At 50.6% G+C, this 131,472-nt stretch overlaps 39 protein-coding genes across 39 annotated transcripts in view; 21 read left to right on the top strand and 18 right to left on the bottom strand.

Moving 5' to 3' along the window:
* Nucleotides 1-20,784: 20,784 nt before the first annotated feature.
* J4E93_005599 (uncharacterized protein) lies at nt 20,785-21,393 on the top strand (the record flags this gene model as incomplete). Its single annotated transcript, XM_049343519.1, has 2 exons — nt 20,785-20,789; nt 21,033-21,393. 2 exons carry the CDS (start codon nt 20,785-20,787, stop codon nt 21,391-21,393), a joined length of 366 nt encoding a protein of 121 aa, XP_049199612.1.
* Nucleotides 21,394-23,228: 1,835 nt separating this feature from the next.
* J4E93_005598 (uncharacterized protein) lies at nt 23,229-25,529 on the top strand (the record flags this gene model as incomplete). Its single annotated transcript, XM_049343518.1, has 2 exons — nt 23,229-23,233; nt 23,273-25,529. 2 exons carry the CDS (start codon nt 23,229-23,231, stop codon nt 25,527-25,529), a joined length of 2,262 nt encoding a protein of 753 aa, XP_049199611.1.
* Nucleotides 25,530-26,547: 1,018 nt separating this feature from the next.
* J4E93_005597 (uncharacterized protein) lies at nt 26,548-28,896 on the top strand (the record flags this gene model as incomplete). The annotated part of the gene is made up of 1 exon (XM_049343517.1): nt 26,548-28,896. One exon carries the CDS (start codon nt 26,548-26,550, stop codon nt 28,894-28,896), a length of 2,349 nt encoding a protein of 782 aa, XP_049199610.1.
* Nucleotides 28,897-30,442: 1,546 nt separating this feature from the next.
* J4E93_005596 (uncharacterized protein) lies at nt 30,443-32,066 on the top strand (the record flags this gene model as incomplete). Its single annotated transcript, XM_049343516.1, has 3 exons — nt 30,443-30,816; nt 30,870-31,121; nt 31,175-32,066. 3 exons carry the CDS (start codon nt 30,443-30,445, stop codon nt 32,064-32,066), a joined length of 1,518 nt encoding a protein of 505 aa, XP_049199609.1.
* Nucleotides 32,067-32,201: 135 nt separating this feature from the next.
* J4E93_005595 (uncharacterized protein) lies at nt 32,202-33,611 on the bottom strand (the record flags this gene model as incomplete). Its single annotated transcript, XM_049343515.1, has 1 exon — nt 32,202-33,611. The coding sequence occupies one exon, from the start codon at nt 33,609-33,611 to the stop codon at nt 32,202-32,204; it is 1,410 nt and encodes a 469-aa protein (XP_049199608.1).
* A 1,301-nt stretch (nt 33,612-34,912) lies between these two features.
* Nucleotides 34,913-35,875, top strand: J4E93_005594 (uncharacterized protein; the record flags this gene model as incomplete). Its single annotated transcript, XM_049343514.1, has 1 exon — nt 34,913-35,875. One exon carries the CDS (start codon nt 34,913-34,915, stop codon nt 35,873-35,875), a length of 963 nt encoding a protein of 320 aa, XP_049199607.1.
* Nucleotides 35,876-36,530: 655 nt separating this feature from the next.
* Nucleotides 36,531-38,667, top strand: J4E93_005593 (uncharacterized protein; the record flags this gene model as incomplete). Its single annotated transcript, XM_049343513.1, has 2 exons — nt 36,531-36,577; nt 36,639-38,667. 2 exons carry the CDS (start codon nt 36,531-36,533, stop codon nt 38,665-38,667), a joined length of 2,076 nt encoding a protein of 691 aa, XP_049199606.1.
* Nucleotides 38,668-39,092: 425 nt separating this feature from the next.
* Nucleotides 39,093-42,677, top strand: J4E93_005592 (uncharacterized protein; the record flags this gene model as incomplete). Its single annotated transcript, XM_049343512.1, has 3 exons — nt 39,093-39,097; nt 39,173-40,317; nt 40,369-42,677. 3 exons carry the CDS (start codon nt 39,093-39,095, stop codon nt 42,675-42,677), a joined length of 3,459 nt encoding a protein of 1,152 aa, XP_049199605.1.
* A 1,146-nt stretch (nt 42,678-43,823) lies between these two features.
* Nucleotides 43,824-44,790, bottom strand: J4E93_005591 (uncharacterized protein; the record flags this gene model as incomplete). The annotated part of the gene is made up of 3 exons (XM_049343511.1): nt 43,824-43,918; nt 43,972-44,180; nt 44,228-44,790. The coding sequence occupies 3 exons, from the start codon at nt 44,788-44,790 to the stop codon at nt 43,824-43,826; spliced, it is 867 nt and encodes a 288-aa protein (XP_049199604.1).
* Nucleotides 44,791-46,035: 1,245 nt separating this feature from the next.
* J4E93_005590 (uncharacterized protein) lies at nt 46,036-46,667 on the bottom strand (the record flags this gene model as incomplete). Its single annotated transcript, XM_049343510.1, has 2 exons — nt 46,036-46,593; nt 46,662-46,667. The coding sequence occupies 2 exons, from the start codon at nt 46,665-46,667 to the stop codon at nt 46,036-46,038; spliced, it is 564 nt and encodes a 187-aa protein (XP_049199603.1).
* A 1,129-nt stretch (nt 46,668-47,796) lies between these two features.
* UBC8 (Ubiquitin-conjugating enzyme E2 8) lies at nt 47,797-48,824 on the bottom strand (the record flags this gene model as incomplete). The annotated part of the gene is made up of 5 exons (XM_049343509.1): nt 47,797-47,936; nt 47,985-48,166; nt 48,222-48,336; nt 48,386-48,482; nt 48,792-48,824. The coding sequence occupies 5 exons, from the start codon at nt 48,822-48,824 to the stop codon at nt 47,797-47,799; spliced, it is 567 nt and encodes a 188-aa protein (XP_049199602.1).
* Nucleotides 48,825-50,131: 1,307 nt separating this feature from the next.
* Nucleotides 50,132-51,223, top strand: J4E93_005588 (uncharacterized protein; the record flags this gene model as incomplete). Its single annotated transcript, XM_049343508.1, has 2 exons — nt 50,132-50,536; nt 50,591-51,223. The coding sequence occupies 2 exons, from the start codon at nt 50,132-50,134 to the stop codon at nt 51,221-51,223; spliced, it is 1,038 nt and encodes a 345-aa protein (XP_049199601.1).
* Nucleotides 51,224-52,649: 1,426 nt separating this feature from the next.
* J4E93_005587 (uncharacterized protein) lies at nt 52,650-54,775 on the bottom strand (the record flags this gene model as incomplete). Its single annotated transcript, XM_049343507.1, has 2 exons — nt 52,650-54,372; nt 54,420-54,775. The coding sequence occupies 2 exons, from the start codon at nt 54,773-54,775 to the stop codon at nt 52,650-52,652; spliced, it is 2,079 nt and encodes a 692-aa protein (XP_049199600.1).
* A 351-nt stretch (nt 54,776-55,126) lies between these two features.
* J4E93_005586 (uncharacterized protein) lies at nt 55,127-55,868 on the bottom strand (the record flags this gene model as incomplete). The annotated part of the gene is made up of 2 exons (XM_049343506.1): nt 55,127-55,767; nt 55,832-55,868. The coding sequence occupies 2 exons, from the start codon at nt 55,866-55,868 to the stop codon at nt 55,127-55,129; spliced, it is 678 nt and encodes a 225-aa protein (XP_049199599.1).
* An 866-nt stretch (nt 55,869-56,734) lies between these two features.
* J4E93_005585 (uncharacterized protein) lies at nt 56,735-57,483 on the bottom strand (the record flags this gene model as incomplete). Its single annotated transcript, XM_049343505.1, has 2 exons — nt 56,735-56,889; nt 56,946-57,483. 2 exons carry the CDS (start codon nt 57,481-57,483, stop codon nt 56,735-56,737), a joined length of 693 nt encoding a protein of 230 aa, XP_049199598.1.
* Nucleotides 57,484-58,930: 1,447 nt separating this feature from the next.
* Nucleotides 58,931-60,792, top strand: J4E93_005584 (uncharacterized protein; the record flags this gene model as incomplete). Its single annotated transcript, XM_049343504.1, has 3 exons — nt 58,931-59,350; nt 59,400-60,650; nt 60,700-60,792. The coding sequence occupies 3 exons, from the start codon at nt 58,931-58,933 to the stop codon at nt 60,790-60,792; spliced, it is 1,764 nt and encodes a 587-aa protein (XP_049199597.1).
* Nucleotides 60,793-61,585: 793 nt separating this feature from the next.
* On the top strand, nt 61,586-62,124 carry ATG12 (Ubiquitin-like protein; the record flags this gene model as incomplete). Its single annotated transcript, XM_049343503.1, has 2 exons — nt 61,586-61,733; nt 61,865-62,124. 2 exons carry the CDS (start codon nt 61,586-61,588, stop codon nt 62,122-62,124), a joined length of 408 nt encoding a protein of 135 aa, XP_049199596.1.
* An 889-nt stretch (nt 62,125-63,013) lies between these two features.
* Nucleotides 63,014-64,517, bottom strand: J4E93_005582 (uncharacterized protein; the record flags this gene model as incomplete). The annotated part of the gene is made up of 3 exons (XM_049343502.1): nt 63,014-63,018; nt 63,293-63,988; nt 64,037-64,517. 3 exons carry the CDS (start codon nt 64,515-64,517, stop codon nt 63,014-63,016), a joined length of 1,182 nt encoding a protein of 393 aa, XP_049199595.1.
* Nucleotides 64,518-65,150: 633 nt separating this feature from the next.
* J4E93_005581 (uncharacterized protein) lies at nt 65,151-66,850 on the bottom strand (the record flags this gene model as incomplete). Its single annotated transcript, XM_049343501.1, has 2 exons — nt 65,151-66,510; nt 66,558-66,850. The coding sequence occupies 2 exons, from the start codon at nt 66,848-66,850 to the stop codon at nt 65,151-65,153; spliced, it is 1,653 nt and encodes a 550-aa protein (XP_049199594.1).
* A 2,771-nt stretch (nt 66,851-69,621) lies between these two features.
* On the top strand, nt 69,622-71,086 carry J4E93_005580 (uncharacterized protein; the record flags this gene model as incomplete). Its single annotated transcript, XM_049343500.1, has 5 exons — nt 69,622-69,805; nt 69,924-69,995; nt 70,106-70,222; nt 70,272-70,618; nt 70,676-71,086. The coding sequence occupies 5 exons, from the start codon at nt 69,622-69,624 to the stop codon at nt 71,084-71,086; spliced, it is 1,131 nt and encodes a 376-aa protein (XP_049199593.1).
* Nucleotides 71,087-72,067: 981 nt separating this feature from the next.
* J4E93_005579 (uncharacterized protein) lies at nt 72,068-73,316 on the top strand (the record flags this gene model as incomplete). The annotated part of the gene is made up of 2 exons (XM_049343499.1): nt 72,068-72,262; nt 72,321-73,316. 2 exons carry the CDS (start codon nt 72,068-72,070, stop codon nt 73,314-73,316), a joined length of 1,191 nt encoding a protein of 396 aa, XP_049199592.1.
* Nucleotides 73,317-74,169: 853 nt separating this feature from the next.
* J4E93_005578 (uncharacterized protein) lies at nt 74,170-78,183 on the bottom strand (the record flags this gene model as incomplete). The annotated part of the gene is made up of 4 exons (XM_049343498.1): nt 74,170-76,095; nt 76,141-76,257; nt 76,309-78,016; nt 78,080-78,183. The coding sequence occupies 4 exons, from the start codon at nt 78,181-78,183 to the stop codon at nt 74,170-74,172; spliced, it is 3,855 nt and encodes a 1,284-aa protein (XP_049199591.1).
* Nucleotides 78,184-78,789: 606 nt separating this feature from the next.
* J4E93_005577 (uncharacterized protein) lies at nt 78,790-81,394 on the top strand (the record flags this gene model as incomplete). Its single annotated transcript, XM_049343497.1, has 7 exons — nt 78,790-78,840; nt 78,890-79,318; nt 79,383-79,563; nt 79,618-79,685; nt 79,750-79,770; nt 79,828-80,561; nt 80,725-81,394. The coding sequence occupies 7 exons, from the start codon at nt 78,790-78,792 to the stop codon at nt 81,392-81,394; spliced, it is 2,154 nt and encodes a 717-aa protein (XP_049199590.1).
* A 308-nt stretch (nt 81,395-81,702) lies between these two features.
* Nucleotides 81,703-82,866, bottom strand: J4E93_005576 (uncharacterized protein; the record flags this gene model as incomplete). Its single annotated transcript, XM_049343496.1, has 1 exon — nt 81,703-82,866. The coding sequence occupies one exon, from the start codon at nt 82,864-82,866 to the stop codon at nt 81,703-81,705; it is 1,164 nt and encodes a 387-aa protein (XP_049199589.1).
* Nucleotides 82,867-83,895: 1,029 nt separating this feature from the next.
* J4E93_005575 (uncharacterized protein) lies at nt 83,896-84,606 on the top strand (the record flags this gene model as incomplete). The annotated part of the gene is made up of 3 exons (XM_049343495.1): nt 83,896-83,911; nt 83,959-84,354; nt 84,419-84,606. 3 exons carry the CDS (start codon nt 83,896-83,898, stop codon nt 84,604-84,606), a joined length of 600 nt encoding a protein of 199 aa, XP_049199588.1.
* A 1,628-nt stretch (nt 84,607-86,234) lies between these two features.
* On the top strand, nt 86,235-88,323 carry J4E93_005574 (uncharacterized protein; the record flags this gene model as incomplete). Its single annotated transcript, XM_049343494.1, has 3 exons — nt 86,235-86,310; nt 86,366-86,676; nt 86,722-88,323. 3 exons carry the CDS (start codon nt 86,235-86,237, stop codon nt 88,321-88,323), a joined length of 1,989 nt encoding a protein of 662 aa, XP_049199587.1.
* Nucleotides 88,324-89,164: 841 nt separating this feature from the next.
* J4E93_005573 (uncharacterized protein) lies at nt 89,165-92,385 on the top strand (the record flags this gene model as incomplete). Its single annotated transcript, XM_049343493.1, has 2 exons — nt 89,165-91,591; nt 91,645-92,385. The coding sequence occupies 2 exons, from the start codon at nt 89,165-89,167 to the stop codon at nt 92,383-92,385; spliced, it is 3,168 nt and encodes a 1,055-aa protein (XP_049199586.1).
* A 678-nt stretch (nt 92,386-93,063) lies between these two features.
* On the bottom strand, nt 93,064-94,131 carry J4E93_005572 (uncharacterized protein; the record flags this gene model as incomplete). Its single annotated transcript, XM_049343492.1, has 1 exon — nt 93,064-94,131. The coding sequence occupies one exon, from the start codon at nt 94,129-94,131 to the stop codon at nt 93,064-93,066; it is 1,068 nt and encodes a 355-aa protein (XP_049199585.1).
* A 604-nt stretch (nt 94,132-94,735) lies between these two features.
* J4E93_005571 (uncharacterized protein) lies at nt 94,736-96,313 on the top strand (the record flags this gene model as incomplete). Its single annotated transcript, XM_049343491.1, has 1 exon — nt 94,736-96,313. The coding sequence occupies one exon, from the start codon at nt 94,736-94,738 to the stop codon at nt 96,311-96,313; it is 1,578 nt and encodes a 525-aa protein (XP_049199584.1).
* Nucleotides 96,314-96,694: 381 nt separating this feature from the next.
* On the bottom strand, nt 96,695-99,306 carry J4E93_005570 (uncharacterized protein; the record flags this gene model as incomplete). The annotated part of the gene is made up of 2 exons (XM_049343490.1): nt 96,695-99,232; nt 99,286-99,306. The coding sequence occupies 2 exons, from the start codon at nt 99,304-99,306 to the stop codon at nt 96,695-96,697; spliced, it is 2,559 nt and encodes an 852-aa protein (XP_049199583.1).
* Nucleotides 99,307-99,541: 235 nt separating this feature from the next.
* On the top strand, nt 99,542-100,452 carry RPL7_2 (60S ribosomal protein L7; the record flags this gene model as incomplete). Its single annotated transcript, XM_049343489.1, has 4 exons — nt 99,542-99,555; nt 99,603-99,711; nt 99,777-99,943; nt 99,993-100,452. 4 exons carry the CDS (start codon nt 99,542-99,544, stop codon nt 100,450-100,452), a joined length of 750 nt encoding a protein of 249 aa, XP_049199582.1.
* A 1,590-nt stretch (nt 100,453-102,042) lies between these two features.
* Nucleotides 102,043-105,602, bottom strand: J4E93_005568 (uncharacterized protein; the record flags this gene model as incomplete). Its single annotated transcript, XM_049343488.1, has 6 exons — nt 102,043-102,111; nt 102,236-103,033; nt 103,107-103,159; nt 103,208-103,847; nt 104,032-105,262; nt 105,331-105,602. The coding sequence occupies 6 exons, from the start codon at nt 105,600-105,602 to the stop codon at nt 102,043-102,045; spliced, it is 3,063 nt and encodes a 1,020-aa protein (XP_049199581.1).
* A 1,295-nt stretch (nt 105,603-106,897) lies between these two features.
* On the bottom strand, nt 106,898-108,616 carry J4E93_005567 (uncharacterized protein; the record flags this gene model as incomplete). Its single annotated transcript, XM_049343487.1, has 4 exons — nt 106,898-108,083; nt 108,136-108,175; nt 108,229-108,287; nt 108,339-108,616. 4 exons carry the CDS (start codon nt 108,614-108,616, stop codon nt 106,898-106,900), a joined length of 1,563 nt encoding a protein of 520 aa, XP_049199580.1.
* Nucleotides 108,617-111,882: 3,266 nt separating this feature from the next.
* J4E93_005566 (uncharacterized protein) lies at nt 111,883-112,979 on the top strand (the record flags this gene model as incomplete). Its single annotated transcript, XM_049343486.1, has 4 exons — nt 111,883-111,947; nt 111,996-112,090; nt 112,156-112,844; nt 112,893-112,979. 4 exons carry the CDS (start codon nt 111,883-111,885, stop codon nt 112,977-112,979), a joined length of 936 nt encoding a protein of 311 aa, XP_049199579.1.
* A 412-nt stretch (nt 112,980-113,391) lies between these two features.
* On the top strand, nt 113,392-115,883 carry J4E93_005565 (uncharacterized protein; the record flags this gene model as incomplete). Its single annotated transcript, XM_049343485.1, has 4 exons — nt 113,392-114,215; nt 114,264-114,536; nt 114,587-114,644; nt 114,696-115,883. 4 exons carry the CDS (start codon nt 113,392-113,394, stop codon nt 115,881-115,883), a joined length of 2,343 nt encoding a protein of 780 aa, XP_049199578.1.
* A 2,977-nt stretch (nt 115,884-118,860) lies between these two features.
* Nucleotides 118,861-120,259, bottom strand: J4E93_005564 (uncharacterized protein; the record flags this gene model as incomplete). The annotated part of the gene is made up of 4 exons (XM_049343484.1): nt 118,861-118,915; nt 119,037-119,633; nt 119,879-119,946; nt 120,137-120,259. 4 exons carry the CDS (start codon nt 120,257-120,259, stop codon nt 118,861-118,863), a joined length of 843 nt encoding a protein of 280 aa, XP_049199577.1.
* A 2,353-nt stretch (nt 120,260-122,612) lies between these two features.
* Nucleotides 122,613-123,684, bottom strand: J4E93_005563 (uncharacterized protein; the record flags this gene model as incomplete). Its single annotated transcript, XM_049343483.1, has 2 exons — nt 122,613-123,277; nt 123,324-123,684. The coding sequence occupies 2 exons, from the start codon at nt 123,682-123,684 to the stop codon at nt 122,613-122,615; spliced, it is 1,026 nt and encodes a 341-aa protein (XP_049199576.1).
* Nucleotides 123,685-124,030: 346 nt separating this feature from the next.
* Nucleotides 124,031-125,695, top strand: J4E93_005562 (uncharacterized protein; the record flags this gene model as incomplete). Its single annotated transcript, XM_049343482.1, has 1 exon — nt 124,031-125,695. One exon carries the CDS (start codon nt 124,031-124,033, stop codon nt 125,693-125,695), a length of 1,665 nt encoding a protein of 554 aa, XP_049199575.1.
* A 5,327-nt stretch (nt 125,696-131,022) lies between these two features.
* J4E93_005561 (uncharacterized protein) overlaps nt 131,023-131,472 on the bottom strand; it is a gene marked incomplete at both ends in the record, with an annotated part of 2,810 nt that continues 2,360 nt past the window's right edge. Inside the window, one exon of the mRNA XM_049343481.1 lies at nt 131,023-131,472. This exon is cut by the window's right edge and continues 1,151 nt beyond it. Within this exon, the coding sequence (XP_049199574.1) occupies nt 131,023-131,472 (450 nt within the window).

The following is a 131,472-nucleotide window of genomic DNA, read 5'->3' as shown; positions in this document are numbered from 1 at the left end:
TAGACTCTAGATAGTTGCGTAAGAACGTTAATGTGTTTAGAGCCTCTAACAGATTCTTAGAGAGATACTCTATTAGTAGCGCTTTAACTTTGTTCTAGAGAATAAATCTATCTACTAAGTCTAATATTACTATAATCTTAATACCTAAGTAGTATCTTATACTTTCTACTATTAACTAGTTAATCTTTAAGAAGACTGCCTTTATTTGTAATTATCTATATATACACTACCTATTATCTACGCTCTAACTACTGCTTATTTATTAACTAGAACTATATTATAGTCTAAGTTAAAGGCGTACTCTATTTATTTTATTTGCTATCTAAGATATTAAGATTTAATATGCCTAGGCCTCTTACGCTAACGCCTGTAACTTATAATAGCTAGAACTAGCTCTTATTAGCCTAGTAGTTACCTGTAGAGCTAGCATAGTTTAAGAATATAATTAGTATATCTAGAACTTTTACAGACTATATAATAAGATTTATCTAAGTAGCTAGAGCTTATATTACTAACCTTTATATGTTATATAAGGTATTTATCTAAGAGTAGAAGAGAGTAGCTAAGAAATACTTAAATAAGTTTAGCGCAGACTATAATAAGAGTAAAAATAAGAATAGCTACTAAACTATATAAAGCTAGTAGAGGTGTTACTATATAGAATACTATAGAATAAAGGTAGCCTCTATATATTAGCTCTACTATACTAGGCTATACGTATCTTTTAAACGCTGTCTAATATTAATACGCTTAGCAAACTTATAATAGATACTCTTGTTTTCTATTCTCTTCTTAAACATATTCTCTATCTTTATTCTACTCTACTCTAGCTCTTATATCTATCTTATTATTACTATAACTAAAGTAAGCTTAAAGTATATTTAAAATGTTAAATTATATTCTAAACTTTAGCGCAGCTATATCTAGACTAGCGCTACTTATCTTATAAGTAATTATTTATCTACTCTATTGTAAAGAGGCTACCTTACTACTCTCTATTGCTACTAGCTACTAAGCGAGCCTGTAACTTATCTCTATAATTACTTTTATTAATAAGTTTAGTAATAAGTTAGCTTACTACTTAGCTACAATTCTAGCGTATACTATAATCTCTTTCTATTACTATGTCTAGCTCGCGCGCATCGCATATAGAAACTACCTTCTTACACTTAGCTTATTCTAGGTAAGTATAACTAAATATATTACTATATAGTTATTCTAACTTGTTGTAGAAAATACTTAATACTATAGCTATTAGATAGCTTTAAGGCTCTGCTATTACTCTAGCCTAGAGCGTTATTAATACTTTCTTCTCTACTATACTACACGCTATAGAGACTGCTATTACCTTCTATTATATAATCTCTAGCTATACTACTCTTGTTGTACATACTTTTATAGCCTTATCTTTACTTAGATATTTTATTCTCTTTCTTAAATACTTCTTTACTATATACTTTATCTTTAACGTTATCTAGTGTATTATAATATTAATCTAGTATATTATAACCTATATTGCGAGCTACCTACGCTAGCTCTTAGAATAATTACTAATAATAAGCACAAGATTAACTTTAAGAATAGACTAATTTACTATTTAGTAGTTATTCTTAGTGTTAAAGTCTTTTTATAAAGTTAAGTATGTTTTTAGTAATAAGTAAAATGTAATAAGCACTCTGTTTAGCGTTTTAATAGTAACTAGAAAGTTCTATCTAAAAGGTAACATTTCTTTATTCTATATTTTAAGCAACTTATATACAACTAATAGGCGTTTTTATTATAAGTTATTATATACTCTCTAAGCTTTATACTCTTTTATATAGTCTTAAATTATACACTCTTTTATAAGCTTTTTATACTAATAATACTATCTCTATTTATACTCTAGTATTCCCGCGCTACTAACTAAATATATTCTACTAGCTATCTCTGTCTAGTATAGAGAGATTAGAAATTAATAGCTTAAATATTCTATTCTCTCTCTCTACTAGCCTTTTCTCTAAGAATGTTATTCTCTTTAAATTACTTATATATACTCTTAGATAGCTAATAAGTATATTATAATTTTCTAATAGAATCTTAGCTAGGTTGTAAGCTAGATTTATATAACGCACAGCTATCTTATATAAACTTAGCTTAATTATATTAAACCTTTGTATAGAGTTTAGAGTATTAAACTAGATACCTATTTAAAAGATTAAGTAGTAATACTATATTATAACTTATTTCTAGTTCTCTTCTAGGTTTAGTGTAAGCTCTAATAGCAAAAGGCCTCTTATCTATATATTATCTACTAGAAGCTATTTATCTCTATAACAACTCTATTAGGTATATAGAGGTCTAACTAGATTATATAGCTTATCTATCTAATATATAAGCTAACTCTTAGACAAATTACTCTAGATATTCTTATAACTAAATACTATAACTATATTAACTTATATACCTTTAGGTATACTACCTATAGCGTTTATTATATCTACTATTAGTAGAGTTATAGCATTAATGTATATAGAGAATACACTACTACTAGTACTAATATTATAGTAATAAATAATACTATGTATAGTATAGACTAGCGTAGAAAGAGCTTAAGAGTAGATTATAATAACTTTTAAGTCTCTAGATAATAGAGTATAAAGAAGTATACTTTAGTAGAGAAATAATATGTTATATATAGTAGTTATAGCTAGCCTATAGGCGCTTAGAATTAGGCTGCCTCTAATAGATAGAGTTAGAATACGTAATATATATATTTCTTTACGTAAAAAGTATAGAGAATAGTGTAGTAAAAGGTATAATAAAAGGTATAGTAAAAGGTGTAGTAAAAGGTATATTAAAAGGTGTAGTAAAAAGTATAGAAGTTTATAGTAGTTTAGTGTTATATAACTCTTTATAGAATATACTTTTAGATACTAGCTTATTTGCTATAGTAGCTTAGTATATATTTAAAGATAATTAATTATTTATTACTACTTCTTAAGTTTGTTGTCGCAATTACAATAGATAATATTAGTTCTTGTATCTACTTCTATAAGAGGTTATTAGGTACTTTCTAACGCGTTATAGAAGTTCTAAATACTTAGTAAAAGATTTAGAAAGACTTTAAACAGAGCGTATAAAGTGTTACTTATAATAAGTTACGCTTATTACTATAAAGAACTTCTCTTCTCTTTATTTTCTCTCTTCTACTTTGTTATAGTTATTAATTGCATCTCTACTACCTTACTAAGCTCTAATAAATAACTCTACTAAATATATAAAGCTTCTAAAGCTTTTAGATAACTTATAAGCTATCTTAGCTATACTTTTAGAATCTACTTTTACTAAACTTATAATAGATACCTATAGAACGTCTATTAGAATTCTTTATAAGCAGCTTATTATATATAATACTACTAAGAATTATAGGCTAGAGAACGCTGCTATTAATACCGCTACTAAAATTAAAACTATATCTGCACTAGATTATATATATAATTAGAAGAGACGCTGCGTAGTAGATAATTTAATAGCGTATACTACTATTAGTAAAAAGATAAATTCTTAGAGCTATTTTATGCGCCTAAAATAGCTTAAGGTTCTAGTCTTTATTATTAAGTATATAAAAGTTTATAGTAATAATACAGCCTCTTTTCTTACTTAGTAAGAATTATAGTTAGCTATTAGTAACCTTCTCTATAAGAAGCGCGAAAAGGCGTTTAGCTCTTGCTACTATAGTATAATAGCACTAAGAGTAAATATAGAGGCTAATAGAATTGTCTAGCTATTTTATATATTGTAGTACTATAATCTCTATTAGCTTCTTAGCTCTAGAATAGAAGATGTAGAAATTACTATACTTTTCTAGGTATAATTCTTTATATAGCTACTTATAGCGAATAATTCTATAGTTACTATAAAGAGAGCTACTAAAAATATCTATAACTAGTGTAATTACAGCGCTAAGATTAATATTTTTATCTTACGTTTTAGTCTAGAGTATATTCTAGTACTCTATAAATATCTTTTAGCTAACTTTCTTATAAAGGTATTATAATCTAGTAACTACTATAAAGCTACTATAAACTATCTAGATAATATACTTTTACTTAAAGATATATTATAAGACACTAGAGCTTATAGTCTTAGAGAAGTAATAAGAGTGTTTCTTATCTATCTATTTCTTAAGAAGTATAGTAATAAGAATAGCGCTAGAGAGTAGCTAGCTAATGTAGTTAAAGAGACTGTAACTAGAGAGACTAAAGAGAATAATATAAGTAAGAAGAAATTAGATAGTAATATAGAGAAAAAGTCTCGCGTATAAGTAGAAGTATATAATACCTATAAAGCATCTTAAGAAGAACTAAAGTATATTAAGATTATATAAAAAAGCTTCTACTTACTGTAGAAACACTAACCTCTAACTTCTATAACTACTAAGATCTTCTAGTGTAATAGGCAATAAATCGCCTCTTATAGAAGATCTAGTAATTAGGTAATACTTTAACTTTATCTAGTCTAGGCTGTATATATACGTTAATTATATATATATAAGTAGATAGTAAACTACGTTATATAGTATAAGAGGAACAGCGTATAGATAAGAACCTATAGTAGACACTAAAATACCTCTTATAGAGTATCTAAGAAAGAGCTATACCTACTATATAGTAGATCTATTACGTAGATAAGTTCTACTTAAGACGCTTAGTAAGCTTTTATACTCTTTATAGTATCTATAACTACTAGTCTATTATTCTCTAATAGCACTTCTACGCCTTCTCTACTTTTCTTCTATAGATAGTAGTAAGACACGTCTTATATAGTTTAATAAACAGCGCTCTAAAGAGAGTAAACGCTTAGGTAATAGATTATTATAAGATTACTATAATTTTAAGCTAAAAGATTCTTTAAAAGTAAGCTAATCTACGCAAACATAAGCTAAGAAAAATAAGATAGTAGAATGTGCTACTTATAGTAGTGTTTTAGATAATAAGAGGCTTTCTTAATAATATAGCTTTAAGTGCTGTATAGATATTTATATAACTACTATTAATTATAGTAGTTTGCTAAAGTCTCTTCTTCTTATCTCTTTTAATATTAGTTATAGTATTATTACGCTTATTCTCTGCTATATTAAATAGATAGAGTAATAATATATTTATTCTTATTACAGCCTGCCTTTTAGCGTATATAAGAATAATAAGATAGGTATAAGATAATATTATATTATTGTTAGTAGAGCTGCTTTTACAGAACTTATAAGTCTTCTCTAGTAATAATTAGAAAGCTTCTAAGGTTATTACTTTGTAATAGAGTTATAATAGAAGAATAATAGAATTAAGCTTTCTAAGAAATTTATTCTCTATCTTATCTACGCTAGGCGTATTCTTATTATAGAGGAACTTAAAAGAGTTAACATCTATACCTAATAATTAGAAAGCTTTAAAAGTAATGTCTGTGTTAACACTACTTCTAGAGAATAGGTTAGCGCTAACCTTAAGAAGTAAGTTCTCTATAGTGTATAATTTACTACTTCTACTAAAACTATTAGTCTCTACGCACATAACGCGACCTTAAGCAAATTTTATCTCTTAACTAATAGGCTTAAATATATAAAAGATATTAGAGTTGCTTACTATTATACTATAAGAGTAGTAGTAGTTAAGCGCGTACTATAGTATAGGTACTTTGTCTTCTAAATGCAGCTAAGGCTAAGCTTTAAGTTAATAACAATTAGTAGTGTTAAACTCGCAATATATAATAGCGCGTAGATAGTCTAGCTACGTTATTCTAACTAATAATATAAAATATTAACTAAAATAGAAGAAAAATATTAGGCGGTTTTCTTCTACTTTTTTTTAACTAGTAGTAGCAGCGCGCCTTAATTACTTCTAGATAGCTACTTTCTATGCTTTAGTAGTTTATAGAGATACTTTTACTTCTAAATATTATTCTTCTTAAGGCTAGTTCTAATCTATACTAGAGGTAACGTAAATTTCTATACTCTTATACAAGACTATATTATTCTAGTTATACTCTATACTAGAGAAATTATTAAGCTAATTTTAGCTATCTTTATAAAAGCTGTTACTAAAAATAGTAATTAGGTCTAGGCTTAGCTGTTTAGTAATTGTAGATAGCTAGTTACATCTATCTAATAATAAATAATAAAGCGTTACATATTTATATTCTTAGAGCACTCTATAATAGAAAATGCGCTAGTGTATATAATAAGAGTTTAAGACTGCGTAGCTTCTAACGTAGTCTACTTAAAGCTAGGTATACTCTAAAATCTAGTTCTTTTTTATAAACATTCTATATAGTATAATACTAAGCTTTAGTTTTATAATAGTAGAACTAGATAGCACGTCTTTATAATTACAATTAGCGTTATAGAGACTTTAATAGACAACTTTAAAGGTTAAGGTATAGTAGGCTATAGTAGATAGACCTACTAAGATAAGCTCTGCTATAGACCTAGAAAAAGCTATTAGTTATCTAGTAGCGTTTAAATATAAAGGCTACTTACTACTATATATAAACTTAAAACTAAATAAGAAGAAGTATTAGCTAAGAGCTATAAGATACTATACGTCTCTATTATATTACTTCTTTAAAACGCTCTAGTTATGTAGTATTTAAGCTAACTAGTACGCAGTTTAGAGTAAATAAAAGTAGAAAGTAAACTACTATAGCTACTAGGCCTTTAATAATAAGCTAGAGCTTCTTTTCTGCATAGTTAGTATAACCTCTAGAGTAGTAGCTTAAGCTAAGATACCTTTAGATCTATTCTAGTCTACTATAGAAAGCTGCGTACGTATAGCTTCTGCGCTACATATATTAAGTTAGACTATTAGTAAGGTAGTATTATAATATTTATAAGTGCGTAGATAGAGTAGAAAATACTAGTAAGTAGAGCACTAGGTAAAGAGTAGTATAACAGCGCAGGTAGATAGAATTACTTAATATATAGTAGAGTAGGTATTAGCACTATTAGTTAGAAGACTACATTAATGCATACTAGAGACAACATATATTATCTAAGATAGAACTACTACAATAGATAGGCGTGCGCGCGTTATTAGTTAAGATAGAAATATAATACTATAATAGCGCGCTTCTTATAGTAAGTAGTAAAAGTAATAATACTAGAAAAACATCTATAGAAAAGATAATAGAAGTGTAGATTATAGAAAAATTTAAGGTATTAGTAGATAAAGCTTAAGCGTTAATAAGCTATACTAAGATATATAAGTTTTATCTTTTTGTGTTAATCTTTTACGCTACACTATATTTCGCTAATTACTATTCTTACTAGAACTTACTAGATCTCTGCAACGTACTTAATTATAAGTAGATAGTAATAGTAAAATAACTTTATAGCTATTGCACAAACTACACTAATAATAATAAGAGTAGCGCTAAAGATAATATTTAAGAAGATAAGCTAAGACCTCTATAAAAGAAACGTAAGGCTAATTCTAGAAAGAAAGTAGTTATTCTTAGTAGCTTAGTAGATCTATAGAAGTAAATTACTAATATATAATAACTACTAATTCTTACTAAATACACTAGTACCTTTATACAAAAACATTCTAATTCTTAGAATACTAAAAAGTTCTTATAGGCCTTAAGCCTTATTAGTAAGTATAGCGAATATAACTTTATAGATAATCTAAGTAATATATTTATAGCGCGCTATTTATAGACCTAGTAAGTTAAGTAGCGTAATAAGTAGGTATAGATACTATAGCTTTTTAATAATCTTTTTTAGTTTAATATAATGCAAATTCTATAACCTTAAGAAATAGAGCGTGTTAGTAAATTAATACTAAAAGAGCTCTAAGATTTTCTAGCTCTATTAAACTTTAGAGAGTTAGAATTAGAGAAAGATATTATTATAGCGAACGTAGAGAAATAGAGTATATAGAGGTTAAAGATTAATAAGCTTTATAAGCTTTATAGCTCTAGAGTTATCTTAGTTTTATATAAATAGCTGTCTAGAAGTTTATAAGTTACCTCTTACGTATCTCTTCGCACTAGCACTAGCTTATAATAATAGTCTTAAAGAAAGATTTACTACCTTAGAGGCTTACTTTAAAAGTACTATTAAATAACTTACTAGACTTAGTCTTTAGAGCTATATTAATAATATAGAGGCTAGTACGCTAGCTATATAAGTGCGTAAACTTCTTATATAGCCTTTTTAGAACGCTTATAAGAATACTAGATATTAACTAAGAGTTAATTCTAGTTAAGTACTTAGTATAGTATTCTTTCTTTAAGCCTGCGTCTATACTATTAGTAGCTTGCTTATCTACTATTCTCTTAGAATTTAGAAGTGTCTTATATATAGCTATATAGTATTAGTAAGCTAGAGAGCTAGTACGTTGTATAGACTACGATTGTATAGTTATTAGAATATATAAGTTTAGCTTCTCTTACTCTTTCTAACTACTATAACTACCTAAATCTACCTTTGTAATTATTTAATAACTTTAACTAGCTATAAAGTGTATTCTCTAGAGCTCTTCTTATAGCCTTTGTACTTACTACTACTAACTTAATTTTTATTACTTTTACTCTAAGTCTAGCTTGTAAGTTATTATAAGACTCTTTATTAAGCACGCTATCTAGTATAGATATACTCTATACTAAGCTAATAGCGCAGCTCTTCTATTCTATATAAAGCTATGCTGTGTATAATATACTATTTATAGAGCTAGAGCTCTCTATTCTATTTAGTAGCCTATTTGTAGGCGTAATAATACTTTATATATAGTTTAGAAGATATTTAAGGCTATAACTAATAGTTATATAGTAGTTATAGATAGGCTCTATAGGTAATAGTTAGTAAGAGAGAAAAGAACTATTTATAAGATCTAACTAGCAGCGTTATTAGGTCTAAGAGTCTATACTATAGATCTTACAGAATTAGGTAGTAAATAGTAAATAGTAATATTATAGATAGGCTAAGTAGCTATTAAGACTAGTAGTATTTAAGGCACTTACTTCTTGTTAAGACTATTACTATATAAAGGTTATACTCTCTAACTCTTATTAGAGAATAGAGCGCTCTTTAGTAGAGATATTATTAAATAAAGTTATTAGAGAGAGGTGTTATATATAGTTATTAATCTTTTACTACTTAGTATAGATATAAACCTACTTTCTAGTCTTATATAGTAGTGTTAGAATATTAGAGATTATATATAGTGTTAAGAAGGCGTTGCTATGTCTATAAACTAGTAGTAGGTATAAATGCTAGCTCTTTACTTTATTTAGATACACTATAAAGTTTTAATATTTTAGCTTAAAGCTATTTATAGAAAAGACTTCTAATAACTATTCTAGATCTTAATTAGCTATTATTACTTCTTTAGGCTTATTACAAGCTATTAAGAGAGTTTCTCTTTTTATATATTACTAAGATTAGCGCGTTTATAAAGTAGAAGATATACTTAATACTAGTCTATATTCTATATAATCTTCTTTTTCTTTTTATATAAGCGCTGTACTTCTATATTATATATTAGTTCTATTTACTAGAAGAAATTAAAGAAGAGTATTTAAATACATATTCTATTAAGAATATTACGCTTTAAAGCATTAGAGAAGGCGATAGTAGCTAGGCAGAGCTCTAGAATAACTAGCTAGGCTAGTAGTATGTTTTTGTTGTTATGTAGCTAGAATACAAAGTTGTTTAGTATAGCTTCTAATAGTAGAGGTTAGTAATCTAGGTAGTTCTATACTCTCTTATAGAATACTTAGAACTTAGCGCTATAATCTTTATATTTAGTATTATATAACTTCTAATATAGCTATATAAGTGCGCTATTATTAAAATTATATAGAGCTGCTATATCGCTTAAAGCGCTTTACACCTAGGCTATTTTTTAAGTTAAACTATTATAAGCTCTTAGTAAGTGTAGAAAAAGACTAGTAGCTCTAGAGGTAAGCTAAAGTAGGCCTAGAGGTCTAAGCGTCTAAGTATTTAAGCGTCTAAGCGCGTAAGGCTGTTACTAAACTAGCGCCTAATATAATTTACTATATATCTCTATAGCTACGTCTTATTACGTCGCGCGTAATATAGAGCTATATTACTACACTTTACCTACTATATAGACTTAATATAGAAGACTTAACTCTAACTACTAGTAATACTAAAATCTCTAAATAAGGTAGATTAGCTCTAAAGCTAAAAGCACAGCTATAACTTTATAATATTTCTACGTCTAATTATTACTTCTTAACTTATTCTTTTAGTACTTACGTTGCGCTAGAGGTACGCAATAAAACCTATAACAGAATAAATAACTATCTCTTACTATCTAATAAGATAGATATTCTAGCTTTAAATAAACTTATAGTGTTATAGAGGCAAGAATTCTTTATATTTTTACTAAGCTATTATAGCTAGAGTTGCTAGACCTTTAAGCCTAAAAGCTATAGTTCTAGACTAGAAGACCTTTAGTATTTTTATTCTTAGATATAATAAGTATCTTACTTACTTCTTTATAGGTTAGTTATACTATCTATAGTTTTTATGCGCTATATATAGAGCTAGTAAGAATAGACTAACTACTTTAAAAGCTCTTATTAAACACGTTATATAACTGCTAATTTTTAACGTAACTCTTCTCTAGAGCTTACACTCTTATACTCTATATAAGTTATATTAGACGCTTGCTACCTACTCTTCTCTACACTATATACTTTCTATATTCTACTATAATTAAACCCGCTCTACTTTAGCTGTATTAGTAATTTTATAGATATTATTAGTTAGCTAAAATGTCTACAAAAGAGTCTAGATCTAAAGTAAAGATTAGACTAGGTTTAAGGCGTGTAGAAGAAATATAAAGTAGATTCTTAATTTATATAGTTTTTCTGCGTTAGCCTTAAGAACCTATATAATTATATTACTAAGAGTTACTATCTATTCTAGAATTCTTTAAGTATAACATATAATATACTATAGAACCTTCTTCTACATTCTTTCTTTCTAGAGTAGAGATTAGCGCTAGAATATAATTCTTTACTTATACAGTCTTAACTTAGAGACTATATTAATTAAGACTTATAAGTAGCACTATTTAGCAAAGAACTAATAGTACTATAAATATTAAGATAGGTCTTATAGTGTATATAATAGACCTAGCTTACTAACTACCTTAACTACGTACGTAGAGACTAATATTTATGTCTTACTACGCTATAAGATAGTTATACTTATACTATTTATTAAAAGGCTACTAATTTTAATAGTTCTACTTTTAGTGTATCTTTTGCTACTTTTAATATTAACTAAATATTAGTTAATGTAGGCTTTTATAGAATTACTTCTTTTAAATTAAACTTTATATTTAACTATACTATTATAGTTAAATATACGCTATATTGTATCTAAAAGCTGTATCTCTATATTTAGCTCTACTATTATTTACTACTAAATTATCTTATTATTATTTACTACGCTACTTAGTTGCTAGTGCTTATTATTTAGCTTATTACGCTTAAATAACTACTAGCTTCTAAAATCTAGCTAGGTTACGCCTTACTACTTTCTTTTATTCTTTAATCTCTAAAAACAGTAACTCTACCTATAAAATACCTATTTAGAAGGCGTATACATCTTCTCTTATATATATAGAGACTTGCACGTCTAGAGCTATAACGTACTAGTTTAGGTTATATTACCTATACAACTTTAAATTAGTAAGAAGAATAAGCTTAGCTTTAAAATTACTATACCTATAATAGACTATAATTAATGCGCTTATAAGAATTATCTTACTATATATACTAACTCTATTTAATAGCTAAGTTCTATAACTATAATATAGCTAGACTATATAATAAAAAAGTAGTAGAGTAGTTATAGTATTACTTAAAGTGCCTCTACTTATAAGCGCTGCTGTTAAGATACACAGAATATACGTCTACCTATTTTATTATACTAGAAACTTATTAGTGTTAAAGAATAGGTTACTAAAGTTATACGCGCTATTAGTGGTTTCTGTAGTATTTTTATATAATAGCGTAGCTTTATATTATATTTAACTATATAGATATAATTTAATAATAAATAGTTATATAATCTAATTATTCTTTTAGTAAATTCTTAGGTTATATAATATAAACGCGGCGTAATATTTACCTAGTAGAGTAGACCTTTACTATACGCCTCTAACGCTCTTCTTCTCTTACTCTATTTCTCTTCTAACTACTACGCTATGCCTCTTAATAGCAACTACAATAGTCTTTTAGCTAATATTAACTTCTTTATTAAACGTAACTATAGCACGCACTTTAAAGCTAACGTATTTATATTCTTTCTAGTCTGTTTATTTATACTACGCTTATTTAAGTTTACTTTAGCTAATAGCGCACTTTACACTACTATTAATAATAACTCTCTATCTAGTAACTATATAGAGCGCTTTTAGCAAATCTATAAGTAAGTTTAGATATTTTATAACTTAACTTAGTATTAGCATTATATATTAGTTCTTTTTAATATAAAGAGTAGTACCTTAAACTATATAGAAGATTAATTATATATTACTACTATAAAATAGAAAGTAAAAGTAGAGTTCTATATTACTATATACGCCGCAGATTTTAGTTACGTAGAGGTTTTTCTAAACTAATCTAATATTATTAGCTATATTAAGAATAATAGGCGCAAAATTTCTATTAACCTCTCTTAATAATTCTTTTTTTAACTATTAGCTTATAGATCTCTTAGTCTATATAATAGTCTCTATTAAATACTAATTACTTTTCTTCTAGAGGCGCTTACAAGAATACAACACTACGCCTAGAGCCTAAGTAATTTTATTAATCTATAAACTAGCACTTACTTCTCTAGATAGAAGCTATATATTAAGTATAATAATAAATGCCTAGTACTAGTAGAAGAATTATAGTATTACTCTTTATTTAAGAGTGTTATAGAGATTTAGAGAGCTATTTACGTAGTAAACCTTAATATAACTTTTAAGCTTATTAGTTTATAACTTTAACTTATAGACTTTAAGTTTCTAGTGCTAGATTTATAAGTAGCTACTTATATAATAAATACTCTAGTAAGTATACTTAAGTTGCTACCTTACTACTAAGTTTTTATATAGTATAAGATTAACGCTGTATATAGATTGCTAAGAACTCTATTAACTAAAGTAGCTATTGCGCGTAGTAATAGTAAGAATAGTCTTTAATACTACTTTATAAAACATAAATAGTATATCTCTATATACTCTATTTAACTATTATCTAAAGTAACTAGTTTTAACTATCTCTTTTACTAGTTTAACTACTAAGACTAACGTAGCTTATAGACGTACTTCTTCTTTCTTCTAAAGTATAAGATTTCTAATAAGTTTTATATAACTAAGGCAAAGAAAGCAGACTTTAATAGAGCTAAGTTCTAGCTATACTAGCTTTATATAGATTCTACTAATAACTAGGTTTAGTAAGTCTATAATATTATATAAGAGACTCTATAAGTACGCAGATCTAGTAGAATTTCTTATTAACTAGTCTAGAACCTATCTAATCTTCTAATATAAGCTCTGTTGTAGAACTATTAGTTACTAATTAACTATGTTAAAAGCTTTTATAGAAAACTCTTTTATACTATTATAGCTTAGTGCGCAGTACGTTAATTAGAACTTATTAATATTCTTTTACGCTCTAATCTGCTAGCAGACTTTCTCTACTATTATTTTAGATAGACTTCTAAGCAGTAATAAGCTTATTTTATAGAGTAAGTAGTCTCTTATACTATAATATAGTTACCTTAAAGTACTTTAGATATTTCTATTATTATATACGCTAAGAACTAGAAGAGAACTTTACGTAGTTCTTTGCTTATAGTAACTAAATTCTAATAACTTAATATAAGCTTCTATAATTATTTATTACTTTTTAACTTTTTTAGAGTAAAAAGTAGTAAGACTTATAGTTCTATTTTTATTATTTTATTTAATAATCTTAGCTCTATAAATAAGTAGCGCGCCTTATATAAGTTAAATAAGAGAAGAAATAAAAATAAATAGTTTAAAAGCTAAGTACTATTACTTATAGAGCTTCTTAATACTTATCTTATCTTTATAGACTATTCTATCTCTACTAAAGAGCTGCTACTCTTTAAGCCTAAACTAGATCTTTAGAGTAAAGTTTAGTAACTTCTAAATTAAGTTTTAAGCTTAGATAACTTTATCTATCTATAAGCTTATAGTTATAATCTAGACTACTATAGAATACTAATAAACTACTAAGTTTCTTTTTAAGAAGTTTATTAAGCTCTTATAGATAAGTACGCGTTTGTTAAAATATAACTAAACTTCTTATAAGACTTATAGTATTACAAATTAGGCATCTCTACTCTATTATCTAATACTTACTTTAATAAATACACTTACTTTGTACCTACTACTTTAGGCTCATGAGCGCATCTGCTCACCTTGACGACGTGGCTATCAGTGTTCACATCGTTGGAAACAATGCGATCGCAGAGCCCGCAATGGTTCCAGATGAATGTCTGGGAGGATGAGTAGCGATGCGGACTGAAGTCCTCAAAGATTAACGATGGCGCATGCAGGACGCGACGCGTTAAGGCAGCAGCTTTGCATTTGTCTTTGCATTACTCAGAGTATAGCTAGTTTCCTCACACCTTCAGTTTTCCAGATCATATACTAGATTTTTGTCAGTCAGAATGGCTAGTTCACCATCTATCGACGTCGCCATCATTTCTTCGCCCGACGTTTTCGACATCGACGGACATACCGATCTGAGCATCCGCCTCAGTCTCACTCTTCGTCACGGCAAAACGATTACATTGTACAAACGTGACACGAGCCTCTTCGACGGCAAGATTCTCCACGATGGCGGGCTCACGTTCACCGATGTTGAGACTGGCCAACGCGTGCCACGCAGCACCTTGAATATCTGCTACTTCTCTAACGCAAGCTTTTCATGGGCGACTAGAAGCCAATACGTTACACTATATCCAGGAAAACAACATGCCATCCACGCGGGCTTCACACCTCTAAGTACAAGCGGACGAGAGAAAACAGATCCAAGAGAATCGTGGGTGAGGTCGTTGAAGTTCGCCGGCTTCAAGGATGGGCAGACATGTAGAATAGGTATCAGTGAAAAAGCTTTTGTCAAGGATTGGTTCGAGGGAACAGTCTGGGAGCTACTAGGGTGGCAGATGCTGGGTTGGGCATCGACGACTATTCACACGCACATCAGCTATAGGGTTGTTGAGTCATCGGTTGTCACGATCAAGCGGCTCAAGGATGATGATAACATCCGACTCGAGGACGTACTCTCTGTGAAACCAACTGATTGAGCAATCATCTAGTTCAACAAGTCGGACCTGAATGCTTAAATCACACCCAGACACTGGTCTCTAAACGGTCGACCAACACAACGCGTGTCTTTCTGTCATACTCAAGCCTATCTTGAAGGTGATGCTTCCATGTGCGCCTCTCACACCCTATATCTGTACCGATCTTTCTTCCCAAAGCCAATCATCTCCGCAAGACTCTTCTTCAGATCTCCAGTCATGGTGTACACGATCTCTTCCATCCGCGCAATGCTTATGGGAACATCGCGCCAGTCTACACGCCGACGCAGCTCCCCAGACTCGACGTCTTTGACTAATTCGCTCAATAATAGCGCATTGAACCTGTAAAACCTCACGAAATGCCGCCTATGTGCAAAATGCGCAAGCTCATGCAGCATCGTCTTGATCAAGTCGTTCATATGGACGAAACGACGTGGATCGTGAGCGTCACGTAAACGTAACTGTATGTTCAACGGGATGATCTCGGTTGTGGTGTTCCCATAACGATCTATGTCGTATTGCTTTTGAGTCAGGGACTTGCCATGGCAGGAAGAGTGCGGCGAGAGCTCATGCAGCATTGGGACAGTCCAGCCATGCCGACGCATGATAGGCCCGATGATGTAGGCACATCGTCGCAGGAGGTAGAGGGCGTAGGATCGGTGAGGCAGGCCATCGAGTGTCGTGTAGCTAGAGAAGGAGCTATCTAGGCCCCGTTGGGGTGGCAGATGGTCTAGTCGATGGAACATGGTTGAGCTGATGCTGCGAAGGCTTTACACCTGGTGTTGGTCGGACTTTACATTCTTTGAGACGAAGCAACGGTCGTAAGCACAGGCCGAGAAGGCGAACTTTGCGGCTGGTGAATTACATGCGCAACCGACCTTACCTGTTACCTATTCCCTTCCTGCTTGCATCTAGTGAGCATTCATTCAAAAGCTTTCGGAACAGTGATGATATCATGAAAGGAGACTACAAGAGCCGCGTGGAAATGCGAAGGTTCGGTGCACATGCAAGACAACTGTAGTGAGACATGCATTTCTCTTCAGCGAAGGTTGTCTCAATGACCATGGCCCTACACAAGACATTGTGTACAAAGTGCTGGTATCAGTATGCGTTCACAATGTCTATAAGCGACATGTAGAGCAATGGTTGTGAACACAGCCCCGATAGTCAACAAAGGGCGTCCAGTCATTCGTACGGTTTTGTTCACTCCATGCACTTCACAATGATGTTGCTCGTGCTCAGCCGAAACCGCCAAAGCACAGTTGAAAGAGAAGTGAATGTCCGTACTTGAGGCAAGCTAGACAACCTAGAGCAAGTACAAATTGACAACGTACCAATTACTGCAAGTTTCCAAATACATCGCTCAATTCGAGATGATGAGACTAACCATAGCCAAGGAGACCTTCACACAATGAAACCCCTAGACACGCCAGCGACTATCAAAAAAATCGAGAATAGCCATCTTAAAGGCTTTCAAGTCCTTGCCTTAGCGAGAAAAACAATTCACTGTCTTCCACGAAGAATTCGCGAGACAGCTCTTTTTGAATGAAGTGCGGGTCAAATTCAAGCCCGACGCCTGGCCGTGCGAACTCATGCGATCAAAGCTGGAGCTTCTCGATTTGCAAGATCACCATCGGATCGAGTGTGTACGCCCGGGAACAGCGTTGACCCTAAGCAAATGACCGCGGTATCTGAGGCCGCCCGGTATCGTGTCTGTCTCTGCGTGACCCCAGCGCTCGTATCGGGTATCGAAGACACCGCATGGCCGCAAGGCCCCACCTCCTCTGGGGAGGGGCAGGACTATAAGCTTGCACTACCGAAAGTAAGAGACCCCTTTACTGATGTCTCGGATCAGTCGAAGGCTTCGCACAACGGCGTACTCGTGAATTCGGCCGTGATACTCGTCGAGGCGATTCCAGAGGACATGGATGTGAATGTGGAGACACGGTAGAACCATGTGAAAGCCGTTCATCGCATAACTGGAAGGCTGGGGTAAGGCTGTAGGAATTGGAAGTCGAGAGCCTATGTCGCATTGCGACGTTGCCGCCGAGTAGTAGTGTCTTCGAAAGCAAGGATAGACCGTCATTGTGCACTCCCGTCCTAGCATTGGTAGCGCATTACTGCAATCATTAGTCTGTCGGTAACATACTTCCATCCCACAATCATCTCCAACGGCGAAATCTCGCGGCTATTGCTCACAATCTTCACTATGCGCATTGATTGTACTCTCTAGCACATGGCTTTGGTCCCTCCCAGCTGGTGATACTCATACTCCAGTGGTACAGTTTCAATGTTACTTACAGGGCTACCCTGGCCGACGATGGTAATCCGCCTCCAAGCAAAGGTACGTAATGCACCTGTGAAGAGGGGTTACCTGTAGATGCGGCGGTACCTGAACACTGCTTACATCGCGGGAAGTGGCAGTGCTGCGATAAGAGGGGTGTCGTCGTAAGCAAGCAGCCGTTGGGGGATCGAAGAAATGAGTCTGACGACAATGTGCGGGAATTTCCTGGACTCCTGGAGTAGTTATTATGGGTGCCGTAAAGACACCACGGTAAAGGTTAAGTTTTTCGATAGATCTACCGTTGATCTACCGAACAGGCTGACCCAAAACCTACGATTTGGGTCAACTCCACGATGCTGACCCGTTTTGACTATTCCCAATTCCTCTCTTGGGATCGGGTGCTGAGACTCCGAAATTTGCTCCGTTGAGCTGGCCTCGTTGGAGTCACAATAGCGCCGAGCGAGAACATGAAGCACGGTACGTGTTCAATGGTACTCGGTAGCTCTCGGTCCTCGGAGGCTAACAGGACATCGCTCTGAAAAGCAAACACCCAATGAACTTACAATCAGCGGCGTACAGCATTGCGCCACTGTGAGCCAACGAAGGGTCCGCGGGTGCGGCGTCGCCTCGCTTTTCTGGAACAGCGGCAGCGAACAGCGTAGCTCGGCTGCCAGAGTACGCCCTCCACAACAAGCGCGGAAGCAAGCGCAAAAAGAGGGGCCGCGCAACGTACTGACATAATGGCACCCCTTCGCTGCAAAAAAGCAATAACGGTTGCATGTCGTTGTACGTAAGTTGGACGAATTCGTCACAGTAAGCGCCAAGCTGGAGCGTTGGGTATCAGCTGCAAAACGGCACCTTCCTGTTACTTGGACAGAAACGTAGCGGGTATCGGAGTCTTAGCGATATGCAAACAGTTTCAACCGCCATTGATGATGTCTGGTAGGAAAGGGGAAGCTCCAATGGGCGAGCAGACAACCTGGTGCTTACGCGCGGGCCACTCCCAACTCGGCACATGTGCAGCTCTTCTCGCGTGGTCTGCACCCACTTATGATTGGCGGTCAGATAACACTTATGATGTCGCTCGCCTGAACGGTGTGTAGGGCTGCGCACGAGTCCTCTTTCCAGGTGATTGACATGAAGATAGACAAGTTGAGAGTTGTCGAACACCCGGGCGATGCCGAATGGTACTAGCGCCTTGGCGTCGCGTGGTGCCCAGCCGCTGGGGACGCCTTCGAATCGTGACTTGTGGAGAAGGGGTCCGCTCTGTTCCCACGACACCATGCTCTTTTGTAACACTACGCTGTCGACGATCCTCATGTCACAGCGCGCGCCCAGGCTAAGGCCCTCATTGTCGGACGCATCCTCAGGCTCAGATCTTTACCGGGCAGAAGGACCGACTCAACCCTGGTTCCGCGGGGAAAGAAAAGCAAGGAGAATCTCAGAAACAACAATGTGTCAACGGCACCGCTGTACAGCCTATATGGAGCTTCATCTATGTGAGGAAGCCACAGACAGATGGAGAGCTCATTCCGTGCGCATAGTCAGCTACGACCCGTTGGTAATCTCCACAGCAGGTCTCAGCGAGAAAAGGCCGCCGCCGGGTCATCGCGGCTCGCGTACAGCTAAGATCCGGTCTAAAAGCTACCCGCACCTCTCCTGGAGCCACAGTTATTCTGCTCACCAAATAGTTAGTGGAAGTTGATCTTGTCCAATTTCTGGTGTCTCCACCTGTATTCGACTTGCCTCGGCGACTTCTAACGGTCTTGAGCAGCTGCATGCGTTGCTGATGACTGATCTGCAGATTGTCAGGGCCATACTGCTTCTGCTCGCTTTCTAGCAACGCAGCTGTGCGACCATCAAGTCTACGGAGTAGGAACCACGCACGTTAAGTGGCAGAACCGTCTTGCTGACTGCGACGGAGGATATAGCGACCTGTCATGTTCATGGGGTTGACACTAGGCTTCCGGCCCGGGCCTCAACCAATTCAAACTCAGCACATGAAAGCTCCTCTCCAGGCGGCTCGCGATGATGTTCGTGCCGCCAATTTCTGAGGCTTCGTACTTTGGCGAGGTAGAAATTGAAAAAGCGCATTGCGTGCGCAAGTCCGTCTCTACGTCCGCCCCGTGCGTCTTTAGCTGCAGCCTGCAAACGCGAAGGATGATCATGGTTTTGCCCACACAGAGTTTTTAGTCCTCGCTTACAAAATCCGCGAATGAGAGTTTACCGTCTCCTGTACGACATCACGCAAGCCGTGCCACGTTCCTGCATGTGTGTACACTCCGCTTTTTCGACTGATCTTCCCGAGTCCTCAGTGGCATCCTTTACCGCTCTGGCTCTGTACGACGCTCGAGATGGAATCGCATCCACGACTCCTTAGCCCGTGTGTAATATCACGATCTCACTTCCCAGGATGCTGGCGGCCGAAGGAGCCCTATGCATCGGGCTGAAACACTGCATCCGTCGAACATGGTTGGTGACACCATAGCCGCCATCACAAAACGAATGAACACGAACTGCTCAAGGTCGAACCATACACAACTTTTGCACATGCGTGCCGATTGAAGTTGGAGCTACTTCTCCAACTTTGCGTGACAGCCGAACAGCTCACCATTCTGCAGGGACTGGGTTCTCTGCGTTCTGTAGATCCCGGGAAAACCGGAACGTCGCACGGGACGTGTTGAGACCGATCTCACACACTTCGTTGCTCTCGCGTTTTCGACTCGTGGCCATGCCGAAGGTTTCCTGACAGGGCTGCAGACCCTGGCACCCGCGGAGTAATTGGCGAATGTCACTGTTCGGTGGGCGTACGGAAGGTGGGTACGTGCATAAGTGTGGTTAAGGTAAAGCCACCGACAATGCCCATACCACCCATCTCGTTCAGGGATCTAAGCAGGCTGTGAAATACTCCATGTTTCCCACAAAAGCAGCCTGATTCACCTTATCTGGTCGTCTTGAGACCTACGCTATCACATCATGGCTGGATCATTATCTGATAACCCGAGGGGCAGGCAAGCGGTCGAGATATCTTCTGTCTTCACTGGCCTGGCTCTCATTACCGTCGCCCTTCGACTGTATACGCGCTTCTTCATAATTCGCTGCGTTGGTATCGAAGATGCCGGCATCGCTCTCGCGATGGTAAGTTTATTACTCCGTCATGTTGTGTATGCTCCTGCTAACCTTCTGCCAGCTCTGCTCCATTGGCCTCACAATCGCCATTGGTATCCGTTAGTATACACCTAACTACATTATCTTCTAGACACTGACATGATGCAGAGGCCGAATATGGTATGGGTAGACACATCAACACAATTTCAGACGATCATATGGTCAAGTTTTTAAGGGTGCGACACTCTCCTTGTGTACTCCAGGGCTATGCTAACAGCCACAGACATTCTGGTCCAGTCTCATCGTATACTATCTATCGCTCGGTTTGACCAAAGGATCCATGCTCCTCCAGTATCGACGCATCTTCCCGACCAAGAAGTTCCAGATCGCGAACTGGCTCACAATGGCCGTTGTCGTCGCCTATACCATCTGGACAGTCTTCTCCAGTATCTTCACCTGCACACCTGTACGAGCTTTCTGGACTCACGAAAAGTCTACTTGCCTTAACCAATTCGCCGTCTGGTTCACGAACGCCGCTATCAACATCCTTACCGATTTCGCGATCATCCTTCTTCCTATCCCGGTCATTCAGAAGCTAAACCTGGGCAAGAGGCAGAAGATTGGACTCATCTCCATCTTCGCTGTTGGTGGATTGTGAGTATTCCTCCCTGGTATTACCTTGTTCTGTCTATTCGGGCCGTTCCGTGAGTGCCTGATGTCTGTTACAAGGTGTAACACGACGCTCACTCGATTTTCGCACGGTGCATCATTGTATCACCGGCTCTTTTCGTGACGAGTTACTCAGCAGGCATACCCCTACGACCAACTGTTGCAAAGAAGTCACACTAACGCGCGATCCTGCAGTGTCTGCCTAGTCTCAATCCTCCGTCTACAATCTCTCGTCGCGATCTCCAACTCGGATGATCCTAGTTACGACAACCCGCCTGCAGCGACTTGGAGCTCCGTCGAGACTAACGTCGGCATTATTTGCGCCTGCCTACCGTTGCTCAGGCCTTTGATCACACATTGGCTTCCAAGGGCGTTCCCGTCAAGACACCGCAGCGCATATTCCCACTCTCGCCCGCAAGGTAATCGTACCTACGGAAGCAGGGGTGGCAGCAAGGCGCTGCGCACAAAGGACGACTACGTTCTAGACGTAACAAAGCGCTCAAATGGCTCGAGCGAGGATGCACGAGACATCCAAGTCGTTACGGACATCCACGTAGAAGTGGATGGTGCCGATGGCAGGAGGCTGAGCGGTTGGAGAACGCCCGCTTCTCAGGCCACCTGGGCGGACGATATATCCCGCAAGGAAACGCAAAGGGAGAACAGCACCGAGATGCTGGTAGACGAAAATGCGCGTGTGTCGAGGTAGATCCGAGACTTTTCTTTTGTTCAGTCCACACACTTTTACCTCACTCAGTTACGATACCCCATGACCTACCTACTATTAATAGAGAGTAATTCGACTCTTGTAATGCCCTCATTCTTATATCTTTGTAATTATTCGACTGTCCTCACGATTGTGCGCGGAGCGTCACCTTCTCATCCTTAATCGCTACCCACCGGAACCTCGGTCCTAGCCAAAAAGATGCTCTCCCGCCCAACTATCCCGTTTCTTTCTACCTTCAATCGTGACTAGAGGTCTGTGTTCACGCCGTCTCCGTGAGAGCCATGACCTATCCCCTATGCAGGCCGTTCTTCCTGCGACGCCTTGTGCTCATCCAATCCCATCTTCCTGGATGACCAACCGTCCGAACTAAGCCAGTGCTTTCGGGAAGAGAATCATACTGATCTATTGGAAGCTTTTGGGCTCTTTCGCTGATTTCCATTTCGCCCAGATGCTAGGTCTTTCGCGAATATCGTTGATTGTGAGTCGTACAAGCTTCAAGCACCTCGCTGGGCGCGTTGATGTACATATATCGCTGCGCAGTACCACTCTGGGGTCAGCATCTACCTATACTGTCTACGTTACAGCTTCCCAAAATCTTCGCGATATATACCTTACTTCATTGAGGAGAGGAGCCGCAAGCATAAGAAACTCCGCCAAGCCCGGACCTGATGGTCACACAAGCCCATTCACGTGCATTCACTCGCAAGTACGACTAGTGTGGAGCTAGTGTAGTAAGCGCCCCAGCTGACACTACCCTCTACTTAACCCAGGGGTTCTTCCAGCCTCCGAACGATGTGCTACCACCACTTCTCGCAAGCTCGCAATTACTCCACCAGTAATTGCAGCTTTGCACAGCCAACAAGCGCGCCGATTCCATTTCCACTATCGACGTACAGGCTGTCTGTATGGTATGCGAAGCCTGCGTCCGCGCCGAAGAGGTACCAGCTGTCGCTATGGCGCCCGATGCTATGATCACAAGCGATGATCGCGCATCATCTGCTCATCAAAGGTCAGTGATTGTCTTCTCTAACTACACGATATATCCCCTGACTCTTCCCAGTGAGCGTGCAGGACATGCAGGCCAGGATATCCAAACCTCCATGACGTACTGGTCCGCAACTACGTACACGTCCGCCGCCCCAAGCACACGTCCGCCGACTATGTCGCGCCGCTCATTCGCTGCTCCCGATTCGTCCCAAGTGCGAGCATTCAACGATTTCCAGTTGCGCGGCCCCCATACCTTGCAGCCTGAGTTATCCGGGCTGGAGTTCCAAACCGAACACTCCACCACCAAGGGCCCTCAGGGGCTTCAGCAGCTGGCCGAGGTCGATGACAGCTCGACCACCGCCAACGCTACTGGCCAACCATCGCTTGTTGAGATGTTCGCTATCTTCGTGGTCTGCGCGTTCATTGTACTATGGATAGTACGATCTGCCGCTGAGAGCATCTTCACTCTTGTTCCCTTTGCCGGCCTGGTATGGTTGGTGTTCGGTGGGTTCCAGATACTTGAGCAGCAACAGCAGTCAGCTCAGTCGTCGCCGATCGTGGAAGACGACGCGTCTTGCGATGTTTGTACTACTGGAGACATCGTTCCCTTAATTGAGGCAACGATCCTCGACCGACAGACCGCTCATGAACAGACCAAAATACCGCGGTGGTTAGCCAGCTTTCAAGACATGTCTATGAGCAGCGACCGCTGGATGTCATCTCTTGAGAGCGAAGAGAATCTTTCTTTCGCTGCCGGCATTGCACCAAGTGTTCAGGGATCTACGGGGATGTCTCACACCACCGAATCCCAGTGCGAAATCGTCGGAGACGAAGACGCTGTCGAAGCTACTTGCTCCAGTAGTGACCACATAGCAGCACTTCAGCGTCAGCATGGCAACCTTGTCTTCAACGACACTGATCAGTGGGCCCCGGGTGGTCGACTTTACGACCAACGCATGGCCAACAATCTCGAGCCTATCTTTATTGGTGGTGATGTTCAGACATACGAGGATGTGGACGGATGGTTTGGACGACCTATCAATGCAGACGCACTTGACATCGAATTCCTTCTACGCGCTTTGGAGCTGCAGCTTCCGGAAGATCTGAAAGCAGCGATTGGAGCCCAGTCTTTAGACACACTCATCAAGACGCGATTACAGAATGGCGAGAATGCCCTCCTCCAGGAGCTCGAGGCGCAATGGCTTCTCATCTGTCCTGGTACTATCGTCGCGCCCGGTTCGCCCATCAAGACATTGCAGGACGTCAAACGCATCATCGAGGGGAACCGGAGGAAATCCACCCCTGCATGCCACTTTGATGTACGCCATTATGTGGGACTAGATCACCCATGCAGACCGTATCTCACGGAATATGAAGAGATGGAGATCAATGAAGGTATCTCGGACTACAACTTCCGCAACTGGAGCATCGACTTCAAACCCTCATTCATTCGTGAAGCCACAAAGGGCAAGCCAGAGCACGCTTTGCTCGAAAGCTACGAGCGGATTCCCGACTGGATGGAAGACATTGACCAAGGCGACCTACTTGATCCAAATGCTTTCCACGAATGTCCATGCGGACAGGTTGCCATGTCAACGCTCGGTAGCTACCGCGACGAAAAGGAGCACAACTACAAGGAAATGAAAGGTTTCGAATCGTGCTTCCTGATCGAAGTCCTCGACGGTAGCGAACTCCACGATGCCATGGCTGACCTGGTTCAGTTCCCGGATTATCCCGAGCATGCGACACCACCTCGTTCCCAGGAGATAGTCCAGGACTGCGAGCTGCATAAAACGATCACCAAGAATATCTTTGTTCTCGTCGACACATCAGCCGAGGACATCAACGAGCGCATCAGCCGTCCTGGTGGTTTACTTCCTGCTCCAGGAATTACATCCTCGGTTTACCCTTCTGGCTTCCAGACTACCATCGGTTTCTCAGAGATTCCCTACTGTCTGCTCCCCCCTCGGTGTGAGCACGGTCGCTTGCATCAGTTTGAGTTTACGCCTCAGACGATGGCGAGCAGAATGATGAACGCGAGTCAGACTGGCTGTACACACTGCTTTCCGCACGGCCACATTGTTACTCGATGCCAGGAATGTCTAGAGCATTGCTATGCCCTGGCTGCGCCGCACGGCATGTGGGGGCAGGTCGATGCCGCATATCATCCGGCTGTAGACTTTGCTCAAGAGCAACACCAGGCCCACGACTTGGCACAGAATGTGCAGTCTAGGCGGGCAAAAGCCTTGATTGCTGGTGCCGCGCGCGCCGCTCCTTATCCACTCGGTATGCCCTTCCTTGTTCGTGTCATTAGATCTTTGACTGACTTTAAATCAGTAGTTCGGCAGCAGTATCCCAACTACCCCATCAACTCAGACTTTGAGGCTACGATGCAGCGTGTGAATTGGCAATGAGCCTTGCAAACTTGCTGTACCTATTGAGAGCGAGTTTGTACTGTTCTCATCCTTTTCTTTCTTTATTCACTGTTTCTATCGAGATCGCGGACAGCCTCGAATGTACTCCTTCTTGTTGATTTGCTTAGCGTTTGATACCCGGTTTGGTGTTCTATGAACGCCGTCTTTGTTTGTTTATGTTAGCCATATAATGCGTATCTCCGACTTAGAAATCATCAGTGTTATTTCAGTTTATTCATATACTTCTCTCTCGCAACCAGACTCCTCCCTCTTCAGCCCTTTGGCTACTACGCTCCAATACATGACTCAAATTAATACAAATCTTCACTGCGTCCTAGCTACCTAACTCACAATCGCGAGTCTTACGCTTTCTGCCTGGTTTGCAGCTGCTACAATCGTACTCACCACTCTTCTTATTTATATGCCAAATAATGTTTCACCAATGTGAACAGATTCATTCACCTCGCTACAATGTTTAAGTTATCCGGACGCCTACTTTCACTGCACGACAATGTCAGATCTCCGCCAGCAGCCGTATCCGTTTGGATGCCCCGATTCGTTCATTCACCGTAGTCTGTGCTGCTCTCTGAGCTAGCCTTAGCGTGGCTCCTGGTTGCGCCTTTGCGACCGAGTTCTTGCTCGGTATATATGTCCACGCTCGCTCTGCAGAGTCTACCGTACCTCCACTACCCCACACCAATCAGTTCAACCCACATCGACTCATAGCACTAACCATACTCGCCTGGAACTTACTACGTTTATACAAAGAAGGCCTTAGCCGTGCAGGTGGGCTATCTGCTCCACCGGCATCAGCCTCAACCACCCCCTTATACCATTGCCGCAAGCACTGGCCCAGACGAAGCGCACCCACGAGGTCTCCAGCGGCCTGTCTACCTTCACACCGGCTACAACAAAGGAAGATACCATTGTGCAGATCGCTAGGCTGTCAGGCATTCCCGGGTTAGTTTCATCTGATGCGTTCAATACAGATCAAATGCTAAATCACTACAGTCAAACCATGCAGTCACTCAACAAGCTTTTTCCACCCACTATAGTGGTCACAGCACCATCATCTTTTGAGGATTCGCTCTCAACATCTTCACACATCGGAAGCGTGTCACATACCTCTGCGTCTTGCAAGGTCCATGCCGACATGACTGAAGACGACAAAGACGAAGACTGCGAGAATCCTGTTTACATCAAGTCACTCGGTCCTAAATTCCGCGGAGTCGAAGAGTTGGTCACTCATCCAAAAGCAGACGACGATGGCTTTGGCTTGCTGAACCACATGACTTCGTCCTGTCTGAGCTCCGATTTCGACTACGAGGGCGAGTATGAGGACTACAAGTATACCCACGGGATTCTCGAAGAAATGGGCGTTGAGTGCGATGAGCTCGCTATCATGGCATACACCCTCGCTTACTTCGGTGCCGAGGCGCCCGATGGTAGCCAAATGATCATGGCAACGTTCCATGATGCGTATACGAAACACCAGACGGGCCATCTAGCTTTCCAGGGTGACAAAGTCAGCGACGAGGTTAAACAGCACTTCTTGGACCTAGCATGCGATGTACGCAAACACAAGCCACACTTGCATCTTCTCGCATGGAAATTCGAATCTGTTGTGGATGAAGAAGAGCCTCGTCTGAACATTGGTTGCTTTGAACATCCTCGGCAGTTCCCAGCGGTGTGGAACGCAGACTTTGACGAAATCCCGTTGCCTCTTGGAGAAGAACGTGTCGTGGTCGGACTAGTTCGCTCCGGTACTCAGCGCAAGATCATCTACGAGACGATGAAAGTGCGCAAAGATCTGCCAGAAGACCCAATGGTATATTCCTCCTGCCAAAAGGGTATCGAAGCAGCTCGCGCGCTCGCCGAGTACCAGGAAGACGATGAGCAGATCCAACGGGCTACGCCAATCCCTGAAAGCGATCGGCCTTGTTTTGAAGGAGGACTACGACTAGACGATGTACCAAAAGCAAAGTGGGAGTACCTTCACGATTTCCCCGGCGAGAACGATGGATTCGTTCAAGGTACCCTGGATAGACTGGAGAAGCTACGCGCTGAACCGGAACGCTATGATCAACTAGTCGCAACCGATTCCCACGAGTATGAGCCCGGCAGTATCCTTGGAGATCGTAAAGGCCTCGAAGAAGACATGATTGTTGGACTCTGGAAAGACTTATACCATGAAGAGGAGTGTGACACCGACGCGCTACGCCAACAGGGGCTGCTTAACCCCGAGGACGACTTTGGCGACAACGCAGAGTACATGAAGGCGAAGACGCTATGGTGGGAGCAGAAGATGGGCATCCGCGATATTGAAGCTATTGTGCGGTACCATATGAAGCACATTCGCGCACGGCGACGCCCAAATCGAGCTGCATACTTCTTGACCGAGGAAGACGATGCCATTCTGAACAAAAATTCGCCGGAATACCCAGCATCGCGGGCTAGTCCAGAGAAGGTTCCCGAAGAATATCGATTCTATGACGAACTCCATGACAGCCCGGTAGATTGGGCGGCAAAGTCGGAGTGCTGGATTCGGCTGTGGCGTCTTTCGGTTACCAACAACATCCAACACGACGACTTCGACGAGGAATGCCGCGAGCCTTACGATGCGCTCGTGGAATATCAAGACAGCCGCGAACCAGGCTGTGAAGCACACGAAGAGCCAGAAGAGTTTGCACGCCCACTTCTTGCTGGGCGCCGTGTTCATACTCTGGCTGCGCTAGAGCGGAAACGCAGCGATTCGGGTGTTCAGCTAGATAGCATAACTGCTCCCGTTGGCCTAAATGCTGGATTCAATTATGCATCCGGTAGGATTCCTGCGGCTCCTCCGATTGTTAACCACAGCGCTTCTGTATTGAACTCTAAAGCTCGCACGTCAGGCGGACTTATGGAACATATCCTGACAGTTCGCGATGATGAGGAAATCAATCCGGCTGATGCGGTAGCTAATGCACCATCTCCCAAGTTCCTCAAGGCTTTCCTGGAAAAGAAGAAGAAGGGCAATGCACCTTCTCCAGAATTTCTCAGGGCATTCGTGAAGAAGAAGGCCTTGGGAGGTGCTGTCAAATCCAGCATCCAAGTTCCGCCTGGCATTCTCTCTGACTATCCGGCAGTTGAGAGTGGTATAACCGATCAAGATCCAGAAATGCTCTGTAACTTGATACAACAAAATGCACCCGGTCCTGTCCCCATCCTGGGACGCGTCTGGGTAGGCTCATCGAATCCCGAGGTGAGCCGTGACCAACGTCACGAACAGCAGATCACTGTTCGCGATGGTATAGCTCTGACCCGACCGAGGAATGATGCCGAGAACCGGTTGATGGATTTACTCCATCTGCCCCGTCAGCAAGGCTGACTCCATGCATCGCCCTCGGAGGGAATCAAGAGTATTCGCTAGCACCGGCCCAAGTCAGTGCACTTTCGATATACAAGGCGTATTTGAGGAAGACTGTGGGAGGCCTGGACGAAGGTAGAAGTGTTGGCGTGTTCGCGCTGTCGGCGCTGAGCTCGTGAGGGGCAGGACTTAGAGCTGGATGTTCGGAGGCGGGCTAATCTCTGCTTCGGGGAAAATCCAGCATCGCGAGACGTATGCGATATCGGATATGCATATAAGCGCCCGGTAAGATGGAGGAGATTGGAGGTGTGACTGTGTGATGGACGACGCGATCGAGACGCGTTTGGCTGGCCATCGCGAAGGCTCGGGCATGCTGGGCAATGCAATACGAAAGTTTAGTTTGCTGTAAGAGTTGTGGCATTCCTTGTTTTCTTGTTTTGCTGTTGTGAGTGCATTTGCATGCGGACCGGAGTGAAGATAGAGTTGTCGCAACTGAGGTTTGGGAGGAGAGCTGAGTGTCGCGCTAGCCGAAATGAGCCGTGTGATGACGTAGCGTGATTCTGCTCCAGCTGCTTAGCACAACCAAGCCTTCTCCGCAAAGCTTGACACGCCATCTCATCTCCACTCAGTACGGGTGTGAGTATCGGTATCTATTTATCACTCGCCTACTTTCGCACCTTCTCTGTGATGAAGTCTATTACATATGCGCAGCCGCGCTGTGTTGTGGAATGCAGTGTCAAGTCCCCCTGCCGCACCTGCCTCCATTCTCAGCTGCACAGTTGGTCGATATTGAGGTCTTATCACAGCACGACAGGTCCTTGTTGCCTCCCGCGATAGATTCTGGTCCCGGCTCGTTCCGGCACTACATCAGGGACGCGCGGTGGGCATGGAAGCGCTTCGGGAATAGCAGATCAGACTACCCGGGATGAACTGTGAGCAAGCTAACGCAGTCAACTCAGAAGCTCGACGGTGGCTGCAAAGTCACCATTACCCAAGCTTTGGACTTCAAAAAGCAGAGAGCATATCATTGAAGTTTTCATAACCGCAATGCCTAGGTACCGAGTTCGTCTCCGACCAAAAACCAATGATGCAAGACTGAGAGCATGGCGAGGTCACCATCGTCACGATCAACAAAATGGGGATAATTCAAGATCCGAGCAAATCAGACCCCTGTCGTGAACTCGTGGTCAGCCTCATGCTCCGCAGCCAATCTTCAGTCGACCTTGAACCACTAGGCCGGCGGCAGTTGGTGAGCATCCCCCGGAAAAGCCACAACCCCAGCTATAGACAACACAATATAGCCAAGATGGGCAAGCTTGATCGAACATCCCATGCACGTTACCGTTCATCGCCGCATGCAAGCCAGGGCTGAGTACCCGTCACTTTACTATTCTCAATAGTCATGATGTCGCTTCAGGTGACGTATGCCTGGTGGAGTCAGTGGTGAAGGCATTGGGGTGGTACGACTTTACTGTCGCCCAGTTGTGTATAAAAAGGAGGGTAAGCCGTCCATCTATTCTGCAGTTGCACGGTGAGTTGGCACTGCAACGAGCAATCACTTTCCAAAATGCTCTATTCCTCATCCGCCGCGTTCCTCTACTCCCTCGCAGGTCTTGCCAATGGCCTACCAGCACCAGCACCTCAGGCGTCAGGAGTCTCTGGCGGCTCATCAGTGCCAGGCCCCGTCGATCCCTCGCAAGTCCTGAACATGCCACTACCTTCTTCGGCATCGGGCTCGTTGCGCGGTTCCGATGACTTACAAGGGTACAACCCCTCTAATCCAGTTGACATGAAGTCTACAGTCATCCCACCTGAAGACTTCGAGCTCGCACCTGGGCAGTCACAAGACGAGGATTTGGGGTTGTATATCAATCTCACGGATGTGAAGAACCCCCAACCCATCCGCGGAGGTCATACAGGACCAACTGAACCTGGTCCACGGTAAGTTCAGGGACATGTCCAAAGTCTTTACCTTGGCTGACACCTCACTGCAGTACTCCAGCGTATGATCGTCTGAATAGCGATATTTACGCCCCACCCGGCTCCGATATGGGCGAAGTAAGCAACGCAAAGTGGCCATTTGGTCTCAGCCACAACCGGCACGGCCTCGCAGGCGCAGGATGGGCGCGATCCCAAAACACCGATCAACTACCATCTTCCGTCGCCATGGCAGGAACAAACATGCGACTAAGTCCCCATGCCTACCGCGAGCTCCACTGGCACAAGCAAGGAGAATGGGCATACATGTACATCCCTCCTCTATCCCAGTCCCCCAACAAAGCTAACCAAACAACCTCAGGCTAAACGGCAGCGTCCGCATCGCCTCCATGAACGAAGCTGGCCAAACCTTCGTCGACGACGTCCAAGAAGGCGACGTCTGGTTCTTCCCACCCGGCATCCCGCACTCCATCCAAGCCTTCGAAAACGGCTGCGAATTCCTGCTCATCTTCAACGACGGCTCCTTCAGCGAAGAAAACACATTCCTCCTCTCCGAACTCATGCTACGGAACCCAGAGTCCGTCGTAGCTAAGAACTTCCGCACTTCCGTAAAAACAGTGCAAAACATGCCTCAGGAACAGTTGTGGATCTTCCCCGGTACACCCGCGCCGAAGATCATCTCAGAACAAAATGTAACGGGCCCGGCTGGCGTGATACCAAAAGAAGGCGCATACTCCTACCACTGGAGCCAACAAGCCCCCGCCCGCGTCCCCGGCGGCACCATCAAGATCCTCGACCCCTCCACCTTCCCCATCGCATCCACCTTCTCTGCGGCTCTCATCACCGTCGAACCCGGCGCCATGCGCGAACTGCACTGGCACACCACCTCAGACGAATGGTCCTACTTCATCGCCGGCTCAGCCCGCCTCACCGTCTACGAAGCACCCGCCGCATCCCGCACATTCGACTTTACGGCTGGTGATGTCGGGTATGTGCCTGTGCCTAATGCGCATTATCTTGAGAATACGGGGAACGAGACGTTGGTTTATTTGGAGGTGTTGCAGAGTAGTCAGTATAGTGATATTAGTGTTAATCAGTGGCTGGGGATTACGCCGAGGCAGATTGTTAAGGATCATTTGAATGTTGATGATCAGTTTTTAGATTCGCTGACGAAGGATCATGACTTCGTGGTGCAGGGGAATAGGGATTTGGGGACGACGGATTTCACGCCTGGGGAGCATGGGGGTGCTTAGAGGGTAGATGTGTAGTGTGCAGATGGAACCTGGGATAGATGGCGTCTTGTAACCTCAGTCCTAATGATATATAATGAATATACAGAACTCGCTCTTCTATGATCTCTTACTTGTTGCCTGTCTTTTACACACCACCTACCCCAACCTCTCCCTACACAACCCCACCGCCACATCCGCCGTCGCCCCATCGAAGAAATCATTAAGTATCACAACAACCCCCTCCTCACCCATCAACTTCCTCCCCACATCTCCCTTCAACAACGGCAGAATCTTATGATCACACACCGGTTTCGTCGCTAGTATCGGACTGGTACTGACATCCGAATCGAGCACACTAGCAATAATCACATCCCTGATATTCGTTGCCGTAGCTTGACATTGCAGCAATGTGATCGGGTGACCTCTAGGCGGGTCCCCACACATGGAGTGAAGTTTCTCGACCATGGAGTCACCAGTCAAAGTAGCATTTGCAGCATCGTCATAGTTGGAAACCTGACCGCAGTCTTTTAGGATGATGAGCCGGGTATTCGATGTACGCAGGTCGCGGATAGATTTGTGCATCATATCCTCCTGGGTCCCCGCTTTTAGGTCTTTATCCCGCAGGATATCGTTGAGCGCATCTCGTAGTTCATCGTCGTTGGGGCGGGGACAGTCGCCTGGAACGCCATCCCACCGGTTATGCACAACGATAATCTCGTCTTTGTGATCGACCAGGAAACGCGTGATGTGGTCTAGTAACACGCGATACGGCATTCCTGGTATGGCGCCGTGTTGGAAATACCAAGTATCATCCAAGGGACTGACTTTCTGCATCTGGCGGTGGCATTTCGCTGGGCGGAACTCAAAGTACCTTGCACCGATCTTGAGGATGGTGTCGAGGGTATCTTTTTGCGTTATGGCTAGTGCGCGGATGATGTCTGGTGCGATCCGGTTTATGGCGCCGTCGCCGACTTTGTTGATGATGGTGAGGGCGTGGGGGAGACTGCGGCCCAAGACTTCTTTGATGATGCCTGTGCCGGCGTTTTTGAGGAGTGAGAGACTGCTCGACATGTTGTTCATGCCGATGTCGTGGGCGGAGGGGAGGACCATTTTGTGGAAGGGGCGGTTGGATTTGTCGGATCCTTGGGGGATAACGTCGCGCATCCAGTTCTCGTAGTTCTTTGTGACGGTCACGTAGCATTGGTGTTGTTTTGGTAGCTCGGCTAGACCTGGACCGGCGTCGTAGAACCCGTAGGAGATGATGAGGTCGTTGGCGAAGATGCTGGGTGTTTGTTCCATGTTGACCATTGATCCGTCTTCCAATTTGCCTGTCATGCTGTTGATTGCGACCCATTGTTTTGTGAGCTCGCGGCCATCCTGGCGAACGATGAACTCAAAGTTTCCGGTGAACTTGAAATGGGGTAAGTTGGATGATTCTACTTCGAGATGATCGTGGAGGAATTGGTGTTGGTCGCCTCTTTTGACGTTCCCCTTTGGTACCGTGTATTCAACCTCCACTCGATCCACTGCGATGTAGGTGAAACATCTGACCCCTTTGGATGGCATGTTGAACTCTGTCCTTCTCTTCCAAATAGTCGTTCAAGTATATCGTTCGCACTAGATGTGTCTAAACCTTAGCGGGTCTATGCCGGGGGGATCAGAGATATGCAACATTTCGAGCTAGGGAAGCGGGGCATCATCTCATATAGCACAACAGCGGGCGATCCGTCAGCCACGCGTTTTCAGCTGTGTCTAGGCTCTACGGGTCGTTAGCGGTGGCTTAGCTGTGGTGTTGAAGTGGGGGATGCCGCTGGACGCACCAATTAGGCCCAGCAGCCATGGCACGCTACTCGGGCCGACGCCAACCTTGTAGAGCTGAATGCCCGTCGACGATTGTTTTTGCGATCACAGAAATAGCTTGGATTCAGCAGCTCAAAAACTGGGGAGCTCTTGTTCTTTTGACTGCACATCAATAATGGCGGTCCCGTGAATGATGACTATTGAGCTACCCTGAACCTCTACTGGCCATAGGTAACAGAAGGCAGTGTTTTATCGTTGATTTGATCAAGTCAATCAAATGAACGTTGGGCTCAGACGTCACAAGGATACGCTGACTTGTTGTCACGGTATCGACACGAACGACAGGAGAATCCCGCATAATTGTCATAAAGTCGATACAGTTTGACGCCGCTGCCAATGAGCCAAGCGGAGTATCGTATATCCATCTCATGATCGACCGGAATGAGCCTCAAAAAAACCTTGGGCACTCCAAGTTCACCTGAAACTAGGTACAGGCTGGGACTGAGCCGTCTTCTCTTGTCGCCAGGTGAGAACTTAGATGTCTTCAGGCTATATTCGGATGTACAGGTGAAGGAACAAGGCCACAATGTTCACCAGCTTTTACCGGCAATCCGGACATCGCGGGCCGTTGTTCGCCAGACATGCAGGCGAAGATGCACCTCTCTGTTGGATCTGCATCGCCGGCATGGAAGTATATGCACCGAGAGGGCGGAAGACCCAATAATGTCCAGACGGAGCAGCTAAGCGGGCTGTAAGAGAGTCGAGATGAAACAAGCTATGTGTTTCAGTGGTGGTGGGTGATGCGTGGATGCTGGCAGGTGTTGGTGGGGCAATGAGCTGTTGCCCCTCACCCCAGGGCTCTCGTTGCGAGCACCTCCCTTGTAGAACAAGTAGCTCCATACCGCCTGCTACCCTTAGTGTGAGTTGTCCCTAATTGACTTCCTACCATTCTGCCATCTAATTCTCAATTGCAGCTCGAGCAATCAATCATACCCGCAAACAAGCCGCTTCGAGTTATACAGTTGATACCCCACCACCTCGAGCTACAGCAACAACACATCGTCATCATGGTCGACCGTGCGAACCGCCCTTCAGCGCTGAACGCGCCCACCGCGTCAGCACCTGGACCCCAGGTCGACATCGTCGGAGAGGGTGGCAGCCAGAAGGTCGTCGCGAGACTGCCGTCTGGTGAGAGCGTCGAGGTGCTGCTCTTTGGCGCCACCGTTACGAGCTGGAAGAGCAACGGCGGAAAGACTGAGAACCTCTGGGTGAGCGACGCGGCCGACCTGACAGGCAAGAAGCCCGTACGCGGTGGTATCCCCGTCGTATTCCCCGTCTTCGGTCCTCCTCCCAAGGGGGGACACGCCACTTCGTCGCTTCCACAACACGGTTTCGCGCGTGGATCGCGCTGGGAGTACATGGGCAAGTCGACTGCGGAGGATGCTCTCGACTCCAACTCGGTCAAGCTCGACTTTGGCTTGGACCGCCAGTCGCTCAGCGAGGAGTCGCGCAAGGCATGGCCGCTCGACTTTGGCCTAGTATACAGCGTCACACTGAGCAAGGACAGCCTACAGGCAGTTCTCACCGTCCGCAACGAGGGCGAGGAGAGCTTCGAGTTCCAGTTCCTGCTCCACACCTACTTCAGGATCCAGGATGTGTCCAAGATCGCCATCACCGGCCTGTCTGGCACCGAGTACATCGACAAGGTCCTCAACGCCTCCACCCACACCCAGAGCGACAACCAGCTCAAGATCACCGGCGAGACAGATCGCGTTTACAAGGACATCAAGCAGGACACGACATCGATTACCGAAGACGGCAAGCCTCGCTTTGACGTCATCCGTGACAACGTCAAGGACACTGTGACCTGGAACCCGTGGATCGAGAAGGCCAAGGCCATGGGCGACTTCTCACCCGATGACGGCTACAAGAACATGGTCTGCGTCGAGATCGGTGCCGTGGACGGCTGGCAGAGGCTGGAGAAGGGCGAGGTCTGGGAGGGTGGCATGTTGGTCAAGAGCCACCTGTAGGAGACAGGAGCACGTCAACCCAGGAAAAAATCGAACACTCTGGAGTCCACGTTGACGTTGGGCCACCCACTTTGCAAGTTGTTGGTTTGATGTAGTCTGCAGACGTGTTCAGGTTTTTTCTTGTATGAGGTGGGAGGGGGATGAAACCGTGCATGGATCCGGTTTACTGATAGCCCTAGAGACTGCCTGGTAGAGCACCACTGAAAATAATGATGAGTCTGGCCAGTCGTTGTTGGTATGCACTTGCTATGAGACGGTGACAGACCCTTGCCAGCTGGGACGCCCTTGCCGTTCCACTCTCCCCACCAAAACCTGCGCGCCGTCCAAACAACACACAACACCATGACAACAGTCAGCGCTACCTGAGTAACACGGTCATGCCACTTCTACAAGACAGTCGCGAGGCCGTTCGCTACCCCTTCTGCTATCCGCTGTGGGCTATCGACTAAGGACCCTGCCTATACCCAGTTGCAGCTTCCCCGCACCGCACGAGGTGGTACGACTGCACATATCACATTTTCCATATTGAAGGTAGTTACGTCAGCTCGGTTGTTTACGTGTGCGACACGCTGCATACCGCAGTCGAAGACGTTGCGCGCTCTCCCTAGGCCGAGACCCATACGACAGGGCCGACAGTCGCAAGTCGCACCAAAACATGTCGCTGATTCCCTACGCCCCGGCTGAGTCGCGGGAGATTGTGCTGTAGGTTCTCATAGTAGCATGCGATGCGAAAACAATGACTGGAAGCTAACGAACATCACAGGCGTCATGGCTCCGCTGTTGTCGTCTACGACCAGCGCTCGAAACAACTCTCCCTCCGCGATGCCTCCCACGCGACTGATATCGGCTCTACGTCATGTCCATACTGTCACCGATCCTACCGCGAACCATCACCGCATGACGAACACGACAGCGACGCAGAGGAGCGTACTGCGCCTGGCATACCTACCGAAAATGGCTTCGTCAATCCCGCATACTTCCAAATGCTGCGCCGGAGTCAGCCAGGATCCACAGAAGGATCGCGACCATCTTCACCACATAAACAACTGGCGCCTGCTCCTTTGCGCATGGGTAGCTTCGACCCGCCAGAGGGTTCTGAGTTTGTGGGAAGCACACCGATCCAGCCCGCTCGAAGCCAGGGTATCTCTGCCAGAGCCTTCAGTCCCAACTACTTCAAAGACTTCTTCATAGAAGAGCGGGAGCTGGGAAGAGGAGGCAAAGGTGTGGTCCTGCTGGTGCAGCATATCCTGGACGGCGTGCACCTGGGCAAGTTCGCATGCAAGCGCGTGCCAGTAGGCGACGATCACGAATGGCTGGAGAAGGTGCTGATTGAAGTGCAACTACTTCAGACCCTGTCGCACGAGAACCTGGTATCATATCGGCATGTATGGCTGGAGGACTACCAGATCTCTAGCTTTGGCCCAAGCGTACCCTGCGCGTTCATACTGCAACAGTACTGCAACGCTGGCGATCTCCATGACTATATTCTAGACTCCATGAAGACATCTGTCACCAAGGAGCAGATGAAGGAGCGACTCAGGAGGAGGTCCAAGGGCCAGCTGGAAGATCCAGAGGATGTGCATGGACCTCGTCGCATGCATTTTGAAGAGATCATATCCTTCTTCAAAGACATCACATCCGGCTTGAGTCATCTTCACGCAAACGGCTACATCCACCGGGACCTGAAGCCAAGTAACTGCTTGCTTCATCGTACTGGCCGTAAAATCAAAGTCCTCGTCAGCGATTTCGGCGAAGTGCAGTCCGCCAACACGGCAAGGAATTCTACAGGAGCTACCGGAACCATCTCATACTGCGCCCCCGAAGTGCTGCGTCAAGAGCGGCCTGGGGGTGCTTTTGGCAACTTCACAACCAAGTCTGACATCTTTTCGCTCGGCATGATTGTCTACTTCATGTGTTTTGCTCGACTGCCATACCGGAATGCGGATGGTATCGATGAGGACAACGAGGACCTGGATCAATTGAGGGCGGAGATTTCAACTTGGGCTGGTATCGACGACGAACAGCGGGTACGATCAGATTTGCCCGAAAAGCTATACAGATCGCTCAAGACACTCCTCGCTATCAACCCTGATGAACGCCCAGGTGCAGAGGAAATTCTAAATGTCCTGAAATCACCACTGGTATTTGACGAGTACAACGCATATGCAGGTCCATCGGGTCTAGATGAGTTCAGTCCTCGCATCTCGCGAGCTGACACGCCTAGTCCGTCACCTAACCAGGGTAATAAGAAGCGTACCTCAATCAACTACACGCGGCCAGGCCGATCGCATCTCAGCGCGACTGTTATGGACCGGTCGCCTAGTCCGCCACCTCCACAGCCGATGAGGAGGCAGTCTTCTGAGGACGGGGCGGTGATCTTGAGGAGGAAATTGGAGTTTCCGCCGCCCCCTTCTGGAGGGAGAACGCCATCACCACAGCGTCTCATGCTGCCTCCACCGCCACCTGCGAGTGCATCATCAAAGTTGTACAGACTGTCAAGGAACCCCGCTGTTATCAGCACTACAAAGATTCTGCTGTTCTGCGCGAAGGCGTACAGTTTGCTCTCGCCCTGTCAACCGTTTGCGGCGGATCCGCGCGTCCTGTACCCGTTGTTGTGCATAGCATCACTCGACTTCTTGCATGCTGGCATATCTATCAGGGGAAGACCGGTCGACTTGGGTGGGCTAGGACGCTCGGTGTTACTCCTGCTTGCACACATGATGGTGGTGGGTGTTCTGTGGAGATGGAATCGACTTTGCGCAGGTCGAAGTGTTGCATGGGATGGCATGTAACGGATGTTTGGGGATGGAGTATGGTTGTGACAGATCCGATTTATGATACCTCTATAGCATTGACACGAAGCAACGAAATCATCATAACCATACTTTCGAACGTCACAGTCGGGTGCAGTGCCTTTCAATTCGAGTTGTTCCACGCGCCGCGCACGTTATGACGGGCGTCGGTGGCTGGGTGGGGCCAGGATTCGTTAGCTTTGTTTTGGAGTAAACACGCTGACCCGCTTCGTCTTCAACACTCATCGCACTTTCCACTACAACGCGCCCCAAGACACCCCATCATACTTAGGCTGGAATCATTCTTGGAGGTAATGAAATAACTTCAGTAGCCTTTACGAAGTATCTTTCTCATACCCTATTCACGTGTTTACCACGCGACGCGACCCTCCACAAGCTGCCCGCCGCAGCCTCACAATTTCGACATGCAGTCGTCTCCTCCCACAAGTGACGGGAAAGCGCGCGCTATCAGAGAATTATCACGCAGCCTCAGCCACAGCCCCAGGAACATTACCTCGCCATCACCACCACCAAGCGACTCGAATCCAACGCAGCGCTCGGGCTTCGGCACCAACACGTCTCAGTTCTTTGACGACCCGGACATTCTCATGTCCACACAACACAACATTGGCGAAGACACAAACACACTTCCAGCATACCCGCACATTCGGTCAACAGCCAAGAAGATGAACACTTGGGCACCCTTCCGCTCCCAGCAGGTCCAGCCGGATACATCCATGGTAAACAAGGAGTTCGGCGACTTTGACCACAGCATATCCGACGAGGAAAGCATGGCCGTCGAGCAGGCGCGAGGTAACCGCAGCAACCGCGGTACCCCCAGCAAGATGAGCTCTCAGTTTAACAGCCTTTACGACATCACACCCCCCACCAACCGGTCGCGCAAGTCATACCAAGCAGAGACTGGCAGCCTTCGACGCGACGCGGCGATCCGACGCGCCTCGCGCAACGACCTCGATACTGCATCACCGCGTCCTGCGAGCAAGCGCAACTCCCCCGCCCTCTCTACCAAGGAAGACCGCAAGCGCACTTCACTTGCACAGCTGCACGCGAAGCTATCAGAGGACGAGTCATCGTTCATGGAGCACCGACCACCAACACTGACCATGGACTCGGCCAAGAACACGCGCTGGGGCAACAGGAGCCGACAGACCTCCCTCCAAACTGACGGCAACGTCGACCAGCCGCAATCAAAAGCTGCATCTCGTTCTAGGCCAGCCACAGCACAGAACGCGACTGCGCAGTCTTTTATTCTGCCCGATATTCCCAATCTCACCGAGCTCGTCTCAGGCGTCTTTGATGACGGCACACCAGTCTTTTCCAAGACCGCACCCTCAAGATCACGCTTCGCTGCTCCTCCGTACGGTGGTCGCCGCCCATCGCATATCCCGATCGATGGCGCGCCCATACCCGATGAAGAGAAGGCCATCTTCGCTGCCCTCCAGCAGCTACAGGAGAAGATTGCAGACATGGAGCGTGAGCGTGAGGAGAAGGACAAGAAGATGGACGAGCAGGAACTGGAGTTGATCGAGCTGAGGGCGACTACGCAAGCCCAAGAGAAGTTGCGACGAAGCGACAGCGCACAGGACTCTGATGCTGGCGGAAAGAGCGGCTGGAAGGTCGAGAAGACGCGTAAGTTGCTGCAGAAGATGGAACATGTATGACTTTACTGACAATGGCCAGGTCTTGACGCGACAGTACAAACCCTCCGAACCAAGCTCGATCGCGCTGACCGCAAATTCGCTGTACTCGAAATCGAGAAGAAACGCCTAAGCACCGAACGAGACAACATGGCGAATCAGCTGGGTGTCGCATTCCAGACCTGCGAGGAACTGAAGACGGAGAAGAACGCATTGAGCCACGAGAACGAGCAGCTCCGCCAGGAGATTGACAACCTTCGCGAACAACTCGAACAAGACCAGTCACACCACCGCGAGGAGACAACTCAACTTCGTCAGCAATTCGACCAAGCCGCGAACGCAACCCAGAGGGAGAACGCCAACCTACATGCCGAGTTGGCTCGCGTACGCGCTCAACAGGACGAGAACACCCAGCAGTTGACTCGTAGGGATATGGAACTGCGAAAGGCGCGTCAAGAGCATGCTGAGTATGCCCGCTTGAAGTCCGACCACGAGTCGCTCAAGGCTCAGTTGGCAGAACTGAAGGCGAAGCGCGAAGAGGAGGCTCAGCGCTGGTCTCGTCAAGAAGCTTCGTTGCGAGCTCAGGTTGGCCGACGCGACGACACCATCCGACACTTCGAGGACATGACACAAGAGCGTACCAACGAAGCTATGCGTCTGGACAACGAGAACCTCCGAAACGAGCTTCGCGAGCTGCAAGCTCAGCAAGATGAGGAGAACGAGGAGTGGGCCAGGAAAGAGGCGGAGTTGCAGCGAAAGATCCGTCAGCGTGAGAATGCTCGAAAGGCTAGGGACAGCGAACAGCACTTTGACGATACCACCGGCCCGGTTTCGAGAACTAGGGATACGGAGCACATTTTCGAAGACACTCTGCAACGCAAGCCTAGCTACCGCCGCGAAGACACACGTACGCGCATCAGGAATCGTGTCCAGCAGGAAGTCCGCAACAGCAAGGTCGCCGGAGTATCCAACCAAGAGAGCCCCCGGAAGTCGTTCACCGGACATTCGCGGTTCTCAACCCGCAGTGTGTCAGCACCTGTTCCCGCGGACAAGCACGCCTGCGCCGAGAGTGATGTGGAGTCGACGACCGATCTGTCTCTTGCGCCTCGCTCAACTCTTCGCATCTCACGCAACCCCACTTCAACGAGGCAGACCACGACCGTTCAGCCTCCTGCTGACCTGAGTCTGACAGAGTTGAGCTTCTTCCCTCAGGAAGAGATTGCTAGGCTTCGACGATCTCTGGAAGAACAGCGAGCTGCTGAGCGCCATGGTGCTTCATCTGCTAGGACTGAGGAGCCAGTCCGCGAGGATACCGTTCGATCGCAGCGCCAAACCCGTGAGGACACCGTCAGATCAGTTGCTTCCGCTAAGAGCGAACGACGACCATCCCTTGTGCGCAAGTCATCACTCAAGGACACCACACAGCGCACCACCAACACTCACTTCGAGGAAGACACTGGCAACATGTCGAACATGGATGCCGACGCTGAAGCCACCCAAACAAAGCAATCAGCCATTGACGCGTCCATGCTCAGCAACACCAGCCGCAGACGCCGCAGCGCTCCCACCGAGATGACATCCGCCTTCATCCTCCCCGACATTAAGCTCAGCACCACTTCTCAACCCAACACTTCACGCAAACCAATCAACAAGGACCACGACAACGACAACTGCACCGTCTGCCGCCGCGAAGGCTACACCACAGCCACCGGTCCCCTCCGCGTCCCCAAACTCGTCTCTGTATCCACGCGCACAGCCGACGAACCCGACGCCACCCTCCGCCCCGCACAATCCCCCCGCGAAGCCCTCGCCCTCGTCGTCAAAGGCCTCAAAGATGAGCGCGTCCACCTCTGGGCCGAGCTCGCCGTCCAAGGCGCCCTCCTCGAGCAACACGACCCCAGCCTAGGAAAGCGCCGCCGCGACGCCCTCAACGCCTCGATTCAAGACCTGCACCGCCGTCTCGAATGGCTCGACATGCAGATCTACCGCCTCCACGACGTGCTCGAAGGCCAAAAAGCAGACGACCTCACCGAAGCGGAATTCGACGACCTTACACAAGAAGTCCTTGTCCAGCAGTCTGAACAGGAGCAAGAACAAGACGATGGTAACACGGAGAAATCGGTGCCTACTGGTGGAAAAAAGAAGGCGAAGAAAGTTACGATTCGCAGCTTTGTTGATGAGGATGAGGATGAGAGTGTGGAGCTGAGGCGTAGTGCGGCGCAACAGGATCATGGGGCGGAGGAGAGTGGTGATGAGACGCATGAACTTCCTTGGGAAGGGTTTGGTGAGGAGAGTATGGAGGGGGATGTTAGTTTTAATGCGTTGGAGGGGTGGAGGGCGAGCGTGCATTGAGTTTGTTGTGTGAGAGAGACACGGGAGGGTTGGTTTTGAGTATTCTGTTTGATGAAAAATAGGGTGGTGTTACTTTGGATATCGGTTGATTGGGGACTTGCATTGTTATCAGGCATTGGGTATCGGCGTTTCTTTCTTCCCTGTTTTGAGTATGGGAACGGTGGTTGGATTTTTTCCTTGCTCTCTTTCTTTCTTGGTTATTCCTCTTCTTCCATCGTTGGCATCGTGGCTCTTGTAAACTATCGGTCGCCCAGTATCTGGCTCGGTATTCATGTTTCGGTCCTTTCGGCTTGAGACCTCGACTCGCCCTTTTTGGGTTTGAGTTGGTCTCGCTGAAAGGATACGGATATGAATCTGCGCACATCTGCTGGGAGCTTGGAAGCTTTCTTAACGGGTCATAGGGTCAATGGATCTTCTGGATTAGTCTGGACATGAAGAATTGGATACACCATCGCATACATCTTGACTGAAACCATTCATGTGCTCTCATTTTCACCGTTTCCCCTTCTCACTCCGCCGGGACCCAATTCCCGCCTCAGACAAACCATTTTGGGCCTACACAAACACGCAAGCGGTGTGCTTACAATCTCCTACCAAAAGTCCTGAGGTGACCTACTTCTCTGCCGCCGTATGGACAGACCCCTTGGCATGTTCCCCTCAAACGCACCAGTAGCCTGCCATATACTCGGACCCGCCTTATTATCGTGCTCATATCTTGGTTCTTCCTCTTGGGATGAGTCGTCTTGCAAGTCGTCTTCATGGTCCACATAGAGTTCCATACTGTACCATGGACTAGCATGCAGTTCATCGATAGTTGGTTCAGCTGGACAGCGTCTATCTATCTCGTGACGTGCAATCTTTGGAGACATTGGACTCTGGCTGTTTAGTCGTGTTCGTTGTGTCTGTGGACAGGAGGCTGCGCGCAGCCTCTTTTTATTCCCTTCGGACTTGGGCGGCGGTCGAGATACCACAGGTGGAGCCACCAGACTTGTATGAGACGCTACCTCTGAGGGTATATATTGAATAGAAGTGTTGTGGGCTTCGGTCTTTGTACAGGTACCGCCGCATATCTCGCAGAAGTTGAGTAGGCTGATTACTTCTTCTTCGTCGACTTGAGGCTCGCTGGGCATGTCGACGTGGGTAGGTTCAGGGGACGTTGGAGGAGATTCTGGTGTCGAGAATTCTTGGTGTGAAGGTTGCGTAGACTGTGTTTGAGTAGTAGTAGTAGTAGTAGTAGTGGACTGAGACGTCAGTGATGAGTCGTGACGTTGCGATCTTGAGCCATTCCTAGAACGCCGTGGTGGGCGAGGTGGTCTGTTGCCAGCATCGTCCATAGGAAGGACACGTTCGACGTGTCTTTCTACTGACTCTGAGAAGTCTAGTACCCGTCGCTTCTGCTTGATGACATCTTGTTTATTCTTCTGCTTAGCATAGTCGTTGACCTTTTTTTCTGCTTCCTCGAGACGATTTGGTAGTTGACTCTGTTTGAGTTCGTATGTATCCCTGCGTTGAGTAAGCCTAGCTCGACTCATGTATGAAGACCCGCTTACCTCGAGCTTTGCAATACTTGTATACGCTGCTCCACAGTCATACCATACTCATACAAGATATCTTCCCTTTGCTGAGCTGTCAAAACGGATTTGAGGTGAGCCAGTTGCTCGTCTAGTAATTCGATGGCGCAGATATTCGTGAAGCCGACCATACTTTGTCTTGTAATGCTCAAGGATGCGCGTAGATAGACCAGATGCTTGGTGTTAAAGTACCACTTAAACTTAGCAAGACCAGTATCAATAATGCTGTGCTTATAGACAGGATCCCGCGATAGGGCATCCACTTTGTGCGCCAATGTTTTGAAGTCTGCGATGGCATGTTTGGTCCAGGAGACTAATTTTCGCTTGGCCGAGGACACACTTCTTCTGTGTTTCTTCCTTGTTGAGCAAACTTTGAGAAACTCCGTGTACAGGTCGGTAAAGATGTCCATCTCGTTCACCAGCTCTTCGAGTTCTTGTCGTGCATACGTAATTTTCTTATAGGCGACACGGAGTTCTTTGGCAATTCCGATAACGATTGGGCATAAAGCAACTGCTGCTGCCGCGGCGCTGAAAGGCTCCATTGTGATATGGTAATAACGTTCTGATGATGTATCGATATGAGTACCTTAAGCAAAAAGATGTAGAACTGAGAATGAGCGTCACAAATCCAAGAATTTTGCGGACTAGGAGTGTCTTCGAATGCAACACCGTCTCTTTTCATGTGCGGAAGCACCCAGCAATATAGAAAGGGAGAGAACCCGACAGAACCATTCTGAACGTGCATATTGACCGGTGAACTGATGGCTTTATTGGGCATGCACGCCTCTACCAACCAGCGGCTAATCGCAGTCACCATCTTGGGTCTTTGCGTGCAGGATAGGCGGGGTAGTGGCCTCGCCTCTCTGTCGGCGCACTGAGGCAGACTCACCACGCCGGGTATAATTCTCATTGTCGCATCGATAGGCGCTGTTGCATATTGAAGGACGTGTGGGGGTGCGGCATGAAGGTGTTGGGCGTGGTTCATCCGCCGAATCGTCGCTTGGGTGCATGGCACAGCCGTGGTGATAGGAGCGACGCTGAGCGCCTTGCTGTCGGCCTGGCATCGCTTCGGGAACAACGAGTATCAAACTTTTGAGATGGTTGAAAGGTGTAGGAAAGAGGAAGGCGGAAGTTGAGTGAGTAACACATGGATTAGTGCCTTGGCAGCTCATGTAAGGAAGGCGCTCTCACAGACCACACACTCATGACGAAAATTGAGATTCAAGTCTCGATTGATACTGCTCAGAGCCCTCGGCCCAAGCAGATCGCTACAAGAAGCAGCCTACGTATGACCGAACCTCTCAAATCCGAACCTTGAAACTCCACCAGTAATCCTCCGGTACAAGGAAAAGGGTATCATCCAGTTCTTCCATCCGTCCATAACTCCATCATAAAAGTCGTAAGAACACAAGCACGAGACCGAGATCCAGACCCATAATTCGTCGTCAACATCCTCATATCCCGTCCGTTTGACCGAAGAGAAGCGCAACTCACAAGCAACAGAACTGATCCATATCCCACCATCGCCATATCCAGCACATACAACTCACCCGATCACCTCCCAGACTCGAACTGCAAAAAGCGAAGAAAAGCGCATGCGTGGAAAAATGACTGGCAAAACGCTGAAGAAAGACATTGAGGAAGAAATACTTACTGTGAGTCGATCGCGTCGCATCTCGGAAACCAGCGAACAGCGATCCAGCACACAGCTCTTGTACAGTCGAGACCCCCGTCACTATTTTCCGCAGGAATAGCTCTTTACATGTGCCTGGCCTCCCTATTGCCGCTCATCCCCTGAGGATGGGCCGCTCCGAGACGTGCTTCTTGCGAGGTTTCGAAAGTTTACGACCAACGACGACAGCAGCAAGGATAGGGTTAGAGAGCTTGCGCTTAGCGGCATCCTCGTCGCCGCCGTCGACGCCCCGATTGTTCGAGCGCTTCCTGGAACTGCCTCGCTTGGCGACCGTGATGTTGGAGCCGGGAGGACCGGGCAGAAAGTACTGCTCTTCGACCGATTTGCCCTTGCCCTTAGGGCGATTGAGCATGCGGATCGGGCTTGCAGACATGGTCATGGCAGCGGGTGGCTCGTGGCCAAGCGGCGTCGTCGGAGACGGCAGGCGCTGGGACTCGGGGAGGACACGCATCAAGCGCGAGCCACTGAACGAGGGAGACGGACCAGTGGGGCTGGACTTGACCATACGACGGTTGGTAGGTGTAGTGAATGCGTTGTCGTCAGGCTCAGGGCTGGCCTTGTTGCGGACGGCACCGGTACTGGTGTTAGCAGCTAGTAGCAGTAGACCACAGGATGCGTTTGGGTTACCATGATAGTTGAGACCATGATCATTCTGCGGGCGAGGTACAGTAGGGAGACCAGTGCCCGGAGCCGAATTGCGTCGGCTGCTGTCAGCATGACGGCCATTCCGACCCAGGTACCCAGTCGAACGCCTTGAGTTAGTCGGAGCTCCGATGTTGGTGAAACCAGTACTGGTGTTGGCGTTGAGTGCCGGATGTTCCCTGGCACGCTTGTCGTGGCGACTGGCTGCCTCGTTGTGAGACACCATCTTGACCTTGACTGTCGCTCTATCAATTTAGCTTCCAAACCACGAAGATCCCGGGTATGCAAGGGGAACTCCGTACTCTGACCTGGTATATAACTGCTGTTGCCAGTAAAAGTGTTGTGCGCTGTGAAAAATTGTTGTTCGCGTCGAGGTGTTGTTGTGATGGCTCGATTGGGTGTTTATATTCAAACGGACGCGGACGCGCTCGGGCCGGGCGACGAGAACTTTGCACCCCCGCATGGCGAAAAGTGTTTCGAGGTGAAGAAGACGAGGAGCGGGGAAGAAAGCGGTAGGGCTTGATGTGGACGTGATTCGCCTTCACCGTGAGGAGCGTCGGTTGATTGGTAGTGTGGAGCGGTGAGGAGCCGGTGGGCGGCCCAATGGTATGTATATATCCTGAGACACGGTAGGAAGGGAGAGTAATAGCCAATAAAGAACGATAGTAGCTCGCGGCAATGAACAGGAACCAGTGCCACATGAAGGCATCCGTTTATGTGCCAGGTACGGCTGTTGAGTGCGATACTTATTGCATGTGCTGTACGAATTGACGGAAACAGCAACGAACAAGTAGAGAGAGTGAGTTCATAGAGTTATAAGAAAGGCGAAAAGACATGAGAAAAGGACTGATGTGAGAGTTGAGCAAAGTGAGTAGTGAGAGGAAATGTCAGGTAATAGCATACAGTACCTCTAACATCGGCCTTAACTTATAAGATCGAGAAGGTCATCCGACCAATCTTACACAAGAGTGACGAAGGAAATGACCCTAGTCACAAGCCTACTATGAAATTCAAAAGCAAGACACAAACGCCAACAGAGAGATCCAATCCCAGAACCAAACCGTAAAGCAGCCACATGTCAGGGGAATATGTAGCAATGTGGCCTTTATATGCGCCATATCAGCGCCGTGAACATCCAGCCATGGAAATAGAGTGAAGAAGAAAGGTCGTGGACAATACAAAGGAGACTGATAGCACCCGAAGAAGGGTTGGCTCAGATGTCTTCCATATTGCCCGCCGCTTCATCTTCATCGCCTGACTCGTAGCTGCCGACAGAGCTCATCTCATCGTCATCGCCATCGTCTTTGTCGGAGTCTTCGGCAGTGTCCTTGTTGGCGTACTTCTGGACGTATTCTAGATGTACATTAGCCTGGCTCACACGACTCACCCTTGTATACATACCCTTCACCTTGGCCTCGTAGCTCTTAGGTTCGCGCATAAGGAGGGCTGCGGCCTCGCCGTTCAGAGGATCGGTCGGGTTTGGGTATCGCAGGAGCTGAGGAAGGAAGACCTCGAAGATGTTGATCATGTCGTACATTGGTGACCATGTCTGGTTGATAACGTCGAGGCAGACGGAGCCAGAGCTGTACAAGTAAGCGGGCATTCTTCAATGTAGCCAAATAGAGGTATAGTTCGTACAGTTCGTCGATATTGGGGTGGAATATCCTGTTCACGAAGCCGATGCTAGGGCTCTTATACGGATACTGATCAGGCAACTCGACATGGATCTTCCAAAGCCCGCCCTCGAATGGCGCTGTCCTTCATTAGCACATGATAATGCGCATGGCGCGTGCACAACTTACTCTCTACTGGGCCCTTAAACCTAACGTAGAACTCCTGCCTGTGATGTGTCAGCGTCGTTTCGGCGGATGCGGATTCGGATGGTAGGAAGGACTGACACTACGGGATGTTAGCTGTGTATCCGATAGGAATGGGTGTCATGTTACTCACTATTGTCGTTGACCAGAGTCACCTCGTAGTCGCTCATGAGCCTGCCTTGTATCAGCTATCAGGATTCACCATGGTTGCCAGGCGCGTGGCGCGAAGAAGGCGGTAAAATGGTCGACATACATCCTGATGGCGTATTAGCATTCTGTCTTACAGCCGGAACCATGCGCAACATACTTCATGACCTGTATAGTTGGAAAGAGGCCTCGGTTAGCTCTTGTCCTTTGCTCAGCAACCACCGGGGTGAAGGTCTCCACATACATCCGTCTCAATACGTCTCTTTGGCGAACTCATTTTGGCGTTCCTGATATCGCGATCTTTAAAGGATGCTGCTCTTCCCTAGTCTTCCGCTTCTCTTTACGTCGTGTATGGTAGTGTGCAGCTCGCAGTGAGAGCTCTCGTGAGGTAGGCGGCGGGGCTATCGATAGCGGATGAGGGGCGCGTTCGTTGGCAAGTGGTGTGTGCTTTGCTGGCAGATCGAAGTTGTTTGAACCCTGGTAGGGATGTCGATCGGTGAATGTGTGTTGTTGTCGCGTCTTTGGGGTCGGACGTGTCAAAGGGCAGGAACAGTGAGGCGGGAGTGATGAATGCGGTAGTCGCGATCACGAGCTCGATACCGGCATGTCACGCTTGCGCACGTCTCGCCGGGCAAGTCATCGCCGAGACCACGGCGCGACTGCGTATCTCTGCCTCATGCTTTCATAACAGCACTGCTCTCCAGTCATCATAATACCTATTCCTACTATCACTGACTCTACCCAGGTGCTTACATGTCTATTCGCAGCTGTGCAGATACCTAGGTAGTAGACTCCAAAGGCTACGTCACCGTGTGCCACGCGTAGCCATCCAAACCCAACATTTGAATCTACCAAGTATAACAAGACGCCCTGAAATGATCTACGGTGATGCACAAGAACAGCAGAAAGACTGAGATACACTCGCCGTGCATGAAGCGCGACGTTTCTTTACCAAACGCAGACTGGCTGGTTCCCGACGGCTACCGCCTCCCTGATCTGACTTGACACTTCAGCGTAGATGGAACGAGGCAATCTTCAATTCCGTCTGAATCAACCAAGATTTGTTCGAAGCTTATGCCGACCGCACAGCTGAAGATAGTATAAGTTCAATGCATACCGAGACTGAAGGTGCTCTGGGACCGACATCCAATCACTGAGGAGCAATGCCGCAGCTTCCCCGAGATCCTCGCCTGAGGCCTTCACCGCCGGTCCGAACGACGCCCTCTGCAACTCGAAGCAAAACGCTGAATTCAGAGAGAAACAAAGGCAGATGGGACGGACACGCTACAATACACATAGTCATAACCAAAAGGCGGGGCGTACCAAGTAATCGACTCGCCGAAGCAATCAGGGCACATCCAGACCCCTGGCGTCTGGGCGCAGGCTGACCCTCGGTTCTTCCAAAACTCCAAGGTTAGGTATACAATCTTCAGCGCAGCTCTCTGCACATGTTGCTTAAAAGCAACACCCATCCCGCCCTAGGACCATGGCTTACGAACAAACCTCCACACCGTCCTCAGGGGCTCTGACAAATTTTCTACCGCCCAAAATACCCACCACAACCATACCCGCGACACTGCCGCCATGTCGCGTGCCCTCATGAACGTGCTGCGAACGTCTTCACGACATGTTCAAACAAATCCACGTGCATACTCGCCGCTGTCATCGATATCGCGAACCATACTGCCTTCCGCGCAGATCCGATGGAGTTCACATTCCCCGCTGGGCTCTGCGCCAGCAAATGCGCGTAAACCTGTCACACTCAATACGCTGCAGAGTCTATATCGCAAGAACGAGCCCATCACCATGATCACCGCGCACGACTTCCCCAGCGCACATGTCGCTGACCACGCGGGCATGGACATGATACTCGTCGGAGACAGTCTGGCCATGGTAGCACTAGGTATGGAAGACACCAGCGAAGTACTAATGGAAGAGATGCTACTGCACTGCAAATCTGTTGCGCGCGCAACAAAAGGTGCATTCACAGTACGTCCCAAAACCCTCATGTAACACTTGTCAGGCCCACTAACAACCTCCCAGGTCGGCGACCTTCCCATGGGAACCTACGAGATCTCGCCCGCCCAAGCCCTCGAATCCGCTATCCGCATGATCAAAATCGGTCGCGTCAAGTCGATTAAACTAGAAGGCGGCAAGGAAATGGCTCCTACAATAGCTAAGATAACGTCAGCTGGCATCCCCGTCCTCGCGCACATCGGCCTCACACCTCAGCGTCAAAATGCCCTAGGAGGTTTCCGCGTCCAAGGCAAATCCACATACTCCGCCTTGAAACTCCTCGACGATGCGCTCGCCGTCCAGGAAGCAGGTGCTTTTGCCGTCGTCTTAGAAGCCGTGCCAGCTGAAGTCGCTGCTGTGGTTACCAGAGAACTGCGTATACCTACTATTGGTATCGGAGCAGGGAATGGCTGCTCGGGTCAGGTGCTCGTACAGGTTGATATGTTGGGAAACTTCCCACCTGGACGCTTCCTGCCCAAGTTTGTCAAGCAGTATGGGAATGTATGGGAGGAGGCGCATCGGGCGATATCACAGTACAGGGAAGAGGTCAAGAGTAGGGAGTATCCGGCGACGGAACATACGTATCCTATGGATAAGAAAGCGTTTGAGGAATTTAGAACGGTGGTTGATGAGGAGAAGGAGAAGTCAGATTTGTTGTGATGGAGTGTTGATAGGGCGCTTCCTGGTCTTGTCGGTAGTCATTTCCCCTTCTTTAGAGTTATGTAACAGACGAAGGTTGTTCTGCACATTATAGAGGACAAATACATTGTTCCCGACATTAAATTGTGCGTACACCAGGATTCTTCTACATCATCACGAGCATCATTATCTTGATAGATACCAAAAGACGCAAACGTTGAACAGTCCATCACAATCCAGCGAGCTATCTACCTTCGCACCATGTGAGTGAAACACTCGCCTCTACATCCCATCCCATACACAATGCAAAGAAAAAAACCCTCCCCCAACCTCCCAAACCCATGCGATCTTATCCCAAAAAGACCCACCATCCCCCATCTCGAACCGAACCTAGGGTTTCTTTCCGTTTGCTCACTACCAACAAACAGCCAGTAGAAACACACTAGTCACTATACCAAAAAAAAAACGACAGCAATACGCATAACAGATTTTTAATTGTAAACACAATGCGCGAGAGGTCTGTATAAAGCGTGTGGCCGCACAGGTGGGGTAATCTTAGTGGTTATCACACCTATGCGGGCACACGCTATGTACATGCCTGTCGCACATTATGCTTGGATTCTCCGTGGCCATGCGCGGTGCAATCGTTCGATAGTTTTGGGATTATGGGATATATGAACTTGTTGTTAGAGACTTGGGGGACAGTGTTACCTAACCAATGGATGGGAAACTAGTGGGGAGAGGAAACACGAAATTCTATTAGCTCATAGCTTGGATTCTCGAGGTCTGTCGTGGTATGTGTCCAGGTTTCCGGGCCGACCTTGCACTAGAGAGCATCTTGCGTTACTGACGCGTGTTGGTATTGTAACAGAGACGGGGACTGAGAGGATGCGAAGGTGATTGAGGGGAGACGATTGCGTAAATGCTGGCTTTAGGTTCCATCATTCAGAAGCATAGTCCTCTCAGATCTTGCCATGGGAGTTCATACTGTCTTCATCAAACATCTAGCATGCCTTTGCAGGATACATACGTGACCTCCTTCACAAATCAATCAACCCAAGACACCAGATGAACAGATAATAAAATTTTTCTCATCCTAAACCATCTAACTACCTTTACATGAACAACCAACTCCAGAAGTATGAATGGAGATTGTTTATACGTTTCGTTATCAACCAAGACCCTGAAAAAAGATCGCTGCGGCGACAACAACATGCGCTGCTGCTTTTTGGAGCGGGACATGATCCTGTGAACGCCGCCCAATGCAACCAGTGTGTATCGATACAACGACATGTCCGTCATCATCCCTCGTTTCCAAGCTTGCTGTGGGGGGTATACAGGTATATAGTACAAGAAAGAAGAGAAGAAAAATGGCGAGACGGAAGGTGTGACAGACTTACATCTCAAGGACGCGGGGCAGAAGTTCCTTCAACAGCTGGGTAGCTGTTTAGAACTCGCGGGCCTCTCTCCTTGGTCGGTCACCACCGAAGCCACCACCGCCTCCGCGCCTGTCACCACCACCGAAGCCTCCACCTCCTCTCCTGTCGCCGCCAAAGCCACCACCACCACCTCCTCTGCGGTCACCGCCGAAACCGCCGCCTCCTCTCCTGTCACCACCGAAGCCTCCGCTCCGGCCTTCACGGTCACCACCAAAGCCTGCGCTGCGGCCTTCACGGTCACCTCCGAAGCCTCCACTGCGGCCGCCGCGGTCACCGCCAAAGCCACCGCTTCGGCCACCAAAGCCACCGCCACCGCCACGTCCTCCACCAAAGCCTCCACGACCACCGCCGCCACGTCCGCGGCCTCCGGAGAAGAGGCTAGCAGGTGGTGGGGGTGGGGATGGCATGCCCCAGCCAAATTCAGCCAGACGGTTCGCACCTTCTAGCAGACCCTGCTTGTCACCATACCACTGGTAGCTTCCGAACAAACCACGGAATGCGGCATCGAGTTGGTCGGGGTAGACCTTCTTGTGTGCCTCGACAGTGTCAGAGAGAATCTTTGCGACGTTCTCAGGGAGCTCGGCCGGTTCGCTCATGTCAACGGTGGCAGTCTCGAGCATATCAGTGGCGTCGACAAGAGGCAGGTCGCGGAGACGACGACGGACTTCTTGCTTCTCAAAGGGTGAGATAAGCAACCAGCCCTCACCCTCCTTGCCAGCACGTCCAGTACGACCGAGACGATGGATATAGGAGTCGCGCTCACGAGGGAGACCGATCTGGATGACGTGGGTGACTTCGGGGAAATCCATTCCACGGGCTGTTACATCCGAGGAGAAGAGGATGCCGGACTTCGCGAGACGGAAATCATCTGCAGCCCTTGAACGTTGCTGTTGAGAGAGCTTGGCGTGAATCTCGTAACATCTGGTGCCAGAAAGTGGGGTGTTGCGTTTGAAGCCGCCATTGAGCTTGTAGAACACTGATGCTGCCAGTGTGACCTCAGCAGTGCTGTTGAAATAGACGATGGCCTTGAAGGGTCGGGTTTCACCAGCCTGTGCCTTCTGCTGTGACTGGAGGATCAAATCGTAAAGTGTGGGCATGACGTTCTCGAAACCGTTCAGGTGAACGAGTCTTTGCGGGATACGCTGGTGTGTTGGCTCCTCGTTCTCATCGACGCACTTGGCGAAGTGGAAGCCGGGGCGCATGATCTGGCGAACTAGGTTGACGACATCGCGGGGAATAGTAGCGGAGAACATGAGGTTCTGGCGTTCGACCTCGGCTGGATCGGGAAGGAAGTTCTTGATCTCTTCAATCTCCTTCTGGAAACCGTCGTCCATGAGGCGATCCGCCTCGTCCATGACCAATGCTCTGAGCTTCGGTGCCTTGATACCGGAGTAAGGGTCTGAGAGAATGTCCATCAGTCGTCCGGGAGTAGCAATCATGAGATGGCACCCTTCGCGCTGAGTCTTTTGAAGCATCGCCCTCTTCTGCGTGCCTCCGACAGCAACCTGCACGATGATGCCCGTCCCGGCGGTAACTTTCTTAGCCTCGACAGCGATTTGCTCTGCCAGTTCACGGGTTGGCGAGATGACAATACCACGGATGTCGTCTGGTCTGGCGCGCTTGTATCCTCTGACCTTCTCGCCGAGCTGGGGGTCGTTCGCGATAATTCGTTGGATGATAGGGATGAGGAAGCCGAGTGTTTTACCGGTACCGGTCTTTGCTTGTGCGATGCTGCAGGACATTAGTGAATTGAACTTGCAGTCGAAGAAAGATCTTACATGTCAACCCCGCTCAAGGCCTCATTGATGGTCCTGGACTGCACGTCCGTCATGGTCGTGAGCTTCATTTGCTTCGTGATAGTGTTGATTAGGTTGGGGTGGACAAGGCCGCGTGTGGCCAGGTCCTGGAACTCTGTGACGGGACCATCTTCCTGAATGCTCTGCTGGGCCTCTTGTTGCCACTTTGCGGCACTGTTGTGGAAACCAGCAAACGAGGCATTTCCAAGGCGCGCCGACTGCAATGGTATTCTTAAGGCGCTCGACGTATTAGGGAAGGGTGTGCGGAGGGTCCTGGTAGAGATGGAGGCAAGATTCCTCGCGAGGGTCGCGGGACATCTTCTCACTGCGCCGAACATGATGTGCGGGTAATGGTACACGCTCGTTCGTAACAGAGGGTATATTGAACGATTAGAATGAGCAACTAGAGTACTCTGCGTGTGCGCCTGAAAGAAGACGGCGAATGGGGAGAAAAGAATGGCGTGTACTCGTTAGAATGTTACCGCTAGAAACTTTGCCATTGCACTTTTCCAAGGGACGTGCGTCGACAACGCGCTAGGAAGTCCGCCCGATAACGATAAGCGGCAGATCACGTGTAGAACATGATCAGGGTCCAGCAGCTCGAGTGGAACAGTCGATGCATATCATTAATTCGTCAATCTACCAAATCATGCAAATGCCTAACGCCATAGCTAATGCAGTCCAGATACTCAGTTGATCCGCCCCACACACTCCTCACCCCGCTGGCTCTCCGCTATCCTCATAGCTTGTAATCCCTCGGCGAGACCCTGTTGAACACCTCCGGTGACACCTCTAACCCACCAGATGGTCATCTCGTTGATCGCTTGTCCTACCATGCCATCGTTCATCTGGCACACGGTTTGCGACAGCCTCAGTGTCTTCCGTCCGATGTCATCGACAGTCGCGACGCCTGTATTGACGAGCCGTTTTGTGATCTGATGCTTCCTCTCGAACTGGTAGGTATGTGATAGGAATAGCTTGATGTATGGTAGAATGAACTGTATGAGGACGAAGGACTGGAGGACGAGGGTGGCGGTCAGGCGGTGCAAGATCGTGGGGTCTTGTGGAGGCGCTCTTTGAGCACTAGAGCTGCGTTGCGAGACTGGAAGTAACGCGTGCGTATTCGCGTGGTTTGTTGTGTCGACTACGTCTTGTGGAAGAGCCGCCTGTATGCTCAAAGTTTCTTCTGGGGTGAGCTTCGCTGGGAGCCCTCGAAGTAGGTAAGTTATGCCGTGTATGTAGAGTTGTCGGGTCAGCGTCGCGGATGTCTCGTCGGGGCTACTGATCGATTCGCTTGATTCTCGAGATGCTTGAGCCACAAGGCTTGTTCCTGTAAGGTGTGAGCATGCAAAATCACCATTCATAAGCGACCATCCATACCTAAGGTGGCGTACTTCCACCTGATACCACAGCCACTCTCGTGAGTGGCATGTGGCTGTGGAGGTGCGCTTCCTGAAGAGCCAGGTCTATCCAATCCATCTTCCACAAATTCGACGTCTGCCTCACTCAACGCCACTGACAGTCTCTGTGGTGTGACGGAGCCGCTCGGGGGTATCGACGAATAGCCTGGCGGAGGAGTCTCGGGCTGTGGCAGTTCGTCGACCGAGGCTGATTTACTATGTGATCCGCGGTTTCGTACGTCGTTGAGAGATTGCCGGAGCGAAGGTATCGTCGGAAGATGGTTCGATACGACAGTGGGTAGGACGCTGTAGAGCATACTGGGTCTGAAGCTGGTATCCTCCCTTTCCATTAGAGACGCCATGTCAAGAGTCGCCGTGCAGATATCAGCGCGCTCAAGCCTCAGCATACTTTCGGCTTATCTCCCGGGCGTATCCACCAAGCTGTGCGGTTGTAGATCCCAGCAGCGGCTTCACCCAGACTCTTCCGCGAGCGCACACGAATAGGAAGCAGCCGAATGGAAACGGGCGAAGATCGAGGATGGCGATGAAAATATGCGAGATAAGCCTAGAGGTGCGACAGCCGCCGCATAGCGGCTATCCTCGTTTGGCGCAGACGGCATTATTCCGAATCCGTGCTATTTTCGAGAGTCGTGAGTTGCAAGCATGTGAAAGCGTTGAGTCGCTCACACCACAGGTGCAGGCCGTTGCGCAGGGGTCCTGAGATAGCCGAGCACCGAGCACCAATCAGCTGGAACGTGGAAAACGTGTGGGAACATTTGGATATCTTTGCTTCGTCACACGCGACGCCAACGTGCTACGTGAACTAGTCTGCCACTCGTTCTACAGTGCATACTACAAGAATTCACGACCCAAATGCCTGCAGAGATGCATGACCATTCACCAAGCAAATCGTGTTGACGGTGTAGTCGCCCAGACTGCCTGCCGTGGGTTAAGTGTCGGATCGACTACTTCAGGCTTCTCCTCTAGGCCGGTACTCATCTCGACGTCCATATCCTCGCCTTCTTTGGTCTTCTCGTCGAGCTCGTTGGTGTCTGGAGGCAGCGAGGAGTCAGTACTTAAGGTGTCACACTAGGGTAGATGTCCTTACCACCATTAAGACTATGGCCCTCATCTACATTCTGACCAATCTGCGCTCCATCGTCTCGTGTCATACGTTGGCGCAGGGGAATACGTTCGGTATCCCTGATGATGGCTTGAATCTGCTCACAGTACTTTCGCAAGTTTTCGACGTCATCCCTAAGCTTATCCATAGTGGACGCGTCTTGCTCCCCGTCCTTTGCCACCACTTCACTCCAGTGCTTCAAATCGCGGACGTCGCCATGCAGATAGCGGCCGAGGTCTCGAACGCGATCGATGTCCTCGCGTGACCAGCGGGTACCGCCGTGGGAGTCGCGATCGTAGTTCACGACGAGATCGTAGGCGCGGATAGTGCGATGCATGAGCGAGTTTGAGTCTTCATCCCATAGCCGTGGTGATTGAGCTGGGATTGCGACGTTGGAACGGCGAGGATTGATCGGGATACGGTTCACATCCGCGTCATCATAGTTGAGCGCAGCCTCAGAAGGTGTAGACGCTGGTGTCCATTGACGGTTGGAATCGTACGGCGGACGGTACGAATCGGTCATGGTGACGATGTTGTATATAGTCGAGTTGGGAGAGTGGAGGTGCTAGAAACACGCAGTCCAGAGACTTTATAGGCGCTCTCTGTTTGCGTTTTGCTCAAGTCAAAGTGAATGATCAGGTCACCATCCGCACGCGTGGATCTTTCACTGAGCAAAACGTTGAGGAAAGATGCACGACCTGGTATTACAATCATGATCTTGATGTTCATGTCTGATATCCACGCTCGTTTAGATTCGCAGCATTCTTACTTCCACATAATCTATACGGTCCTGGAAGTAGTAGGAGACGAAGTGACATTGACAGGACATGGCAGACAATAATGAGGCAGCAAGCCACAGGACGAGCCAGCGCTGGAAACCGAGGATGTGGTAACCACGAGAACGAAAGAGAGTCTGAGAACAAATTGAAAGCCCTAGAAGGAGTGTGTAGGAGCGTATGTGCAACAGCAGACCTACTGTATTCAGGGCCAACTGCAACCGTATATGCAGAGGCCAGGTCATCACGTAGTATACTCTGCTGAAATTCTGCGTGTTACCAATACCTGTTAAATGCATGGCAGCACCCGGAACGTACATCACCGACATGACGTCTTTGTGCGTGTATGTTTTGTCTATTCTCGTATGCACTTTTCTTGACGCTTCCGGTGTTTTGCGGCCCATAGAACAAAGTCGCGGCCAAGGTGGGTGACACTTCCGGCTACCCACAAAAGCCTCCATCATCCAGACCCTGGATAAGTTTGAAGCCGTCACGGTCCCCTGGAAATAGAAGACGCGGGAGCTTTCCACCAGCCCGTGTTGGCCTAAGGACGCGAAATGAGACGGGCCTAATGGTGCAGCGCTCGTCGTCGAATTAATCGCAGGACAGGAGACAGGAGAAGTGGGGTCGGCGTCAGTGCAAATAGCAGAGGCGCGCCGCATGCAGAAGCTGCAAATCTTCCCCTGATACGCTGAATCGTGAGCCAGCAATACGGTGGGAGATTCGCAGACGCGAGATGTCGTGCAGGGCGCACTGACGGTGTTGTCGGCAAGGGTGTATTGTTTGCCCAGTGTCGTTGTCTAGGCAAATGATGTTGTGGATGGTTCGCGCGAGATTTTCAGGCTAACCGCAGTCGCTCTAGCCCGACCTGCATCATACTGTACCCAGCCTCCGGACCAAACAAAGACACTCTTTCCTTGGTCGATGAAAGCAGATCGACGTCTGCAACGCGCTTCACCTTCGCTCAATTGCTGTGTCGTCAACATCTCCCTCGGTCTCTGAAGCTCCCTCGCATCGACATGGCTGCTACGCGTTGCTAGAAAAATCTCGACGTGCCTGTACCGTCGCGTCGTGAGCTACACGCACACGTGCCCCTCCCACCACGCCCATCTATTACACCTCGAAGCGACCTCAGCCGCTATCCTACGTATGGCAGCAGTGGCTGTCCCTCCGTCGCCCCAGGTTCCTTCAGTCATGTCGAACCGGCGCGTCCCCCTCGCCAACCTGCAAAACGCTACGAACTCCCCGTTACGCGCGACTGCCATAGGAGGAAAGCGCCAACGCTCCCACGCCAGCGAGCAACGCGATGTCCCCTATGGCCAGCCACCACCCAAAAAACAGCTCATCGAGGTTGATGATGCTGAAGCTCGCCGTCACGGCCTTATTCGTCGGAGTGGGGCCCAGCCCACGGCTTTGACTCGCAAGCTGGAAGCAGCAAGAGAGACCAAGGCTCCGTCAAAGCAGGCCGCACAGCGTGCATCTAACGACCTAGAAACGATTCGACAATGGCAGCGTCACTACCGCAAGCTGTTCCCCCAGTTTGCGTTCTACTTTGATAGCGTCTCAGAACCCCAGAAAGATAAACTTCTGAACAGGGCACGCGTCTTAGGTTCCGTACGTCTGGCATACCCTGCTCTACACTCGTCGTGCTAACAGTCACCAGCGAGAAGTCAAGTTTTTCTCTCGGGAAGTCACCCATGTCATCACGACGCGTTCCATTCCCGCCGACCTCGATGGCAGTTCATCCTCCCACAAAGGCACCATCAACCCGGCCCAGCTGGAGAACAAAAAGTCCATCTTCGATGCCGCCCTCGAGAAGTCCGACCGTGGTGATATCCTGTACAAGGCTAAGAGCTTGGGTATGAAGATATGGTCCGTCGAGAAGTTGCAGCGCATGGTGGATACCATGTTCAACAAGGAGACTGGGGAGGACGCGTCTACCCATTCGACACGTCAAGCGGTGGCTACGCAGCACAAGGGCCGTCCTGCCGATCTGCAAAGGCTGCTACAAAATGAGAAGTTGGACCGCGACTACGTCATGGCCTCGCAGGACATGATTCCGCTCCGTGGATACTACGTCTACGTGCACGATATGGACGAGGTTACCCGACCCGTCATGATCCGAGAATACCAGAAGGTTGAGAAAGAGAAGGGCAAATGGCCGCAGTTCCGTGCCTCCGGTAACGGCAAGTGCCCGTTCGTGGAGGATCCCCATTTCGGTCGCCGACAGCAGGAAGAGCAGGAAGCACGCCGCAGGCAGGCTGCCCAGGCGCCACGGACGCGTGCTGCTTCAGCTATGGAAGAGAAAAATGCTTTGGGAGAGAACAACAATCTGGCAAGGCGTCCCAGCGCTCCTGCTGCCATCATCAAAGAAGAACAGGATGGAGATGCGAAACCATTAGATCCTCCAAAGGCCCTTCCTCCCAAGCGATGCAACACGGCAGACGGCCCACCACCTATGTTTGGCAGTGCTCAGGCTAGCATCCGAGCCATGCCCCGTTTCATTGCTGGTGAGCCAGTCGCGTCTGGTTTACACCAATCGAACATCACGTCCGCCATTCGCTCGCAGATGATTTCTTCGACTGCTGCTGCGCCTCGTGCTGGAAACAGCAAGGAAGTCAATCAACTGAAACGAAAAGTCCTCGAGAAGAACAGCGTACCGTCGGCGAATACGAATAGTGGCCATTCGTCCGTCACAAACGATGTGAGGACTGCGCTCAGCTATGAGCATTCTCAACCCATGCGCGCGGCAAAGCGCAAGGCCCAGGAGAACATGGGTCACACACACGATGATGGAGACGAAGAAAGACAAGCTCGTAAAGCAGCAGCCCTCCGCAGGCGCAAGACTGTTGAGAAGGAGCTGAAGCCTGGTTACTGCGAGAACTGCAGGGAGAAGTTCAATGACTTTGACGAGGTACGCACTATGCACATGCTTCCACAATTGATATACTGACATCATACAGCACGTCGTCTCCCGCAAGCACCGCAAGTTCGCAGTCACCACGGACAACTGGGTTGAGCTTGACCAGCTACTCGCCCAACTTGATCGTCGATGAGCCTTGCGGCTCATGCAGACTACACGGCCACACATTGCATCCCTTACGGCGTAATGCACGACCTCACTAATACCCACGACATAATTTCCTATCGCACCTGTTGTTCACTTCTCGCCCCCGGGCGCATGGCATTACTCTGCGAGCGAATACCCGTTTCCATAGCATTTTCGAGGCGCAGCTTCTACCTTTCCCCTTATTGGCGACATAGCTTGACTTGCTCCATTTCCTTACCCTGTATAGGCCCATGATCACTGATCCCTGGTGGCTTAACGATGCATGCATCCCCTTTGTATATAGCTATTGCGTCATGACCTTCGGGTCATCTTTGCTGGTTGTTGCGCTTTGCAAACCGGCTGGCTGGTGGTGTGCACGCGTGTGTTTTTAGTAAACGAGGGTTGGTACTACTATGGAGGTTTGTAGAACATTGTCATACTGGGGAGGTTACTTGGCGACGAACGCGGACGACGCCATACTGGAGGCTATGTTATATATCATTATCGTATCAGATATGTAGAAAACACTAGATATCAATGCGAAAGATGACATGGTTGAACGATTGTCTTGCGCATTACAGAAGTGATGTTGGGGTAGTGGGGCGCTGATTGGCTAGGCCGACGTTTACACCTTCCATCGTGACCATCGCTCTTGCCTCGAACGAACACTTACTCACAAACATTCGCTTTTCCCATATCAGACCTCCTTCAGTCTCCCGATCCTTTGAGTGTCAGCCTAAAATAGCCGTTATACCCACTCTTCACTCTTCGCTTCGCATCAGTACACATTAACCCTCGCCATGTCTGAATCACCAAAAGAGAGGATGCCTGAGGAAGATGATACAACAGAGGCGCCTCTCACCATGGCAGCCTCAGTCGTCCTGACCAACCTCCCCAAAGACGCCTCAAAAGCGTTGGAAGGAGCAGGAAATCTCGCTGTTCAGAAAGGTATTCCCTTTCCCTTTCGTTCATCCATCTTTCAAACACCCAACAACGGAGACACTTTACATCCCCCATGTACTCCCACCATCCTACCTCTTCCTCCCTTCTCTCTTCTACCCACTAACCCCCCACCACAGTCACAATACGTCTCCAACCCATAGGCTCAGCCCCCCACCTAACCCAACGCATCTTCAAGCTGTCCACCAACCAATCTTTCGCAACGATAGTACGTTTTCTGCGGAAGCGGCTGGGAGTCAAGGAGCATGAGAGTGTGTTTTGCTATGTGGGCAATGTGTTTAGTCCTGCGTTGGATGAGGGGGTCGGGAATCTGTGGAGCTGCTTTAGGCAGGGCGAGGAGTTGGTTGTGGGGTATGCGTTGGCTCCGGCTTTTGGGTAGTGTGGATGAAGGGGGGAGGAGGATGAAATGGGTCTGGAATCTGTAGTGTGCTCAAAGGGATATGTTATGATTCAATTGGTTGTGTCCGATGGCATCTATGTTTACATTTACATGATTGATCATGGAAGCATCCACTTAACCTCATCAAGCAAAATGTTTGTGTATGTCAGGAAAGACAAGGACTATGGCATGGGGAATATAGCAACGCTGATGGAAGAGCAGACGGCCATAGTAATCGTGATGAGGGACTCATTCAACATCTTCGTTCAACTACGATAATGGAAACCGCCACTCCAAACAACGCATACTGTATAAAAGCAGTCTGCTTCCCGCTTTTCGTATAACCCCAGAACCTCAATCGTATACCAAGCTATACATATTATCCAGATCACACACTTCACCCTTGAAAACAAAAAGATATCTCAAGCCACCCCCAACGCGCACATACACTCGATCAGAATCAAATTTACCTCCAAGCCAAACACCAACACATCTCCAACTACAATCTCACCAACATAAACCATGTGCGAATGGGAAGAAACCACCTATGAAGGCTGCTATTGTGTCTACACAGATCTTTATCGGCGATGTGCATACTGGAACGCGCGCGATGGAGTCTGTGGGAGCGGAGTGCCGGATACAGTGCATCGCGGGACGTTGAAGGGCGTGTGTGGTCGGTGTCCAGACCGTGCGCGGCGTGCTTAGGCGGGTTGTCGGGAGGAAGTGTTGGTGGGTGTTTGAGGGGATACTAGAAGGAAGAAGGGTGGTGGTAAGATGTAGGATGTGGGAAGACTGGTTGGTGGAAGAGAGGAATTGGACATGTGTATGGATTGAATGTATGATATATGGAAGAAGAGAAATACGATGATTGTCTAGTTGAACCAAAAGCTTACACTGAAACTTGGTGTCAGACTACGTATGTAATGCCACCAACCCACGGGTAGGTAGAGACATTCACCTGGTGCTAGGATACCTTCGATGTAGTGTGCGTCTTTAAATCCAGAGAAATCACCCTCAAACTCCCGCCTTCTTTCACGCAGAACTTCATCGTGATCTCCGCCACACTCTCGCGCAGTCTGCGAACAAGATATCTCAGGATACAAAGCCATAGCTTCATCCAAATCAACATGACTCGTATTACTCATATCCACTCCACTCTCATCCGTACTCCTCGGATGCAGACGCTGCGTCTCCGCAGGTGCGTAGAGACGCACGTATTTGTATCCTACAACTTGTGCGAGGATATTATGGTAGGGATCGGTGTGGAGGGGTGATATGGTGCCTGCGGGGCCAAACCAAGCATTCAGAAGAGGTTCTTCGAGCTTCGCGACGGGTTTGATGTGTGTGAGGTGAGGGGATGGAGCGGGCTCGCAGTAGCAGTAATCGGGTATGCTGATGTCGGCGCGTAGGGAGGGGATCTGGGCGAAGAGGTCGTGTTGGGCTAGATAGCCGGTAGGTGTGGGTTTCGTGCTGCTGTCTGCCTTGTCGAGTTCAGGACTCAGCGTCGTGTCTGTGTGCGCTGCAGTTGGGACAGCCCCTCTATGAACTTCGAGCATATACGTCTCCATGAAGTCACGGAAGGTGGTTATGCGCTGGCCCCAACCTTCATCGGTATAGCTCTTCCCAACTTCTACCGGTATGAGCCGTCTACCACCAAGCGTCTGCTCAAGCAGATATGCTGGATCGTTCCACGGCCGCTCATCAAGAGCGGGCCAATGTTGTATCGCACCCTCGATGATGAGTGGGGTATGTGTATTTGCATCGCCGAGTCTCTCCTGGAAAGCCTCCAGACTGAGCTCTTTCGTTCGTGGGATCGCGTGTCGAAGGGTGGGTGGAGGATCGGGAAGCACTGTTGCGAAGCTTGCTGGTACGCACGAAGTTTGGCCCGCATGTGATAGTCTTCTTCTCTTACGCGGCCGTTCTGGAGCGTCGAAATCAAGATGAGATCCTGGAGGAGTTAGAACAGCCTTCAGCGCTGCAAACCAAAGCTCTACGAGCTCCTCCCTCTCAGGTGCGCCTGTCAGTATGAGCGTCATATCCAGTATCCGCACCACTTCATCGACCCAGTCGCTCTTTGTATCGACTTCCACTTCGTCGTTCCCGCTATTGGACAGGTCGGCGCGCAACTGCTCATCATGCCTGTCGCCTACTAGCTTCAACACCTTCCACAAGCTCGTATCCGTATACAGCCTGCGCCAACACGTCTTCACCTCCCTATACGGCACATCGTGTAGTTTCTGATACGCAAGCTTGAGGCCGAGCTCGAAATCGTTGGGAAGGAGCGACAGCGCGGCGCGTCCGCATTCGCGAATAGGGTCGGTCTTCTGCCTCGTAGTAAGTTCTTGACGGGTTAGTTGGGTGATCTCTCCAAGCGTCGGCGCGTCATTGCTCATATCTGACGGCACACCGCGATGGTGTTGGATGGCAACCGCAAAGGGTGCTAAAGTGGCACGGTGGTTGCTGTTGGTAATAGTGCGAGCTTTGACCGTCGCCCTGCAGCTCCTTCCCGCGCCGTTGACAGCCAAGACATCGTGAATAATACCCGAACGCTATTCGTTCCACAGGGCTGGAGCGTTGAATGCTGAACCATGCGCTCGGTAATCGCTTTTTCGACTTCCTTTTAGCGTAAACCCTGTGCCTTCACACGTGTGCCACCCGGATGTAGGATCAAGGAGGCGAGAGTGCATATTGACTTCATTTATAGGTCGGCAATTTACTGCCGTGACGTACGCCTCAACAACGCCACGCATTGGGTATATTGCTATTATACACAAGTCTTGCCGCCTGACTCTAGATCGTAATATCCGACATACGTCTTAGATCTCTGATGACCCATGGGTATCACATCCGGAAATGTCGTAACCCATCAGTCATAATCCACCGCCACTGCCACGTGTAGGCGATTCGTTTACTATACAAAAGGAAAAGGAAAAAAATTGGGAAGCATTAGGCAGGCTATGCATATGCAAAGAGGCCATGGAGGCCGGGGTATCACGCAGGGGGTATGTAAAGTAGTAAGGGAGTCGTCAACCAAGAAGGCCGCCAGCATCCTGTAAGGACGGCACATTGCGGCTATGTTGGGTAGGGTTGCGTCGATGAGACGTAGGAGGGGGTGCGGAAGAAAGCAAGCCTCCAGGATCTCGTAGAGACAGAGCATCGTAGCTTGCTTGTGTTGAGCGAGTTGACGTGCGTTGTATAGGCGCATATCGCTCGTTGCGAGGACCGGCCGAGGAGCCCGAGTGTGGTGAGGGGGTTGACAGAGCTTCTTCTTGCTCGCGATCTTCGGAGAGCAAGCCGCCGAGGTCCTGCAACTGGTGGGTGGGCCGGACAGACGACATCTCATAGTCCTCAGACTGTTGCGAAAGTCGAGAGTTGCGCCGTACTTGAGGCAAAAATGCGCGCGCATTTGGTATGATCGTGTTCGAGGCTCTAGACCCTCGCCGTGGCTGGGTTGCGAAGTCGTGCGCGATGACTGAATCGGTGGGTGAGGGAGCTACAGTTTGGTTCTCAAGAAGGCCTCCAACATCGAACCACGACACTCGCCTTGCACGAGGACTAGGCATCGGATCCCGTATATCCTCGACTGTCACGCTGGACCGATCACTACTCTGCATCATGCCAGTCTCTTCGTCGGGGAATTTCCAGTTGTTGTTGACAAAAGGACCAGGTTGTCTAGAAGACGACAAGAGGTCAAGATCCGCCACCGGAGCTGGTCTAGGTACGCTTGTCTGCTTCTCGAGTAGTTCGGGTTTTGTCCGATAACCTAGCGACCGTGCGAGGTCTTCGTCGCTACTGCATGTTTGGTCCGTGAAGCGTCGTGCTGAGCCTCTGCGTTCCATGCTGTCGGTAGTTGATGGTGCTTTGAACTTGGCTTTCTTAACACCTCGGTCGCGAAGGAACGATCCCAGGATGATGGCGTTCGAAACGATGGTTGCAGCCAAGATTTCCGAAGAAGCGAAGACAGTGCGAAACTGTTGCAGACCTTGTCGTTGGATGACCAGAGGCATGCGAGCCCCAGTAATAACGATCAAAACGACTGACAAGGAGAACAGCACAATGAGGGAAATCTTCCGTTTTAATGGCATGCTCGAATGCACGATGATCGGGATCGGAAAGGCGATGAGAAATATATCGGTGACGATGTCGGTGATGCCCATGGTAAGCAGCTGCGCGTAGCCCTGTCGGCATTGCGGTCCTGGATCCGGTATGACTTGCCAGTAGTGGGAAGTGGGGTGGCACTCTGCCAGTGTGGCAATGAGGACCATGAAAAAAGTAACGACAAGAAAGATGCGTATGCCACGCAGTCCCCAGTCGTACCCTTTCTTCCAGAAACGTTCTGTCAAACGCTTCAAGAACTCGGAAACGGTGAACTTGGCCATCCAGATGCTGGCATGGGTTAGTCGCGCTCTAACAAAGTTGATGACACCACGTACAACAACGCATAGAAAATTCTCGAGGCGAGGACCATCTGGGAGCCGATCTCGCGATGGCGGATGATGAGCGGGTCCGTCAAAGTCGAAACATTGACATTGTTGGTGCCCCAGATGAGGACCACGTGCACAAAACCCATACGCGCAAACAGTGGGATGATGCTGAGCGCCATGATCTTGTCCTCGCGGAAGAGCCGTTCATTGCGGATGTAGCGGCCAGTCAGTCGGACGCCTATGATGACAGCGGAGAAAACGGTGCACCACCACGAATATAAGAGAGTCGGGTTGTTGGCCATGCGGGTTCGGCGCAGTGGGGGAGAGGCATTGTACAGGTCGCGAGATATTATCATGCTGCTGTTGAGCAGTCCTCGCAGACTCTCACCTCCGCAGAGGGCGAGCTGTTCGGTAGTCGCGTGCTCAGTGCCGAATTTGCGTGGCAGCGATAGCGGTGACGAGTTGGGGATGGCGATGTGTGCGCTTTGACCATGTCGCTCTTTCTGGCTGACGTTGCTGGCGTACCGAGGATCTGGGATGGCAGAGTGGGTATGCTGTCAAGCTAAGCTTGTAGCCTCAACGCGCGTTTGCCAACGGTGCGAGGGCGCGGTGAAAGTGAAGTTGAAGAGAGAGACAAGTCACCGGCTGCGAGAGGCGTGATAAACGGAAGCTGCTGCGCGTGTGAGTGGGTCTTATCGCAACGGCAGACTGGACCTTGGCCAGGACTTCGGAGGTACGCCACATATTCGCTGGAGCCCGCCTCGATCGCCAAAGGCGCGCGGGCTGCCTGGTGCCATGGCCTGCCAACCCCAGCATTCCTGGTCCCAACTCCTGGTCCTCGCTGATAGGCGTTAGCTGACACTGCCGTGACACGTCCTGGTCACAACAAAGGGCAATGGGCTCGACACTGGCAATCACGGCTCGAGTTCAGAGCCGAGCATCGCGACGGGAGGACCTGTTGCTCAGTTGCTGGCTGTCGGATGCATCCCTGCTGAGGCCACCTGCATAATTCCAATGGTGCTACGCTTCCGCTATGGCGCTTGTAGCTCTATCTGTCTCCAAACAAAGCGATTGGGGCCTGTCGGCGCAGAGGCGGGACGTCAAACGCCCCTCAGACCTGAATGCAGCGGTTGCTGACCGCTCGGAGGCTCCTGGGGCATTGGCACCTCACACCCAAGCCTCAGGATAATCAGCTCCGGCAAGCCAACGGAGATGGCCACCAACTGATCGATGACACTGATTGTCGCTGGATTAGGCGTGGAAACAGACCCGAATCCCGGGGTTGAGGCCGGTGGGCATGGCGTCCAACAACCTCACTAGTCGCTGCACAAGTGTGCGCATTACCGCACAATTATCGTGACTCTTCGCCCGCCTATAGTGTTGGTCTTGGAGATGCGCCATTTCGCAGACCCCCACCTGCCGACTGTCGCGTGGTATAGTGCCCTGTGCGTCTGCGTCTGCGCCTGCCTCGTGAGACCCTGACCCCCGCCATCCCGTTTCGCACCTGCCTTGCGAAGGAACTCACTGTTACGATAACAATAGCGATTCATACATTCTACAAAGGCTGAGCTATATCATGATGATGCCCAGACAAGACCGCAATTTTCGAGGACATGGTCCTTGCTGAATGCTGACGTTGAAACCTCCGCGAACGGCCATATTACCAACAGTGTCGCTGCTGCCCCGCGAACCCAGCGAAATGACCGATAACGACATCCCGTCCACAATCCTTCACCCGCCCTAATGATCAGTACACATCCGTCGATCGTCCTTGCACCCAGGAATAGTGTGCAGTCCCTTTACTATGTACAATGCATACATATAACAAGACAGACTCGAACACTACGAGCCTCGCCCTGCTACTACAAAGTTCAAACAACATGTTAGTTCCCATCAAAGCGCTGCGACCAGATTGTCACACGCGCTACTTCCGAAGAGATATACCACCCCGAGATTGTCAGGTCCGCAATCGCTATTGTTACTTTCCGAGGCTCATGCATAGCCATGATTTTCATGTGCGTACCGCCAAAGTCCTTATCCGTAGCTTCTATCGTGGACATGGCCGCAAGGCTTAGGCTCGCGTGATCGGTCCTCCTGGTTCCACATGTTCAGATGCCCGATTAATCAACTCAGTTCGGCCCATTGCCCAGCAGCAATAAAACGACACGAACCACTAGGGGTCTCATCGGTGTCCATGAGCTGGACTCCAATTCAGATTTCAACCCCTTTACTGGCTTAAGGAGGGAGACGTTGCACAGACGAAGAGCAGAGCCCACAGCATCGTTCAGCGCGATATTAGCTCGTCCACCCGCACTAACAGCGTGAGTAAAGTGGGGATACAAGTTTCCCTATGACGTTGACGTGCATTGCGCACTACCGGAGGAGAAAATCGTGAAAAGAGTGCGCCCGGTTTACGATGTTGGGTGATGCAGCAAGAGCAAACTCCATCTTGTTCCATGGTAAAGAAAGTCGGACATTGGATAAAAGGAAGATCGACACAGGGGAGTTTGTCCGGGACCTGGCATAGACAAATGTGGATCCATTAAGATCAACAACATGCACAAGACAAACAGGAGTATCTGGTAAATGTACGATTGGAGAGACGTATCGTGAACGTGCAAGACTGTCTTGAAATGCCAGATCAGGGTTGCGTCATGAGGGGAATCAAGACCACCTGGCCATCTTTCACATGTGAAACCGGTCGAGCTTGGGCCTGCCCCATGAAGAATCGTCCGCGGACACAGCAAGTCGACACGCAGCAATGCGGTTTCAGGCATTGCTTGAATGATGCATATGTATCCCCATGACATCGTTTGCTGTGAAACCTGTTACCTGTAGGTGCAGAGCGCGTCGTGAGTGGCAGTGGAAAACAAATCATGGCTAGATCAGGGTGGGGCCATGACGTCCGCTTTTGGTGAATACCCAACAATGCGCACACGACAGCGCCCGAACAAAACCACCGCAGCACCTCTACCTCCCGCACTCTCACACACCCCAGCTCCTTATTACACTCGCATACTTCTGCCTCCCAATCCACTTGTGACTCCCCTCTTCTCCACTGTACCTCCGAGCAATGTCAGGTGCTCCCCGCGTTGAGCTCCCCAACACGGATACCGATTTCGACCTCCAGCAAACCCCCAACGGCACCCCAGACTTCCTCTCGGAAATGGACGGCTCTCCTGCCCCGCAGACCAACGGCAACGCCAACAAGGACCTGCAAAACAGCGCAATCAAGGCAAAGAACGGAATCCTAGAGAGTAAGGTGAGTGGGACAAAACGCCTTTGACCCTTACCGAGACGCAAGCTAACGTGATACATGGCAGTCTTATCGGCCGCCCGCACAACACCTGATTTCCTGAACTGACACCCACAAAGCAGCTTCAAACGCCATGAACGCCGCAAACAACCACCCCAGCGTCCAGAACGCCAAGCAGACAGTTATGAACGGTAGGGTATGTGCACACGATCGTCTCTACACGCTTTGGACAATAGCTAACGGTGGTTTTGCAGCACACACGTCAGCCTTGTGCGCACACGACCAATGCTAAACTCTACAGGTCCCGTTGCACAGAATGTCAAGGCCGAGGGCGCAAAGACGCGCAACGAGTTTGCTGATCTCGCCAACTCCAAGACGATTCCCGAGCACAAGGCAGCGACTGGCCAGAACCTCACTCGTAAGCTATACCCAACCCCCGAAGCGACCACGTAGCTAACATGCACCAGACTACCACAGCATGTTCTACCGCTTGTTGAGCTGGAAGAACCCCCGCGCTACCGGAATAGCGTTCGGTGCGACCGTCCTCTTCATCTTCGCCGCACGATACCTCAACCTGATCCGCTACATGTTCAAGATGTCGTACATGGTGCTCGGACTTACCGCAGCCGCTGAGGTTGTCGGAAAAATGGCTCTCGGACGTGGTCTTACTTCGCAGTTCAGACCTCGCCAGTACTACACCATTCCTAAGGCTTCGCTTGAGCGCATGACCGACGACTTCGAGCAGCTCATCAACTTCTTCGTTATTGAGTCTCAGCGTATCATGTTCGCCGAGAACGTCTACGTCACTGTTGCTGTACGTATAACCCCTCTTCACACACCGAACAAGATAGCTAATTTCTCGCTCCCTTAGATGTTCTTCGCTTCCTTCATCTCCTACTTCCTCATCAAGTTCGTTCCTCTCTGGGGCTTGGCTCTGATCTCGACATTCATTACCTTCCTCGGTCCCCTCATCTACATCCAGAACAAGGAGGTCATTGATGCTCAGTTGGAGAAGGGCTACAACGTCGCCAACCAGCAGGCCCAGCAGGTCAAGGGGCTTGCCAACCAGCACGCTGGAAACGCCATGAAGACTGTTCAAGGATACACCCAGCAGGCCACGGCCAAGGCCCAGGAGACCGTCAACCAGTACCGCGGGCGTTCCACTTCCCCAGAGGTCAAGAAGGAGGCTTTCCCTTCTGCCCCAACCCACGCACCCGCTACTGAAGAGTCCTCTGACGAGGAGCTCGAGGATGAGAAGCCCGTCGCGCAGCCTGCTCTATAAGCTGTTCCGCCAACCAGTTCATCTGGAATAGCCAGGCTCCTCCATGGTCCCACCCTCAAACACGCCACAATCCATCTCTGACACTTACCCTTCTCACGGTGCTCACGTATAACGACTTACGCTCGGTTTCTGTGTGTAGTCCTCGAGCCTGAAATTGCAATCGGAGTCGGCGCTGTGTATCCCTTTTCTTTAAAAGCCTTTACTTGATCTCTAGTCTAGCGCATTCATGTATTCTCTCTACACTCAGCGTTTGGAAACAGTCCTGTCTGTCTGTCATGGGTGGGGTTCCGGTACATAATCACGGTATGGGAGTTGTCTTTCTCGTCATCTGGGGGATGAGAGGTATAATGAAATATTGTCTTCTTACAACTGTTCACTTGAACGCGTGTTTTGAAACATTGATATTGGTGGGTGGAACGAGGCGCCCAAGATCGGCCCCAATTGTCAACAGGTCGCCTGAAGGTATTGGGTTACGTGCTCGCCCATCACTGTGCCTCAGGTGCGGCGCTGAACACGTCTCATATACGGTGGCCAACATGCAGGATTGAAACTCGGTCAGTAGAACACATGTGCCCTCCGCGATGAAAGAACGGCCATCTCTTTCTCGTAGAGTTACCACATATATCGGAACATCGATGCAGTGAATCCACTCCAGCACATTCGATTCTCCGCATCAACTTGGGACGAGACCAATTATAGATCGGCGGCTAACCGGCATGTGGTCCGTGCACAACAGGCAGCCGTCGTGTTGCGTCAATGGGGGCCAGCATAGCCTTGGCCTGAACTTCGCCTCCTTGTCTCTCACGCCGTGCCGCGCTGTGACAGCGCCAACTTCAATACACCTGTCAACCCTTTTACTTCCGTCAGCTTTTCGTGTTTCCTCTGTTCTCACTTTCTCAACTTTCACACTACTGCGAATTTGCAGGATATACGACTTCTTACAGCGATTTGAGAGTTTACGGATTACGCATCTCAGACAAGATGACGGTCCTCGTCGAACTCGCTCGTCGCGCTGTGTCGCACCCTCACACGGCGACGTTTGTTAAGCGTGCCTTGCACAATGGAGCTCCTGTGCGAAATGGGGAATCTGCCCATCTGAAGCCCGAGGATGTCCCCATTTGGGGCGTCGTTGTCATCTACATTAGCATCTTCATCGCGAGTGTGGCTGTCAGCCTAGTAAGTACTCCATGCCTCTTTGGCATCTCTGGTACATGTACTAATAGGATATCAACAGATCTCCTACATGCTTAACGATGTCGTCACCACCCTCTGCATGGTCGAGTCCCCCATGGCCGCCATCACCGTCTCGCCAACGACCTACGAGCCCTCTGACAAGGAAGATGAGAAGGAGACGCTCCTCGAGACTGGCCCTACCATCACCCTCGTGAACCAGAAGCCCATCACCTCGTCCATTCGCGCTACTCTCCGTCACCTCGTTGCCAACGCCGGTCGCTTCGCACGCTTCCGCGGTTTCCGCGTCCACGTTCTGTACTCGTTCCTCGCCGGAATCGTAAGCACCTTCTTCACAGGCGCTCTCCCCATGGTTCCCGGCCAGCCCATCCTCGTCGCTGGTATCACTGGTGCCGTTCTCGCCAACGTACACGCAGTCTGGACACACAAGGTAGTCGGCATGCCGACCGAGCAGAGCCTCTGGCAGCGCATGCCCTCCAAGAGCCACTGGAAGACTCTTGCTGTCCCCGCCACCATCGCTTCCGTTATGCCATACATCAGCCTCTACCTCTCTTTCGGCGTAGCCATGCTCATGGGTCTTCACAAGCTCGAGCAGGAGAAGATCGCCTCCTGCGCTGCGTGGACTGGTCTTGCCGTCCGCATCTTTACCCTCTTCGTCTTCGTCATCGTCTGCACCCTTTTCCTCTGCCTCCCCGCCATGGTCACCCTGATCCGCATTGAAGCTTCCATTCTCCCTGAGGACCAGGACACCATCGTCCCCTTCGACCGCACCTTTGGCGGCAAGGTCGTTAGCAAGATGATGGGCGGAACCGGTGTCGTTGGCTTCTTGGATGCATGGAGGTCTTTCAACTGGGAGGCTCGCCGCCGTCTCATCAAGTTGTTCTTCAAGAACTTCTTCATCATCGTTGGTATCTTCATTGTTATTGCCCACGTTCTGGCTGCTGAGGCCTTCGTCATCATGGGCCCGGCTATCGGTAAGTTCATGGTCATGTTGAGGGAGGAGGACAACTCCATGCTCAATGACTTGCTCGGTGCTTAAACTAACTGATCAGCTCGAGTTCCTACGAGTTTCTGAAGTCGCTTTTGGATCGGAGATTGATCTTGCTTGGATTTGGATAGGATAGGCCTGGATCAGGTGTTGTTATTATTATCATCATGATAAGGGTTCGATGACCATATTAGCTATGTACAAGTTACTCACACTCTCTTTGAATCATTATCTTGTAACTTGTCACACTCTAGCAGCCTCGGTCCTTCTATACCAAGATTTGATGTGTGTACGTCTGCATATCAAGCAAGAGAACACAGTATTTTAAACTTTTTGATCTTTATTTCTCCATACCCGCAATACCCTAATCATGATACATCCATCCATCAATCGACCCACCAGTGTCTAATCAACCCAAGGAAAGCGAGAACGCCACGCTATGCTACCACACCAGCCGAATGACCAAATCCTAACAAAAGACGCCAACCATCGCCACAAACTCATCCGCCAGTTCTCTAAACACCATGACTACAAAGGAAAGGAAAAAGAGACAAAGAACTCGCAAAAACAAAAAACGCAAGATAGAAAAGGGTATAATCGCCTAAACATGCCCTCCATGCATTTAGTCATTCGTCAAGCTTGCTCTTGACAACGCTTTTCTCTTCCTTGGTGAGAAGCTGAAATGCAAATGCAGTATACGCCAAAATACGTAGGTAAATGCTTTTCCCTTCCGTGACTGTTCACTCCTCCCGGTCCATGCCCAACTTCGTTATCAACGAAGAAATACGCGCGGAAGTCTTACGCGGAGAATAGGGATCATCTGATGATGCGTATGAACGCCCTACCGCGATTTGTTTAGCATATGCGTCAAAGAAGCCTGCAACATATTTCTTGTGGGTGTGCTTCATATCACCGACGCACTCTTCTTGTGCTCGCACACTTTAACCGCTTTCTGTATATCGTCCTCGCCCTTGACGACCGCAACACCCACATTGATGCTTCGTGTCTTCTCATCCACGCTCTCGACTTTGAGAATAGCATCTGCTTCCGCCTGTTTAATCCGCTCTTTCTCTGCTTCAAGCTCTAGGTTCGCTTTGTCCTGGCCGGTAACCACGCCTTTGAGGATGACTTCGAGATCAGCGAGGCGGACGGGCTTGATGAGGAAGAGGTTGATGCCGCTTGAGTTAGCTTCTTGTTGGATGTCGGTGTCGGCGACGCCGGTCAGGGCGATTATGGTAACTTTGGGGAGGTTGGATCGGATTTCGTGGGCGCGGATTTGGCGGGTGGCTTCGAGGCCGTCCATGATGGGCATGTTGATGTCCATGAGGACGACGTCGATGCGAGATTCTTCGTCGCTGGCGGCTTTGTAGGCTTCTAGTGCTTCGAGGCCGTCGGCGGCGAGGACGTGTTGGTGGCCGAGCTTGTCGACGAAGGTTCGCAGGAGGCGGAGGTTGATGGGGTTGTCGTCTACGCAGAGACATCGCAGTGCGCGCGACGGTTTTAGGTATTTGGATGTTCTGGGTGGGCTGCTGTTGATTGAGCGTATCTCGGGGGCACTACTAATGCTGGTGAGCTGTGGTCGGGATGGCTCCACGACGTGCAGGTGATCGGTGCGATGGGGAGTTGCTTCGTCTTTCAGACTGAGCTCTGTTATCCGTGGGATCATCGACTTGATGTCCATTTTCTGTGTCTCGGCGCGTCTCGCGTGTCGATCGAGACATGAGGCTAAAGCCTTCGACATCTTGTGGGGTCCGACAGGTTGGCCGATACATTCGAATATTATCCCCGGCACCGTGATGGCTGTTGTAGATTGTGCTGCTGCGGCGCCCTGGCACACGACTATAACGGGGGTAGGAGATACTCGACCGGGAGACTGGCTGTACGTAGTCCGTAACGCTTTGGCGCAGGTTTCGGTAGCGATGATCAGGTCTGGTTCGGCCGCATTGTCGCCCTCCTCGCATCTTTCGATGCCGAACCACTCAGCACAAAGGCTGTCGAGCGCCTTCAACGACAGCTTCGACGCTGTCTTGTTCTTCAAGTCTCTAACATGGTACTCCTCTTCCTCGTTGAAACCGTCAAACCTCACTTTCAGACCCTTGGTGCGCTTAGTGACCTGTTGTAGCTGCAGATCTTTCTCTCCTTCTGGACCGGTTGCACAGAAGTTGGGAGACATTCGTGACTCTTTCAATGGACATGTGACTGTAAACTTGGTGCCGCGGTCTTTCTCACTACGCACTTCTACCTCGCCTCCCAGAGATTCCACAATCTGTTTGACGATCGACAGACCTAGACCTGTACCCTGGCTCAAAGGATTCTCCTGTGCAAAGGAGTGGAAGAGCCTGTTGTTGATATAGTCCTCTGACATTCCAATACCAGAGTCAGTCACCGAGAATCGGAACTCGCAGGTCTCATCTTCGTCCTCAGGCTTCCGCTTAACCTCAAGCTTCACCTTGATATACCCGCCAGGTGTATACTTCAAACTATTTCCGAACAGGTTCATGATGACTCGCCGCCAGGCACCTGGCTGTGTGCGGAAGACATAGTTATCGCTCTGGTTGATGTCAAGAATGATCGATATCGGCGGTTTGTTCACTTTAGAGGCGGTTAACTCGTATGTTTGAGCAGACGTCTTCGCGTAGGTGTAGCCGGCGAAAACACTCTCGACCACATCTTCTGTCAGTATGCTCATATCGACGTCGTTGATTAGTGTCATGATATCATTGGTATGAGCTTGACCCGGACTGATCATGTGCTTCGCGCTCTGTGTCCGCTTCTTCTGGCGCTTCGAAACTCCCCGGGTCAGATTGTTGATTTTGGCAAAGTCAAGAACCTATCAAGTTAGTGGCAATATCTGATGCAGTCTGCACCGACTTACGTGGTTGATAGTTTCCAGTAGAGTCTTTCCGCATGTCTCGATTGTTGCGACATGTGATACCTGCTGGCCATCTAGAGGAGAATCCTTCAACAGATCTGTCATCCCGAGAATGCCGTGCTAGATACGGTCAGTGCATGCGCTTCGAATACTTCGTTCTTGTATACATACCAATGGGGACCGCAGCTCATGGCTAATCGACGAGATGAAATCGGCCTTTGCAGCATCAGCTAGCTTCGTGTCTAGACGAGCGACCTCAGCCATGACAAAATTGCTGAACGCTGCCAGGTAGCTGAGTTCCTGTTCGGTCGTGAAGATTCTCTTCGGTTCCGAGCTCCAGATGACAGCCGTGGCAAACCAGCGCTCGCGATGCGGATCCCAGAGTGGATAGAGTATCAAACTCCGAGCAGTCGGGAAAACCCTCCTCAAGTAAGCTTCGTCGTCCAAGCTTCTGGTAGATTCCGATTTGCGCTGTGTGCTGAACGGAAAGCCATCAGCTGACTCGACTTCGTCCACGCCAGCTGTTGATGGCGAGGCGACCGAAGGAGTTGCAGGATCGTCGTCGAGATGGAAAATCTGGCCATGTGGATAAAGTCGCAGGAGGTGTCTCAGAACGCTTTCTGAGATGCATTCTCCGGTGTTGGGTAGCGGCTTCGTGTCGCGATCGGTTCTGCAAAGCGCCGCTCCTAATATATCGCAAGGTTTGTCCGGCTCAGGTAGCTGATCGGGATCAAAGTCATCGTCGACAAGACCTCCAAAGGTACTGATTTTTGCGTCAAAGAATGCCACGCCTTCTGCCTCGGTTGAGTCGACGATCATGTTCGCTGCCCGTGTGAAGTGAGCTCTCAATTCTGGGGCCACTCTATCCTTTTGATCAGTCTTGGTGAAGCCTTTCGTGGAAGTGGACGACGTCGTAGTAGTCATCTCCGGACGCATACTATCGACTGTCTCTCCGTTGACTAGGCTCGGGGGCGCGCCGGTTGCAGGCGGAGTGTCTTTCGGAATTCTCATAGCCGGATCTATGTTTCCATTGAGCACGACTGGATCTTGCGAAGCGTCGGAATTGGCAGAGGGACGCTGGCGCTGGGGTATGATCGCATCTGGTAGGCCTGACGACTGCCCAGTCTCCTGATTCCAGGGATCGACGGTCCAGTTCTCCAAGCCGCTCTTCCCTTCAGCAAAAGATCCCAGACTCTTGACCATAATCTTGGCCCGGCGATGATCTTCCGCTGCCCTGGTCCTTTCCAAGTGCCGCATCACTGTGCCTGCCATGCTCTTCAAGAAAGCGAGCTGATGCGGCGACAAGCCGTCCCGCGGGTTCTCGTCCAGAACGCAGTATGTGCCGATGCTGTGGCCGCTTGGGCTGCGGATTGGTACTCCGGCATAGAAACGCGAGTATGGTGGGCCCTGGACAAAGGGAAAGTTGCAGAAGCGTTTGTCTTTGCTGAGATCGTTGACGACGAGGGAAGGAAGGTCGCTCGGATCGTCGAGAGGGAGCGTGCTGTATTTGGGAGCGAGGTTGACGGTGTAGTTACAGAGGCTCTGTTCTTTGGGGAAGATGGTGGTGCCGAAGCACAAACGGTCGTCTTCAAATTCGGGCTCGCCAGTCTGCAACGACAAAGTGCGCGTGGCTTCGGCGAGGAGGAAGCAGTCGGTCCTGTCGAAGAAGGATATGAGACATCTCCGCGCATTCAGACGCAGCGCTCCCAACTGCGCAAACGCCGTCAGGGCCTTGTCGTCCGACGCTCGCGGGGCGTAGTCTAGAGAAGGCGGCGGGGTAGTCGGGGGCGTCTGCGACTTGGGAGCCGGTCCCGGGGATGAGTGACGGCTTGCAGGGCCATCTGTCTGGGGAAGGTGAGAGCCTGGACGAGGGTAGTACCTAGATGGTGACATTGGTGAGTGTAGCTCTCCAGGTGGCGCATGCCAAAGGAGATAAGCCTACCGATAGAACGTCTTCTCCCGCTCCCTCGCTAGATCCGCATGGTCTATGCGACGCCGTCGCCTGGCCTGCGTGCGTGCAATCGCATGGTCGATTGAATCCGACATTGATGTATTTGAAGAGACGTGCGGAGAAAGGGTCTACCGCTATGTGTTTACCCACCTTCAAAAGCCACTACCTAGGCATTGGCGTCGGGCACTTCTAGTGGCAGCCAACCACAACTCCCGCTTGGGCACAACCGACGCAGGGAAAGCAAATGGCTACTAGCCGATACGCGTATGTCGTCGGTAATCGGGTGAGCAGCGAGCCTTGCAAATGGCGGACGTCATGCAAGATGCTGACCTGCGAGCCGTGGGAGACAGTTGCACGAGAAAAGATTGTCCTCCTGGTACCTGAATGAAGTGCAACCATAGATTGGCTATCAGTGGGCTGGTGCCAGCTCTGGGCGCGCTTGCCTGATTCGAAGTAGTCTTCTGACGCCTTGGCGGACCCACCTGGGCACAGTCCGCCACTCACGACTGAAACCTGGTACTATACATCCACCTCTTGTAAATTTCGAATCACCAGACTTGAGAATCAACCCCGTTAGTCAACTTCAGCGTTGGGTCTTAATCTCGAGGTCTTACTTTCTTCTCGCTTTCTACTCTCACTCCATCAAGTCGACTTCAACCAACCTACACCCCACCACAACCGGAACGTTCAAGTTACTCAACATGGGAAGGCTTGTCACAGTCTCTACATCTAATTTGAATAATTGGGCTCTTGTGAGATTCTCTGTATACTGTGCGATATACACTGCTTACACCCATTCAGGATTGGGAGGGGAACCTGAATCGCATCAAGGAAGCCATCAAGGTCGCCCAAGAAAATGGATCACGCTATGTCACCACGCCGGAACTGTCAATTCCTGGATACGGGTGTCTCGACCACTTTCTTGAACAAGATACGGTCACACACAGTTGGCAAATGCTAAACTCCCTGCTTGTTGACCGCGAACTCGATGGCATCATGTACGATGTTGGCATGCCAGTTAGGCATTCAGGAAATCTTTACAACGCGAGGATCGTCGTACTTAATGGCAGGATATTGTTGATTCGACCGAAGATGAGCCTCGCGATGGCTGGGAATTATCGAGAAGGCCGATACTTCATTCCCTGGTCTGGACCCCAACGCGTCGAGCAGTACGAGCTACATGAGCTTCCCCCTACTGCACGCTCTCTGCAAGATTCAGCTTTCGTTCCGGTAAGTCCTGGCTGTACGAAATGCATGTGAGACATGTACTGACTTCGTACCTCTACCTCTGCAGATTGGGGACTCCATAGTGTCTGCTCTCGACTGCTCAATAGGCTACGAAACCTGCGAAGAGCTATTCACGCCTCGAGCGCCGCATATCGATTTAAGTTTGGCGGGCGTTGACATCATCATCAACTCGTCAGGTTCTCACCATGAACTCCGCAAACTTAATCAACGTTTGGACCTGATTAGAAGTAAGTTTTGACTACGAGGCGCATGTAAGAAGTATACTGACGTCATATCTCTAGCCGCGACATCCAAATGCGGGGGCGCCTACCTCTACGCTAATCAGGCCGGATGTGATGGTGACCGATTGGTGAGTCCCGACTTTGCAAAAGGCATGTGAAACATGTGCTAACTTCATACGTCCGCTTATGTAGTATTACGATGGATCCAGCATGGTCAGTGATATCCAGTACGAACTGTATATGACACGTACACTGACTTGTATCTTCTAGATTTTAGTCAATGGCACTGTTCGCGGGCAGGCCTCTCAATTCTCTCTGAATGATGTCAAAGTTATCCACGCAACCATCGACTTGGAGGAAATATGGAGCTTCAGAACAAATCCATCTCGTGGCCTACAAGCTGCATCAGCTCCTCGATATGAGCGCTTCAGGGCGGATTTCCGCCTGTCGTCTGACGGAGACTTTGATCCCAACATCCGCCCCACTCCAGTACAGCCGCTCCGCTACCATCGACCCGAAGAGGAGATCGCTCTAGGACCTGCATGCTGGCTTTGGGACTACCTCCGCCGATCTGGCCAGGCTGGCTTCATGCTGCCCCTCAGCGGAGGGATCGATAGCTGCGCCACCGCGACTCTGGTATTCTCCATGTGCCGCCTAGTGTACAAGGCTGTTCAGGACGGCAACGAGCAAGTTCTCAAGGATGTCCGCCGCATTGTAGGCCCTTATCACGGCGAAGACTGGGTGCCTACAAGCCCAAAGCAAATATGCAACGGCATTCTTCATACCGTATACATGGGTATGTCTCAGCAATCAAGCAAAGAGACCAGGAGCCGTGCCAAGAGGTTAGCGGAAGACATTGGATGCCACCATGTCGAAGCGGACATCGACGATATATACGATAGTACGAAGAACGCGTTGGTGACGGCAACGGGCTTTACTCCACGATTCAGGGCTCATGGTGGCTCACCTGCTGAGAACTTGGCTTTGCAAAATATACAGGCAAGGTGAGTTTCACCAAGATCAGGACCAGATGACCGAAGAGATGCGAGCAGTGAAGACCTGGCGCCTCCTTGAGAATCCAGGTTGAAGACTTGAGCATGGTGCGGCATCTTTTCATGAGCTCGCAAATCCCATTGAAAGCAGCAATAACGATACTGACGTCTTCAGGACCCGTCTAGTGCAAGCCTACTACTTCGCGCAAATGTTGCCGTTGACAAGAGGCAGACCTAATGGTGGTAGCCTTCTCGTGCTTGCCTCTGGAAACGTCGACGAGTGTCTGCGCGGATACCTCACCAAGTACGACTGTAGCAGCGCCGACCTCAACCCCATAGGAAGTATTTCGAAGACGGACCTCAAGAGGTTCATTTCTTACTGCCAGCATGAATTCGACCTACCCATCTTGGGCGAGTTCATCGACGCAACCCCAACGGCCGAACTCGAACCACTCACAGAAGACTATGTCCAGAGCGACGAGGTCGACATGGGCATGACATACGCAGAACTCGGAGTCTTCGGCAAATGCCGCAAAGAGCTTAAACTTGGCCCATACGGAACCTGGGTTCGCCTAGCACACGAATGGTCCGATAAGTACACCCCCGCCGAGGTCGCAGTCAAGGTCAAGCGGTTCTTCCACTACTATGCTATCAACCGCCACAAGATGACGACGATGACGCCTTCCTACCACGCGGAGGCATATTCGCCAGATGATAACCGGTTCGACTTGAGGCCTTTTCTGTACCCGCCTTTCTACCAGAACTGGAGCTTCAAGTGCATTGATGAGGAGGTGGCGAAGTGGGAGAAGAAGAAGCTGGAAAAGGAGAAGCTGGAGAAGGCTTGAGGTATACGATGACGTTAGCTTCTCCGGAGGGAGGTTTACAGGTAGTCATGGAGACTACATGGAGTCTCCGAGTCTCGAGTACCAAAGATATCTGACTGCTAGACTCCTACATTCACGTAGTGGCATGAAATGAAATCATGAGATAGTTTCTGTAGTCAGCAAACACTTCCATGGAAATCAGATCTGACGTGTAAACACTGGTCGTATTCGGTTATCCACATGCTCAAAATAGCATTATTGAACGGCATATCTACCATCATACCCATCTCATCGCTCTAATGATAACCAAAGAAACAACCCGTTTCATCTCATCTCAGCACAATATCCTGCTTACTCGGACTATGCTTCTTCCACTCATCCTCATGTATCCTCGCAACCGCGACCCTCTCCGCATATTCACCCACCCACTTGATCAGCATAACATTCAGCATCTTCCACGGCCCCATCTCAAAACACTCATCATGATCAACAACTCTCTCATCCCATATAAAGCGCTGTCCATTCCAGATCGGTGTGCCAGTAGGATGCATAGTATTTGACCCCGGCTTGCTATTATCAGGATTCGGTTCGCGCCATAGGTTCCTGGACAGCAGCACGAACTCGAAAGGACCGGTGGAAGAGGGCTTTGAGAGTTCAGATTCGTAGTCCATGATGGCGCCGCAGGTCAGGCCATCTGCGTTGATAAGCTGTGAGGATGGGGTTTCGATGCCTTCATAAGTGTTGGGCTCAGCGGTAAACGCATCCGCACTAATAGTCGCCGCCGTAAAGCGCAGGGTGTTGGACTCGTTGGTGTGGTCTGAGCCGCGCGGCGCGTGGAAATAAGGCGGGTATTTGATACGCAGGGAGTTTTCTTTTTCCCGCCGGACAGTATATTGCGCCGACTCGGGACCGATGTGGAAGTTTAAGATCTCAGATTGGAACCACTCGCCCTCGCTGCGTGGCAGTTTGTACACATCTGGGCAGGTTGTGGGGTCGAATGGGAAGTTTACGGGGCCTTCGTAGGCGGTCCAGCTCCAGGATGGTTCGTTGTTGTCTTTCCTGGTTAGGTGGCCGGCGGGACACCAGAGAAGGGAGAAGTCGAAGACGGCTTCTGGTAGCCCGTGCAGGAATTGACCCCCGCATTTCTTCGTCAGCTTCTTGAAAGGTTTCGATAGGTCTTGCGGTTGGTCGGTCTTGTTTTGCGATGTACTGGTGCTGACGAGTTGGTTGTATCTCCGGAATCCGTAGAACCAGTTCTCGATTTCACTGAAGTCTGTTGGGTCTTGCGATTTGTTGCTTGCGACACTGGCGTTGGATGAAGAGCGGAATCTGGTGACAAACTCTATTATCGATCCGCGGCGGCTAGATGAGCTTGAGCGTGGTGATCGTGTGCCATCGCTATTGCTGAATGTTTGCGCTGGCTCTGGTGCAAGAAGGCCGTTCGCTGTTGTAGGCCGCGACTCTTTTTGCGGTGATGTCGATCTTCGAGACATGGGACGGCGTATCCAGGAGGGCGATAATCGCTCCAAAGTAGAAGGTGGATCTGTTGACATGACGAGCAGCGACATTGAGCGCAGGTAGAAATTTAGATGTAGTAGTGAAGTAGTGAAGTGGTAGTCGTCGGCGGCGTTGGTCCAAGCGGTGAGTGTTGTGCACTGTAAGACTTCTACTGGCAATGTGAAGCGTCAGACTTCGAGTGTGTCACAGAGGCTGCTTTGCCTCTTGTATCTGACTCTATCAGTTGCCGCTGCGATGGCTGCGCCCCTTTACGGCATGTTGTGTTGTCTGTCAGGGAAAAGTGTGCGTGACGACCTGATTGCGGACACTAGGAGGCTGTGCATGATCTGGATCACCGGCTCCACAAGGCCCCAATTATTTGCTTCGAGTGCACGCCAGCGGTTTCCAATGGAGTCGCATCTTTGCCGAGATCTGTGCCTGGGCATCAGTTGCTTGTTTCCCCAGATATCGACAAGATATGCATGCAGCGCCCAACCTCACGCAGGTGGTGCAGGGTGCCTGTAGCGTCGCTAGACTGGGGACAGCGCTGACAGGGAACTCCTCCACACTGCACATTAACCTTGAACGACAGACGCGGCCTTACTAGTCACTACGAACGAACGCGTCAGTGTCGCGTGTCGCAAGAATCGCACACCACATGGACAAGCTTCCCCTAGTGTTAGCTTGTCTTCGGACTGTGCGAGCGCCAATGAGGGTGGCGGCATGGGCTGCGCCACACGTCGATGTGACAGTCGCAGAATGACAGCGGCCAAAGCGAAAGCCGATGGCGAGCAGACTCGGGATGGACCAGCGGGAGGGTGGAATTGTCATGCAGTGTGGGTCGAGGTGTGGCTGGTAAGCGCCACCTGCGCCACAACTGAGGGGTCGCACCTTCCAGACTGCAGGGTCTCAGGCTGCTGCTGTGACGCGTCTACTCCGCGTAGCTTCATAATTTCAGCTGGCAAGGACATCCGCCAAAACCACAAGCCCTAATCCGGACTTGCGATATCTGGAATACCGCCACCATGTCGGGCTACGAAGGTAGGCAGGAGCGACTGTGTGCGCAACACAACAGCTAACCCAGACAGTTGAACACAACATCTCCACCGAAGACGACAAGTCGCAGCAACCCTCGCGCCGACCAGACCTCTCGACCTTCTTCTCGCAGCTTGAACTCGTGGACACGTCGGATCCCAGCGCGCACACAAATGCCAATGCTTTACCGCAGCCCGAAAACATGGCGGCGGCCTTCCGCTTGCTTGCCAATGCTTTCGAGACCATGCGCGGACGACCGGCGGACGAGAACAACCAACACGGGGATCTGTTAGCGAGCATGATCGAGATGCTCCGCGAGAATGCCGACGATCCGCCCACAGAACTGAAGGGGGTGCCAAACAGCTTCCTGGATGAATTGGAGCGGGTGCCGAAGAAAGCGCTGAAGCCTTCTGACACCTGCCCAATCTGCGTGAACCCATTCCTTGAAGGTACGTCGCACGTTCCAAAGACCCAATGGAGAGCTTGAGGACTTGGCTGATAGTAATCGCATAGACAAGTACCCACTCGTAGTCCAGCTGCCCTGTCACGACGATCATCGCTTCGATCTGGACTGCATAGGACCGTGGCTCAAGCTGAACTCCACATGCCCCCTTGATCGCAAGGAACTGTTGAAGAAGAAACAACCGCCGCCACCGCCTGCGGATGATGACGAAGAAGATTACGATGATATGTACGCCTGAAAGGTCTCACTCTGCGTTACGTTGCGTCGGAGTTTGGGAATACCAGCAGATAGCGGATGAACATAGATGATCTCGATCGTCATGCGCACACGCGGAACCTTCCCGGTATTGACAGTGATCAAATGCGGAGACATTCTGCGGATAGGAGATTAAGCGGTAGTTTGGCGCCGGCCTTCGCTTCCAATTCATGGATCATATGGAATCCAACATATCTCCCCCTCCATATCCGTCCTCGTTTCTGACTGAACAGGTCACTCGGTGGCCTCCCTCACCAATTGTTGGCCTCGTTGTACGAGCGTAGAAGGTAGCAACAGCTCTTCACTGCCATGTACGACCGCATCCACGAGTGCAAGCGCAAGCTCATCAACTCGGATGAAGGAGCCAGAAGAGCCAGTCATCATCATGGAAGCCTCACCAACAATACTACCTCTTTGCACAACCATGCCAGGCCGAGCTATGATCGTGGTCCAGTTTTCGTTCATCTTTGCGAAATCAAGCATTTGAACTTCTCCTCGGCCCTTCGCAAAGTCAGCACTTTTGGCAGCTTGCCCCGGATTCTTCTAACTGCAATGTGCGCATATGGTACCACAAAAGAACAATAATCGCCTACCTTTACCTTGCGCATCGAGCCTTTCATCCACAATGACTTCTCCTGATCGCGTTCCACCATCCCGCCTGACAAGTGCAGATACCGAAAGCGCTTTGAGTCGGCCGGCATGGTCGATGCAAATGCCTCAGCAAACGCCCTGGGATATTCTAGCTCTAACATGGGATCACCAGCCGTTGTTGTCATACACCTTGAACGTCAGCAGTTGTTGGGGAGTATGACGCAGGTGCCTCGGTACCAGATGCATCCGTCTGCCCCGGACAGTTTCGCAAGCACATCGTCGGGGTATTTTGTAAAGTCCTCAAGCAACACTACCTCCAGCTTAGCGTGCATTTCTAACCCGGGTAGGGACCGCCGTGATATTGCGATGACCCTCGATACGAGCGGGTTTTGTAGCGCATGGTGCAGCACATGCGCGCCAATGCGACCAGTGACACCAGAAACTACGATCTTGAGCGACATGTTGGTAAAAGGATATCCGTATCCGAGAGGCAACTTTCCCAGGTTTTGTCAACAAGGCGCGTGGCTTTCTTAACTGCGTTGGTCCACGGCGGAGATAGGCCGCATAAGCACTGGTCGCGTTGTACAATCATCCGTCGGGGCATCCTTGGAGCCGACATGTCGATAATCCAAAGTTGCGAACTTCTCAACACCAAAGTACCTGTGGAACTAAGGGCTGCGGATAAGCGCACACCAAAAGCAACAAACATGAGGATTATTTACGGTATCCGTTCAGAGATGCGCTTATTAAGGTGGCCATACTTTCGGGCGAGCCTCCCTTGCCGTTACCAAGCGCCGGAGCTGTATGACTTACTAAAGTAGAGTAATTATCGGCCTCCGTTGCGGACGAAACCCGGCCGGCGGTCCGACAGGTCAGCTCCACATCAGCAATTGCCATCGCAACACCTTCACCCCGCTATGAAAGTAACATGGCCGCCCCTATCAGGTATAGGCCTGTGACAGGAATACCAGATCTCCGTAAATCATACCATCTTCATCGTTTGTTGTCGCCAAGAGTACCATGGAATCATTGAGTAACGCGAGCAATACTTCTAAGAAACGACCTTCGAAAAGTCTACGCCGGGCATGCTGGGAGTGTAAGACTAGGATCCGTTCACACATTCTCTGGACTACTTACTAAAGATGCTACAGGCAAGAAGCGCAAGGTTCACGGGAATGCGAGCCAAACTACCCTCAGCTCTTCCGCCATCATGGACAATACCGGATCGGATCGGGTAGATGACGGGAATCCATGCTCAAACCACATCCAAGAAAGGCTATGCAAACTGGAACAACTCTTTGAAAGATTTGTGTGTCGTAAAAATGCCACCGCAGGCGCCGCCACTACTGTGCCGCACAGCCCTACCCTCACTGCCTCAGGCTCTAGCGAGAAAGACATTAAACCGGATGTATCGGGACAGCGAAGTGATGCGTATAGCACTTCCTCACTGGCCGATGGGATCGTGAGTCAGGTCTTATCATCATGCTGCCCACACTAACGTTGTCAGCTCGGGGCGCAAACATGGACTTCAGCGCCCTCTCTTCGTACCTTGGTCGATAAATCAGATAGCAAGGGGCAGCCCGCAGGCTACGACAACAACCACCGAACCCTAGCCGCCCTGTTGCCGTCACAGCACGATGCAGATATCATTTTCGAATCGTCTAACGGGTGGATGATCTTGGAAGGCATCTACCGGGCGTCGAAAGAGATCTATGTTAACAACGACTTGCAGTCATACGCTCTGTGTATGCAGGCTGTTGCACAAGAACGGCCTATCATCATCGCTCGCACACTGCTGCATCTGGCCATTTGTATCAACTCACTTCCACCCGATTTCGACCATTCGCGCCTCTCGAGCATTTGGAACATGGAGGCGACGATGCAAAACTATGTATCGACGGTGACACTGTTGGTAACTTCCTCGGACGAGCAGATGATGACGTTGCACGGGCTTGAGACACTTTTACTCCTGGCTCTCTACCATCTAAACAGTGCCTCGTTACGGCAGTCATGGCTTGTTGTGCGGCGCGGTCTCAGCCTGGCACATCTCATGGGATTTCAGCGCATCATTGCGCAGGACGACTCCAACCCCCCGATCCCAGCGATTTCGAACGCCAAGTCGATATGGCGCCACTTCGTTGACATTGATCGGTACTTAGGACTGCATCTCCGCCTCCCGTTCGGCGCGGACGACTATCCACTTCCAGCAGACGCCAGCCCACATCTGGTCCATCGATCGAAACTTAACTACCTGACAAGACAAGTGGCGGAGCTTGATCGCGATGTGTCGCCACAGGCATATTCGGCAGCGCTGGCATTGGACGAGCAGCTGGAATTTTCCATGAAGGAGATGCCCAAGGACTTCTGGGAAGTACCAAATATACCGTCGACAGCAAGGTCGCCAGAGTCTTTCGCCACACTGGAGCGACTGATGGTGCAAGTCTGGCACTTTGAGATGAAGCTATTCATTCACCTGCCTTACCTACTCAGAGCACATCTCGATAGCCGCTACGAATACTCCAAAGTCACTGCCTTACAGGCTTGCCGCAACATCTTGATGAGATGGTTTGCGCTTCGCAACGCCAGCATCACGCAAGCCTGTTGTCGATTCGCCGAGCTTTCAGTCTTCATCGCCGCCGTCACACTCACCCTCGACATTGTCATCGAGCTAGGCACGAAGGACAAGACCGAAGTAAAGAAGACCAAAGGAACAGACTTCGCCATGATATGTCGTCTCATCGGCGAAATGGAAAAGCTCGCCAACGCCAGCCCACGCGAAAGAATCGCAGCACGCAGCGCTATAGTACTCAAGAAGATCCTGTCATCACTGGACCCGAGCAAACAACCCGGTGGCAAGGTCCGACATACAATACCTTTCTTTGGAACAGTGGAGTTGGAGTTTATGAAGTTGCCAATACGCCCGGTTTTCGATATTGATTCTGACGCGGGCAAGTTGATGAATGCTACGGCTACGGGACAGCATCTTCCAGTGTTTTCATTCATTGATAATTCGCTGTGGCCACCGGCTGGCGAGGATGAGGATCAATGGGATATTGTCCTGTTTGATGGGCTTGAAGATCGGGATACGCAGGGCAACTGGGTGTTCTGATTATGGTACTTGGAATATTTAGTCTGCAGATGATGCCGCCCTGCGTACGCACACAGTAGCGCAGAAGGTCCCTGCGGCGTTTTGTCTTTGTTTTTGTTGGAATATGTTGTGGGCACGAGCGTATGGCCGATAGCTTTTCGCTCAAGGGCCTACCTGGCGTACTTTGTTTGATATCCTCTTAGCGTAGCCTATGTAATATTTTTAGTTTGGTGTTGTTTCTCCTGCCATGATATCCTGAGGGTGGCGAATTGGCACAGAGCAGCGGGGTAAAGGGGTTTCAGTAGCAGTCGCACAGCAAGCGCGGATGATGTGATTATGGACGCGCACAGGCGAATGGAAATCAAGTGTCGTGTCTGCCAACAGGCAAAAGCAACGCGCACTAGTGTCGCCAGGTGATGCACCGTGTTGAGCTGGCAGAGGGCTGTCGCGGCAAGGCTGAGGGAGGGACTGCAATGTGCCGCTGGCTGATAGGCTGGTTGGCGCCGGCGTGAGGGTGAGGAGGGCCGAATGCATATCTATCAAAGTCTCAGCTTGGCACGTCAAGTTTCGCGTCTTTGAGCAAGTCGCCGGCAGCGTGAGCCGAGTAACAGTGAGGATGGTACTGCTAGTCGCACCTGGCTATCGGTGAGGCACAAAGATCGCCCGGCGACGGCAAACGGATCGCCTTCATCTTGGCCTAAGAACCCTGGCCTGCGACCGAGACGGCTGGCCAAGCCATCTCACACGACCATCTTCGCTTGCGCGACACGACTCAACGCGCTCCACCCGTGCATGTCGCTGCTCTCTCCTCCCCGGGCGTGATTGTGTAGACACCGTCACCGTCACCCACCACCCACGCAGCATGAGCACGATACTCCACGGCGGCCACGGCGACTTCGGGGCCTGCACCACCCGCCATGGCGACAAAGCCGCGACGACGCACACCGAGACGATAGCAGTGAGCCACGCCGCCGCACCAGGAGCCGCCCTCAGCCTGTTCGAGTCCATCATCACCTCGTACCCGCCCGTTCTGGAGTCGCTCCTCGCCCAAATCTCTACCGTCACCCTCCTCGAACTCTACCACACATCACGTCACTTGCGCCACTTCCTGCAGCAGTACCCCCTCGCATGGAAGACGCTCTCCTTCCGCCTGCCCCAGCCCGCCGTCGCAGTGGGCTCGCCCGGCAACGAGACGCCTGAGAACCGGGAGCGCCAGTCCAAGGCCTACTCGCTGAACGCCCTCCTCATACAGACCATACTGCCAAACGGGTCACGATTGACCAGTCTGGACCTCTGCAACACGGCCGTGGCTGGCGTCTCGCTCATCGGCGACGTAGTTGGCCCGCGCAAGGACACCCTCCAGCATCTGTCGGTACGCGGCTGCAAGAACGTCTCCATCAAGTACCACATCGTCCCGTTCCTCGAGCCATACACACTCAAGGACGCACCCTGGATAAAGAAGGACCTCGCTCTGAAGAGCCTATACACCTATCGCTGTCGACACCACCGCCGGCGGCCCTATCTGCCCTCCTCCCTCATCCGGCGAGATTCCGATTCCGACCCCACCCACCAGCTCATCGAGATATGCCACCAGTTGGGGATATGGACAGATACAGCGTGGTGTCCGACACCGGGCGGCAGGTGCAACCGGAGGAAGGACTACCACGCCGGAAGAGCAGGACCCCAGAACATGGAAGTCTGGGTACCCTTTGACCGGTTATGGCGATCGAGCAACCGCATTGGCCCGGTAGAAGGCACGACAAAGCTGGGCGAGCATGATGGCAGGTTATGGGAGATTGCCGAGACTGGAGAAGATGGCGAGCCACTCGGTCCCGAAGACGGGAACTCCGCCGGAGAAGGCAAACATGTCCCGGTGCACGAGCGGAGGAGCCACACTGCCTTTGTTGAAGACGTCAAATGCGCGCAGTGCAACGATCCTATCCTGGAGCGATGCGAGTCGTGCAGTGTCCGTATGCATTGCATGGGCTGCAGGAAGACGCTCTGTGCGAGCTGCGCCTTCAACAGGCCGATACCGAGGAAACGAGTCAAGACACGGCACTTTGCAAACCTGGCTTTTGGCAACAGCAGCACATTGGGCGGCACACTTGGACACGCGTCAGGGTCTTCTGGACCACTGGAAGACCGGAGTCAGGAGGAGAAGGCTGACCAGAATCGCTTCTGGTGGGCCCCAGGCGCGAGCCGATCACCGAACCTCATGAACGAGGGTGCACAGGACGACGACGACTCTGATTCCGAAGACGGGAACAACGGTATGCCTGTACCACCTGCGAACCGCGAGCCACCAAAATTGAATATGCATTGGTGCTGTCTTGAGCCCATCTTCTCTGGCGGTGGCGGCATTGCTGTCCTGGGTACTGGACTGGGTGGCCGAGGAGCGGATAAGATACGCGCAGCGCCTTTACCTCGCACAAAGGAGTATGAGGATCCGGACTTCAGCAACACACTTCGACCCGTGGACTACGTCCGGGAGCTGAAGAACAACGGCCTGTACGAATATGTGCTTGGGGAAGACGTTGATATCCTGTCGTACCTGAAGCAGGATTCGCTTGACCTACAACAACAAACATGTCCGAGAGGGCTATGTAACGACTGCTATCGAAGCTTCCGGTGGAAAGTGTCATGTCGGGCTTGCAAAAACCCCATATGCAAGGAGCATGACTTCAGGGCGCTCAAGGTCCGCAAGTGTGGCTATCGGGATCTACATACAGAGCGAGACCATGTGCGGTCACACAACGAGCCGCCACAACGCCTTGTCATACCCGAGTTCAATCCAAATCGGGCCAGTACACCGGATCCTGAACGCACACCCACAGCATCGTCCTCGCATTTAGACTTCTACTCCACGGGTGACAATGAGTCTGAATCCTCCGAGACACCCATGTCTCAGTCGCAGATTATGGTTGCTCCTCAACACTCGTCAATCGACATGTCGACAACAACGTCCTTCAATTCCATTTCAAATCCCGAGCCTTTCCAACTTGCCACCTCGCTATCTTTTGTTCCCATCAGCTCTGGGCGTCCGCGTTCCTTCAGCGTGTCTGGAGTTCGCGGCCGACCCACTAGTGCTTGGCCACCGAATTCGCAACGCGTCCCTATCAATCACCCCGTCACAAATCCTCTCCCCCTGCCGTGCAATCCACGGCATCCCGTTCAATGGAGTGGTTGCGGTGCATACTTTTGCCAGTACCCGAGACCCGCAGGAGATGTCCGACCACAGTGTCCAGCTATCCTTAAGGAATGCTCGGAGTGTGCGGTTCTTGTTTGCGATGTAAGTTCACTATCTAAATATGAGAATCACAGATCACTAATTCATGCCTTCAGCAATGCGCATCGTCGAATCCAACTTGCACCTGCACATTCTGCACTGTCAACTACCACTGCCCGACATGCACACACAAACCCAACGTTCGTGCCAAATGCCGGCTTGAGGCGGAGATCAAACAAAAGAAAGAGGAACAACTTCGTGCCATCGCCAAGCAGAGGAAAGACAAGGAAGAGCGCGGGCAGGCAGATGAGCTGGCTGGACAGATGTTTGAGTTCTTCACAACAGTCTATGACGAGAGCACTGTCAACCCGACCATGGATGGCCCCTCCTCATTATATGCACCCGAGCTACCTATCCCGAGCCCGGACTCCATTACTGTGACAACAGAGTTCGGTGTCATGGAGGAACCTGCAAACTTGACCACCATCAGTGCGTCGGGGCCTTCGCCATATCACGTTGCCTACGATCATTCTGATGATGAAGAGAACAATGTCGAAATGACTGAAGACGTCAATGAAGAGGTTGAAGCATTTCAACAAGGACTGGCGCAGATGCACCTCACTCCTGTGCCCGGCATGAGTGCTCACATACTGCATCTACCGGTAGACGTTGAGGCTGAACACGTTCAGCACGACAGCGAGCAAGAACAGACTGAGGAAGTCAATGATACCGGTGCAGAGGCGGATGTCGACACCGACGAGCTCGACGCAGGTGCCGAAAGTACCTTTGTCGATGAGAGCGGCGATGATACTCTGGCCGGCGGTATCCTCACACCCACGACTACACTCACAGCATGAGCCGCCACACAACAAACTTTGACAGTCTATCTCAACACGCGAAAGCACCGCATCGCTCACTTCAACAACACGTCAACAACACCTCCAACAACATCCGCAACGGAGAGAGAAATAAAATTGCACTTTAACGGAGTAAACAAAGGCTCGGAAACTAACTTGCCTCCACGGAGCAAGATACGATGGAGGATCAGCAGCAGGTGATACCCAACGGGAGGAAAACATGGTTCGAAAATGGGGGAAGTTCAGTTACGCTTTACTACGGCTTTTTCTGGTGGAAAATAGGAGGGTATTTTATACTGGTATATTGGAATTGGGACTGGAACTGGAACTGGAGTAGGAGTAAAGTTTGATTGGTATGGTAAGGGAGGGATCATCTTCTGGGTATCTTTATGGTTCCGCATTTTGGCGTTTTTTCAATTCTGACTAGAGTATTGGGGTAGTTCAATGAGAGTTTTGGACGTGGGTTTCCTGCTAGAATCAGTGTGCGAGCTTTGTTGGTTGATTGTGACTGTTTTGTTTGCAATGTATTTCGAGAGCAAAAAGGCGTGATATCGACTCCGCCATGACAGCGGCCTATACGAAGCTTTCCAAGATGTCAAAACGCAGGACATCACGACCAAAACCGCATAACTTGATACGGATAATCATGATATCATTCATTGATCAACAACCACGCCCCTACTCCTTCTTACTCAACAGCACCTCCTTGACCACCTCAATAACCTGCTTAAACGCATCCTTAGGCGCAGCAACAACACCCTTATTCTCCCTGAGCGTCCTGCCCAGACCAAAGTTAAGCGGCTTCCCATACGCATCGCTAACCTCGCCGCCAGCTTCCTGAACCAACACAACACCAGCCGCGTGATCCCAAATCTTCTCCTGGTACGTCTTGCTAACAGGTAGTCTGAGGTACAAATCACCGGCTCCACGCGCAATGGAACAGTACTTTGCTTGCGAATCCATGCGTACGGAGGGCTTTGTGATGCCGAGCTTGGACGCGATGGCTGCGTTGTCGCCTTGGGAGGAGTGGCCTGCTTCTACGGATTCGCAGAAGGTGGCTTGGGTGACGTCGGAGAGGGGTTTCATTTGTATGGGGTTGGCTTGTGTGAGGGCGCCGGCGCTGAGGGGGCGGCTTGTAGCACCTTGTCCCTTTACAGCGCCGAAGAGCACGCCTTTGCCCTCCTTGTCGTCGGCGTCTTGTCCGGTGGTTGTAGTGAGTGGGGCTTGGTCGTCGACGGGCAGGTTGGGGCATCCGATTACGCCGACGGTGGGGACGCCGTCGACGAGGAGGCCCAGGCAGACGGCGTATTGTCCACCGCGCAGGAAACCTTTTGTGCCGTCGATGGGGTCGAGAGCCCAAATTCTGCCCTTGTTTCCGCCCTCGCTGTTTCCTTGGTCGAGGGCTGAGAGCATGGCGTCTGCGCTCTTGATGGGTCCGCCGATCTTTTCCTCTGCGTTGCTGTCAGAGAGCTTCGCGGCTTGTACGAGGTCCCAGACGAGGTCGCGGAGCGAGTCGTTGTTGCGCAGGTCATTGGCGTCCTCCTCGCCGACGACTTCGTCTTCGGGGAAGGCGTGCTTTATCGATGCGATGATGAGGGCTTGTGCGCCGAAGTCGCCGATTGTGACGGGCGAGGAGTCGCTCTTGGAGAGGGTGCCTTTGGAATGGCTCGAGTAGACGGACTTTGTGAGGATGGAAGCGCGCTGGACGGCAAGGAGAGCGATCTCCAATTCCTTTTCGTAGGCCATGGTGTGTATGCTTCGATTCGAGGTCGTGTATACGTGCTGTGAGGTATGGAGTGCGGCGGACGGGTAGAAGTGGTGTTTCAATTGAGAAAGACGAGCAAGACTGCGAGAGAACAGCGATGGATTGACAAGTGAGATAGCCAGGATGACGAGTGCAAGCAGGAAGAATCTTGATGGCGCAATTTGGGTGGGCATTGAACGCTAACACTAACAATCTTCAGCCCCTCCTTGTCGCTTTGGTGGGGTTCTGCAGCTCGGTGGGTTGACGCGACGCAGCCGCTGGCGCTGGCCTTGGCGCTGCGGGCGGAGATTACTGCATGGGGAATCGGGTCGCCGCCATGGCAACAACACTTTCCCCAACGGCTTTCAACTGCTGTTAGTGCACAGACATTCGAGACCGCGGTTTCTTCTGATGAAGTGCAGCTTTTATCATATCTTTTCGGCTGCGACTGATCGATGCTGAGTGAATAGACGGACCTGGCATTCAACTCGAGTGGACGTAAACAAAGATCGACACAAGACTCTACGACGCGCGCATCCCAATAATCAAACCCGAACGATCCGCCTTTCCACCCGCATCATCGCAAACCCATTTCACTCCGGCACCATGACTTCGACAGAGCAGCAGCCTGCGCTTGCGACCACGAAGCGCAAGTTCCACAAGCTCCTCGATAACCTCACCGCAAGCAACTCGACGACTTCACTCGCGAGCACCCTCCAAGAATCAAATGCATCGACCGCGTCCCTCTCCGCGCTTTCGGAACCAGACAGCCCTGAACATCCGAACAAGCGTCCGCGCAGCGCAAACCTGAGCATGGAGCGCCAGAGAGGCATATCGGAAGGACAGGAGCGCATACGGCGGCTCAAGGAACAGCTTATGACGCCGCGGAGGGAAAAGACAATCAAGGTTGTAGGCAAGACTGTAGTCACGCCGAAAGCCTCGACACCGCGCAAAGCACCCAACTTTCAGCCCTACAGCCAAGAACACTTCCTGGAGCGCCTGAAGACGTTTGCAGACGTGAGGAAGTGGACGACCAAGCCCGATGCGATCAACGAGGTCGAGTGGGCGAAGCGGGGCTGGAGTTGCGATATCTGGAACACAGTGGCCTGCAAGGGTGGATGCGAGAACCGTGTTGCGGTCAAGCTGAGGCCGAAGCGGAAAGATGCGAACGGAAAGGATCTGGAAATGAGCGAGGATCTGGCTTTCGATATCGACGACGCTCTCATAGAGCGATACAAGGACCTAATTGTGGAGGGACATTCAGACGACTGCCTATGGAGGAAGCGAGGGTGTCAAGGTATGAGGATACGCACAGTAGGACCGGTGACACAACTAACGACCCAAATAGAAGACATCTACCACATCCCCATCGCGTCACGCACCAAGAGCTCAGCCGAACTCCTCGACCGCTACCGCTTCCTCAAAGCCATATCCGCCGACCTCCCCCTCCTCGAACACATCACCTACCCCGACCCACCCATCCAACAAATCCTCTCCCGCATCCCCTCCTCCTTCTTCACATCCACCGGTACCCAACCCCCGCTCTCACCCAGCGACACCGTAGCCTTCGTCTTCGCCCTCTTCGGCTGGACCGGCGTGTCTGAATCGCGCATCTCCCTCGCAGTATGCAACCACTGTTTCCAGCGCCTGGGTCTGTGGTTGTCATCTGCCACGCGCCTCACAGAGATGAGCAAGAAACTAGATGTGCCGATTGAGAGCCTACGGCTAAATCTTCTGGAGTCCCACCGCGAGCATTGTCCCTGGAAGAACGCCGATGTCCAGGCCAACGAAAAAGACAGTCCAATAGCCAACATGCCCGCCTGGCAAACCCTCCAATTCATGCTCCTCGGTCGTCACAAAGACATCGCCGCATCGTCTGGCATGCAAACCCCATCTAAACAAACACCCCGGAAGTCACACCAGCAACACGCCCGAAACAACGATAGCGTAGACATTGGCAGTGAGCTCGAGTACCCGCGCGGCAGTTTCGATAGCATCGAGCGGCCGAAAGATGTCGACGAGGATGAAGACGGTGGCCTCAGAGAGAAATGGAGTAAACTCAAAGCGAAACTGAAGCGTAGTGCGAGTAAGAAGAGCTTGAAGAGTATGAAGAGTGTTAAGAGTGTTAAGAGCGGGAAGAGTGTTGCGACGAAAGCGGGGGATAAGGAAAAGGAAAAGTCTTAGGTGGGCTTTTTGAGGAGGGGGTATCGGTTTGCGTGAGAGTCTGTGTGGTTTATCCTTGTTTCGGTCTCTGAGCACGGGTTTATGATGGGGAAAGTATGGGGAGTTCAAAGTATGTTTTGTAGTCTTATTGGTATACCCCTTGTAATACATGGTAATGGAGATTATAACAAGAAGAGCTTCACGTTATGCAACTCAGACGTAATGAAGATGTTGAATGATTGCATCATGACATTCATACATAGATATGCGTGATAGAGTGAGAAGCTAAGCTCCAGATGGTAAATAAAGAAGATAAAACGCCAACCCAAATGCAGACCAGATGATGAGCCAAAGCCAAAATGCTCTAATGATGACTTTTCCGTCATAAAGAGATGACGACGCCTAAGCATCACCCTCCATCTTCACATCGTCGTCTTCGACCTCAACCTTCATAGCGCCCTCTTCCTCTTCAGCGACCATGGCCTCGGTGGCTTGCTCGCCGTCACTAACATCTCCCTCATCCTTCACCTTGGCGTCATCCTCGCCTGCCTCTTCAGCATCGCGGGCTTGCTGCTCCGCCTTGGCCTTATCGGCAACATGGTTGATAATCTCGGTGTCCTTCTCGTTGAATAACCTAAGCAGCATGGCTTTGCGGTCATCCTTGTCGACCATGAGATTGGCACTGCCAGGATGTCTCCAGAGAGGAAGTACCATGCGGAACGGAATACCCTTCTCGTCGTCCTTCTCGACGCGGATAAAACAGCAGCCCACGTCCATCTGTTGGAGCTGCGAACCGACTTCGCCGAGGCCGGTGTCGCCCTCTTTGGGTAGCTTAGGGAACATCTCGCGGATGAGCTGGTGAAGGGTTTCCTTCTTCTCTAGCTTGACTATGCGCTTCCTTGCCCATGGCTCGAGGATACGGATACCCTCGTTTTGTAACCTCCATGGTGCTTGCGTACGATCCTGGTCTTTGATCTTGTGTGCGACGAACATGACGACACCGCAATGAATGAACTTCATGCCGCGGTCTTTGTTGAGCGTGAGGATAGTCCTGGCCAGATCGGAAGTGTAGTAGATCTTGTTGAGGGAGAGACCCTCCTTGTTCTTGACCATGAAGCGGTCGCGTGGGAAGCGGTCGTCGATGCCAAAGAAGTTCATGATGGAGGCGATGGTTGCATCGTCAGATGGGAGGTATTCAAAGTACTCCTTGGCTTGCGACTGGTTCTCAGGCTTCAAACGGGCAGCTGAGCCGTTGGTGGCAGGCTTTGCGTCTGGTGTTTGTGCTGCCTCAGCGACTGCATCCTCGGTCTTGGCCTTCTTGGGGGCTTCGGTATCTTCATCCTCCTCCAGCTTACGCTTCAGGGGAGCCGTCTCAGAGGTCTCATCTGCAGACTCTGTCTTGGTAGCGTCGGCTTCAATCACGTTCTCAGCAGGAGTGGGGATCGATGAGTCAGTGGTTGTGTCGGCGTTGGCGTGCGACCTCTGGGCCTTGGCCAAGTTCTCTGGGTTCTGTACCTGCGCAATCTTGATGTCATCCACCTTCTCAAGGATGGCGATGAAGAAACCGCCAGTATCTTGCAAGTGTGGGTAAACACGAATGCAGTTTTCAAGAGGGATGCGCTCCTCCTCGGACTTCGGTACAGGGGGGAAGCATCCGGGAGTGACCTTGGTGGAGAACTGACGTTCGGGCTCTTCGGCCTCGTACTTTGCCCTCGCTTTCTGGTATGCCTCCCAGTTGGTAAACATGTGAGCGGTCTTCTCTCCTCCGGCAGTGACTGACGATGTGTCGAGCACCTTCCACACGTTGAGACCGGGCTTTCGCTTGAGGTTTGGCAGGTGGTCTGAGCAGTCCACGAGTCGGACCTTCGAGTTACCACCGCAAGCCTCGATGGCTGCTGCGACGACAGCCTCGTTCTCCACGGGGTTCAAACTGCAGGTAGAGTACACCATGCGGCCACCCTTCTTCAGCATCTGAAGACCTCGGAACAGGATGCGCAGCTGGAGTCCGTGAAGACCAAGACCATCCTTAGGCGTCCACTTCTGCCATACGTTCGGGTTCTTGCGGGCTGTTCCGTCACCGGAGCAAGGCACATCAGCCAGGATCCTGTCGTACTTCAGGTATTGTTTCCTCTGGCCGTCGCTAGGTAGCTCGATCGAGGGGAAGATGGAGGCGTCGTGTTGAGTTACGATAAGGTTGGGGAAGTTGAGGCGCTTGACCTGGTGGACCAACATGCCGGCGCGCTTGTAGTCGGAGTCGTTCGCGATAAGGAGACCTGTTGAGCGCCCGTCGTCGCTGTAGTCACCGTCTTGACTAAGATCGACCGACTCGCCGTTTGCTACCCGCTGTACGCGCTCTTCCTCATCACCGTGAATCATCTCAGCCAATTGTGCCGACTTGCTTCCCGGTGCTGCGCACATGTCGAGGACTACCATGCCTGGCTTGACATCGAGAAAGTGTGGCGGTATCATGCTGACAACTTCCTGTCTGCTGATGTTTCCGGACGCGGCTTCGGCGACGAGGAACTTCTGGAAGTCGGCAAAGGGCGCATGTCGTCGAATGACCTTCTTGTGCGTCTTCATGTGCCATACGAGCTCATCGGGGAAGGCCTGGACTGCCTCGGGAGGCGACACGGGCTTGCCTTCGAACTGCTTGGATGCGATCGCCGGGATGTAGCGCTGCTTGAAGATTTCGCGCACTGCAAGGGCATCGGACTTGGTCCCAGTGAAGCGGAAACTGTTTGGCAGATCGGTCTGGAGAGCCTTCCACATCTCCTCGAACTCTGCTTCTTCCAGGAATCCTCCCATGCGATAGTAGCTCTCGAAGAGCTCATTCTTGCGCTCAATGGTGGACCATGGCTCTGAGCGAGTATCACGTCCTCCACCACCGCCGCCGCCGCCGCGACCTTTACCCTTGCCGCGAAATGGTTTGCGACCACCGCCCTATGGAAGTCAGTGGGCGTTATCTATGTGTGGCGCATACTGTATCTACTCACGCGACCGCCGCCTCGTGCCATTGCTGCGAGTAGGTATATGGAAAAGGCTGAATTTGCAAACCTGCCGCAGCTGTCGCAAGTTGGTAGCTCTCAGGAAAATGTCGATAGCTTGGAGAGGCGGGCCAATAGAGCGGGGCATTAGCGCTGCACTCGATCTTGGCGGCCACACTAGCGCCCGCACATGAATTTCGAACTGGGCTGCCGAACTTTCTTCCTCCAGCTTCCGACAACAACAAGGATACTAACCACCAGCAAAATGGCCCGCTCATCGTGAGTATGCCGCGCTCAATTCACTGCAACTCAGCTAACAAACCCAGCGTCCCCACCCAGAATGACATCGCTGTCCCCGAGTCGGTGCTCAAGAAGCAGAAGGCCCACCAGAAGACCAGCGACTCCCAGGCCGCTGAGTTGAAGAAGAAGCGTGAGGTATAACAGTCTCCCAGAACCTGCGCAAGCAGATAGGAGTTCCACAGTTGGCTAAGATTTCTTAGGCCAGCAAGCAAAAGCGCGAGGTCATCAAGGAGCGCGCCGCCAAGTACACCCAGGAGTACGCAAAGGCCCAGCGCGATGTCATCGAGGCCAAGCGTGCCGCGAAGCGTGACAACTCTCTCTTCGTCCCCGCCGAGTCCCGCCTCGCCTTCGTTGTCCGTATCAAGGGGTACGTTGCAGTTTTCCACATTTGCAAAATCTTTTACTAACCCGCGTAGTATCAACAAGATCGACCCCAAGAAGCGCAAGACCCTCCAGCTCCTCCGTCTTCTCCAGATCAACAACGGTGTCTTCGTCAAGCTCACCAAGGCCACCAGCGAGATGCTGAAGATCGTCGAGCCTTTCGTCGCCTACGGATACCCCAACTTGAAGACTGTCCGCGAGCTTGTCTACAAGCGCGGTTACGGAAAGGTCAACAAGCAGCGTCTGCCGATCACCGACAACGAGCTCATCGAGGCCAACCTCGGCAAGTTCGGTATCACCTGCATTGAGGACATCATCCACGAGATCTACACCGTCGGCCCCAACTTCAAGGCCGTCTCCAACTTCCTCTGGCCCTTCAAGCTGTCTTCCCCTACTGGCGGTTTCCGCACCCGCAAGTTCAAGCACTTCATCGAGGGTGGTGACCTTGGTAACCGCGAGGAGTTCATCAACCAGCTCGTCAGGCAGATGAACTAGGCTGTTGTGCTTTTTGTTCAATGGGTGGAGTAAACGGTTAGCTTCAAAACGATACCATGAAGATCACGACTACTGGTCGCCCACTCTTCGACGGAGGATGGAGGGCAGGCCGAGCCACATGCTCTGGTTAGCTTAGACAAGTCTTCTGCACATCAGCTGAAGGAAGAATTCAAAAAGTTCATTCCAAAGAGCTCCATTCTATTTTTGCTCGTATTGTGATGTGTTTGCCACTGATTTCTCTTGGCTCAGTAACTCATGTCGAACCCATCGTGTTTCTCCCCATCGTTCAAATCTTCTCGACTCCGACACTTCAAATGCCACAGCTCCCGCAAACGATTCAGACTCAAACGCTCGACTCGCCATTCTGATGTACTTCGTTGCTGTATCTCGGCTTTTTGTCGTGAGAGAAGTCGTGCCAGTGAGAAGGGGTTCGGTCCGTAGTGGACGACCATGTAGAGACACATTGTGGTATCGGGAAGTATGATCGGTACGTGATAACGACGAAGCGCGTTTTGGTAGCGTTTGCGCTTGGGCAAATGTCAAGTGCGTATGTGATGGGGTTGGATTTGAATTTGATGGTGACGCGGCGATTAAAGAGACAGTGATTACGAAGTGATGAGAGTGGTAAGAGTGCGAAGTATATTGAAGTCGTGCATGTGGTTGCGGGCAATGAATGATGCAGATGCCGATGCTGATGTGGGAAGTCTACGTGGTAAAACGGGGTGTGAGTCAACACGCCCTTATGAGTTATGACCCTACACTACCTGTACTCAGCTCATCATACATCGAACCTTGGGATGTTCTGTGAGCCCGAGACGGAGACAGTATCTGGGCATGGTGTGGCATGACTGCGAACGGAGATGGTACCTAGGTATGGGAGGGATGCGGAAGAAACATCAAGGGATGCGAAGGGAAGGGAGGAGAGGAGAACAAAGACCCGGGTAGAGGGTTTCTTTGACATGGGCAGACGGGTTGTTTTCGAAAGTTGCAAACATCTATGTGTAGAGGGTGTGATTCCGATTGAGCGCCGTTGTCGTGGGTGCGGAGTAGTATGTGTGTGTTTGGAAGGATTGGGGGAGAAGGAGAGCAGCAGGAATGCAGTCACAGGGGCGTGGATGATCATGGGCGAGAAGAGGAGGTCGTGGTAACGTGAATGGGTTCTCTGTCTATTTCAGGGCAGACGTTTGATACCCGTACACTCCAGCGTGGTGATAGTCCAAGTCCTCCAGTTGCACACAACAACCCCTAGATCACTCAGACCATTAAAACGTCCAAACTTAAACACACTCAGTGACAACACAAAATCTCTAATGGATTGAACACATCTATCATACACCCATCCATAACCTCGTTGCCATCCTGCCCGTAACGGCGTAGTATCCATTTTCCATCGGAGACCGCCGCCTTCCGGCTTATCCTGCCCTGCCCCCACGTTCGCGACTGTGCCGCAGATCTACAGAAGGGCGGGTGAGAACAATACCCGGTATCATTTTACTCGATACCATCAAGTACAATGAGCCGACGGCGGTATTATTCCCGTGCTCACACATCGAGGCCGAGAGCCGGTTCTCGGAACACCAACACCAAATTCTACATCCCAGTCCCGCCTGTGCCTCCAGGACCAAAGAAAAACCCATCAAAGAGATCCAAGCCATTGCCCTGTTGGTCATTGTCAGCACTCGTACTTCCATCGTAGCAAATAGTAGCGACAGTGAGGGAGGAAACTTACATCACTCCAATCATGAGTCCCATCACCAAATCCCATTCCAAAGCCTATACCTACATCTTGCAATCCCCCGCTTCCTGCATCAGCACCACTACCGCTTGCGCCTTGCACGGGGAAACTGTCCAGGAAATCTAGATCAGAGAAGCCTAGATCAGGGTAGCTGGACGTGATATTCTGTGAGAAATTGTTGTAGGGCACCTGATTGCTGATCTGATACGGCGATGGCATCGATGGATTAGTAGGCGGAGAAGTAGAGAAGGTATTTTGTTGGTTCGGGCTAGGCATGTTTGAGCTTTGGGCGAAGAAGTTATTCTGTTGCTGTTGTTGTTGGTGGTGGGGCGTGCGGAGTTGAGGAGAGATTTTGAGGTCCGCTGTAAAGGGCTGCATTTGAGATTCGGACTTCATGGGTGGAGGAGGGGGTCTCATGGCGTTGACCTGGTTGCTTACGCGACTGAATGACCGTTTGTCGGTCTCGTCGTCGGAGAAGAGGTCTTTGAGGTTCATGTCGAAGCGTGGCATGGGCCGACGCTGCTGCTGCTGTTGTTGCTGTTGGGCAAAGAAGTTGGTTGTACTTCTTGATCCGTAGCCTTGCATATCAGTGTCTGACCTGACATCTGCGTCGGCTGCAGATGTGTATGCAGTATTTGGCGAAGTCTGCGTAGGGTACTGCTGTTGCTGCGGAAGTGACCGCAGAGCTTGAGGTCCGAAGCCGGTGGTGGACATGCACATCTGAATGGTCGCTTTGCTCATCCGATCGAATGCATCGCGGCATGCTTCTGCAGGCGGGCACTTGTCGATCAGGTCACCCAGCACGGATGTCGCGGCAAGGACGGTGAAGTCGACGTCGTCAAGAGACTGCATTGGTTAGACATGTATGTTACACCAATAAGACATATCCACCGTAGTACGAGAATTCGGACCGACTTACCAATAGACTGCGTACATGAACGCTGTGCCACACAGCGTAAAGGAAGGATATGCCTGTAAATGTTAGCACTGTTGAGTACCGGTGAAGACCGTGGAGCTTACCAGCCATGAAGAGATGATGTGTCGCCAAAAAGGTGTAGTTGACAAGATGTACGCGGTGCAACTGTCGATACAACTTCAAAACCTTCTGGCCGGCTTCGGCTACCTTGAGGAAAACGAGATCTTCGTCTTCGCGCTCCTCAAGATTGCTCATGGAGGGACTGCCCATATCTGAGCCGGTATTGCCCAGTTCTTCCTGCAGACCAGAGGGCACGACCAGGCTCTGTCGATACAGCATGATCAACGCTTGCCAGTAATTGAGCTCTAGGAACAGGGGCGAGAACTGCACACCGGCATCGAGCTGTGTGGGCGCCGAGTCTTTCCATTCCAGTAACCGTCTGTCGATATCTACGCGCCACGCGCGGAACGACTCGAAGTTGATCAAGAATGGCGAAGGCAGCTTAGTGTGCATGAACTCATTGCTCTGATTGGCACCACTCGCTCTCGCCTGCTGTGCCTGCCGATGTTGTAGGACTTGCAGAATTTCAGACTGCAGTAGTCTCAACCGGAAGTAATGGTGGGCGACAATCTTGTATGTCGGCTTCTCTTGATGCACTGGCGGTTCCAGAAATCCTTCCTTGGTAATGTAGCGATCATCGAGGAGCGAGGGGAATTCGGTGGTCACAATTTGGTCTGTGATACCCTGTGCAGCTGTTAGTCACGCATCGAATTTTGAGAGCACAAGACAATGTTGGAAAGTCGGTGTCGAGCATTCCGATCCTCGACATATCCCCTGGTAAAGACAGCCGCACATGCATGCGGGATCGTGACATAACCGACATGATCGGTAGTACCATACGAAAATGAAGACCCAAGAGAGTACTTACGAAAGGTCTGCCAACACACGTGCTGACCAGTCTGTCCAACGAGTAGACGCACCACCACAAGCGTCTTCTTAGGTCTCTGACCCACTGTCTGCGGCCCCTCTCTTTTGCGTCTATTTTCGAAGGGTTCCCGGCGCCGGCAGCCGTCGTGTTCCCATTACCCTCAGTTTTGAAGGCCGCGGTTCCAGCAGACTGGTCTTCCGCACCCGCCCCGTCGATACCCACGCCATCCTCGTAATGCAACCCTAGGTCCACTCCAAGACGGACAGCAACGCCCACAATGTACCACAGCCCAGGGGCAACGGGTCTCAGCAGCGCAAAGCCCGCGAGCAGTAGCACAGCTTGCAGCTCCTCCAGGCCACCGCCGAAGCCGTCGGGACGGTCCGCAGCGGGAGAGGAACCCAGGAAATTCTCTAGGTGCACAATGGCGGATGCGTGGTACTCCTCGGGCTGGTGCTGGTGGCCTGCAAGTCGCCGCTTCTTGCTACTCGGCGGTGATGAACGTGATTTTGTTGGTGAGCGCCCGTGATCCGACGTCGGCGAGCCCTCAGAGTCGGAACTGCCTAGGATGATGCCAGCGCCTATGGCAAACACAATGTTGAGCATGTACGACTCTCGTGATGTACGGTGCCGTTCACCGGAAGCGTACACGCGCTCAAACATTTCCATAAACTCGCCCCGATGCAAGATGGGGATTTGTGGGTTTGCGTGCTCAAAATACAGCTCAACAAGACGCGACCCGAGCTCTCGGTCTGGGAAGGGCGCCTGCCGTATGGTAGGTTTGGTCTGCAGGCCAAAGAAGGAGTCGCGCATCGAGGTGCCGCTGTCCACGACATTGCTCGTTACTTTGGCGCCCCGATTGCTGCCGCGCTCAGAGGAGGAGCCTGACACTGAGCTCTTGACGGCAGCAAACACGACGCGGGCAAAGGATATGCCGGACGTGGAGCCCAGATATCGCGGGTCACTGGCGCCTTGCACCGAGACCATTCCGATGTTGGACACGAGCTTGGTCAGCTTCTCGCGATCGTACTTGTCGCTCTCCTCCTTGGCCTGGGCCGCCGAGGGTTTGGTATTGCCATTGCGCGGCGGCGGCGCGGCGGATATGGGTCGAGGTGTGGCGGCGCCATTGGAGGCAAAGGCCGGGTTGAAGTCGTCGGCGTCTTGGAAGGGGATCGAGTGGTCGCGCAGGAGCGACTCGAGGTAGGCGATTCTGGTTTCGCAGTAGAATACATAGCTGTAGCGCTCGTTAGTCGTAGCCGAGGCGACTGCCAGAGCTCCCCTCCAACCTTGGAAAGTGCGTACCTGCGCGGAATCTCACGCTTGGTGATGGGGTCGTAGCCGACGCACTTGACGCCGGCCTTGTCGCAGGAGGCGCACGAGGGCAGGCGCTGGTCGCAGCGGTTCTTGCGCAGCCGGCAGCGGTTACAGGCGCTCACATTGCGGAAGGAGCTCGACGACGACGAGGCAGGCGCGGCGGGCGAGGCAGGCTTCACCGTCGACACGGACGAGTCTGAGGGCGAGGGCCGGTCGCCGTCATGAGACGCCTCGTCCAAGGAGCGCTTGAGGCCGCTCATCAGGGCGCATGGCAAGAAAGTCCGCAGAGTTCGGGCTAGTGAAGCTCGCGCACGTCTGGCGTCTATTCTCCGAGCTTGAACTCCCCCGCACTCTGGATCAGGACGTCAGCAACAGCGACCACTGCGGGCGGCGTGGACAGGGCTGCGGATTGCGATGGCACGGGGAAGATGTCTGCCATTCTCCCAGCGGGACGCGGTAGTCGTCGCTTGAGAGTGGATGGCTAGCTGGTCGGCTACGGGCCTTATCTCTCCAGCGGAAGATAGGCGTGGGCGGAGTGTGGGTGCGGCTGCACGTCATGCTCGCCATGTGGGTAGACGTCTACTTTGCCATGTCCTATGGGGTGCGTCCAGCATCAAATTGTTCACGATGCCATCTTCCTCCGCTCTCACGGTGGCGTCATCGCCCAGTTACACATCCGTTCACAGGTCGACATGGCTGTGGTGCTGATGGCAAGCCTCGTAGCATTACTAAACTGCCTCGGCATCGGTAAGCCGCCGTCGCGATCCTTCAACACCAGGGACCACAAAAGGAAGCCGTTACTTTCGTCACCACGCGCATATATATGCCGTCCATGACCTCGTGATACCGTTTCATGGTCGAAGCAGCCATGCAAGGCGTCCGGTGTCCGCATGTTGGCGGTCACTGACTCGCGATCCCCGTTGCTCCACCACGTGCATGAAGCACACCGATCCAAGCACGTGTAGAAGGCAAAAGGAAGCATCCGTAACGTGCAAGGGACCACTTCGACAATGCAAATTCCCCACTACACCTGTTTTGCGCCCTCCGCTTAATCTTCAAGACAGACGCATTGAACTCACCGCTGGAGGCCTGGTACGACTCAGATCCAGCTAATGCACTCTTCACGACGTACATGACAAAACAAAGGTCTGCGGTTTGAGAAATCATCCAAGTCATGAATTTGTGCTCGAGCACGCTAATCTAACATATAGTGTAGCAAAGAAAACTAATAACTACTGGGGTATTCTGTTCTTGAGACAAACGCCGGCTCGGGGATGACCATTGCTGGTCTCCAATACAATCGAGCTTTCCCTTCTAATAATGTTGACCCAAAAAATGCCGCCCTGATAATGATGTCGCTAAATCGCACCCATAATGATGCGCCGCGCGGGAGATGTAACCCTCATCTCTGCCGCGATAAAAAATGTCTCTATAATCCGAAATTATGATGTGAAAGGAAGGGTCGCTACCAGCGCGTCGACGCCTTGCAGAGGGCTTGCGCCGCATCATGCAAGTCGAGGGGCGTCGTTACTGTTTTAGTCGTGATTGCGTGAATCTATTTGGAGAGGACGATTTCGATGTCGTCCGGGGTGAGAGTGATGACAGACTCTGCGTCAGAGTCAGAGTCGATGAAGGACTCCTCGTCTTGTGCGGCGAAGCTGGACCGCTTGGCCTCTTGGAGAGCGAAACCAGGGAGCCATCCGAGAAGAGCAACGGCGGCAATTGCCCACCAGGCGAGGCCAGACATGTGGAGAGTGGTACCAAGGCTGTCGACGGCACCCGAGATTGTGGGACCGAAGCCGCGAGAGATACTGGCAGAAGACATGGCAACGCCGTTCAACGTGCCGAGAACCTTCTTGGATGGGGACGAGTTTGCGAGAATGATAGCCAGGGACGGGTAGGAGAGCGATTGGAAAGTGACCTTGGCAACGAGCAGAACCGCAAGTCCAGGGATGCGCAGGTTCTCGGGAAGGATAGCCAGGTAAGGAGCAAGGAGGTACAGGACCGGGTAGCAGGCTAGAGTGATCCAGAAAGTGCGGAGGCTGCCGAGCCTCTTGCTGACCCAAGGGAAGAGAATGACCTGAGCGAACATCTGGAGGAAACCTTGCACTGCGAGGAACGCGCCGGTTGTTTGAGTGGACCATCCGAAACCACCCTCAAAGCGGAAGGGAAGGTGTTGGCTACCCTCGGTTGGCACATGCTTGGACATGAGAATAGGTAGAAGCTGCTCTAGAGAGATGGTGTGGAAAGCAAGAATACCATAGCACACTACATTGAGGCACACTTGCTTGGTGAATGCTTGTCGGAAAGTCGGCGCTGGCTCGAATTGCTTGTCTAATTCGAATTCCGGGACTTCTGAGATGGAAGTTCGTGTGCTGCAAAGAGTAGGCGAGGTATCGGTGCTGCGGTAGGCCTGGACGTCGTGATCGTGGTCGCTCAACATCGAGCGCATCTCGTCAAGCGAAGCATCCTTGTCGTCAAATCTCGCATCTGCGTCACGCTTCCACAGCTTCTGGAGAAGCCATTGCCCCGCTTCGCGGCCTCGATCCTGGTCGTACTTGCGATCCTCGTGGGTCTCTTCCAAGAACAAAATACCGACAGTCAGGCCGAGAACGACAAAGCCGGTGCAGACCAAGTTTGGAAGAAGGAACGGGTACGTTTCGAAGATGGTGTCCTGGAAAAACGGCATTACGTTAGCGGGACGAGCGAGCAAGCCGCCAAGCGCTCCGCCAATGATGGTGCTACAAAAAGCGGTCAGCGTGGACGAGTCGGGCTCCTGGGAAATTATCTTACCCAAGGCACCAGACAAAGGGCATGATGGAATAAGCGCGCGCTATGAAAAGTCAGTCGTGCGCGGCGTATAATTAGAGTTATGGCAAAACTCACGCTGATGTCGCTCGTCCGTAACAAGCTCTGCGACAGTGGTCTGGAGAACGCCGATGTTCCTGCATATTCGGTTAGCGAGGCTCAGACGCTAGATCGAACTATGACCTCACCCGTTAAGCAAACCCCCGAGAGCCCGCGCAATCAACGCCATTGGTAGGCTCTGGGAGAAGCCGAAGAGCAACATGCTCAGCCCCGTACCAAAAAGACCTCCAAGTAGGACCTTCTTCCGTCCTACCCGATCACTCAGTCGGCCCCAGAAAATGCCACTGATGCATTCCATGAACGCAAACGATGATGTGACCATGCCCGTGTACATGGAAATTTGGGCGGTAGAATGTCCGGTCATGAAGGATTCGACCATGAAGTATGCGTAGGGAAATATCGACATGAATGCGATTGGTTCGCATATCCGGCACAACGCTACCCATCGTTAGCGACTGTCGTGTACTGTTAGATCATGGCATGCTGCTCACCAAGTACGGCCATCTGTCGTGTTGGGAAAGGTGTTATATCGCTGCCCGCGGCAGCTGCCACGCCATACCGAGCCATGTTGATAGTATCGAAGTCGAATGTAAGGTGGTGTGCAGGTGTAGAGGTCGAGGTCGTCGAAGAAGAATGTCAAATACTATGACAGCAGGTGGTGAATGTCAAGTGAAGTGGGAGTCGACTGTGACAAATAAGACATGTGCGAGTTTGCGACAGATTAGTACCTCCAGGGCTCAGAGGTCAGAGTCAGTTTGCAAAGGACGCGAGCGTCACAAGGTATATAAGGAGCAGCAAGATTTAAGTGGCGTCCTCAAAACGGATAGACCGCTGGGATGAGCAAGGATTGTGGCGGCGGGGAAGAAACGGAGAACAAGCGGTGATGGCAGTGGGTATGGATACGTAGTGTGGGCGGATAGGGACAGCGGAGGGACCAGCGAATGTAAAATGAGTAGCGGATCCGTGATGCCATCGTTGCTACGAAACAGCCCACCGTCTGTCGATAAGCGACCGGAAAATGCAGTGCTGGCAGCCGAGCTGTACCTAGCTCTGTTTTTTGTGACTCCATGTCACCGGACGGGCTCTGTGTGAGCATGCGAGAGCGAATGCAGGCCCCTGAAAGTGGGCCAGGGCTGGGCTGGGGAAGCTTTCTGCTCATCGAACAAACCGGTCCGGGTTGGACGGAATCCACGACATTGGACGAGCTAGAAGGAACCGAGTAAGGCGGACCAGGGAGAGTTGCAAGAGCGTTGGACGTGGCTCGTAAGAGGAACAGGATCAACAGAGCAACCCGACTCCCCGGGACCCAAATCCTCGGCGCTAGAGATGCCCGCATGCCTCTACCGACATTCAAAGGCACTAGCGCCCTGAGTCGCGCCACAGCAGGGGAGACCCTGTCGCTCTGTGAACGACATGGCAACATGCCGGCGACTTGCGGCTTGCTTTCCTTCCCTAAACGGACAGCGCGGCTCAGAGGCCGATGCCCCGCCAGCAAATAGGACGTCGTGCCGCCAATGGTGTAGAACACAAGGCGATGCTAATTTTCGCAGCGCCCAGTTCAGGGGCACCAGGACACCAAGCCGCGGTCAGACTTTTGACGTGAGGCGAGTCAGAAGATTCGCCGCAGAATTTCGAGAAGCAGCTTGGGCCATGCAGCTGGGGCCCTCGTTGTCATTGATGATGAGCGTCTGTCATGGCATCATACCTTGCTGCTTGATTGCTCCGACAAACCCCCAAAAAATAGCGGTGTACTGCATGCCTATTCGGCAGATGCACACCAACCGGTCACGCGGCAATGCGCATTAGACAACGTCGCTTTGTTGCAATGCCTGGCGATCCGGATGGTCGTCAGCGCCACAAGGCACGAGTCGCGGCGCTTGAATGGCCGAGGAGGACGACGCAGCGCGTTTCGTATCCCTCAGATCGCAACCTGGCACTAGGCGTGCGGCGATTTCATTTGCTGCCCCAGGTATCATCTCTCGTGCCCCCCTGTCCGGTCAGCGTGGTTTCGAAGCTTCCCACGCCTGCGCATTGGGCCCAACCGGGTCGCAGGACGTGGCTTGCTGCTTGCATCTGTCATTGCTGGTCACACATCGTGATTGCATTCTCATCAGTCATCAAGGCATCATAACCCTAGGACACCCATCAGCTGACGAGGCTCTGCGCCCTCCCGCGGCGACGTAGCATCTGTACTGCTGCCCATTTCAGACCGCTTGATTAGGTTTTGCCAGCACTCCCATTTCCGGTGGGCCCCGGACATGCTTCCGTCATGTGCTGTATGTGAGCTGTCGCGGTATACCAGCGATCTCTGCTTGCTGATGCAAAGGTGTCCAGGGCACAACGGCTGTTTCGACGCAACCTGGCCTAAGCGGTCATGGCGGTGTGGATATGTAAGGCTGGCCTGCAGATTTCCACGCGAGGACAGGGTTCGCTATGAGATGGAAGCGTCTGAGACAGCCACCGCCTTTTTTAGCGCCTTTAGGTTTACGCCCCCTGGCCCTCTTATTGCTCTACTGGAATCCTCCGAGAATGACACCATGCTTCTTTGCCCTTAGGCAATAGCATAACTCATAGCGTCGTGCCGCGACGAAGATGACAGCAGATGCAGGCGGCGTGGGTTGGAGAGGTTTCGGAGGATTGGGGTGTTCACGCGCTTGTCGGCACGAGTGTACAAAAACGAAAAGCCAGCCTTGAAACCGGCAGCGTGGGTCGATCGGAATGATGCTGCCCGATCATTTTGCATCAGGTAGATGCTCGATGCGGCGTCGACGCCTCTACGTGCGAGGCTTTGTCTGCCTTCTTTTGCCCTCGGTTGCGACGACGTGTAATACCATCGCCTTAGGCTACCAATAGTGGGCTGACTGGAGCCAGCGCATTTCGACCCGAGCCTTGTACAACGTGGTCATCAAGCATCACCACTGCGGCACAGCGTCTCGAAATAAGCGTAAGAGGGCGAAAGTTCATTATCCTGATGCTGGTGTATAGGCTGGCTCGGCAAGCGCAAAGCGGGATGGCTAACCTCATATCCCGACACAGGCGTTTCGAGACGAAGTAGGTGTGTGTGAGCCAGTTCTGCTCTGACTCGCCAGTGCCAACGGCGCATGCGGTCATGCACCCTCCATGGTATTCTGACGTGAGTCCGGTGGTGTGCGTTCAACCGGACCGTTGCGAGTGTGCCGGCACAGATACTCGGTCTCAGCATGCAGGACAGAGCCTTGCCCAGGGCCGCACATGACGTCCCGAGCATGTCTGACATAAATGGACGACGGGGATGGAGCGGCAGCCCGGCATCGGGCGGGTGAGGAAGATGCATGCAGTGTTACCGCGAATATATCCAAAGGTGGTGTAGGGATGGTGTTCGACAGGGCGTTGCATCCGCCGAATAATCAGCTCAACCTCATCAAACACCACTCGCGAACTGCCACGTTGATGAGCAGCCCAGATCCCCCACGATGCTACCATGCGCGCATCTCCTTTCGCGACCCGGTGAGATACAGAAAGGTGTTGGTGGTGTTGCACGCTCAACGAATGGCAGGCGGGGAAGCGCGTTAGACTCAAGCAGGTGAGAACGCAGATCGGCTAGCACTAGCGTCGAACGCGCTTCGGCTCTCTCTCGCAGGCGCCGTGCTTGCAGATGCCGAACGACCTACAACCATCATCGTTGCTCTCGAGATGCCGTTGTCCGTCTCTGCGTCGGCTCTCCCGTCGTTTCGGAAGCAGCATCTTCTCGTCGAGTTGTGAGTCGAGGCACACGGCTAGCAGCGGCGCTTCCTAACTCTGCACAGCACCCGTCTGCGCTATGCACAGCTGGATGGCGTTTTCTTGAGCATCACGCCCGGAGACCCAACACTGTGGGTTGGCGTAATATTCGTGCGAAAAGGTAGGCTGTTTCATAGGGCTACGCCACGGTGTTGCGTTCCTTGCGACGTTATTCACGTTTGACAGGACCATATGCGCCTGCAGTCTTACGCTTCCAAATCTCCTTCCCACCCAGCTATCCTACTATACCCCCCCTCGTGACCTTTTCTACCGATGTCTTTCACCCGCTGCTCACGCCACTTACCACGTATACTTACACGACTGGCTCCGCCGACACGGATACCGTCAGTGCCACGGACGAGGAACGGCTGCCACCAGGAGGCTTCAGTCTCCGGCACGGCTTCCCGCACTGGTTCGGCAGAGCTCGAAGATCTGTACCGAATTCTCGCGATGTCAGTGGATCTTCAAATGCTCTTCCCGTGCGATCCGACTCCAACGTCGCATCTGGCGTCCTCGGGGCTTCTCAGTCTACTGCGGAGTACTCCATTGTGCGCATGTTAGAGTATATCCGCTCGACCTTTAGTGAGGAGTCAATATTGGACTCCCTTCCACTAGAGGCTGCTGCAAACCCAGGCGCGTATCATGCATGGCGGGCACACCGCGCTCCGATATTGCAATTGCAGCAGTTAGTCCGAGCAACTCCAAGTCCCGACCCCTCCACAACGGACAAGTCAGAAGGTTCATCTGCATTAGGACGTAATCGTCGACCCGGAGAGTGGAACTGGGAGGGGGTCTGGGAGGAACGTGTCAGAAAAGCAGTCAAGGCTAGTATATCGGAACCAGTCCTGTTCGGCGCTGGCGCTGGAGAAGACATTGTAGGTCGCAGCCATATCTGACTAAGCCACTGCTTACTCATGTGATAGATTCGCTTTCGCGAGGCGGACGATGAGATGCACGAGAAGATGAAGAGGCATTTAGAAGTGGCTGCCGCACAACTAGGCGAGGCATGATCGTTGGGTTACTGCTTGGGTTATGAACTGCATCAATTTCATAGGAAAAGCTCAGCATAGTGCTGAACGTGTCTTGATGCGAGGTCGTGATAAGACTGTCTATCTTTGAGAATCAAGAAGGAGCATTGAAGGTTTGTTGACTTCTTCACCTCGCGCCTTCCCGGCTTGTAGCAGTGCTTCTCACCTTTAAACCTCACCTCACCTCACCGTTGGACTTCCAACCTCTGTTCGCACATCCACTCTACATCTCAACTTGGGCATTGCCTACTCTTCTTATCTATCTCCCGTATTCCGTTTGCCATCTGACGTCACTGTTGATAGCAAGACCACGCGCTCTCCAAAAAGTCGAGGTGAATGCGAGCGCGCCGTGGTGACTGGGCTTTTATTTGTGCCTAATTGGGACGCGTCCACAATGATCACAACAACAACAGCTGGCAGCGTCTTTCTGGACCGCGCGCCTCTCTGCCCACCTCCCCTCCACATCCAGAAGAAGTCGCGCAAAGCTACTTTCCGAAGGCGAATATTCCGTAAGTCAACTCCTACCTATAGCGACGATCAGTACGTGTTCGGTCCGCTGGACGACATCATCGACGAGATCAAGAGCGATATCTGGGAGTCCCCACCCGACTACAGTTTCAACTCGTCCGTCTTTGATTGGGCGCAACCGCTCAGAGCACCTTTGTCGTGGACCGTAACACCTCTGCCTCTTAGTCGTGCGCCGAGCGACCAACCTCTGACGATACGCAAGAACAGAAACAGTCGGTCCTCGGCCTCAGGATCCAGCTTTGGAGATCAGATGGCGTTCTCGCGCAAGAACAGCCAAGTCGAGCCCGATAACGGCGACCCGGTACGTTCTATGCATACCACTGCACTTACCCCTTGGCCGTTGATCGATGTGGCGTCGAGCGAGCCTGCGCACCCTCTCTTTGTCGCCGATAGCGCTGAACACATGAACGCGCAACAGGCCCTCGAGAAGGCGATCAGCAACACTGAAGGTCACGCCGAACCCTTGAAGCGGCGCATGTCGTCAAAGCTTCGATCGTTTACCAGTGGTCTACCTCTCTTACGTCGTCACAACACTGGAGAGACTAGCGCTGGTATTAGCGATATGCCGGGTGCAACGTCGCCAACAGCAGCTACAGCGCTTGCGGCTCACGATGAGGCCGAAGAAGGCTTACAAGTAAAGCGCCCGGAGGACCAAGCTGTCCAGGCTTACCTGCTGAGCAACGCCCGCAAGTAAGTTATTGCCTGTGAATATGCGCAACAGTCACTAACATGATAAAGCGGAGACGAGTTTACCTCCCTCATGGGATGCATCTCGAAGCGCATTCCTTCCCCGACTGACTTTGATCATGAGGCTTCGGAAGCGCAGGTGTCAGATTCAACTTCACACTTGCCGACAACCCTGCGTGCAGCGGTTAGACTATTCCCTGAGGTCAAGCTTCTTACCGATGAGTTCCAAGACATCGGCGTCGCTATCGAGATCGAGGGTGTCCTGCACAACCGAAAGCCTCTGCCCGATACCGGTATCGATGTGGTCTTCGTGGTGGACAACGGGTAAGTGTCTGCATGGTGGGATCGATGATGCTAGCTGACATTTCATACAGCTACTACGTGACTCCAGACTGTCTCGAGAGGTCGCTGGATGCGGTCAATGGTGCCCTGGTAAGCCACCATCGTTGATGTCGCTCAGAAGCAATCTACTAACATTTTTAGTATCATCTTGGCCCTAAAGATCGTCTGGCGCTGTACACCACTCACTGCACCCACCGTGATGTCACCGGAAACAGGCCAGAAGTGCTTTATGCACTTCGATCCGTCTGTGCGGAAGTCGATGAGATCTTCCAGGATTTGACGTCTAGGATCGCGCACTCTGGTTCGCAAGTCTGGCATCCGCCTCGTCCAAACCCCACCATGGGTGATGTCATCCTTGGCATCGCCGGATCTATGGCGGGCGAGCACCTCAAGACTGGTCGAACTCATGTCATCGTGCTGTCTCCTGCGGCTCATGTCCTGCACAAGGTATCGAAGTCCTTCCCGGATATCTACATTCACCGCATCAATCCTGCGCTGCTCCCATATCGCCGCGAACCAGAGTTCCAGGATACCATCTGTCTTAAAGACTGCTGCAAGAACGTTTTCGCCAGCAACTGGTCCAAGTACCAATCCACGTCCGGTCGCATTAAGCGCATCTTGAAGAATGCTCGGTCTGAGAAACCCATTGGCGAACTGCTTGACTTGAGCGTCGACCTTCGGACCAAGGCAGGTTGTGAGATTCTCGTTGTCTGTGGGAACAAGGAGATTCACCAATTGTTTCCAGGACAAGTGCACACCCTCTTCGTCTGGATCCGCATCAACAAGGCTGAGACTCAGGGCGTCAACCTTAATTCCAAGAACCCCATTCTCAACTCATGCCTTGATGCCAATGGACTGAGACAGGAGCTGCAGAACTGTCTTCGTGTAGGTGCCACCAAGGTAAACCCTCTCGAGGTGCAGCTACTGCATCGCAGCTCACTCCACCCGACGCGATCATGGATGTATACGGAGGCTCACCTTATCCTCACGCGCGAGCTTGGCGGGTTGGCACCTCTCTTGGACACATCCATGGAGTTCTACAAGCGTCAGCTTTTCTGCAACCTCGCTCGAGTGTCGGCAGACGAGGCTAAAGTCGGGGCTGAAGCAACTCTTAGCATCCTCCCCAAGCACCATGAACAAGCAAAGATGCTGCTGGAGAGCATGTCGCAGGAGATCGAGCTTCACTTGGCGATCCGCAAGTATGAGAAGGAATACCGACAGAGGCTTCCGCTGTGCCCCGGTCCCACCGACGTCGAAGCATCTCACAAGTGGCTTCACGAGCTGTGGGCTCGTAGGAGGAACAAGCGCAGCGGCTCAGATGTGGCCTGATGCCTGCCCGCGAGCATATCGGTGATTCATCAAACTATGGTGGTGAAGGTCGGTGGTGGCTGTCAGCGCCTTTGTTTTTGGCTCGAAGCTGATGGCCAGAGGGTGGAGGAGGATACAGTATCGACGATGCATGTGTTGGAGCAGCGAATCTCGCTTTCGACTTTGGTCCATTGAAGGCCAGTACGATCTGGAACGATCTGTAGGATACACGTCTGGCTATCACGTTCTGGATCATCTTCCACGAGGCGCGGAGGAAGCCGCATTCTGCCCTGGAAAGCCCAGGCCACACCATCCCAGAATGGTTCGCTGGGGGAATTTCTTGGGCCCCGGATCTTCTACGGTCCCAATATTACGATGTACAAACACTATTAGATTATACCCCAGTGCGAACCATGAGCATCAAACGAGAGATCATCCTGCATACGAGATTGCAAATCTCCTCGTGCTGTTAATCGCCGAATGACGTTTGCGTTTTTGCTTTTTCGTTTCATCTCATATGCAGGTCGTCGTTTCTTTCTAGAAGGAGAAGCCCCCGGTCGAACTCGGCTGAACACCCTCTTACCCACGGCAGGGCTCGGATGTAGGCAAAGAAGGCTGAGAAAAAGCAAGGCGATGGTGCACCGGAGTTTGCTCCGTCCACAACCCAGCCTGCATTCTGCGGCTCGATCGCGAGAGGGTTCGATGGCCTTTTCGCGGTTCACCGCTACCGCCGCTTAAACTGCACGATGCTAGTCTTGCATGTACATACGAAGCTGAGATGCCAAAAACAAAAGATACATGCACCATGCACCAGTGCACGCGATCCCTGAGCGACCAGATTTTTTCATGATTCCGTTCCCACAAAACGCAACACCATCGTGCATGCAGCAGTGGCAGCTCACAGACGCGCGCGAGGCACAGACTGCAGACGCAGACAGGGTAAAAGCAGGTGCGCGCATATACCCCCCAAGGCCTAGTTTGTCCATGCTCCTCTTCCGATAATCGCGTGCCGCTCCCAGGAACAAGCACAATTACCCTGACTTTGGCGCCAGCGTATTAGGTCGCTGCTATCAGCCCGGGAAGTTGCCCCGGCGCCCGGCAGCCAGTTACGCGTGGTAGTCGGGCGCGAGCCGGTGTATGTAGGGATAAGGTTTGGGGCTAGCGAAACGTGACGGGCAGAATTGATTTGACCTGACCTGACCTGACCTTGTAGGTAGGATGGATGCCCAAAGGCTGTTTTGGGAGAATGGTAGTGGGAATGGGGGGTTTGGCGAAGGTTGAATACGGATGCGGATCGTACGATGAAGTGGTGCTGGTGTGGGAAGAGATGGGCGAAGGGTATCCTGGGTAGCGTGGTGTGCGTGGGTTTAGTGCGTGCGTGGGTGGGTTGCATCGGACTTGTTCTGGTAAGGCAAGATGTTACCGGTGATGCATGTAGGTGTTTGCAAGGAAGCAGTGTGTGCAGATGGTTGGGGGTTAGAAGATTGCATGAGGCTCTCACCGCAAGAAAGTGATGTACGATGCATTGACTGAGAAGAGTAAGAGGGTCGTATTGTTGTTCTGTTGTGCAGAGATAACGTACATCAATTGTTCATACTGACATAGCGGATTACCTTATGCATTTGCTACTCGAGGAGTGGCTGCACGAAAACGTCCAATTAGGAGTGCTGCCAGAAGGGGTACGAGTCTCCATGTATATTAAGTAAAATTAGAAACTAGCTATACAGATTCTATATACAAGTGAAGTGTTTCTGTAGCGCCGCGAACGAAGTAACATCTCAAAGTGGGACTATCTAATGTGTATAACGCTTCTAGCAAAACGCCCCAGTAAAACTGCTGGAAGAGTGAGACATGAGAGATGCGTGGTGGAACGCTTCGTTCGACATTGGGCGGAGTCGTTATGATAGACCGTTGTACTGAAACTGGGGAGTTGTAACTGTCGTGTACAATGTGTCGACAGGCGACAGACCAAGACTCCAAGGAGATATACTGCATGCAAAACCGTGGCCAAAGCCAAAGGAAAACCCTCAAAACTTCGTCCCCACATCCTCAGGACCCCATCTCGAAACCCGTCCTACCCTCCGTGAGATAGAATCACGATACCCAATTCCAAGTCCAATGCCTTTCTTCTTCTTCGGACTCGCTGTCTCGTCTCTCATATCGCTCATGCTGTGCACTTTGGCAAGAAGGCTCATCCTCGGTCCTTCGAAGCTCTTGTTCGAGTTGGCCATGAAGTTCGTGTTCACTGTCAATGGTGAAGACGAAGGAGAAGAGTAATGGTTGTGAGGCGGAACCACGAGTTGACCGGGGCCAGCCAAGGGTGTCTTGCGGCGGAGTTGAATCAAAGAGCGTTTCTTGAGGGGAGGCGGAGGAGTGAGATTGGGTCGCGGTGGAAGAGCGAAGTGGTGGAAAGGTGGTGTGGGTGGGCGCGACGACATGAGACTGGATGAGCCGTTGGATGTGCGCTTGATCTCTTCCCATCCTTTGTTTCGGGGCGCGGAGGTAGTTGTTGGGGTTGGAGATGATGGCCGGACGGAGTAGGTGGATTGAGTTATTGTTTTATCGCTGTCTGCTCGTTCGGAATGTGGTGGCGATGGGAAATCCTCGGGTGTGAGTGAAGTGTACGCGTATCGGTCGTCTTTGAGTGTGGGAAAGAGGATGCTACCAGTTGATCGAGGTGGTACAACTGCCAAAGACTCTGCGGCTGCTATGCTTGGTAGTGACATCTCGTCGTCCGATAATATCGTAGACAACATCGGTCGTAATGGCGTTCTGCTCACGGGTGCTGGCGCATATACATGTACCATCACTGAATCCGGTGTTTCCGATCTTACATCGACTGGCAGAAGAAGGTCGTGTTCGATCGGATCTGGAAGAGGATCGTCCACGTGTCCCTCTCTGATAGATGCTAGGATCTTGCTCGCCCGACGCCAGGAGGGTGATATCGGTGGGACGTTCCTCGATTCGGAGTCTGGCGAAGGACAGGCACGAAGGCTCCTTAGAGACCTTTGGCTCTTGACACTGCTTCGTCTTGAAGATACTGAGTTGCTACGCTTTAAGCTGCAGCTATTCAGTATGGGACTTATAGTTGGCGAGGGAATGTGGTGGTCGCGGAAGAGTGGTGTCAGAGACGCTGGTATGGGAGGAAGAGGTCTCTGCGGGCCCGCAGCATACTCGACCACCCCCGCTACAAGAGCATCCCCATTATCGCTCGGCGAGGTTATCGCATCGCTACCTCTCCAGTCCACGAAAGGATCTTCAGGATCTTTAAATGGGTCGTCTATCCATGGGTTGCCAGGGTCGCTGTAGTTCTGCGCACTGATGTTGAGCCAACCACGAGGATCGTATTCTCGAGAGTTCTTCGGCACACGAGGCGGTGTTCTACTTCCAGTCGAAGGCAACCCACTCGCTCCACCAGACATGAAGATGAGTGCTTCATCGGATGCAGTACCACTGCCACCGTTCTCGCCAAGTGAGGGATCGTACAAATACGCTTCTTTGGGGTAGACACCAGATGAGCCACCGCTTCCACGCTTTGCCGCATGAATGGCGTGGTAGCGGCGAGCGACGAATATCGCGGCGACTATGGCAAGCAAAATGCCAGCTGTGCTTCCTATAGCAACTCCGGCGGTCTCCTCTGGCGTCAGTGGCTTTGAGGGTGGAGCTGCGGCGGCCACTGTCTCGGTAGCACTGCTGGTGGGCGCGTTGGTCAAAGTTCGGGTCCTCAGGGTAGTGTCGTAGGTGTTTGTAGATGTCGGACTTGTGCGCGAGCTGAGAACCGAGCTCTCAGTCGCCGTCTTCGTCTTCGTTATGAAGCCGCTGAGCGAAGTAGGGGTAGAGAGAACAGCGGAAGTGGCGATAGATAAGACAGGACTTAATGTGAATATGTCGCGTAAGCTACCTGATCTGCTTGCAAGGAAACTGCTGACGATACTAGTCGGAGCCAATGATGCGCTGGGAGTGGGAGTTCCGCCAGTGGTCATGGAAGTTGAGCTGTTCGTCCACCCAGTAGGTACCGTTTGAAGCGGAGGTTCAAGCGGAAAAGGTAAAAGTCCCATGTCAGCGGAAGACGACGCAGAAACTCCTGATGTGGGGGTTGAGTGTAAAGTAGTCGTGTCGCTCGACCAAAGCGGTGCATCTGAGATCTCCGCCGCCTGACTAGATGTCGCAGTACTCAAGATCTGACTAGTCTTAGACACGATGAAGGTTTGTGTGAAAGAGCCAGATAAGCCAAAAGACGACAACATCGTGGCAGTGCTTGCGAGGCTGCTCACTGCTGAGTATGTAGTTCCGGAAGCCAACGAAGAAGAGACGGTTCCGTTTCCTGGTGCCGGCGGAAATATCGACCCAGTTGTCTGCGCTGACGTAGTAGCAATCGAGGTTGCTGGCCTTGTCATGTTGCCGTTGATTGGATTGATAGGTATGGGTTGCGGCCGAACGGTGGTTGAAGAAGTAGTGGCAACGAGGGTGGAGGATGCAGAAGTGGCACTGCTGCTCCGTGAAGTTGAGCTACTGATCCGAGAGCTGCTAGATCGGACAGATGCGGTCGCACTCACTGCAGAAGTCTCGTTCTTTATTACGCTGGGCTGAGCAGAGCTTGTTGGTATGCCCACGATCACTGAGCTTGTAGAAGCTGCGAAAGACGCTGTTGTAGAGATACTGCTCGTTGGACGGAGTGAACCACTGGCGAGAGTTGGAGTCGATGAAAGACCAACCACACTGCTTTCGAGGTGAGCTGAGGCGGAAGGAGTTGCTGCCGACGTGTTAGATGGGGCAGTGCCCTGAACCGGTGGCAGGGCGGCATATCCTGTTGAAGCAGACGATTGTGCTGGTTGAGATGCGACACTGGTTGATGTGACCGCGTTCGTAACGGAGGAGGAAAGAGACGCGAGGCTGCTGCCTCCAATGACCGCCAGAACGGAGCTTGAAGCCACCCAGCTAGCAAGACTAGACACGGAATGTTCAAGTAGTCCTGTAGCCTTTGTGGGCTTACTCGTGACTTCTCCATTTGAAGAGATCGAAGGAAGAGGCTTGTTTGAAGTGATTGCAGTAGCGTCGACGGTGAGAGTCGAAGAAAGAGACTGCAGGGCATGCGAAGGAAGTATCACCATACTAGATGTATCGGTCAGCTTATCAGGTGATGGAGTTGCCTGGCTAGATGATGGTAGATCCGATAGCTTGATTGCTGACAGTGATGCCGGTGCCACACTCTGTGTTGTCTTTGTAATAGAGGCCGTCGCGCTAGGAGTGCTGTTTTGTGCGTCGCTGAGCCCAGTAGACAGATCATCATGGGGAGGGATGATGGCAGAGTATGTACTGGCAGGCAGAAGAATGCTTGACGCTCGCGATGAGTCCGCAATCACCCATGTTGGAGACGGTGTGGATGTACTCGCGGTCGACTTGACGTCCGAAGTGACTGGTAGGACCTGAACTGTGGATGATGCGCGCGTAGAAGAAGAACCTCCTACTGGAATCGAAGATGCTTGAATAGGTATAGATGTCTGTATTTGATCGATCAAAGAGATCGATGATGGTACAGATAGCTGCTGCGTTCCTGTGATGATAAGGGATATCGCCGCCGACTCGCCCGTAGCAGAGGATACTGCAGGCGCGCTGCTACTTGCGCTACCATATGAGCTTGTTGTTCCATCTGAGTCTTGTTTCGTTGGATTTGGCTGGCGAGAGGAGCTGGTAGTCTGGATAGTGGCTGTTGACGGCGCGTTGATCTCGGACTTCGACGTCGTAATAGAGTCCACTGTCGTAGAAGTGTAGAGCGTCGATGTAGCTGATGTGCTTAGGCTTGTTGGAATTATCTCTGATGTGCTCGTATCATTGCGAAAATGCAGATCGCGCCGTGGAATTATAGGAGATCTCTCGTTCGTGAGATGAGTATTAGAGAGGCTTGCAGCTGTATGACATTAGTCAATGCAACCATCTACCAGCGCTCCACTTACTCTTTGAACCTGATTCAACATTACTCGCAACTACCAAAGATGCAGTGCAACAAGCGAACAGAACACGCTCGAACCAACCCATTGCATGCTCACGAGATCTGAAACGAATGACTAGAGGAAAGCAAAGCAGAGTAACAACAACGAGGCGGAGGCAGCACGGCAGATACCCGGAGATGATGAAACAGACAACAAAGAGGCAACATATAACTATTGAATTCCGCGCCTCGTGCCTCAAGGCCGTGGTCCTTCGTACGGTTGCACTTTGTTCGGACCGAGTTGGGTTAGGCGCGAAATGTACCTTGCATGGATGCTGTAGGAACTGGGGCTGAGTCGACCACACCTTGCATTCAACCCCGAGAATACTCACTGCATCAGCTATGATTAGCTCAGGATTCCGGCTGTGGCGCGCGATCGTTCGCATATTGTGCATCAGCCGCCCGATCGTTTATAACAGTTGTCAGAAGTGGCATTTTGGTCGCATTACCCATGATGTGCTGCGCAAAATACCTTCTATTGACTTCGCTAAACTGACAGAAGAAGCGCTGCTGACTGCCGACCCCGAATATTGACGTGGCGCAGCCCTCTCCAACCTCTGCGACCTCGACAGCGTCTGCGCCGCTGATTCGGCTTCGCGGTAAAATTCCAACGAACCTCTCGAGATTGCGGCGGGGCGTTGCTGGTTGGAACATGCAGTTCTCACTGACGCTGCTGGCCCCAGGCGGTTGGAACGGGTGCGCTCCGTACCGCCCGTAGGAACTGCCGCTCTTCCCTGTCATCACCGTGTCGAAGGAATCGTTCATGCACCGGTGGAACCATCACCGGTGACGACCTTGGCTTGGCTGTCGCGAATAAGCTCCCCGATCCAAAGAGGCAGTGCTCGGATAATGGGAGTAATCGCTGGGCCAAGAATCAGTTGCCCGCTCTTGACTGAGACTATCTGGTTGACCATGGCCTCGGCTACGTCTTCTGGCTCTAGGATGTTTGCGCGCACGCTTTTCAGCCCCGCCGCAATCGCCTCGTGTGAGGTGATTGCTGACTTGGTCCAGTTGGGATGGACCATGGAGGTCTGGATCGTTGGACACTTGTAGCGATGCTTAATCTCTTGAGTCAATCCTTCGTGGAAGGCTAGCAGTGCCGCCTTGGTGGCGCTGTAGTCTACGGCACCTGCGAGAGCAACGAACGAAGCAAGACTTGCGACGCCCATGATGTGGCCTTTCTTCTTCGCGAGCATGTCTGGCAGAAACTCTTGGACGGTACTCCAGTGACTCAGAAGATTGATGTCGAACATTCTGTTGAGGTTGGCTTGGGGGATGTCTTTGACAGTCCACGCGTTACCGATGCCGGCATTGTTGATTAGTATGGATGGTGAGCCCAAGTCGGAACGTATGGCTTCCGCCGCCTGATGGATGTTGTCTCGCGAAGTGATGTCACATTTGTAGTATCGTACGAGGGCAAGCTCATCTAAGATCATTAGCTTGAAACACGGCGATTCTGTGCCGCAAAGTACCTTTGGTAAAGATTTCTGACAGGGGGCTAACGTCGAGAACCGCGACCTTGATGCCATGAGAGGTGAGCTTCTTGACCACACAGCCTCCGATGCCCGCCGAACCACCCGTGACTACAGCGACTTCATTCTTCCAATCCCAAATAGACTTGTCGGTCCTCCAAATCCATCGCCTTTCGGCAAAGCGATTGAGCACTGAGTTGAAGTCTACCAGGGCCCATATCGGCAACGCCCACTTGAGGTAGTAATGGAGGGTTACAAGCTGACTGCTGGAGAGACCGAGTTTCCCACCAAGTCTGAAGTACTCGGGTTTGGCGACTCTGAGCAGCACGGCTGCCAGTGTGAGCAAGGCACATCGGATCATGATGGGGCTGGTAGATGGGGCGAAAGCGTTTATTGAAAATGGGGGCTGATGGGGTCGAGGCAGGTACTATGCAGGTACTGATACGAAGTTTGGGGGCTTCCAAGAAAGGGCGAAAGATAGGCAAACGATTGAACGCCTGTCCAAGGCAGAAGTAAATGCCCAAGAAGTCATATGTACTTTTGAGGTTTGCTGGGTACCGAGGCATGTAGGACTAGCCTGGACAAGCGTTGTAGATCATTGTTCAGAACTGGGGCCGCCATTCGCTAGTCCCGCGACGCGATATTGACGATTGAAATATACAGGATTGAACATATCTTCCTAACGACGCCACTGTCGCAATCAACGCATGTCGTTCGCTCGTCCGCACAGTCTGAGCGGTACGCTGACGCCGTTTTTGTATCCCGCCTTCCTCCACGTGCCACTTGCCTCGGCAGCGCGCGTATGTCCACTACGCAAACGATTCCCGCTACAGCTTAGATGCAACTCCACGTCTGCTGAGCAACCCGATGCGAACCCGAATGCGCAATCTTCGCGATTAGATCCTACGGCGGACGACTATTCCCTTACGCCCTTTGCCGACCGATGCATCCTCACGGTTGAAGCTGGTGGCGGCGGTCACGGTTGCGTCTCGTTCTTGCGCGAAAAATACATTGAAGAAGGGCCTGCCAATGGCGGCGACGGTGGCAGTGGAGGCAACGTCTACATCCAAGCAGTCCGCGGCGAGACGTCATTACATAAGCTTGCGAGACGGCGACAGATCAAGGCGGGCAGAGGGCGCAATGGACAGGGCAAGGTCAAAGGTGGCGAGCGGGGGACCGACGTCTTGATCACGGTGCCTGTGGGGACTATCGTGCGCGAGCTACAAAGACATGATCCGGTGGCAATCATGGAGGAGGAGCACTGGAAGATGGAGCAGGATGAAGAAGCGGAGGAGTTGGAGGAGGGACAACCCAGCTACAGGAGAGACCGTTGGCTGGTTTACCCCGGTACTATACCCTCGGAGCTGAGCAGGATCAAGTTTCCCAAACTTCCCCCGCCGCGACGATCGCATCTTGCAGCCCTCGAGCCGGAAGCGCCCATGTGGCTGGACTTGGACAAGCACATGGAGACGCCTATGCTGATTGCAGCCGGAGCGATGGGCGGCCTGGGCAACCCGCACTTTATGACGCCGTTCAACAACAGGCCGAAGATGGCTACGCGTGGAGACGAAGGCCTGAAGATATCACTACAACTAGAACTGAAGATTCTCGCAGATTTGGGACTGGTCGGGCTGCCCAACGCTGGAAAGAGTACGCTCCTTCGTGCTTTGAGCAACAGCCGTGCACGAGTCGGCAATTGGGCTTTTACGACCCTCCAGCCGAACGTCGGTACCGTTGTTCTGGACGATCACAAGGGGCGACCGCTTGTCAGGTCACGCAGACCGAATGGAGAGCTACGAGAGAACTTTACCATTGCCGATGTGCCGGGTCTTATCGAAGATGCGCATCTAGACAAAGGGCTTGGGCTAGGCTTCCTGCGACACATTGAGCGCGCCGCAGTCCTCGCCTTCGTCATCGACCTCTCCGCCGGTGATGCCGTCGCAGCGCTCAAACTACTCTGGCGCGAAGTATCCGAGTACGAGACACTGCGCGGAAAGGAACTGAACGCCGAGACAGAGCGCAGGATGGTCACATACACGCCCGCTGGTAAAGCACCACCGAGCGACGCATCCGACCTCCTCGACTCGCCGCATCTAGACCCCTCGCCGAAGCCTCTTCCCTTCCTGAGCACAACCCCGATCTCCTCGAAGCCGTGGTTCGTTGTTGCGACAAAGGCCGATTTACCGGATACGCAGGCCAACTTTGAGGCTCTTCGCGTGTATCTTGAGGAGGTGAGCAAGGGCGCGCAACCCCATCCTAGCAACCGCAAGCATGCGTGGCGGCGCAACGTGCAGACTGTGCCGATTAGTGCGATACAGGGTGAAGGTGTGCAGGTTATTCCGCAGTTGGTGATGGACTTGTTGGAGGAGTAGATGTGTGTAGTAATGATACCCTTGTCTCCTCTCTGAATATCTCAATGTTGTTTGGAATGTGAGCGCTTCATCTTGGGGACAGGCCCTTTGGATTTGCACGGTATTGCTTCGAATTGGCCACTTTCCCTACATATACATAATGATATGGCAACAAATTTCCGTTCTCTAAGTTGCGTTGCTCAGAAAGGGTGACTAGAAAGCATACATCATGTTATGAGGCTGTTATTGCAGAGCTTCACATGTAATTGCATGACACGCGTCAACGCTCATGATCATTTCCGGCATGTGCATTGCTTCCTAGATAGACGTGCAGTTGAGTCAAGATTTGGAAGGCGCGACCGTGACGACCATATCGAAGCGCTACTTCCTAATGCGCAGTTTCGCGAAGCGCAAGTGGGGTGGAGGGGTAAACATCACAGTCAATACCACTTGCCTGGCTTTCTCACACTCTTGCATTCTCTCCTCGTGATACTGTCGCATCACTGCGCGCCTCCAAACTGACTTTCATCTCATATCAAGACACCAGATTGCTTTCCGTGCATGTCGTGCACTGGGAGGCTTCAGGTGTCAGTCCCTAAGTACTTCCAAATCATGCAGACAGCTGACAAGAAAGTTCAGCAACTAGTAAAGGACATCGCGAACAGCACCATCGAATCCTGCGATGTCGAAGATCGCTGGAAGCATATGCGACAGGTCCAACTATAACGCGCTGGATTCATGTGCTGATCCTGCCAACAAGACAACTACCCAGCTAGCAGACGCATCCGCATAGCGAAAAGCCGTTGCCGTCAGGTGTATACATCCAACTGTATACCTTGCGTTGATCGAAGAAAGAGATGGTGAATATGTTCTGGGTGTCCCATGGGCTGTTGTGACATAGCGACAACGAATAGTCGCAATAGCAGTTCTGGCTATCATAGCGGGCTTCGCCCGCTTATGACAGCCATTATGCAGGTCCAGGACACGCACAGGTCACTCAATGACTCTCCAAAGTTTGAGTGGTTCGAGCGTGGTCCACTTCCAAGTTTTGGTGTTCCCGACCGCCACCGGCCCAAATCCAGACTTTTCACGCGCCCAAGCGTACAGCTTCAACACCTCATGATATATATTGATCTATTTGTCTGACCTTCGCCTTCGGGCATTTGGTCAATTTGAAACGATACAGAGAAGATTAGCATGGCCCCTGCACTAAGGATGACACGCTCAATCAAAGAGAAGCTACCATTTTTTTGCTCTTTGATCTGACACCTCCGCGAAATTGGTGCGTGGAGACCCAGGTTCGAGTCGAGCGCAGCTCTTCTTTTTGCGCTCTTTTTGCTGCGCAAGGGTCCAGCAACCTTTCTTTACGAACGACAACGGTCAGAACTCCATTTCTTCTGCACTTAATTTTCTTTCGCACATTTGCTGCAAAAGGTACTGTATCGCATATATCTTAGAAATATCTATCTACTCCGGCGCCAGATCAAGAGCAAAAAAACGGTAGCTTCTCTTTGATTGAGCGTGTCATCCTTAGTGCAGGGGCCATGCTAATCTTCTCTGTAGGGGGGCGCCGCTGCGCGGCAGGCTGGCGGAGGCGGCGGGCTCGCTGACGCTCGCCAGCCGCCTCGCCTTGTACTCTGACTGTGTCGACTCGGCGTTGTCGCAGACCACGTCCTGGCAGCTACAATCCTAGTATTACCGCCTTTTAGGTCGTTGCAGCGCTGATGTAGGCATCTGGTCAAATCTTTGTTGCGACAAAATGTGAGAACAGAACCTGAAAACCGGGCGTTCAGTGCAGGCTCGCAGGTATAGCGCCTTTGAATCAGACATCTTGCGCGCCTCTTCAAAGATATCGCGAAGCCACACTATCATAATATCAGCGTCGACCCAAAACTCCTCTTCCTCAGAAGCACCTATAGAGGGAAGGAATCAATAGAAAAGCTACCTGCCTTACACATCATGTTTCTCGAGAGACCCCGCAACGCTCAACGGGCTGGCACAGGATCTGGATTACTCCTGATCCCGCGCCATCGGCAGTCAACATCTCGATATCTCTTTCGAAGTTTTGATAATGCCCATCACCGGGCCCACAGTCGAAGCACGCTTAGAGTCAACCCAGGGATGCTTTCTGTGCTATTCTCCATAGAGCTCTAGCAACTACATACACTGGAACACTGCGTTTCATGTTATTGCAAAGCCAATGTAGTCGCCTGGAGTAAAATAACCTTGTGACAATACGCCAAAAAGATCTCTCATACTTGTTATCTCCCAGCTCTGGCAGAGTCTGGATTGCTCATGTCTCTTGTCGGCAGCATCTCAAAGACACTGGTTCAGTTCTGTACATGTTGGCGAACCGCCTTGAAAGTCCCTCTCACATTCTAGTCCTGGGTTTGGAGTTCCTGCCACTTTTCTCCAACATCCAGTCGATGGTGGGCATGTCCACATCGTGGCCGGCCAATACGCTTGTTCGCGGGATATTAGCGACGAGGTCGCAATTCTTCAGCATCCAAGCTTTTAAGCCTGTCGAAGAGCCGGCTGATTCGTGGGATAGACTTCTCGGCATTCCTATCCATCGCCAGCCAGGATCTTCCTCCCAGTTTGTCGCCGATTTGAATGCCACTAACTCTGGCGCAGAAAAGCGTTTGCCGCATACATTGCAAGGAGAACATTCGTTCTACCAGGTACAGTGGGTCCTGGAACACTTCATAGCCTTCTGGGAATTTCTCTGACGCCCTGGAGATCCGTAAGAACCTCCAGGCTCAGCCGTTGTATACCGAGGTAGACTTATCTCGTCCTGCGTAGACCCAGTTTTACCGCATACGTAGCAGCAACACCCTTTATTCTGATAGGTCTCGAGAGGCCCAGGAGCAATTCATAGACTTCAAAGAATTTCCCCAACGCCCCAGAAATCCGTGAGGACCTCCAGGCTTGGCCGTTGCATACCTAGGTAGGCTCGTATCGCCTCTCAAGAAACCACCTTTGCCGCATACATCACATGCCAAAGTTTTGTTCTAGCAGGTAATGGAGGATCCGGGAGCACTTCATAGTGTTCTGGAAATTTATCTAACGCCTTGAAAATGCGTGAGAACCTCCAGCGTCTTTACTGCAGGCACGGACCTGATAAGGCGCCTTCCTATCCGAGAGGGAGCGAGAGCCCTGACATGCCATCATGTAGCTATCAATTGCTCTATCCCGTGTAAGGCAGGTCAAGGGCGGAGCTAGCTGGACAGGATATCGCCATCACGATACACTGGCATGGCACCGGAAAAGCTGTGTCTGTCCACCATATAAGGACGCCCGCGCGCTGGCATGATTCAACCCAGAGTGTGTCGGGCATCTACCCTATTTGCTGCCGTCTCTCGAATCACTTGGGCCTATGCTCTTGTTGTGAGAAACACCTGCCGTTGCGCCGCCATGGCACACGGACGCCTTGTGTCCTATTCACCGGCTATGCATATCGACTTCTCTTCAGGGCCTTGCATGGGTGTCTTCACAGCTCCGCGGCGCGGATATTCGTGCCGTTGTACGCGAGTGACACGAGTGCCCTCTTCCCAGGCATGACAGCAATCTCCATGGCGTGGGAGATTGAAGACGCATTGATCAACCCGTTTGTCGACTGTGGCGCATCCGTCCGCCGCGTCCACGTCGAAATCAGCTCCGAAACACTACACCCACAGACGGCCTGAGCAGGCCGAGCTAGACGAAGCACGAAACTCATCCACCCCGCCGAATGAGCAAGCGAGCGACCGCTCGACTTGGCAATTGCAGCATCCACCTGCCGCCCTGGGGGCGATCCAGAGCGATACAGGACCCCCGCGAAGTAGAGAGGCAAGAAAAAGAGTACGGGTACGACGATAGGACCCTTGGAGGCCGATCATATTAGTCGTGAGCGACTAGAGGCGAAAGTCCTGACCTTGACTGCGCTGTCGTCAGCCCCGAACGCATTCGACGCCCCAAGCACATGGTCCCGTGATCCAATGCTTGAGCCAGACACCCTCATTCAGAGTGAGTCGCTCTGCGATTTCCTCGGCACGCCTAGTATGTTGGCAGACTTGCGACACTCTTCGTCGGTCTCGAGAGCTCATGTCAGAAGCGCGAGGGCACAAATACGAATGTCGGCGGTTCGGCTGGTCAGAGGCTCCTCCAGTTGCGACAGTTCCTGCTCAAGGGTCTTGTTGGCAGAAGTCAAGGCTCGTCCTCGGAACAGTCTTGAGTTTGTCATGCGTTGGTGTCTTCCGCGAGACAGCGAGGCCACGTCCGTCTTGAACGCCTGCTCATGTCCACGGACAGCTTACGCGATGCAAAGTATCATCAAATACGCCCAACGGAGGCGCACTCGCGACCCGTCAAATCAACTTGATCCACCTCCAACGCGTGCACCCATACCACGCCAGCTTGAGGTCTTGACCGATGCCATTGTCTTGAACGCTACTCTATGCCGTTGACTGCATCGATAGCACGTCTACCGGGCTCACCAGATCGACTCCAGGCTGCTTACCACCCCGGGCGGTTGGTGTCTCGTTGGCTGTTGGTATCTCCGCGCCCGCTGCTCTCTCGCTGGCTTCCAGTCCCCAGTGTCGTATCCTGAATGTCGACCTACCACTACATCAACGCCAACAGGTCCGATGAACTGGATGCCGTTGGCGCGGACGCCACCATAGATTCCATGACTCTGTTGGCACCGACCCACCCACTGGACTCATCAGGTCGGCTTCCCGACTTTGACGTGTTGTCTGGCGACCATGGACTCGGCGACGCCATGGCGTCGAAGCCAAGGAAGCTGACGTAGTCGCTCCAATGGACATGTACTGCCGTCACGCCCGCTCAAGGTCACCCGCCGAATCAAGGACAGGTCGGTGGCGACGCCGACGAGCTCGGTTTGGTGGGTGCAGCGGGTGTTCTGGATGTTCGGCATAGCGATCATGTACATACTACGTTGCCTCGCAGGAGACGATTGTAGTCGGCTATATGTCATGATTATCGGATAGAGTACACCAACCATCCCGATAAAGCATACAAACAAGAAACACAACATGTACACTGCAGTCTACATGGATGCAAAGATGAAAGTTAGGAAGGTCTCAAGAGTAATGTGGACTTATGGGATATGTTCTTCGGTTGTTGCCTACAGGAGTTATGCGACAGTCTGATCATCCGATAATAGTATGGCGAACTCGTTTCGAAAGCCTACGTAGACATACATACATCGCAAAAGTATCGCACAACAAAACCAGACTCCATTTTCGCGGGCCTCCCGCCCATCGTGGGTATCATACCTGAACTGAACGGACGCATGAAAGCAAACCCAGGGTATACACTCCATCTCACTACCCTTTCATCCCATTCACCTACTTCTCCACCTTCTCCAACTTCTTCTCCCTCTTCACTTTCTTCTCTCTCTTCAACTTCGGATCAAGTCCGCATTCCAGAAGAGAAGCCAAAATAGGACCCCTACACTGTTCCCTCGCCAAGCCGACCTTGCGCTCCAGCTCAGCGCGCAACAGCGTCACAGCATCGTCCTGCGACTCGGGAGTACTGAGTTGCTTGTAAGATGCCTTGATCTCTGCCATCTGATCCGCAATAGCTAGTCTGCCTATTTCCAACAACGCGATCTTCTTGGCTTTCCAGGCGGTTTCAAACTTGTCGACCATTCTGTCGTAGGGACTGTTATTTCCGCATATGCGCGCTTCCAGTATCTGCATCTGCGCCTCTTTCATGGTCATTCTGGCTGTCGGTCTTGCTTGTAATGTGGCAGTGTAGACCGGTTTCATTTTTTGGGGAAAGAAGTCACCATTGCC

This window comes from Alternaria ventricosa, assembly GCF_023758065.1.
Source record: "Alternaria ventricosa strain BMP 2768 chromosome Unknown scaffold_8, whole genome shotgun sequence".
NCBI lineage: Eukaryota > Fungi > Ascomycota > Dothideomycetes > Pleosporales > Pleosporaceae > Alternaria > Alternaria ventricosa.
This window is presented reverse-complemented; position numbering and strand designations above follow the sequence as displayed.